The following is a 144,179-nucleotide window of genomic DNA, read 5'->3' on the forward strand; positions in this document are numbered from 1 at the left end:
CAATTTTGGTCACATTGAGGCTTTAAAAAGTAGTTATAAAGCTGTCAAACTTTCTCCAGATGGTCAAAAATGGTAATTTTTTAATATTTATTTTTTGACTCAAAATGACTTTTACATGTGAAATATCACTTTTGGAACAAAAATAAGTGTGTTTAGAGTCATTTTAATCCCTGAAATTGGTCGAAATAGAAGTTTCTGAGTAGGAGAAAATGTCTGTAAAAATGCCAATTTTGGTCACATTGAGGCTTTAAAAAGTAGTTATTCAACATGAGGCACAATCCAAATGACATTTTGAATCAATTTTTCTACAGTCCAAAAAATCAATTTTCTGATGAAAAACGATGACCCCTGTCGAACTTTCTCCAGATAGTCAAAAATTGTAATTTTGTAATATTTAATTTTTTGACAGTAAATGTCTATTGCATGTGAATTATCACTTTTGGAACTAATATAAGTGTGTTTAGAGTCATTTTAATGCCTGAAATTGGTCAAAATAGAAGCTTCTGAGAAGGAGAAAATGTCTGTAAAAATGGCAATTTTGGTCACATTGAGGCTTTAAAAAGTAGTTATTCAACATGAGGCACAATCCAAATGACATTTTGAATCAATTTTTCTACAGTCCAAAAAATCAATTTTTTGATGAAAAACGATGACCCGTGACCTGTCGAACATTCTCCAGATGGTCAAAAATGGTAATTTTTTAATATTTAATTTCTTGACAGTAAATGACTATTGCATGTGAATTATCACTTTTGGTACTAATATAAGTGTGTTTAGAGTCATTTTAATGCCTGAAATTGGTCAAAATAGAAGTTTCTGAGAAGGAGAAAAAGTCTGTAAAAATGGCAATTTTGGTCACATTGAGGCTTTAAAAAGTAGTTATTCAACACGAGGCACAATCCAAATGACATTTTGAATGAATTTTTCTACAGTCCAAAAAATCAATTTTCTGATGAAAAACAATGACCCGTGACCTGTCGAACTTTCTTCAGATCGTCAAAAATGGTAATTTTTTAATATTTAATTTCTTGACTGTAAATGACTATTGCTTGTGAACTATCACTTTTGGAACTGAAATAAGTGTGTTTAGAGTCATTTTAGTGCCTGAAATTGGTTGAAATAGAGGCTTCTGAGTAGTAGAAAAAGTCTGCAAAAAATGCCAATTTTGGTCACATTGAGGCTTTAAAAAGTACTTATTCAACATGAGGCACAATCCAAATGACATTTTGAATCAATTTTTCTACAGTCCAAAAAATCAATTTTCTGATGAAAAACGATGACCCGTGACCTGTCGAACTTTCTTCAGATCGTCAAAAATGGTAATTTTTTAATATTTAATTTTTTGACTCAAAATGACTTTTGCATGTGAAATATCACTTTTGGAACAAAAATAAGTGTGTTTAGAGTCATTTTAATGCCTGAAATTGGTCGAAATAGAAGTTTCTGAGTAGGAGAAAAAGTCTGTAAAAATGCCAATTTTGATCACATTGAGGCTTTAAAAAGTAGTTATTCAACATGAGGCACAATCCAAATGACATTTTGAATCAATTTTTCTACAGTCCAAAAAATCAATTTTCTGATGAAAAACGATGACCCGTGACCTGTCGAACTTTCTCCAGATAGTCAAAAATGGTAATTTTTTATTATTTATTTTTTGACTCAAAATGACTTTTGCATGTGAAATATCACTTTTGGAACAAAAATAAGTGTGTTTATAGTCATTTTAATCCCTGAAATTGGTCGAAATAGAAGTTTCTGAGTAGGAGAAAATGTCTGTAAAAATGCCAATTTTGGTCACATTGAGTCTTTAAAAAGTAGTTATTCAACATGAGGCACAATCCAAATGACATTTTAAATCAATTTTTCTACAGTCCAAAAAATCAATTTTCTGATGAAAAACGATGACCCCTGTCGAACTTTCTCCAGATAGTCAAAAATTGTAATTTTGTAATATTTAATTTTTTGACAGTAAATGTCTATTGCATGTGAATTATCACTTTTGGAACTAATATAAGTGTGTTTAGAGTCATTTTAATGCCTGAAATTGGTCAAAATAGAAGCTTCTGAGAAGGAGAAAATGTCTGTAAAAATGGCAATTTTGGTCACATTGAGGCTTTAAAAAGTAGTTATTCAACATGAGGCACAATCCAAATGACATTTTGAATCAATTTTTCTACAGTCCAAAAAATCAATTTTCTGATGAAAAACGATGACCCGTGACCTGTCGAACTTTCTCCAGATGGTCAAAAATGGTAATTTTTTAATATTTAATTTTTTGACAGTAAATGACTATTTTATGTGAATGATCACTTTTGGAACTAATATAAGTGTGTTTAGAGTCATTTTAATGCCTGAAATTGGTCAAAATAGATGCTTCTGAGAAGGAGAAAAAGTCTGTAAAAATGGCAATTTTGGTCACATTGAGGCTTTAAAAAGTAGTTATTCAACATGAGGCACAATCCAAATGACATTTTGAATCAATTTTTCTACAGTCCAAAAAATCAATTTTCTGATGAAAAACAATGACCCGTGACCTGTCGAACTTTCTTCAGATCGTCAAAAATGGTAATTTTTTAATATTTAATTTCTTGACTGTAAATGACTATTGCTTGTGAACTATCACTTTTGGAACTGAAATAAGTGTGTTTAGAGTCATTTTAGTGCCTGAAATTGGTTGAAATAGAGGCTTCTGAGTAGTAGAAAAAGTCTGCAAAAAATGCCAATTTTGGTCACATTGAGGCTTTAAAAAGTACTTATTCAACATGAGGCACAATCCAAATGACATTTTGAATCAATTTTTCTACAGTCCAAAAAAACTATTTTCTGATGAAAAACGATGACCCGTGACCAGTCTAACTTTCTCCAGATGGTCAAAAATGGTAATTTTTTATTATTTAATTTTTTGACAGAAAATGACTATTGCATGTGAATTATTACTTTTGGAACTAATATAAGTGTGTTTGGAGTCATTTTAATGCCTGAAATTGGTTGAAATAGAGGCTTCTGAGTAGTAGAAAAAGTCTGCAAAAAATGCCAATTTTGGTCACATTGAGGCTTTAAAAAGTAGTTATTCAACATGAGGCACAATCCAAATGACATTTTGAATCAATTTTTCTACAGTCCAAAAAATCAATTTTCTGATGAAAAACGATGACCCGACCTGTCGAACTTTCTCCAGATGGTCAAAAATGGTAATTTTTTAATATTTAATTTTTTGACAGTAAATGACTATTGCATGTGAATTATCACTTTTGGAACTAATATAAGTGTGTTTAGAGTCATTTTAATGCCTGAAATTGGTCAAAATAGAAGCTTCTGAGAAGGAGAAAAAGTCTGTAAAAATGGCAATTTTGGTCACATTGAGGCTTTAAAAAGTAGTTATAAAGCTGTCAAACTTTCTCCAGATGGTCAAAAATGGTAATTTTTTAATATTTATTTTTTGACTCAAAATGACTTTTACATGTGAAATATCACTTTTGGAACAAAAATAAGTGTGTTTAGAGTCATTTTAATCCCTGAAATTGGTCGAAATAGAAGTTTCTGAGTAGGAGAAAATGTCTGTAAAAATGCCAATTTTGGTCACATTGAGGCTTTAAAAAGTAGTTATTCAACATGAGGCACAATCCAAATGACATTTTGAATCAATTTTTCTACAGTCCAAAAAATCAATTTTCTGATGAAAAACGATGACCCCTGTCGAACTTTCTCCAGATAGTCAAAAATTGTAATTTTGTAATATTTAATTTTTTGACAGTAAATGTCTATTGCATGTGAATTATCACTTTTGGAACTAATATAAGTGTGTTTAGAGTCATTTTAATGCCTGAAATTGGTCAAAATAGAAGCTTCTGAGAAGGAGAAAATGTCTGTAAAAATGGCAATTTTGGTCACATTGAGGCTTTAAAAAGTAGTTATTCAACATGAGGCACAATCCAAATGACATTTTGAATCAATTTTTCTACAGTCCAAAAAATCAATTTTCTGATGAAAAACGATGACCCGTGACCTGTCGAACTTTCTCCAGATGGTCAAAAATGGTAATTTTTTAATATTTAATTTTTTGACAGTAAATGACTATTTTATGTGAATGATCACTTTTGGAACTAATATAAGTGTGTTTAGAGTCATTTTAATGCCTGAAATTGGTCAAAATAGAAGCTTCTGAGAAGGAGAAAAAGTCTGTAAAAATGGCAATTTTGGTCACATTGAGGCTTTAAAAAGTAGTTATAAAGATGTCGAACCTTCTTCAGATGGTCAAAAATGGTAACTTTTTAATATTTAAATTTTTGACCCAAAATGACTTTTGCATGAGAAATATCACTTTTGGAACAATAATAAGTGTGTTTAGAGCCATTTTAATGCCTGAAATTGGTCGAAATAGAAGTTTCTGAGTAGGAGAAAATGTCTGTAAAAATGCCAATTTTGGTCACATTGAGGCTTCAATAAGTAGTTATTCAACATGAGGCACAACCCAAATGACATTTTGAATCAATTTTTCTACAGTCCAAAAAATCAATTTTCTGATGAAAACGATGACCCATGACCTGTCGAACTTTCTCCAGATGGTCAAAGATGGTAAATTTTTAATATTTAATTTTTTGACAGTAAATGACTATTGCATGTGAATTATCACTTTTGGAACTAATATAAGTGTGTTTAGAGTCATTTTAATGCCTGAAATTGGTCAAAATAGAAGCTTCTGAGCTGAGAAGGAGAAAAAGTCTGTAAAAATGGCAATTTTGGTCACATTGAGGCTTTAAAAAGTAGTTATTCAACATGAGGCACAATCCAAATGACATTTTGAATCAATTTTTCTACAGTCCAAAAAATCAATTTTCTGATGAAAAACGATGACCCGTGACCTGTCGAACTTTCTTCAGATCGTCAAAAATGGTAATTTTTTAATATTTAATTTCTTGACTGTAAATGACTATTGCATGTGAATTATCACTGTTGGAACTGAAATAAGTGTGTTTAGAGTCATTTTAATGCCTGAAATTGGTCAAAATAGAAGCTTCTGAGTAGGAGAAAAAGTCTGTAAAAATGGCAATTTTGGTCACATTGAGGCTTTAAAAAGTAGTTATTCAACATGAGGCACCATCCAAATGACATTTTGAATCAATTTTTCTACAGTCCAAAAAAACAATTTTCTGATGAAAAACGATGACCCGTGACCTGTCGAACTTTCTTCAGATCGTCAAAAATGGTAATTTTTTAATATTTAATTTTTTGACTCAAAATGACTTTTGCATGTGAAATATCACTTTTGGAACAATAATAAGTGTGTTTAGAGCCATTTTAATGCCTGAAATTGGTCGAAATAGAAGTTTCTGAGTAGGAGAAAATGTCTGTAAAAATGCCAATTTTGGTCACATTGAGGCTTCAATAAGTAGTTATTCAACATGAGGCACAACCCAAATGACATTTTGAATCAATTTTTCTACAGTCCAAAAAATCAATTTTCTGATGAAAACGATGACCCGTGACCTGTCGAACTTTCTCCAGATGGTCAAAGATGGTAAATTTTTAATATTTAATTTTTTGACTCAAAATGACTTTTGCATGTGAAATATCACTTTTGGAACAAAAATAAGTGTGTTTAGAGTCATTTTAATGCCTGAAATTGGTCGAAATAGAAGTTTCTGAGTAGGAGAAAATGTCTGTAAAAATGCCAATTTTGGTCACATTGAGGCTTTAAAAAGTAGTTATTCAACATGAGGCACAATCCAAATGACATTTTGAATCAATTTTTCTACAGTCCAAAAAATCAATTTTCTGATGAAAAACGATGACCCGTGACCTGTCGAACTTTCTCCAGATAGTCAAAAATGGTAATTTTTTAATATTTAATTTTTTGACAGTAAATGACTATTGCATGTGAATTATCACTTTTGGAACTAATATAAGTGTGTTTAGAGTCATTTTAATGCCTGAAATTGGTCAAAATAGAAGCTTCTGAGAAGGAGAAAAAGTCTGTAAAAATGGCAATTTTGGTCACATTGAGGCTTTAAAAAGTAGTTATTCAACATGAGGCACAATCCAAATGACATTTTGAATCAATTTTTCTACAGTCCAAAAAATCAATTTTCTGATGAAAAACGATGACCCGTGACCTGTCGAACTTTCTCCAGATGGTCAAAAATGGTAATTTTTTAATATTTAATTTTTTGACAGTAAATGACTATTGCATGTGAATTATCACTTTTGGAACTAATATAAGTGTGTTTAGAGTCATTTTAATGCCTGAAATTGGTCAAAATAGAAGCTTCTGAGAAGGAGAAAAAGTCTGTAAAAATGGCAATTTTGGTCACATTGAGGCTTTAAAAAGTAGTTATAAAGATGTCGAACTTTCTCCAGACGGTCAAAAATGGTAATTTTTTAATTTTTAATTTTTTGACTCAAAATGACTTTTGCATGTGAAATATCACTTTTGGAAAGAAAATAGGTGTGTTTAGAGTCATTTTAATCCCTGAAATTGGTGGAAATAGAAGTTTCTGAGTAGGAGAAAATGTCTGTAAAAATGCCAATTTTGGGCACATTGAGGCTTTAAAAAGTAGTTATTCAACATGAGGCACAATCCAAATGACATTTTGAATCAATTTTTCTACAGTCCAAAAAATCAATTTTCTGATGAAAAACGATGACCCGTGACCTGTCGAACTTTCTCCAGATGGTCAAAAATTTTAATTTTTTAATATTTAATTTTTTGACTGTAAATGACTTTTGCATGTGAAATATCAATTTTAGAACTAATATAAGTGTGTTTAGAGTCATTTTAATGCCTGAAATTGGTCAAAATAGAAGCTTCTGAGTAGGAGAAAAAGTCTGTAAAAATGCCAATTTTGGTCACATTGAGGCTTAAAACAGTAGTTATTCAACATGAGGCACAATCCAAATGACATTTTGAATCAATTTTTCTACAATCCAAAAAATCAATTTTCTGATGAAAAACGATGACCCGTGACCTGTCGGACTTTCTCCAGATGGTCAAAAATGGTAATTTTTTAATATTTGATTTTTTGACAGTAAATGACTATTGCATGTGAATTATCACTTTTGGAACTAATATAAGTGTGTTTAGAGTCATTTTAATGCCTGAAATTGGTCAAAATAGAAGCTTCTGAGAAGGAGAAAAAGTCTGTAAAAATGGCAATTTTGGTCACATTGAGGCTTTAAAAAGTAGTTATTCAACACGAGGCACAATCCAAATGATATTTTGAATCAATTTTTCTACAGTCCAAAAAATCAATTTTCTGATGAAAAACAATGACCCGTGACCTGTCGAACTTTCTTCAGATCGTCAAAAATGGTAATTTTTTAATATTTAATTTCTTGACTGTAAATGACTATTGCTTGTGAACTATCACTTTTGGAACTGAAATAAGTGTGTTTAGAGTCATTTTAGTGCCTGAAATTGGTTGAAATAGAGGCTTCTGAGTAGTAGAAAAAGTCTGCAAAAAATGCCAATTTTGGTCACATTGAGGCTTTAAAAAGTACTTATTCAACATGAGGCACAATCCAAATGACATTTTGAATCAATTTTTCTACAGTCCAAAAAATCAATTTTCTGATGAAAAACGATGACCCGTGACCTGTCGAACTTTCTTCAGATCGTCAAAAATGGTAATTTTTTAATATTTAATTTTTTGACTCAAAATGATTTTTGCATGTGAAATATCACTTTTGGAACAATAATAAGTGTGTTTAGAGCCAATTTAATGCCTGAAATTGGTCGAAATAGAAGTTTCTGAGTAGGAGAAAATGTCTGTAAAAATGCCAATTTTGGTCACATTGAGGCTTCAATAAGTAGTTATTCAACATGAGGCACAACCCAAATGACATTTTGAATCAATTTTTCTACAGTCCAAAAAATCAATTTTCTGATGAAAACGATGACCCGTGACCTGTCGAACTTTCTCCAGATGGTCAAAGATGGTACATTTTTAATATTTAATTTTTTGACTCAAAATGACTTTTGCATGTGAAATATCACTTTTGGAACAAAAATAAGTGTGTTTAGAGTCATTTTAATGCCTGAAATTGGTCGAAATAGAAGTTTCTGAGTAGGAGAAAAAGTCTGTAAAAATGCCAATTTTGATCACATTGAGGCTTTAAAAAGTAGTTATTCAACATGAGGCACAATCCAAATGACATTTTGAATCAATTTTTCTACAGTCCAAAAAAACTATTTTCTGATGAAAAACGATGACCCGTGACCAGTCTAACTTTCTCCAGATGGTCAAAAATGGTAATTTTTTATTATTTAATTTTTTGACAGAAAATGACTATTGCATGTGAATTATTACTTTTGGAACTAATATAAGTGTGTTTGGAGTCATTTTAATGCCTGAAATTGGTTGAAATAGAGGCTTCTGAGTAGTAGAAAAAGTCTGCAAAAAATGCCAATTTTGGTCACATTGAGGCTTTAAAAAGTAGTTATTCAACATGAGGCACAATCCAAATGACATTTTGAATCAATTTTTCTACAGTCCAAAAAATCAATTTTCTGATGAAAAACGATGACCCGACCTGTCGAACTTTCTCCAGATGGTCAAAAATGGTAATTTTTTAATATTTAATTTTTTGACAGTAAATGACTATTGCATGTGAATTATCACTTTTGGAACTAATATAAGTGTGTTTAGAGTCATTTTAATGCCTGAAATTGGTCAAAATAGAAGCTTCTGAGAAGGAGAAAAAGTCTGTAAAAATGGCAATTTTGGTCACATTGAGGCTTTAAAAAGTAGTTATAAAGATGTCAAACTTTCTCCAGATGGTCAAAAATGGTAATTTTTTATTATTTATTTTTTGACTCAAAATGACTTTTACATGTGAAATATCACTTTTGGAACAAAAATAAGTGTGTTTAGAGTCATTTTAATCCCTGAAATTGGTCGAAATAGAAGTTTCTGAGTAGGAGAAAATGTCTGTAAAAATGCCAATTTTGGTCACATTGAGGCTTTAAAAAGTAGTTATTCAACATGAGGCACAATCCAAATGACATTTTGAATCAATTTTTCTACAGTCCAAAAAATCAATTTTCTGATGAAAAACGATGACCCCTGTCGAACTTTCTCCAGATAGTCAAAAATGGTAATTTTGTAATATTTAATTTTTTGACAGTAAATGTCTATTGCATGTGAATTATCACTTTTGGAACTAATATAAGTGTGTTTAGAGTCATTTTAATGCCTGAAATTGGTCAAAATAGAAGCTTCTGAGAAGGAGAAAATGTCTGTAAAAATGGCAATTTTGGTCACATTGAGGCTTTAAAAAGTAGTTATTCAACATGAGGCACAATCCAAATGACATTTTGAATCAATTTTTCTACAGTCCAAAAAATCAATTTTCTGATGAAAAACGATGACCCGTGACCTGTCGAACTTTCTCCAGATGGTCAAAAATGGTAATTTTTTAATATTTAATTTTTTGACAGTAAATGACTATTTTATGTGAATGATCACTTTTGGAACTAATATAAGTGTGTTTAGAGTCATTTTAATGCCTGAAATTGGTCAAAATAGAAGCTTCTGAGAAGGAGAAAAAGTCTGTAAAAATGGCAATTTTGGTCACATTGAGGCTTTAAAAAGTAGTTATAAAGATGTCGAACTTTCTTCAGATGGTCAAAAATGGTAATTTTTTAATATTTAATTTTTTGACTCAAAATGACTTTTGCATGTGAAATATCACTTTTGGAACAATAATAAGTGTGTTTAGAGCCATTTTAATGCCTGCAATTGGTCGAAATAGAAGTTTCTGAGTAGGAGAAAATGTCTGTAAAAATGCCAATTTTGGTCACATTGAGGCTTTAAAAAGTAGTTATTCAACATGAGGCACAATCCAAATGACATTTTGAATCAATTTTTCTACAGTCCAAAAAATCAATTTTCTGATGAAAAACGATGACCCGTGACCTGTCGAACTTTCTCCAGATGGTCAAAAATGGTAATTTTTTAATATTTAATTTTTTGACAGAAAATGACTATTGCATGTGAATTATCACTTTTGGAACTAATATAAGTGTGTTTAGAGTCATTTTAATGCCTGAAATTGGTCAAAATAGAAGCTTCTGAGAAGGAGAAAAAGTCTGTAAAAATGGCAATTTTGGTCACATTGAGGCTTTAAAAAGTAGTTATTCAACATGAGGCAAAATCCAAATGACATTTTGAATCAATTTTTCTACAGTCCAAAAAATCAATTTTCTGATGAAAAACGATGACCCGTGACCTGTCGAACTTTCTCCAGATGGTCAAAAATGGTAATTTTTTAATATTTAATTTTTTGACAGTAAATGACTATTTTATGTGAATGATCACTTTTGGAACTAATATAAGTGTGTTTAGAGTCATTTTAATGCCTGAAATTGGTCAAAATAGAAGTTTCTGAGTAGGAGAAAATGTCTGTAAAAATGCCAATTTTGGTCACATTGAGGCTTTAAAAAGTAGTTATTCAACATGAGGCACAATCCAAATGACATTTTGAATCAATTTTTCTACAGTCCAAAAAATCAATTTTCTGATGAAAAACGATGACCCGACCTGTCGAACTTTCTCCAGATGGTCAAAAATGGTAATTTTTTAATATTTAATTTTTTGACAGTAAATGACTATTGCATGTGAATTATCACTTTTGGAACTAATATAAGTGTGTTTAGAGTCATTTTAATGCCTGAAATTGGTCAAAATAGAAGCTTCTGAGAAGGAGAAAAAGTCTGTAAAAATGGCAATTTTGGTCACATTGAGGCTTTAAAAAGTAGTTATAAAGATGTCAAACTTTCTCCAGATGGTCAAAAATGGTAATTTTTTATTATTTATTTTTTGACTCAAAATGACTTTTACATGTGAAATATCACTTTTGGAACAAAAATAAGTGTGTTTAGAGTCATTTTAATCCCTGAAATTGGTCGAAATAGAAGTTTCTGAGTAGGAGAAAATGTCTGTAAAAATGCCAATTTTGGTCACATTGAGGCTTTAAAAAGTAGTTATTCAACATGAGGCACAATCCAAATGACATTTTGAATCAATTTTTCTACAGTCCAAAAAATCAATTTTCTGATGAAAAACGATGTCCCCTGTCGAACTTTCTCCAGATAGTCAAAAATGGTAATTTTTTAATATTTAATTTTTTGACAGTAAATGACTATTGCATGTGAATTATCACTTTTGGAACTAATATAAGTGTGTTTAGAGTCATTTTAATGCCTGAAATTGGTCAAAATAGAAGCTTCTGAGAAGGAGAAAAAGTCTGTAAAAATGGCAATTTTGGTCACATTGAGGCTTTAAAAAGTAGTTATTCAACATGAGGCACAATCCAAATGACATTTTGAATCAATTTTTCTACAGTCCAAAAAATCAATTTTCTGATGAAAAACGATGACCCGTGACCTGTCGAACTTTCTCCAGATGGTCAAAAATGGTAATTTTTTAATATTTAATTTTTTGACAGTAAATGACTATTTTATGTGAATGATCACTTTTGGAACTAATATAAGTGTGTTTAGAGTCATTTTAATGCCTGATATTGGTCAAAATAGAAGCTTCTGAGAAGGAGAAAAAGTCTGTAAAAATGGCAATTTTGGTCACATTGAGGCTTTAAAAAGTAGTTATAAAGATGTCGAACTTTCTCCAGATGGTCAAAAATGGTAATTTTTTAATATTTAATTTTTTGACTCAAAATGACTTTTGCATGTGAAATATCACTTTTGGAACAATAATAAGTGTGTTTAGAGCCATTTTAATGCCTGAAATTGGTCGAAATAGAAGTTTCTGAGTAGGAGAAAATGTCTGTAAAAATGCCAATGTTGGTCACATTGAGGCTTCAATAAGTAGTTATTCAACATGAGGCACAACCCAAATGACATTTTGAATCAATTTTTCTACAGTCCAAAAAATCAATTTTCTGATGAAAAACGATGACCCGTGACCTGTCGAACTTTCTCCAGATAGTCAAAAATGGTAATTTTTTAATATTTAATTTTTTAACAGAAAATGACTATTGCATGTGAATTATTACTTTTGGAACTAATATAAGTGTGTTTAGAGTCATTTTAATGCCTGAAATTGGTTGAAATAGAGGCTTCTGAGTAGTAGAAAAAGTCTGCAAAAAATGCCAATTTTGGTCACATTGAGGCTTTAAAAAGTAGTTATTCAACATGAGGCACAATCCAAATGACATTTTGAATCAATTTTTCTACAGTCCAAAAAATCAATTTTCTGATGAAAACGATGACCCGTGACCTGTCGAACTTTCTCCAGATGGTCAAAAATGGTAATTTTTTAATATTTAATTTTTTGACAGTAAATGACTATTTTATGTGAATGATCACTTTTGGAACTAATATAAGTGTGTTTAGAGTCATTTTAATGCCTGAAATTGGTCAAAATAGAAGCTTCTGAGAAGGAGAAAAAGTCTGTAAAAATGGCAATTTTGGTCACATTGAGGCTTTAAAAAGTAGTTATAAAGATGTCGAACTTTCTCCAGATGGTCAAAAATGGTAATTTTTTAATTTTTAATTTTTTGACTCAAAATGACTTTTGCATGTGAAATATCACTTTTGGAACAAAAATAAGTGTGTTTAGAGTCATTTTAATCCCTGAAATTGGTGGAAATAGAAGTTTCTGAGTAGGAGAAAATGTCTGTAAAAATGCCAATTTTGGTCACATTGAGGCTTTAAAAAGTAGTTATTCAACATGAGGCACAATCCAAATGACATTTTGAATCAATTTTTCTACAGTCCAAAAAATCAATTTTCTGATGAAAAACGATGACCCGTGACCTGTCGAACTTTCTCCAGATAGTCAAAAATGGTAATTTTTTAATATTTAATTTTTTGACAGTAAATGACTATTGCATGTGAATTATCACTTTTGGAACTAATATAAGTGTGTTTAGAGTCATTTTAATGCCTGAAATTGGTTGAAATAGAGGCTTCTGAGTAGTAGAAAAAGTCTTCAAAAAATGCCAATTTTGGTCACATTGAGGCTTTAAAAAGTAGTTATTCAACATGAGGCACAATCCAAATGACATTTTGAATCAATTTTTCTACAGTCCAAAAAATCAATTTTCTGATGAAAAACGATGACCCGTGACCTGTCGAACTTTCTCCAGATCGTCAAAAATGGTAATTTTTTAATATTTAATTTTTTGACAGTAAATGACTATTGCATGTGAATTATCACTTTTGGAACTAATATAAGTGTGTTTAGAGTCATTTTAATGCCTCAAATTGGTCAAAATAGAAGCTTCTGAGAAGGAGAAAAAGTCTGTAAAAATGGCAATTTTGGTCACATTGAGGCTTTAAAAAGTAGTTATAAAGATGTCGAACTTTCTCCAGATGGTCAAAAATGGTAATTTTTTAATATTTAATTTTTTGACTCAAAATGACTTTTGCATGTGAAATATCACTTTTGGAACAATAATAAGTGTGTTTAGAGCCATTTTAATGCCTGAAATTGGTCGAAATAGAAGTTTCTGAGTAGGAGAAAATGTCTGTAAAAATGCCAATGTTGGTCACATTGAGGCTTCAATAAGTAGTTATTCAACATGAGGCACAACCCAAATGACATTTTGAATCAATTTTTCTACAGTCCAAAAAATCAATTTTCTGATGAAAAACGATGACCCGTGACCTGTCGAACTTTCTCCAGATAGTCAAAAATGGTAATTTTTTAATATTTAATTTTTTAACAGAAAATGACTATTGCATGTGAATTATTACTTTTGGAACTAATATAAGTGTGTTTAGAGTCATTTTAATGCCTGAAATTGGTTGAAATAGAGGCTTCTGAGTAGTAGAAAAAGTCTGCAAAAAATGCCAATTTTGGTCACATTGAGGCTTTAAAAAGTAGTTATTCAACATGAGGCACAATCCAAATGACATTTTGAATCAATTTTTCTACAGTCCAAAAAATCAATTTTCTGATGAAAACGATGACCCGTGACCTGTCGAACTTTCTCCAGATGGTCAAAAATGGTAATTTTTTAATATTTAATTTTTTGACAGTAAATGACTATTTTATGTGAATGATCACTTTTGGAACTAATATAAGTGTGTTTAGAGTCATTTTAATGCCTGAAATTGGTCAAAATAGAAGCTTCTGAGAAGGAGAAAAAGTCTGTAAAAATGCAATTTTGGTCACATTGAGGCTTTAAAAAGTAGTTATAAAGATGTCGAACTTTCTCCAGATGGTCAAAAATGGTAATTTTTTAATTTTTAATTTTTTGACTCAAAATGACTTTTGCATGTGAAATATCACTTTTGGAACAAAAATAAGTGTGTTTAGAGTCATTTTAATCCCTGAAATTGGTGGAAATAGAAGTTTCTGAGTAGGAGAAAATGTCTGTAAAAATGCCAATTTTGGTCACATTGAGGCTTTAAAAAGTAGTTATTCAACATGAGGCACAATCCAAATGACATTTTGAATCAATTTTTCTACAGTCCAAAAAATCAATTTTCTGATGAAAAACGATGACCCGTGACCTGTCGAACTTTCTCCAGATAGTCAAAAATGGTAATTTTTTAATATTTAATTTTTTGACAGTAAATGACTATTGCATGTGAATTATCACTTTTGGAACTAATATAAGTGTGTTTAGAGTCATTTTAATGCCTGAAATTGGTTGAAATAGAGGCTTCTGAGTAGTAGAAAAAGTCTTCAAAAAATGCCAATTTTGGTCACATTGAGGCTTTAAAAAGTAGTTATTCAACATGAGGCACAATCCAAATGACATTTTGAATCAATTTTTCTACAGTCCAAAAAATCAATTTTCTGATGAAAAACGATGACCCGTGACCTGTCGAACTTTCTCCAGATCGTCAAAAATGGTAATTTTTTAATATTTAATTTTTTGACAGTAAATGACTATTGCATGTGAATTATCACTTTTGGAACTAATATAAGTGTGTTTAGAGTCATTTTAATGCCTCAAATTGGTCAAAATAGAAGCTTCTGAGAAGAAGAAAAAGTCTGTAAAAATGGCAATTTTGGTCACATTGAGGCTTTAAAAAGTAGTTATTCAACATGAGGCACAATCCAAATGACATTTTGAATCAATTTTTCTACAGTCCAAAAAATCAATTTTCTGATGAAAAACGATGACCCGTGACCTGTCGAACTTTCTCCAGATGGTCAAAAATTGTAATTTTTTAATATTTAATTTTTTGACTGTAAATGACTTTTGCATGTGAAATATCAATTTTAGAACTAATATAAGTGTGTTTAGAGTCATTTTAATGCCTGAAATTGGTCAAAATAGAAGCTTCTGAGTAGGAGAAAAAGTCTGTAAAAATGCCAATTTTGGTCACATTGAGGCTTAAAACAGTAGTTATTCAACATGAGGCACAATCCAAATGACATTTTGAATCAATTTTTCTACAATCCAAAAAATCAATTTTCTGATGAAAAACGATGACCCGTGACCTGTCGGACTTTCTCCAGATGGTCAAAAATGGTAATTTTTTAATATTTAATTTTTTGACTCAAAATGACTTTTGCATGTGAAATATCACTTTTGGAACAATAATAAGTGTGTTTAGAGCCATTTTAATGCCTGAAATTGGTCGAAATAGAAGTTTCTGAGTAGGAGAAAATGTCTGTAAAAATGCCAATTTTGGTCACATTGAGGCTTTAAAAAGTACTTATTCAACATGAGGCACAATCCAAATGACATTTTGAATCAATTTTTCTACAGTCCAAAAAATCAATTTTCTGATGAAAACGATGACCCGTGACCTGTCGAACTTTCTCCAGATGGTCACAGATGGTACATTTTTAATATTTAATTTTTTGACTCAAAATGACTTTTGCATGTGAAATATCACTTTTGGAACAAAAATAAGTGTGTTTAGAGTCATTTTAATGCCTGAAATTGGTCGAAATAGAAGTTTCTGAGTAGGAGAAAAAGTCTGTAAAAATGCCAATTTTGATCACATTGAGGCTTTAAAAAGTAGTTATTCAACATGAGGCACAATCCAAATGACATTTTGAATCAATTTTTCTACAGTCCAAAAAAACTATTTTCTGATGAAAAACGATGACCCGTGACCAGTCTAACTTTCTCCAGATGGTCAAAAATGGTAATTTTTTTATATTTAATTTTTTGACAGTAAATGACTATTGCTTGTGAATTATCACTTTTGGAACTAATATAAGTGTGTTTAGAGTCATTTTAATGCCTGAAATTGGTCAAAATAGAAGCTTCTGAGAAGGAGAAAAAGTCTGTAAAAATGGCAATTTTGGTCACATTGAGGCTTTAAAAAGTAGTTATAAAGATGTCAAACTTTCTCCAGATGGTCAAAAATGGTAATTTTTTATTATTAAATTTTTTGACTCAAAATGACTTTTACATGTGAAATATCACTTTTGGAACAAAAATAAGTGTGTTTAGAGTCATTTTAATCCCTGAAATTGGTCGAAATAGAAGTTTCTGAGTAGGAGAAAATGTCTGTAAAAATGCCAATTTTGGTCACATTGAGGATTTAAAAAGTAGTTATTCAACATGAGGCACAATCCAAATGACATTTTGAATCAATTTTTCTACAGTCCAAAAATCAATTTTCTGATGAAAAACGATGACCCGTGACCTGTCGAACTTTCTCCAGATAGTCAAAAATGGTAATTTTTTAATATTTAATTTTTTGACAGTAAATGACTATTGCATGTGAATTATCACTTTTGGAACTAATATAAGTGTGTTTAGAGTCATTTTAATGCCTGAAATTGGTCAAAATAGAAGCTTCTGAGAAGGAGAAAAAGTCTGTAAAAATGGCAATTTTGGTCACATTGAGGCTTTAAAAAGTAGTTATTCAACATGAGGCACAATCCAAATGACATTTTGAATCAATTTTTCTACAGTCCAAAAAATCAATTTTCTGATGAAAAACGATGACCCGTGACCTGTCGAACTTTCTCCAGATGGTCAAAAATGGTAATTTTTTAATATTTAATTTTTTGACAGTAAATGACTATTGCATGTGAATTATCACTTTTGGAACTAATATAAGTGTGTTTAGAGTCATTTTAATGCCTGAAATTGGTCAAAATAGAAGCTTCTGAGAAGGAGAAAAAGTCTGTAAAAATGGCAATTTTGGTCACATTGAGGCTTTAAAAAGTAGTTATAAAGATGTCGAACTTTCTCCAGATGGTCAAAAATGGTAATTTTTTATTATTAAATTTTTTGACTCAAAATGACTTTTACATGTGAAATATCACTTTTGGAACAAAAATAAGTGTGTTTAGAGTCATTTTAATCCCTGAAATTGGTCGAAATAGAAGTTTCTGAGTAGGAGAAAATGTCTGTAAAAATGCCAATTTTGGTCACATTGAGGATTTAAAAAGTAGTTATTCAACATGAGGCACAATCCAAATGACATTTTGAATCAATTTTTCTACAGTCAAAAAATCAATTTTCTGATGAAAAACGATGACCCGTGACCTGTCGAACTTTCTCCAGATAGTCAAAAATGGTAATTTTTTAATATTAAATTTTTTGACAGTAAATGACTATTGCATGTGAATTATCACTTTTGGAACTAATATAAGTGTGTTTAGAGTCATTTTAATGCCTGAAATTGGTCAAAATAGAAGCTTCTGAGAAGGAGAAAAAGTCTGTAAAAATGGCAATTTTGGTCACATTGAGGCTTTAAAAAGTAGTTATTCAACATGAGGCACAATCCAAATGACATTTTGAATCAATTTTTCTACAGTCCAAAAAATCAATTTTCTGATGAAAAACGATGACCCGTGACCTGTCGAACTTTCTCCAGATGGTCAAAAATGGTAATTTTTTAATATTTAATTTTTTGACAGTAAATGACTATTGCATGTGAATTATCACTTTTGGAACTAATATAAGTGTGTTTAGAGTCATTTTAATGCCTGAAATTGGTCAAAATAGAAGCTTCTGAGAAGGAGAAAAAGTCTGTAAAAATGGCAATTTTGGTCACATTAAGGCTTTAAAAAGTAGTTATAAAGATGTCGAACTTTCTCCAGATGGTCAAAAATGGTAATTTTTTAATTTTTAATTTTTTGACTCAAAATGACTTTTGCATGTGAAATATCACTTTTGGAACAAAAATAAGTGTGTTTAGAGTCATTTTAATCCCTGAAATTGGTCGAAATAGAAGTTTCTGAGTAGGAGAAAATGTCTGTAAAAATGCCAATTTTGGTCACATTGAGGATTTAAAAAGTAGTTATTCAACATGAGGCACAATCCAAATGACATTTTGAATCAATTTTTCTACAGTCAAAAAATCAATTTTCTGAAGAAAAACGATGACCCGTGACCTGTCGAACTTTCTCCAGATAGTCAAAAATGGTAATTTTTTAATATTTTATTTTTTGACAGTAAATGACTATTGCATGTGAATTATCACTTTTGGAACTAATATAAGTGTGTTTAGAGTCATTTTAATGCCTGAAATTGGTCAAAATAGAAGCTTCTGAGAAGGAGAAAAAGTCTGTAAAAATGTCAATTTTGATCACATTGAGGCTTTAAAAAGTAGTTATTCAACATGAGGCACAATCCAAATGACATTTTTAATCAATTTTTCTACAGTCCAAAAAATCAATTTTCTGATGAAAAACGATGACCCGTGACCTGTCGAACTTTCTCCAGATGGTCAAAAATGGTAATTTTTTAATATTTAATTTTTTGACAGTAAATGACTATTGCATGTGAATTATCACTTTTGGAACTAATATAAGTGTGTTTAGAGTCATTTTAATGCCTGAAATTGGTCAAAATAGAGGCTTCTGAGTAGGAGAAAATGTCTGTAAAAATGCCAATTTTGGTCACATTGAGGCTTTAAAAAGTAGTTATTCAACATGAGGCACAATCCAAATTACATTTTGAATCAATTTTTCTACAGTCCAAAAAATCAATTTTCTGATGAAAAACGATGACCCGTGACCTGTCGAACTTTCTCCAGATGGTCAAAAATGGTAAATTTTTAATATTTAATTTTTTGACTCAAAATGACTTTTGCATGTGAAATATCACTTTTGGAACAAAAATAACTGTGTTTAGAGTCATTTTAATGCCTGAAATTGGTCGAAATAGAAGTTTCTGAGTAGGAGAAAAAGTCTGTAAAAATGCCAATTTTGGTCACATTGAGGCTTTAAAAAGTAGTTATTCAACATGAGGCACAATCCAAATGACATTTTGAATCAATTTTTCTACAGTCCAAAAAAATCAATTTTCTGATGAAAAACGATGACCCGTGACCTGTCGAACTTTCTCCAGATGGTCAAAAATTGTAATTTTTTAATATTTAATTTTTTGACTGTAAAGGACTTTTGCATGTGAAATATCAATTTTAGAACTAATATAAGTGTGTTTAGAGTCATTTTAATGCCTGAAATTGGTCAAAATAGAAGCTTCTGAGTAGGAGAAAAAGTCTGTAAAAATGCCAATTTTGGTCACATTGAGGCTTAAAACAGTAGTTATTCAACATGAGGCACAATCCAAATGACATTTTGAATCAATTTTTCTACAATCCAAAAAATCAATTTTCTGATGAAAAACGATGACCCGTGACCTGTCGGACTTTCTCCAGATGGTCAAAAATGATAATTTTTTAATATTTAATTTTTTGACAGTAAATGACTATTGCATGTGAATTATCACTTTTGGAACTAATATAAGTGTGTTTAGAGTCATTTTAATGCCTGAAATTGGTCAAAATAGAAGCTTCTGAGAAGGAGAAAAAGTCTGTAAAAATGGCAATTTTGGTCACATTGAGGCTTTAAAAAGTAGTTATTCAACATGAGGCACAATCCAAATGACATTTTGAATCAATTTTTCTACAGTCCAAAAAAACTATTTTCTGATGAAAAACGATGACCCGTGACCAGTCTAACTTTCTCCAGATTGTCAAAAATGGTAATTTTTTATTATTTAATTTTTTGACAGAAAATGACTATTGCATGTGAATTATTACTTTTGGAACTAATATAAGTGTGTTTAGAGTCATTTTAATGCCTGAAATTGGTTGAAATAGAGGCTTCTGAGTAGTAGGAAAAGTCTGCAAAAAATGGCAATTTTGGTCACATTGAGGCTTTAAAAAGTAGTTATTCAACATGAGGCACAATCCAAATGACATTTTGAATCAATTTTTCTACAGTCCAAAAAATCAATTTTTTGATGAAAAACAATGACCCGACCTGTCGAACTTTCTCCAGATGGTCAAAAATGGTAATTTTTTAATATTTAATTTTTTGACAGTAAATGACTATTGCATGTGAATTATCACTTTTGGAACTAATATAAGTGTGTTTAGAGTAATTTTAATGCCTGAAATTGGTCAAAATAGAAGCTTCTGAGAAGGAGAAAAAGTCTGTAAAAATGGCAATTTTGGTCACATTAAGGCTTTAAAAAGTAGTTATAAAGATGTCGAACTTTCTCCAGATGGTCAAAAATGGTAATTTTTTAATTTTTAATTTTTTGACTCAAAATGACTTTTGCATGTGAAATATCACTTTTGGAACAAAAATAAGTGTGTTTAGAGTCATTTTAATCCCTGAAATTGGTCGAAATAGAAGTTTCTGAGTAGGAGAAAATGTCTGTAAAAATGCCAATTTTGGTCACATTGAGGATTTAAAAAGTAGTTATTCAACATGAGGCACAATCCAAATGACATTTTGAATCAATTTTTCTACAGTCAAAAAATCAATTTTCTGAAGAAAAACGATGACCCGTGACCTGTCGAACTTTCTCCAGATAGTCAAAAATGGTAATTTTTTAATATTTTATTTTTTGACAGTAAATGACTATTGCATGTGAATTATCACTTTTGGAACTAATATAAGTGTGTTTAGAGTCATTTTAATGCCTGAAATTGGTCAAAATAGAAGCTTCTGAGAAGGAGAAAAAGTCTGTAAAAATGTCAATTTTGATCACATTGAGGCTTTAAAAAGTAGTTATTCAACATGAGGCACAATCCAAATGACATTTTTAATCAATTTTTCTACAGTCCAAAAAATCAATTTTCTGATGAAAAACGATGACCCGTGACCTGTCGAACTTTCTCCAGATGGTCAAAAATGGTAATTTTTTAATATTTAATTTTTTGACAGTAAATGACTATTGCATGTGAATTATCACTTTTGGAACTAATATAAGTGTGTTTAGAGTCATTTTAATGCCTGAAATTGGTCAAAATAGAGGCTTCTGAGTAGGAGAAAATGTCTGTAAAAATGCCAATTTTGGTCACATTGAGGCTTTAAAAAGTAGTTATTCAACATGAGGCACAATCCAAATTACATTTTGAATCAATTTTTCTACAGTCCAAAAAATCAATTTTCTGATGAAAAACGATGACCCGTGACCTGTCGAACTTTCTCCAGATGGTCAAAAATGGTAAATTTTTAATATTTAATTTTTTGACTCAAAATGACTTTTGCATGTGAAATATCACTTTTGGAACAAAAATAACTGTGTTTAGAGTCATTTTAATGCCTGAAATTGGTCGAAATAGAAGTTTCTGAGTAGGAGAAAAAGTCTGTAAAAATGCCAATTTTGGTCACATTGAGGCTTTAAAAAGTAGTTATTCAACATGAGGCACAATCCAAATGACATTTTGAATCAATTTTTCTACAGTCCAAAAAAATCAATTTTCTGATGAAAAACGATGACCCGTGACCTGTCGAACTTTCTCCAGATGGTCAAAAATTGTAATTTTTTAATATTTAATTTTTTGACTGTAAAGGACTTTTGCATGTGAAATATCAATTTTAGAACTAATATAAGTGTGTTTAGAGTCATTTTAATGCCTGAAATTGGTCAAAATAGAAGCTTCTGAGTAGGAGAAAAAGTCTGTAAAAATGCCAATTTTGGTCACATTGAGGCTTAAAACAGTAGTTATTCAACATGAGGCACAATCCAAATGACATTTTGAATCAATTTTTCTACAATCCAAAAAATCAATTTTCTGATGAAAAACGATGACCCGTGACCTGTCGGACTTTCTCCAGATGGTCAAAAATGATAATTTTTTAATATTTAATTTTTTGACAGTAAATGACTATTGCATGTGAATTATCACTTTTGGAACTAATATAAGTGTGTTTAGAGTCATTTTAATGCCTGAAATTGGTCAAAATAGAAGCTTCTGAGAAGGAGAAAAAGTCTGTAAAAATGGCAATTTTGGTCACATTGAGGCTTTAAAAAGTAGTTATTCAACATGAGGCACAATCCAAATGACATTTTGAATCAATTTTTCTACAGTCCAAAAAAACTATTTTCTGATGAAAAACGATGACCCGTGACCAGTCTAACTTTCTCCAGATTGTCAAAAATGGTAATTTTTTATTATTTAATTTTTTGACAGAAAATGACTATTGCATGTGAATTATTACTTTTGGAACTAATATAAGTGTGTTTAGAGTCATTTTAATGCCTGAAATTGGTTGAAATAGAGGCTTCTGAGTAGTAGGAAAAGTCTGCAAAAAATGGCAATTTTGGTCACATTGAGGCTTTAAAAAGTAGTTATTCAACATGAGGCACAATCCAAATGACATTTTGAATCAATTTTTCTACAGTCCAAAAAATCAATTTTTTGATGAAAAACAATGACCCGACCTGTCGAACTTTCTCCAGATGGTCAAAAATGGTAATTTTTTAATATTTAATTTTTTGACAGTAAATGACTATTGCATGTGAATTATCACTTTTGGAACTAATATAAGTGTGTTTAGAGTAATTTTAATGCCTGAAATTGGTCAAAATAGAAGCTTCTGAGAAGGAGAAAAAGTCTGTAAAAATGGCAATTTTGGTCACATTGAGGCTTTAAAAAGTAGTTATAAAGATGTCAAACTTTCTCCAGATGGTCAAAAATGGTAATTTTTTATTATTTAATTTTTTGACTCAAAATGACTTTTACATGTGAAATATCACTTTTGGAACAAAAATAAGTGTGTTTAGAGTCATTTTAATCCCTGAAATTGGTCGAAATAGAAGTTTCTGAGTAGGAGAAAATGTCTGTAAAAATGCCAATTTTGGTCACATTGAGGCTTTAAAAAGTAGTTATTCAACATGAGGCACAATCCAAATGACATTTTGAATCAATTTTTCTACAGTCCAAAAAATCAATTTTCTGATGAAAAACGATGACCCGTGACCTGTCGAACTTTCTCCAGATAGTCAAAAATGGTAATTTTTTAATATTTAATTTTTTGACAGTAAATGACTATTGCATGTGAATTATCACTTTTGGAACTAATATAAGTGTGTTTAGAGTCATTTTAATGCCTGAAATTGGTCAAAATAGAAGCTTCTGAGAAGGAGAAAAAGTCTGTAAAAATGGCAATTTTGGTCACATTGAGGAAAATAAAAATCTATGAGGCCTATGTGTCCCCATGTGCCCCCCCCGAACGCTTATGTGCACATACATGTAACCTATGTATTTCCCCTCCATGGCCTTTCTATCATGATGCTTATGCTATAACGTGGCCTGCCATCATCCAGTCTCCCATGAGAGAAACGACAAATCTGTATTGAGGCCTACACGTTTTTCATCATGTTTTCCTGCATTTTTATGAAGCTCATGTTTATGGCTCTGCCAGAGCCAAAAAGAGGTTTCATGCCTCAGAACGCTCTGAAAGCTACAGCTACGTATCCTTGGCCTTGCACACTTGGGCCTCAGCCAAAGGGGCCCCGACCGAGGTGTCGAGACAGTATTGAGCACGGTTATCTGCTTACTCTTACTGAAACCACATTCTTGCCTGGTGAAGGAGGAATGAACGCGACCCATCTGCAAGGAGGGAGCCCAGCCCTACTGTCTCTCTTTGTGAGATTGCAAAGCTCACGTCAGTAAAAAGCCCATAGCCCCCATGTAAGGCTTCTGCAGTAAATGAAGTAAATGAAGAAATAGATGCCACATCGGCTCTTGGTGATGAGCAACCTATGTCACAAATCAGTCCCTGCTCCAGACATCGGATATCAGATAATACAAGATGTGCTGGTCGTCTTGACACTGAAGGCCTCACTAACTGAAGGCCTCACTTCCAGACTTGTCCGGTTGCATAGCAACCCTCCTCACGTCAGTTACACGTCATGCTCGAGTTGAGCACAAGTAAGGCAAAGTTCCAGTACAATTCCAGCAGATCACGCAACCCCCTCCAGGTATCCACCCACACATGACAAATTACCAATTATCATCAAGTGGACGCCCACATGGACACCCACCTTCACGCCTACTTACACGCCCACATGCTCTTATCTCATTCTCTCTTGCTCTTTTGCTTACGTACAATTGAGAAATGTATATATACTGTACTCTGTGAATAATGTTTTGAGAATTATTGAGAATACTTTTGAGTCCCTTTCCAGATCCTTTTTTGGTGATGGTAATATTCTCCCTTTGACTCGAGTTATTGGAATAAAGCCCTTTTAGAACCTGATACCACAGACTCAGCCTCTTGCTTTATGCATGATCCTATTGATATTCTGAAATACATAGAGCGTAATATTTTATTTACCACAACATTGAGGCTTTAAAAAGTAGTTATTCAACATGAGGCACAATCCAAATGACATTTTGAATCAATTTTTCTACAGTCCAAAAAATCAATTTTCTGATGAAAAACGATGACCCGTGACCTGTCGAACTTTCTCCAGATGGTCAAAAATTTTAATTTTTTAATATTTAATTTTTTGACTGTAAATGACTTTTGCATGTGAAATATCAATTTTAGAACTAATATAAGTGTGTTTAGAGTCATTTTAATGCCTGAAATTGGTCAAAATAGAAGCTTCTGAGTAGGAGAAAAAGTCTGTAAAAATGCCAATTTTGGTCACATTGAGGCTTAAAACAGTAGTTATTCAACATGAGGCACAATCCAAATGACATTTTGAATCAATTTTTCTACAATCCAAAAAATCAATTTTCTGATGAAAAACGATGACCCGTGACCTGTCGGACTTTCTCCAGATGGTCAAAAATGGTAATTTTTTAATATTTGATTTTTTGACAGTAAATGACTATTGCATGTGAATTATCACTTTTGGAACTAATATAAGTGTGTTTAGAGTCATTTTAATGCCTGAAATTGGTCAAAATAGAAGCTTCTGAGAAGGAGAAAAAGTCTGTAAAAATGGCAATTTTGGTCACATTGAGGCTTTAAAAAGTAGTTATTCAACACGAGGCACAATCCAAATGATATTTTGAATCAATTTTTCTACAGTCCAAAAAATCAATTTTCTGATGAAAAACAATGACCCGTGACCTGTCGAACTTTCTTCAGATCGTCAAAAATGGTAATTTTTTAATATTTAATTTCTTGACTGTAAATGACTATTGCTTGTGAACTATCACTTTTGGAACTGAAATAAGTGTGTTTAGAGTCATTTTAGTGCCTGAAATTGGTTGAAATAGAGGCTTCTGAGTAGTAGAAAAAGTCTGCAAAAAATGCCAATTTTGGTCACATTGAGGCTTTAAAAAGTACTTATTCAACATGAGGCACAATCCAAATGACATTTTGAATCAATTTTTCTACAGTCCAAAAAATCAATTTTCTGATGAAAAACGATGACCCGTGACCTGTCGAACTTTCTTCAGATCGTCAAAAATGGTAATTTTTTAATATTTAATTTTTTGACTCAAAATGATTTTTGCATGTGAAATATCACTTTTGGAACAATAATAAGTGTGTTTAGAGCCAATTTAATGCCTGAAATTGGTCGAAATAGAAGTTTCTGAGTAGGAGAAAATGTCTGTAAAAATGCCAATTTTGGTCACATTGAGGTTTCAATAAGTAGTTATTCAACATGAGGCACAACCCAAATGACATTTTGAATCAATTTTTCTACAGTCCAAAAAATCAATTTTCTGATGAAAACGATGACCCGTGACCTGTCGAACTTTCTCCAGATGGTCAAAGATGGTACATTTTTAATATTTAATTTTTTGACTCAAAATGACTTTTGCATGTGAAATATCACTTTTGGAACAAAAATAAGTGTGTTTAGAGTCATTTTAATGCCTGAAATTGGTCGAAATAGAAGTTTCTGAGTAGGAGAAAAAGTCTGTAAAAATGCCAATTTTGATCACATTGAGGCTTTAAAAAGTAGTTATTCAACATGAGGCACAATCCAAATGACATTTTGAATCAATTTTTCTACAGTCCAAAAAAACTATTTTCTGATGAAAAACGATGACCCGTGACCAGTCTAACTTTCTCCAGATGGTCAAAAATGGTAATTTTTTATTATTTAATTTTTTGACAGAAAATGACTATTGCATGTGAATTATTACTTTTGGAACTAATATAAGTGTGTTTAGAGTCATTTTAATGCCTGAAATTGGTTGAAATAGAGGCTTCTGAGTAGTAGAAAAAGTCTGCAAAAAATGCCAATTTTGGTCACATTGAGGCTTTAAAAAGTAGTTATTCAACATGAGGCACAATCCAAATGACATTTTGAATCAATTTTTCTACAGTCCAAAAAATCAATTTTCTGATGAAAAACGATGACCCGACCTGTCGAACTTTCTCCAGATGGTCAAAAATGGTAATTTTTTAATATTTAATTTTTTGACAGTAAATGACTATTGCATGTGAATTATCACTTTTGGAACTAATATAAGTGTGTTTAGAGTCATTTTAATGCCTGAAATTGGTCAAAATAGAAGCTTCTGAGAAGGAGAAAAAGTCTGTAAAAATGGCAATTTTGGTCACATTGAGGCTTTAAAAAGTAGTTATAAAGATGTCAAACTTTCTCCAGATGGTCAAAAATGGTAATTTTTTATTATTTATTTTTTGACTCAAAATGACTTTTACATGTGAAATATCACTTTTGGAACAAAAATAAGTGTGTTTAGAGTCATTTTAATCCCTGAAATTGGTCGAAATAGAAGTTTCTGAGTAGGAGAAAATGTCTGTAAAAATGCCAATTTTGGTCACATTGAGGCTTTAAAAAGTAGTTATTCAACATGAGGCACAATCCAAATGACATTTTGAATCAATTTTTCTACAGTCCAAAAAATCAATTTTCTGATGAAAAACGATGACCCCTGTCGAACTTTCTCCAGATAGTCAAAAATGGTAATTTTGTAATATTTAATTTTTTGACAGTAAATGTCTATTGCATGTGAATTATCACTTTTGGAACTAATATAAGTGTGTTTAGAGTCATTTTAATGCCTGAAATTGGTCAAAATAGAAGCTTCTGAGAAGGAGAAAATGTCTGTAAAAATGGCAATTTTGGTCACATTGAGGCTTTAAAAAGTAGTTATTCAACATGAGGCACAATCCAAATGACATTTTGAATCAATTTTTCTACAGTCCAAAAAATCAATTTTCTGATGAAAAACGATGACCCGTGACCTGTCGAACTTTCTCCAGATGGTCAAAAATGGTAATTTTTTAATATTTAATTTTTTGACAGTAAATGACTATTTTATGTGAATGATCACTTTTGGAACTAATATAAGTGTGTTTAGAGTCATTTTAATGCCTGAAATTGGTCAAAATAGAAGCTTCTGAGAAGGAGAAAAAGTCTGTAAAAATGGCAATTTTGGTCACATTGAGGCTTTAAAAAGTAGTTATAAAGATGTCGAACTTTCTTCAGATGGTCAAAAATGGTAATTTTTTAATATTAAATTTTTTGACTCAAAATGACTTTTGCATGTGAAATATCACTTTTGGAACAATAATAAGTGTGTTTAGAGCCATTTTAATGCCTGAAATTGGTCGAAATAGAAGTTTCTGAGTAGGAGAAAATGTCTGTAAAAATGCCAATTTTGGTCACATTGAGGCTTTAAAAAGTAGTTATTCAACATGAGGCACAATCCAAATGACATTTTGAATCAATTTTTCTACAGTCCAAAAAATCAATTTTCTGATGAAAAACGATGACCCGTGACCTGTCGAACTTTCTCCAGATGGTCAAAAATGGTAATTTTTTAATATTTAATTTTTTGACAGAAAATGACTATTGCATGTGAATTATCACTTTTGGAACTAATATAAGTGTGTTTAGAGTCATTTTAATGCCTGAAATTGGTCAAAATAGAAGCTTCTGAGAAGGAGAAAAAGTCTGTAAAAATGGCAATTTTGGTCACATTGAGGCTTTAAAAAGTAGTTATTCAACATGAGGCAAAATCCAAATGACATTTTGAATCAATTTTTCTACAGTCCAAAAAATCAATTTTCTGATGAAAAACGATGACCCGTGACCTGTCGAACTTTCTCCAGATGGTCAAAAATGGTAATTTTTTAATATTTAATTTTTTGACAGTAAATGACTATTTTATGTGAATGATCACTTTTGGAACTAATATAAGTGTGTTTAGAGTCATTTTAATGCCTGAAATTGGTCAAAATAGAAGTTTCTGAGTAGGAGAAAATGTCTGTAAAAATGCCAATTTTGGTCACATTGAGGCTTTAAAAAGTAGTTATTCAACATGAGGCACAATCCAAATGACATTTTGAATCAATTTTTCTACAGTCCAAAAAATCAATTTTCTGATGAAAAACGATGACCCGACCTGTCGAACTTTCTCCAGATGGTCAAAAATGGTAATTTTTTAATATTAAATTTTTTGACAGTAAATGACTATTGCATGTGAATTATCACTTTTGGAACTAATATAAGTGTGTTTAGAGTCATTTTAATGCCTGAAATTGGTCAAAATAGAAGCTTCTGAGAAGGAGAAAAAGTCTGTAAAAATGGCAATTTTGGTCACATTGAGGCTATAAAAAGTAGTTATAAAGATGTCAAACTTTCTCCAGATGGTCAAAAATGGTAATTTTTTATTATTTATTTTTTGACTCAAAATGACTTTTACATGTGAAATATCACTTTTGGAACAAAAATAAGTGTGTTTAGAGTCATTTTAATCCCTGAAATTGGTCGAAATAGAAGTTTCTGAGTAGGAGAAAATGTCTGTAAAAATGCCAATTTTGGTCACATTGAGGCTTTAAAAAGTAGTTATTCAACATGAGGCACAATCCAAATGACATTTTGAATCAATTTTTCTACAGTCCAAAAAATCAATTTTCTGATGAAAAACGATGTCCCCTGTCGAACTTTCTCCAGATAGTCAAAAATGGTAATTTTTTAATATTTAATTTTTTGACAGTAAATGACTATTGCATGTGAATTATCACTTTTGGAACTAATATAAGTGTGTTTAGAGTCATTTTAATGCCTGAAATTGGTCAAAATAGAAGCTTCTGAGAAGGAGAAAAAGTCTGTAAAAATGGCAATTTTGGTCACATTGAGGCTTTAAAAAGTAGTTATTCAACATGAGGCACAATCCAAATGACATTTTGAATCAATTTTTCTACAGTCCAAAAAATCAATTTTCTGATGAAAAACGATGACCCGTGACCTGTCGAACTTTCTCCAGATGGTCAAAAATGGTAATTTTTTAATATTTAATTTTTTGACAGTAAATGACTATTTTATGTGAATGATCACTTTTGGAACTAATATAAGTGTGTTTAGAGTCATTTTAATGCCTGAAATTGGTCAAAATAGAAGCTTCTGAGAAGGAGAAAAAGTCTGTAAAAATGGCAATTTTGGTCACATTGAGGCTTTAAAAAGTAGTTATAAAGATGTCGAACTTTCTCCAGATGGTCAAAAATGGTAATTTTTTAATATTTAATTTTTTGACTCAAAATGACTTTTGCATGTGAAATATCACTTTTGGAACAATAATAAGTGTGTTTAGAGCCATTTTAATGCCTGAAATTGGTCGAAATAGAAGTTTCTGAGTAGGAGAAAATGTCTGTAAAAATGCCAATGTTGGTCACATTGAGGCTTCAATAAGTAGTTATTCAACATGAGGCACAACCCAAATGACATTTTGAATCAATTTTTCTACAGTCCAAAAAATCAATTTTCTGATGAAAAACGATGACCCGTGACCTGTCGAACTTTCTCCAGATAGTCAAAAATGGTAATTTTTTAATATTTAATTTTTTGACAGAAAATGACTATTGCATGTGAATTATTACTTTTGGAACTAATATAAGTGTGTTTAGAGTCATTTTAATGCCTGAAATTGGTTGAAATAGAGGCTTCTGAGTAGTAGAAAAAGTCTGCAAAAAATGCCAATTTTGGTCACATTGAGGCTTTAAAAAGTAGTTATTCAACATGAGGCACAATCCAAATGACATTTTGAATCAATTTTTCTACAGTCCAAAAAATCAATTTTCTGATGAAAACGATGACCCGTGACCTGTCGAACTTTCTCCAGATGGTCAAAAATGGTAATTTTTTAATATTTAATTTTTTGACAGTAAATGACTATTTTATGTGAATGATCACTTTTGGAACTAATATAAGTGTGTTTAGAGTCATTTTAATGCCTGAAATTGGTCAAAATAGAAGCTTCTGAGAAGGAGAAAAAGTCTGTAAAAATGGCAATTTTGGTCACATTGAGGCTTTAAAAAGTAGTTATAAAGATGTCGAACTTTCTCCAGATGGTCAAAAATGGTAATTTTTTAATTTTTAATTTTTTGACTCAAAATGACTTTTGCATGTGAAATATCACTTTTGGAACAAAAATAAGTGTGTTTAGAGTCATTTTAATCCCTGAAATTGGTGGAAATAGAAGTTTCTGAGTAGGAGAAAATGTCTGTAAAAATGCCAATTTTGGTCACATTGAGGCTTTAAAAAGTAGTTATTCAACATGAGGCACAATCCAAATGACATTTTGAATCAATTTTTCTACAGTCCAAAAAATCAATTTTCTGATGAAAAACGATGACCCGTGACCTGTCGAACTTTCTCCAGATAGTCAAAAATGGTAATTTTTTAATATTTAATTTTTTGACAGTAAATGACTATTGCATGTGAATTATCACTTTTGGAACTAATATAAGTGTGTTTAGAGTCATTTTAATGCCTGAAATTGGTTGAAATAGAGGCTTCTGAGTAGTAGAAAAAGTCTTCAAAAAATGCCAATTTTGGTCACATTGAGGCTTTAAAAAGTAGTTATTCAACATGAGGCACAATCCAAATGACATTTTGAATCAATTTTTCTACAGTCCAAAAAATCAATTTTCTGATGAAAAACGATGACCCGTGACCTGTCGAACTTTCTCCAGATCGTCAAAAATGGTAATTTTTTAATATTTAATTTTTTGACAGTAAATGACTATTGCATGTGAATTATCACTTTTGGAACTAATATAAGTGTGTTTAGAGTCATTTTAATGCCTGAAATTGGTCAAAATAGAAGCTTCTGAGAAGAAGAAAAAGTCTGTAAAAATGGCAATTTTGGTCACATTGAGGCTTTAAAAAGTAGTTATTCAACATGAGGCACAATCCAAATGACATTTTGAATCAATTTTTCTACAGTCCAAAAAATCAATTTTCTGATGAAAAACGATGACCCGTGACCTGTCGAACTTTCTCCAGATGGTCAAAAATTGTAATTTTTTAATATTTAATTTTTTGACTGTAAATGACTTTTGCATGTGAAATATCAATTTTAGAACTAATATAAGTGTGTTTAGAGTCATTTTAATGCCTGAAATTGGTCAAAATAGAAGCTTCTGAGTAGGAGAAAAAGTCTGTAAAAATGCCAATTTTGGTCACATTGAGGCTTAAAACAGTAGTTATTCAACATGAGGCACAATCCAAATGACATTTTGAATCAATTTTTCTACAATCCAAAAAATCAATTTTCTGATGAAAAACGATGACCCGTGACCTGTCGGACTTTCTCCAGATGGTCAAAAATGGTAATTTTTTAATATTTAATTTTTTGACTCAAAATGACTTTTGCATGTGAAATATCACTTTTGGAACAATAATAAGTGTGTTTAGAGCCATTTTAATGCCTGAAATTGGTCGAAATAGAAGTTTCTGAGTAGGAGAAAATGTCTGTAAAAATGCCAATTTTGGTCACATTGAGGCTTTAAAAAGTACTTATTCAACATGAGGCACAATCCAAATGACATTTTGAATCAATTTTTCTACAGTCCAAAAAATCAATTTTCTGATGAAAACGATGACCCGTGACCTGTCGAACTTTCTCCAGATGGTCACAGATGGTACATTTTTAATATTTAATTTTTTGACTCAAAATGACTTTTGCATGTGAAATATCACTTTTGGAACAAAAATAAGTGTGTTTAGAGTCATTTTAATGCCTGAAATTGGTCGAAATAGAAGTTTCTGAGTAGGAGAAAAAGTCTGTAAAAATGCCAATTTTGATCACATTGAGGCTTTAAAAAGTAGTTATTCAACATGAGGCACAATCCAAATGACATTTTGAATCAATTTTTCTACAGTCCAAAAAAACTATTTTCTGATGAAAAACGATGACCCGTGACCAGTCTAACTTTCTCCAGATGGTCAAAAATGGTAATTTTTTAATATTTAATTTTTTGACAGTAAATGACTATTGCTTGTGAATTATCACTTTTGGAACTAATATAAGTGTGTTTAGAGTCATTTTAATGCCTGAAATTGGTCAAAATAGAAGCTTCTGAGAAGGAGAAAAAGTCTGTAAAAATGGCAATTTTGGTCACATTGAGGCTTTAAAAAGTAGTTATAAAGATGTCAAACTTTCTCCAGATGGTCAAAAATGGTAATTTTTTATTATTACATTTTTTGACTCAAAATGACTTTTACATGTGAAATATCACTTTTGGAACAAAAATAAGTGTGTTTAGAGTCATTTTAATCCCTGAAATTGGTCGAAATAGAAGTTTCTGAGTAGGAGAAAATGTCTGTAAAAATGCCAATTTTGGTCACATTGAGGATTTAAAAAGTAGTTATTCAACATGAGGCACAATCCAAATGACATTTTGAATCAATTTTTCTACAGTCCAAAAATCAATTTTCTGATGAAAAACGATGACCCGTGACCTGTCGAACTTTCTCCAGATAGTCAAAAATGGTAATTTTTTAATATTTAATTTTTTGACAGTAAATGACTATTGCATGTGAATTATCACTTTTGGAACTAATATAAGTGTGTTTAGAGTCATTTTAATGCCTGAAATTGGTCAAAATAGAAGCTTCTGAGAAGGAGAAAAAGTCTGTAAAAATGGCAATTTTGGTCACATTGAGGCTTTAAAAAGTAGTTATTCAACATGAGGCACAATCCAAATGACATTTTGAATCAATTTTTCTACAGTCCAAAAAATCAATTTTCTGATGAAAAACGATGACCCGTGACCTGTCGAACTTTCTCCAGATGGTCAAAAATGGTAATTTTTTAATATTTAATTTTTTGACAGTAAATGACTATTGCATGTGAATTATCACTTTTGGAACTAATATAAGTGTGTTTAGAGTCATTTTAATGCCTGAAATTGGTCAAAATAGAAGCTTCTGAGAAGGAGAAAAAGTCTGTAAAAATGGCAATTTTGGTCACATTGAGGCTTTAAAAAGTAGTTATAAAGATGTCGAACTTTCTCCAGATGGTCAAAAATGGTAATTTTTTATTATTAAATTTTTTGACTCAAAATGACTTTTACATGTGAAATATCACTTTTGGAACAAAAATAAGTGTGTTTAGAGTCATTTTAATCCCTGAAATTGGTCGAAATAGAAGTTTCTGAGTAGGAGAAAATGTCTGTAAAAATGCCAATTTTGGTCACATTGAGGATTTAAAAAGTAGTTATTCAACATGAGGCACAATCCAAATGACATTTTGAATCAATTTTTCTACAGTCAAAAAATCAATTTTCTGATGAAAAACGATGACCCGTGACCTGTCGAACTTTCTCCAGATAGTCAAAAATGGTAATTTTTTAATATTAAATTTTTTGACAGTAAATGACTATTGCATGTGAATTATCACTTTTGGAACTAATATAAGTGTGTTTAGAGTCATTTTAATGCCTGAAATTGGTCAAAATAGAAGCTTCTGAGAAGGAGAAAAAGTCTGTAAAAATGGCAATTTTGGTCACATTGAGGCTTTAAAAAGTAGTTATTCAACATGAGGCACAATCCAAATGACATTTTGAATCAATTTTTCTACAGTCCAAAAAATCAATTTTCTGATGAAAAACGATGACCCGTGACCTGTCGAACTTTCTCCAGATGGTCAAAAATGGTAATTTTTTAATATTTAATTTTTTGACAGTAAATGACTATTGCATGTGAATTATCACTTTTGGAACTAATATAAGTGTGTTTAGAGTCATTTTAATGCCTGAAATTGGTCAAAATAGAAGCTTCTGAGAAGGAGAAAAAGTCTGTAAAAATGGCAATTTTGGTCACATTAAGGCTTTAAAAAGTAGTTATAAAGATGTCGAACTTTCTCCAGATGGTCAAAAATGGTAATTTTTTAATTTTTAATTTTTTGACTCAAAATGACTTTTGCATGTGAAATATCACTTTTGGAACAAAAATAAGTGTGTTTAGAGTCATTTTAATCCCTGAAATTGGTCGAAATAGAAGTTTCTGAGTAGGAGAAAATGTCTGTAAAAATGCCAATTTTGGTCACATTGAGGATTTAAAAAGTAGTTATTCAACATGAGGCACAATCCAAATGACATTTTGAATCAATTTTTCTACAGTCAAAAAATCAATTTTCTGAAGAAAAACGATGACCCGTGACCTGTCGAACTTTCTCCAGATAGTCAAAAATGGTAATTTTTTAATATTTTATTTTTTGACAGTAAATGACTATTGCATGTGAATTATCACTTTTGGAACTAATATAAGTGTGTTTAGAGTCATTTTAATGCCTGAAATTGGTCAAAATAGAAGCTTCTGAGAAGGAGAAAAAGTCTGTAAAAATGTCAATTTTGATCACATTGAGGCTTTAAAAAGTAGTTATTCAACATGAGGCACAATCCAAATGACATTTTTAATCAATTTTTCTACAGTCCAAAAAATCAATTTTCTGATGAAAAACGATGACCCGTGACCTGTCGAACTTTCTCCAGATGGTCAAAAATGGTAATTTTTTAATATTTAATTTTTTGACAGTAAATGACTATTGCATGTGAATTATCACTTTTGGAACTAATATAAGTGTGTTTAGAGTCATTTTAATGCCTGAAATTGGTCAAAATAGAAGCTTCTGAGTAGGAGAAAATGTCTGTAAAAATGCCAATTTTGGTCACATTGAGGCTTTAAAAAGTAGTTATTCAACATGAGGCACAATCCAAATTACATTTTGAATCAATTTTTCTACAGTCCAAAAAATCAATTTTCTGATGAAAAACGATGACCCGTGACCTGTCGAACTTTCTCCAGATGGTCAAAAATGGTAAATTTTTAATATTTAATTTTTTGACTCAAAATGACTTTTGCATGTGAAATATCACTTTTGGAACAAAAATAACTGTGTTTAGAGTCATTTTAATGCCTGAAATTGGTCGAAATAGAAGTTTCTGAGTAGGAGAAAAAGTCTGTAAAAATGCCAATTTTGGTCACATTGAGGCTTTAAAAAGTAGTTATTCAACATGAGGCACAATCCAAATGACATTTTGAATCAATTTTTCTACAGTCCAAAAAAATCAATTTTCTGATGAAAAACGATGACCCGTGACCTGTCGAACTTTCTCCAGATGGTCAAAAATTGTAATTTTTTAATATTTAATTTTTTGACTGTAAATGACTTTTGCATGTGAAATATCAATTTTAGAACTAATATAAGTGTGTTTAGAGTCATTTTAATGCCTGAAATTGGTCAAAATAGAAGCTTCTGAGTAGGAGAAAAAGTCTGTAAAAATGCCAATTTTGGTCACATTGAGGCTTAAAACAGTAGTTATTCAACATGAGGCACAATCCAAATGACATTTTGAATCAATTTTTCTACAATCCAAAAAATCAATTTTCTGATGAAAAACGATGACCCGTGACCTGTCGGACTTTCTCCAGATGGTCAAAAATGATAATTTTTTAATATTTAATTTTTTGACAGTAAATGACTATTGCATGTGAATTATCACTTTTGGAACTAATATAAGTGTGTTTAGAGTCATTTTAATGCCTGAAATTGGTCAAAATAGAAGCTTCTGAGAAGGAGAAAAAGTCTGTAAAAATGGCAATTTTGGTCACATTGAGGCTTTAAAAAGTAGTTATTCAACATGAGGCACAATCCAAATGACATTTTGAATCAATTTTTCTACAGTCCAAAAAAACTATTTTCTGATGAAAAACGATGACCCGTGACCAGTCTAACTTTCTCCAGATTGTCAAAAATGGTAATTTTTTATTATTTAATTTTTTGACAGAAAATGACTATTGCATGTGAATTATTACTTTTGGAACTAATATAAGTGTGTTTAGAGTCATTTTAATGCCTGAAATTGGTTGAAATAGAGGCTTCTGAGTAGTAGGAAAAGTCTGCAAAAAATGGCAATTTTGGTCACATTGAGGCTTTAAAAAGTAGTTATTCAACATGAGGCACAATCCAAATGACATTTTGAATCAATTTTTCTACAGTCCAAAAAATCAATTTTCTGATGAAAAACGATGACCCGTGACCTGTCGAACTTTCTCCAGATGGTCACAGATGGTACATTTTTAATATTTAATTTTTTGACTCAAAATGACTTTTGCATGTGAAATATCACTTTTGGAACAAAAATAAGTGTGTTTAGAGTCATTTTAATGCCTGAAATTGGTCGAAATAGAAGTTTCTGAGTAGGAGAAAAAGTCTGTAAAAATGCCAATTTTGATCACATTGAGGCTTTAAAAAGTAGTTATTCAACATGAGGCACAATCCAAATGACATTTTGAATCAATTTTTCTACAGTCCAAAAAAACTATTTTCTGATGAAAAACGATGACCCGTGACCAGTCTAACTTTCTCCAGATGGTCAAAAATGGTAATTTTTTAATATTTAATTTTTTGACAGTAAATGACTATTGCTTGTGAATTATCACTTTTGGAACTAATATAAGTGTGTTTAGAGTCATTTTAATGCCTGAAATTGGTCAAAATAGAAGCTTCTGAGAAGGAGAAAAAGTCTGTAAAAATGGCAATTTTGGTCACATTGAGGCTTTAAAAAGTAGTTATAAAGATGTCAAACTTTCTCCAGATGGTCAAAAATGGTAATTTTTTATTATTACATTTTTTGACTCAAAATGACTTTTACATGTGAAATATCACTTTTGGAACAAAAATAAGTGTGTTTAGAGTCATTTTAATCCCTGAAATTGGTCGAAATAGAAGTTTCTGAGTAGGAGAAAATGTCTGTAAAAATGCCAATTTTGGTCACATTGAGGATTTAAAAAGTAGTTATTCAACATGAGGCACAATCCAAATGACATTTTGAATCAATTTTTCTACAGTCCAAAAATCAATTTTCTGATGAAAAACGATGACCCGTGACCTGTCGAACTTTCTCCAGATAGTCAAAAATGGTAATTTTTTAATATTTAATTTTTTGACAGTAAATGACTATTGCATGTGAATTATCACTTTTGGAACTAATATAAGTGTGTTTAGAGTCATTTTAATGCCTGAAATTGGTCAAAATAGAAGCTTCTGAGAAGGAGAAAAAGTCTGTAAAAATGGCAATTTTGGTCACATTGAGGCTTTAAAAAGTAGTTATTCAACATGAGGCACAATCCAAATGACATTTTGAATCAATTTTTCTACAGTCCAAAAAATCAATTTTCTGATGAAAAACGATGACCCGTGACCTGTCGAACTTTCTCCAGATGGTCAAAAATGGTAATTTTTTAATATTTAATTTTTTGACAGTAAATGACTATTGCATGTGAATTATCACTTTTGGAACTAATATAAGTGTGTTTAGAGTCATTTTAATGCCTGAAATTGGTCAAAATAGAAGCTTCTGAGAAGGAGAAAAAGTCTGTAAAAATGGCAATTTTGGTCACATTGAGGCTTTAAAAAGTAGTTATAAGGATGTCGAACTTTCTCCAGATGGTCAAAAATGGTAATTTTTTATTATTAAATTTTTTGACTCAAAATGACTTTTACATGTGAAATATCACTTTTGGAACAAAAATAAGTGTGTTTAGAGTCATTTTAATCCCTGAAATTGGTCGAAATAGAAGTTTCTGAGTAGGAGAAAATGTCTGTAAAAATGCCAATTTTGGTCACATTGAGGATTTAAAAAGTAGTTATTCAACATGAGGCACAATCCAAATGACATTTTAAATCAATTTTTCTACAGTCAAAAAATCAATTTTCTGAAGAAAAACGATGACCCGTGACCTGTCGAACTTTCTCCAGATAGTCAAAAATGGTAATTTTTTAATATTTAATTTTTTGACAGTAAATGACTATTGCATGTGAATTATCACTTTTGGAACTAATATAAGTGTGTTTAGAGTCATTTTAATGCCTGAAATTGGTCAAAATAGAAGCTTCTGAGAAGGAGAAAAAGTCTGTAAAAATGGCAATTTTGGTCACATTGAGGAAAATAAAAATCTATGAGGCCTATGTGTCCCCATGTGCCCCCCCCGAACGCTTATGTGCACATACATGTAACCTATGTATTTCCCCTCCATGGCCTTTCTATCATGATGCTTATGCTATAACGTGGCCTGCCATCATCCAGTCTCCCATGAGAGAAACGACAAATCTGTATTGAGGCCTACACGTTTTTCATCATGTTTTCCTGCATTTTTATGAAGCTCATGTTTATGGCTCTGCCAGAGCCAAAAAGAGGTTTCATGCCTCAGAACGCTCTGAAAGCTACAGCTACGTATCCTTGGCCTTGCACACTTGGGCCTCAGCCAAAGGGGCCCCGACCGAGGTGTCGAGACAGTATTGAGCACGGTTATCTGCTTACTCTTACTGAAACCACATTCTTGCCTGGTGAAGGAGGAATGAACGCGACCCATCTGCAAGGAGGGAGCCCAGCCCTACTGTCTCTCTTTGTGAGATTGCAAAGCTCACGTCAGTAAAAAGCCCATAGCCCCCATGTAAGGCTTCTGCAGTAAATGAAGTAAATGAAGAAATAGATGCCACATCGGCTCTTGGTGATGAGCAACCTATGTCACAAATCAGTCCCTGCTCCAGACATCGGATATCAGATAATACAAGATGTGCTGGTCGTCTTGACACTGAAGGCCTCACTAACTGAAGGCCTCACTTCCAGACTTGTCCGGTTGCATAGCAACCCTCCTCACGTCAGTTACACGTCATGCTCGAGTTGAGCACAAGTAAGGCAAAGTTCCAGTACAATTCCAGCAGATCACGCAACCCCCTCCAGGTATCCACCCACACATGACAAATTACCAATTATCATCAAGTGGACGCCCACATGGACACCCACCTTCACGCCTACTTACACGCCCACATGCTCTTATCTCATTCTCTCTTGCTCTTTTGCTTACGTACAATTGAGAAATGTATATATACTGTACTCTGTGAATAATGTTTTGAGAATTATTGAGAATACTTTTGAGTCCCTTTCCAGATCCTTTTTTGGTGATGGTAATATTCTCCCTTTGACTCGAGTTATTGGAATAAAGCCCTTTTAGAACCTGATACCACAGACTCAGCCTCTTGCTTTATGCAGGATCCTATTGATATTCTGAAATACAGAGAGCGTAATATTTTATTTACCACATAATGGCGCCCGAACAGTTACATCTCTTTCCCCACACGCCGGAGATGAAGGTCCAGTTTTGCCCCCTTCCATAGCCGTGACGGACTTCAAGCGTGCACGTCGCGGGTCTTCCCGCCAACTCCCTCAGGCCAACGAAGGGGACAGACTGCGACCAGGCATCCATACGAGGCGGTGAGGAACGCAGATTGTCCTACCCAGAGCCCACCTGCGAGAGAGCTGTGTCCGAGGTATACAGAGGTCCACCAGATTCCGAAGTTCCGAAGTATCCAAGTCACGAGTCGAGTCCAGTCCAGTCCAGTTTGGTCTAGTCCAGTTCAGTTCCGAGGCCTTCCGTTCCGTGCTACCCGGTGAGTACCGTTGCTGGGGAGGCAGTTAGACGTGCACATTAGGTTGTGCCGGTCAAGACGGGTTTGGGTACACAAATCCGGTCTGCACTGTTTCAGCAGTGTATCTGTACTGTTTAGCAGTATATCTAGTATGTCTTGCATATAATTCAGTATTCTCTAGTGTTAGTATTATGTCAGTAACTAGTTTCCTATTAGTTATCATCGTTCGTTAAATGTTAAATGTTTTAATATGTTTTAAAAATTGTGGTATGAATGAGTGTTCATTATCGTGTTTATTGTAATTTATTGTGTTCAAAATCAAGTAGCAAAGTTTAAAGATGCCGTTCTTTTCAAAATTAAGACAGATCAAAACTAGAACAGGGGTACTCGAGGAAGCTGTTCCCATTCCACCTAGGGACACTCCAGGGTACTTTATGTACCATAAGCATGGCCTAGATGCCGTATTATTTCTTGATTTATGGGTGGACTACACCAAGGATCTAGCCGAAAGTCAGAGGTGGCCCGAGGTTGGGACATGGGATGCAGATTGCATCATGAGAGTAGAAGAAGAATTATGGAAAAAGAAAGCCAGACAGTAACAGAAAGATGCCATTGAGTTTTGGCGCAAGGAGTCACATAGGAGGACAGAGTAAGTGTTTCACGAAGCAGAGAGAAGTAGACTGGAGTCTGGAAAAGCCAAGGAAGAGATGTTACAGGAGGAAGTGGAGCAGGTGAAATGAGTGCAGGCTGACAGAGGAAGAAATACTGACGTTGCTGGTATTTATCCCGTCCTTTCAGAGGACCTAGCAAGAGTGGCCCCAGTAGAAAGACCAGTTAGAGTGCCACCGCAAGTACCACAATACATATAATAATGATATAGTAGCCCAAAGGTTCTTGAGCCTCCCACCAAACGAACAGCGCATAGCCGGTGTTTACATGGTCCAACATTTGACTACGTTGTCATTAGGAAATTGAGAGGGGTGTAGCTAGAGAAGGAGCAACACCTGTGATTTGATGACACCCCTAATGTACAAAGTGTTAATGAAAAATAATTAGTGAAAAGTTTAGCTTGAGAAAAATTGTGGGTATTTCGAATTTGCAAAATTGTTCCAGAATCCAGGTTTGTGTTCTTGGTGGTCCAGTGAGCCAATGTGCTGGGTCAAGACGGTAAGATTATGACCCCCAGAGAGCAAATTGTATATAAAAATAATTTTTCAATTGGGCGAATTATTGCAGTTTTTATGGAATTGAGTAGTCTTTTTGTCTTTGACAGCTTCAGAGTGAGGAGAAGGTGGGGGCTGTGTAGAGCAGTATGTGATACAGAAATCGGAGACAGATTCTGACCTTGTAGCCAGTGTAGGTGGGGGCCGGTGAGAGGAGCAGAACAGAGGCACTGCTTAGAAAGCTTCTCTGACATCGCATCCGTGTAATGCCTGCAGCCGGAACAACAAAAAAGTTGGCTGGCAGCCCAGGCTCAGGCCGCGCTGAGGGGCTATTTTTAGCTTCTCTGATAAGACAGGGCAGCTGAGAAATGTAAGTCGAGAAAGATTCCCTTGGTCTATTCTGTGCTAAACCAGTGCCCCGGGGAAATGTCTCTGGAGAAGATTTGTTTTATTTTTTAGCAAATGTTATATTGCTTCTGGCCAGAAAGTAAAATGTTGCTCTTGCTTGGAATTTTAAGGGCTATGTGCCTATATAAAAACGATTTTCAAATTCAGACATTTTTGAATTGTGGCCACAAGCTGCCACCAGTTGCATTGGATAAATGATCCAGTGGTTAAAAGTCTGTGGGGAGAGATGAGAGGTGCGTCTTCGTCTGGGACATTAGGGTACATTGTGTTGACGAAGATGCATAGCTCATTTTTATGAAAAAAAAAACAAACAGGTTCGTGTGTTCTTCGTTTTTGATTATTCTTGCTGATTCTGTGTGTCAGACTTGACACGGTGATTTCAGATGGGGGTGTATAGGGCAGGTAAATAAGTTATTGATTATAAGCCTGACAAATTAAGCAGGCCAGAGTGTTCGCCTCTGAGCTGTAGGTACTATAATTGCGCATCGCTGCTCATTTATATATGTTAGTGTAATTGTCTATGCTTTCTGTGCTTGGTATACTGATGGCTTGGCATATGTATTTTATATATGTTTTGTTTTTGTGTTGTATTGACCAGTATGTTTGGCATTAATACAAGTTCTCCTGGGCGTTACGGAGATGGACGTGACGACGTAAATCTTTGCGCAGCGCTTGGCTGGAACTTGTTCACAATTACTAAATTTCACAGACATGATATTACCTTTATCATGCTGTCAAAATAGCGGACAACACGTTATCAGTGTATGTCTAATTGGTATTGGTGATGAATAAAAGAAGAAAATAGTTATGCAAGACTTAAATATGTATCACATGACTGCCTTTCTCTTATAGACAGGCAGCCTCGGTCATATGTTTCCAGATTGGACATTAAGGAACCATTATGATCTGTGCACTCGCATCTTACCTCTTGAAAGGCCTGTTTTAAATAAGGACTGCCACCCCAGAGTGACAAATGAGGCTCGGTATTTAGGGTAATGAGAAAATATCTGACAGGATTTCCTTTTTAAAGTTTGCTTTAGTAAGCTCATTCTTGTAAGTGGTGGCCCCAAAAGTTGACTTGTTTTTAAATTAGGCTGTTTATTGTATAGGTGGAAATTATTGCAAATTGACTGATTTCTTTAGCAGATGAATTATTAATTATCAACATTAACAACTGTTCTTAAACTTGGTTTTCCGAATATTTAGGTAATTTAGCATTCCTATTAGGGCCTCCTAGCATTAATATTGACTTCAGGTTGGTGTAGGTTCATGTAATAAGGACATTTGCATATGAGATGTCATTTGGCCAGCTTATGAGCTAACACAATGAGGTTTGTACATTAATTTGAAGGATTTCTCGCCGTTTCAAATACGCTGTGTATCTCCTATAATTTTGCTTACGCCCAGTAGCTACACACAGGGATTAATAGTGTTGACAAGACACAGGGTTTGATAGTGTTTGACAGCAGTGAAATCTGTTTCAGATTTCCTCCTGTCAAAAAGGGGGGGAAGGAGGAGAATATTGGCTTTCTGCTGGCCCCTGAGGAGGTTCGCTTCTCGCAAGCCCCTTAGAAATTAGCCCCCTTAGAAATTAAGCCGAGGAAATAGGTATGGTGTTTTCCCCTTTTTCTCATGTTTTATTGTGATCTTTCAGGGGAATTAGTCCAAGCCCCTAATACAGATTCTACTAAAGTCCTCCCTTGGACACAAGAACACACTGTGGCATTTGAAGAATTAAAGAGAGCTTTATGTCAAGCACCAGTTTTAGCAAACCCTGATTACAACAAATCGTTTATGCTTTTTGTGACAGAGCGGGATGGAACAGCACTATCTGTCCTAACACAAGATCATGCAGGAAAACACGAGCCCTGTGCTTATTTTTCTAGTACATTAGACCCAGTAGCACAGGCTTTGCCTGCGTGCCTAAAATCAGTTGCAGCAACGGCCTTAGCCATAAGACAAAGTGACTCGATAGTGCTGGGCCACCCTCTGACAGTACAAGTACCACACGCAGTAGAGGTTCTCTTGAACCGGACACAAACACAACACCTGACTGTAGCTAGACTGACAGGCTATGAGCCAACGTTATTTCAACCACACATAGAGATCAGACGATGCAACATACTGAATCCTGCTACCCTTTTGCCCTCCAGTACAGAAAGCGTTTCACCACACGACTGTGTTGAAGTAATACATACCGTGACTAAACCAAGACAAGACTTGACAGACGTTGCACTCCCAGACCCCGACCTAACACTATATGTTGACGGCTCATGCATGAGGACAGGGGCGGGAGAATTAGTGGCAGCATATGCAGTGACTACTGATACTGTAATAATAGAGACTAAAAGAATAGACATATTGTCAGCACAAGCAGCAGAGCTCATCGCCCTGACACAAGCGTGCATAAGAGCTAAGCACCTGAGAGTAAACATTTACACCGATTCTGTGGCGAGAAAGAGGTTTCTTGACCTCTCATGGGGCCAAGATACAGAATGGCCCCCTTATTCAAGCCCTACTGGAAGCAATACATTTACCAACAGCCATAGCTATCCTAAAATGTAAAGCACATACTAGAGCCACAGATACCATTTTCCAAGGCAATGATCTGGCAGACCGAACAGCTAAACAGACAGCTCAGACCCCACTAGACATGACAAAATCACAGATACTATCACTGTCCAAAGCCATGACAGTTAGGGATCCTTCCAAGGATGTACAAGACATACAGACACATGCTACTGTAGACGAATTAAAGAAATGATCGGAACAAGGAGGGGTACTGACTGATCAGGGTTGGATGACAAAGGGCAAATCCACATGGTTTCTTCCTGATTCAATGGTACAAATAATCATAAATACCGCACATAGTCCTGCACACTTAGGAGAGAAAGCAATGCTAGACAGCTTACAGAATATATGGTTCTCTTTTACATGCGAATGGTAGCTCATTCTAGAACAGGCTTATCTCCCTATGAAGTGGTCTTTGGTAGACCACCAAATATGTGGGGCACTCCAATGCCTAAAAGATTACTGATGCTGACAGATTACCTGGCTTCCTTGATGTCTGCACTACTCTCTTGTTGTTCGCAGGTTGCTGCCGCCTTGCCTGACAACACCCAGGTCAAAGAATACTCCATCGCTCCTGGATGGAAGGCGCCAAAGTCAGTGCTCTGGACCACGGGGACGGCCGTTAAAGTCAAAGGGCGGAAAGGATGGTTGCACCTTCACCACTCTTTTACAAAGGAAAAAGACTTTGAACTTGGACTTTGGACTTTGAACACCATTTTCTAAGAGGAGACTCCCCAGCAGTTTCCACAAAGCTAAACTTAGATCTAAAAAGTCAGAACCCGTTTGATCAATTAAGTCCACTAGGTGGTGAAGCGGTTGAACATGTATTCTGGCTTGCATAAGATCTTGGACAATAACATTGATAAAAAGAGCAAGATGTGCATCACGATAATATGTATCAGCTTAATACTACATGCTATTTTTCCTCCTATTGCCTCACTCTTATACTCCTCCACTAATGATACCATAAAGCACACATTTAGTGATCTGCCATCCTATGAGCTATCATATCGACTTGCCTTACGCAACAATACCTTTATTCAGATACTGCACCATTCACATCAGACTGCTGGGTCTGTGGCCGATTTCCCCCGTATCAGAAGGTAAAGGGAGTGTTGCCTCTTTCTCCTTTTCCGTTCTCCCATAATGGTTCTTGCGGAGCGTGGTTTGCCTTAATGACATCCATCAACGGTGATGCCAAAGAATACAAAGCAATAACAAGGCTCCACAAGATTGCCCAAAACATACATCAAGACCCAGGCACGTGGACATGGTCCGGTTGGCTCTGGGGATTAATATCGGCTTGGGGATGGAAAGTGTTGACCGTCTGTGGGTTGATACTATTAATGATATTCAGTTGTTGCCTATGTCTGCAGTGTGGCCCGGCCATTTGTGGCCTGTGTGCTACTGCATGTGTACCACATCCCTATTTACAAAGCATTGAAAATGGAAAAATAATGCTGCAAGAACAGATCGACTGTCTCATGAAAATAGACGTTACATAGGGGGTTCACTAAGGTACAAGGAGGGAATGAGGAAAATAAAAATCTATGAGGCCTATGTGTCCCCATGTGCCCCCCCCGAACGCTTATGTGCACATACATGTAACCTATGTATTTCCCCTCCATGGCCTTTCTATCATGATGCTTATGCTATAACGTGGCCTGCCATCATCCAGTCTCCCATGAGAGAAAATACAAATCTGTATTGAGGCCTACACGTTTTTCATCATGTTTTCCTGCATTTTTATGAAGCTCATGTTTATGGCTCTGCCAGAGCCAAAAAGAGGTTTCATGCCTCAGAACGCTCTGAAAGCTACAGCTACGTATCCTTGGCCTTGCACACTTGGGCCTCAGCCAAAGGGGCCCCGACCGAGGTGTCGAGACAGTATTGAGCACGGTTATGTGCTTACTCTTACTGAAACCACATTCTTGCCTGGTGAAGGAGGAATGAACGCGACCCATCTGCAAGGAGGGAGCCCAGCCCTACTGTCTCTCTTTGTGAGATTGCAAAGCTCACGTCAGTAAAAAGCCCATAGCCCCCATGTAAGGCTTCTGCAGTAAATGAAGTAAATGAAGAAATAGATGCCACATCGGCTCTTGGTGATGAGCAACCTATGTCACAAATCAGTCCCTGCTCCAGACATCGGATATCAGATAATACAAGATGTGCTGGTCGTCTTGACACTGAAGGCCTCACTAACTGAAGGCCTCACTTCCAGACTTGTCCGGTTGCATAGCAACCCTCCTCACGTCAGTTACACGTCATGCTCGAGTTGAGCACAAGTAAGGCAAAGTTCCAGTACAATTCCAGCAGATCACGCAACCCCCTCCAGGTATCCACCCACACATGACAAATTACCAATTATCATCAAGTGGACGCCCACATGGACACCCACCTTCACGCCTACTTACACGCCCACATGCTCTTATCTCATTCTCTCTTGCTCTTTTGCTTACGTACAATTGAGAAATGTATATATACTGTACTCTGTGAATAATGTTTTGAGAATTATTGAGAATACTTTTGAGTCCCTTTCCAGATCCTTTTTTGGTGATGGTAATATTCTCCCTTTGACTCGAGTTATTGGAATAAAGCCCTTTTAGAACCTGATACCACAGACTCAGCCTCTTGCTTTATGCATGATCCTATTGATATTCTGAAATACATAGAGCGTAATATTTTATTTACCACAACATTGAGGCTTTAAAAAGTAGTTATTCAACATGAGGCACAATCCAAATGACATTTTGAATCAATTTTTCTACAGTCCAAAAAATCAATTTTTTGATGAAAAACGATGACCCGTGACCTGTCGAACATTCTCCAGATGGTCAAAAATGGTAATTTTTTAATATTTAATTTCTTGACAGTAAATGACTATTGCATGTGAATTATCACTTTTGGTACTAATATAAGTGTGTTTAGAGTCATTTTAATGCCTGAAATTGGTCAAAATAGAAGCTTCTGAGAAGGAGAAAAAGTCTGTAAAAATGGCAATTTTGGTCACATTGAGGCTTTAAAAAGTAGTTATAAAGATGTCAAACTTTCTCCAGATGGTCAAAAATGGTAATTTTTTATTATTTAATTTTTTGACTCAAAATGACTTTTACATGTGAAATATCACTTTTGGAACAAAAATAAGTGTGTTTACAGTCATTTTAATCCCTGAAATTGGTCGAAATAGAAGTTTCTGAGTAGGAGAAAATGTCTGTAAAAATGCCAATTTTGGTCACATTGAGGATTTAAAAAGTAGTTATTCAACATGAGGCACAATCCAAATGACATTCTGAATCAATTTTTCTACAGTCAAAAAATCAATTTTCTGATGAAAAACGATGACCCGTGACCTGTCGAACTTTCTCCAGATAGTCAAAAATGGTAATTTTTTAATATTTAATTTTTTGACAGTAAATGACTATTGAATGTGAATTATCACTTTTGGAACTAATATAAGTGTGTTTAGAGTCATTTTAATGCCTGAAATTGGTCAAAATAGAAGCTTCTGAGAAGGAGAAAAAGTCTGTTAAAATGGCAATTTTGGTCACATTGAGGCTTTAAAAAGTAGTTATTCAACATGAGGCACAATCCAAATGACATTTTGAATCAATTTTTCTACAATCCAAAAAATCAATTTTCTGATGAAAAACAATGACCCGTGACCTGTCGAACTTCCTTCAGATCGTCAAAAATGGTAATTTTTTAATATTTAATTTTTTGACTCAAAATGACTTTTGCATGTGAAATATCACTTTTGGAACAAAAATAAGTGTGTTTAGAGTCATTTTAATCCCTGAAATTGGTGGAAATAGAAGTTTCTGAGTAGGAGAAAATGTCTGTAAAAATGCCAATTTTGGTCACATTGAGGCTTTAAAAAGTAGTTATTCAACATGAGGCACAATCCAAATGACATTTTGAATCAATTTTTCTACAGTCCAAAAAATCAATTTTCTGATGAAAAACGATGACGAACTTTCTCCAGATGGTCAAAAATTGTAATTTTTTAATATTTAATTTTTTGACTGTAAATGACTTTTGCATGTGAAATATCAATTTTAGAACTAATATAAGTGTGTTTAGAGTCATTTTAATGCCTGAAATTGGTCAAAATAGAAGCTTCTGAGTAGGAGAAAAAGTCTGTAAAAATGCCAATTTTGGTCACATTGAGGCTTAAAACAGTAGTTATTCAACATGAGGCACAATCCAAATGACATTTTGAATCAATTTTTCTACAATCCAAAAAATCAATTTTCTGATGAAAAACGATGACCCGTGACCTGTCGGACTTTCTCCAGATGGTCAAAAATGGTAATTTTTTAATATTTAATTTTTTGACTCAAAATGACTTTTGCATGTGAAATATCACTTTTGGAACAATAATAAGTGTGTTTAGAGCCATTTTAATGCCTGAAATTGGTCGAAATAGAAGTTTCTGAGTAGGAGAAAATGTCTGTAAAAATGCCAATTTTGGTCACATTGAGGCTTCAATAAGTAGTTATTCAACATGAGGCACAACCCAAATGACATTTTTCAATCAATTTTTCTACAGTCCAAAAAATCAATTTTCTGATGAAAACGATGACCCGTGACCTGTCGAACTTTCTCCAGATAGTCAAAGATGGTACATTTTTAATATTTAATTTCTTGACTCAAAATGACTTTTGCATGTGAAATATCACTTTTGGAACAAAAATAAGTGTGTTTAGAGTCATTTTAATGCCTGAAATTGGTCGAAATAGAAGTTTCTGAGTAGGAGAAAAAGTCTGTAAAAATGCCAATTTTGATCACATTGAGGCTTTAAAAAGTAGTTATTCAACATGAGGCACAATCCAAATGACATTTTGAATCAATTTTTCTACAGTCCAAAAAATCAATTTTCTGATGAAAAACGATGACCCGTGACCAGTCTAACTTTCTCCAGATGGTCAAAAATGGTAATTTTTTATTATTTAATTTTTTGACAGAAAATGACTATTGCATGTGAATTATTACTTTTGGAACTAATATAAGTGTGTTTAGAGTCATTTTAATGCCTGAAATTGGTTGAAATAGAGGCTTCTGAGTAGTAGAAAAAGTCTGCAAAAAATGCCAATTTTGGTCACATTGAGGCTTTAAAAAGTAGTTATTCAACATGAGGCACAATCCAAATGACATTTTGAATCAATTTTTCTACAGTCCAAAAAATCAATTTTCTGATGAAAAACGATGACCCGACCTGTCGAACTTTCTCCAGATGGTCAAAAATGGTAATTTTTTAATATTTAATTTTTTGACAGTAAATGACTATTGCATGTGAATTATCACTTTTGGAACTAATATAAGTGTGTTTAGAGTCATTTTAATGCCTGAAATTGGTCAAAATAGAAGCTTCTGAGAAGAAGAAAAAGTCTGTAAAAATGGCAATTTTGGTCACATTGAGGCTTTAAAAAGTAGTTATTCAACATGAGGCACAATCCAAATGACATTTTGAATCAATTTTTCTACAATCCAAAAAATCAATTTTCTGATGAAAAACGATGACCCGTGACCTGTCGGACTTTCTCCAGATGGTCAAAAATTGTAATTTTTTAATATTTAATTTTTTGACTCAAAATGACTATTGCATGTGAATTATTACTTTTGGAACTAATATAAGTGTGTTTAGAGTCATTTTAATGCCTGAAATTGGTTGAAATAGAGGCTTCTGAGTAGTAGAAAAAGTCTGCAAAAAATGCCAATTTTGGTCACATTGAGGCTTTAAAAAGTAGTTATTCAACATGAGGCACAATCCAAATGACATTTTGAATCAATTTTTCTACAGTCCAAAAAATCAATTTTCTGATGAAAAACGATGACCCGACCTGTCGAACTTTCTCCAGATGGTCAAAAATGGTAATTTTTTAATATTTAATTTTTTGACAGTAAATGACTATTGCATGTGAATTATCACTTTTGGAACTAATATAAGTGTGTTTAGAGTCATTTTAATGCCTGAAATTGGTCAAAATAGAAGCTTCTGAGAAGGAGAAAAAGTCTGTATAAATTGCAATTTTGGTCACATTGAGGCTTTAAAAAGTAGTTATTCAACATGAGGCACAATCCAAATGACATTTTGAATCAATTTTTCTACAGTCCAAAAAATCAATTTTCTGATGAAAAACGATGACCCGTGACCTGTCGAACTTTCTCCAGATGGTCAAAAATGGTAATTTTTTAATATTTAATTTTTTGACAGTAAATGACTATTGCATGTGAATTATCACTTTTGGAACTAATATAAGTGTGTTTAGAGTCATTTTAATGCCTGAAATTGGTCAAAATAGAAGCTTCTGAGAAGAAGAAAAAGTCTGTAAAAATGGCAATTTTGGTCACATTGAGGCTTTAAAAAGTAGTTATTCAACATGAGGCACAATCCAAATGACATTTTGAATCAATTTTTCTACAGTCCAAAAAATCAATTTTCTGATGAAAAACGATGACCCGTGACCTGTCGAACTTTCTCCAGATGGTCAAAAATTGTAATTTTTTAATATTTAATTTTTTGACTGTAAATGACTTTTGCATGTGAAATATCAATTTTAGAACTAATATAAGTGTGTTTAGAGTCATTTTAATGCCTGAAATTGGTCAAAATAGAAGCTTCTGAGTAGGAGAAAAAGTCTGTAAAAATGCCAATTTTGGTCACATTGAGGCTTAAAACAGTAGTTATTCAACATGAGGCACAATCCAAATGACATTTTGAATCAATTTTTCTACAATCCAAAAAATCAATTTTCTGATGAAAAACGATGACCCGTGACCTGTCGGACTTTCTCCAGATGGTCAAAAATGGTAATTTTTTAATATTTAATTTTTTGACTCAAAATGACTTTTGCATGTGAAATATCACTTTTGGAACAAAAATAAGTGTGTTTAGAGTCATTTTAATGCCTGAAATTGGTCGAAATAGAAGTTTCTGAGTAGGAGAAAAAGTCTGTAAAAATGCCCATTTTGATCACATTGAGGCTTTAAAAAGTAGTTATTCAACATGAGGCACAATCCAAATGACATTTTGAATCAATTTTTCTACAGTCCCAAAAAACTATTTTCTGATGAAAAACGATGACCCGTGACCAGTCTAACTTTCTCCAGATGGTCAAAAATGGTAATTTTTTATTATTTAATTTTTTGACAGAAAATGACTATTGCATGTGAATTATTACTTTTGGAACTAATATAAGTGTGTTTAGAGTCATTTTAATGCCTGAAATTGGTTGAAATAGAGGCTTCTGAGTAGTAGAAAAAGTCTGCAAAAAATGCCAATTTTGGTCACATTGAGGCTTTAAAAAGTAGTTATTCAACATGAGGCACAATCCAAATGACATTTTGAATCAATTTTTCTACAGTCCAAAAAATCAATTTTCTGATGAAAAACGATGACCCGACCTGTCGAACTTTCTCCAGATGGTCAAAAATGGTAATTTTTTAATATTTAATTTTTTGACAGTAAATGACTATTGCATGTGAATTATCACTTTTGGAACTAATATAAGTGTGTTTAGAGTCATTTTAATGCCTGAAATTGGTCAAAATAGAAGCTTCTGAGAAGGAGAAAAAGTCTGTATAAATTGCAATTTTGGTCACATTGAGGCTTTAAAAAGTAGTTATTCAACATGAGGCACAATCCAAATGACATTTTGAATCAATTTTTCTACAGTCCAAAAAATCAATTTTCTGATGAAAAACGATGACCCGTGACCTGTCGAACTTTCTCCAGATGGTCAAAAATGGTAATTTTTTAATATTTAATTTTTTGACAGTAAATGACTATTGCATGTGAATTATCACTTTTGGAACTAATATAAGTGTGTTTAGAGTCATTTTAATGCCTGAAATTGGTCAAAATAGAAGCTTCTGAGAAGGAGAAAAAGTCTGTAAAAATGGCAATTTTGGTCACATTGAGGCTTTAAAAAGTAGTTATAAAGATGTCGAACTTTCTCCAGATGGTCAAAAATGGTAATTTTTTAATTTTTAATTTTTTGACTCAAAATGACTTTTGCATGTGAAATATCACTTTTGGAACAAAAATAAGTGTGTTTAGAGTCATTTTAATCCCTGAAATTGGTCGAAATTGAAGTTTCTGAGTAGGAGAAAATGTCTGTAAAAATGCCAATTTTGGTCACATTGAGGCTTTAAAAAGTAGTTATTCAACATGAGGCACAATCCAAATGACATTTTGAATCAATTTTTCTACAGTCCAAAAAATCAATTTTCCGATGAAAAACGATGACCCGTGACCTGTCGAACTTTCTCCAGATGGTCAAAAATGGTAATTTTTTAATATTTAATTTTTTGACAGTAAATGACTATTGCATGTGAATTATCACTTTTGGAACTAATATAAGTGTGTTTAGAGTCATTTTAATGCCTGAAATTGGTCAAAATAGAAGCTTCTGAGAAGGAGAAAAAGTCTGTAAAAATGGCAATTTTGGTCACATTGAGGCTTTAAAAAGTAGTTATAAAGATGTCGAACTTTCTCCAGATGGTCAAAAATGGTAATTTTTTATTATTTAATTTTTTGACTCAAAATGACTTTCACATGTGAAATATCACTTTTGGAACAAAAATAAGTGTGTTTAGAGTCATTTTAATCCCTGAAATTGGTCGAAATAGAAGTTTCTGAGTAGGAGAAAAAGTCTGTAAAAATGCCAATTTTGGTCACATTGAGGCTTTAAAAAGTAGTTATTCAACATGAGGCACAATCCAAATTACATTTTGAATCAATTTTTCTACAGTCCAAAAAATCAATTTTCTGATGAAAAACGATGACCCGTGACCTGTCGAACTTTTTTCAGATCGTCAAAAATGGTAATTTTTTTATATTTAATTTTTTGACTCAAAATGACTTTTGCATGTGAAATATCACTTTTGGAACAATAATAAGTGTGTTTAGAGCCATTTTAATGCCTGAAATTGGTCGAAATAGAAGTTTCTGAGTAGGAGAAAATGTCTGTAAAAATGCCAATTTTGGTCACATTGAGGCTTTAATAAGTAGTTATTCAACATGAGGCACAATCCAAATGACATTTTGAATCAATTTTTCTACAGTCCAAAAAATCAATTTTCTGATGAAATTGATGACCCGTGACCTGTCGAACTTTCTCCAGATGGTCAAAAATGGTAAATTTTTAATATTTAATTTTTTGACAGTAAATGACTATTGCATGCGAATTATCACTTTTGGAACTAATATAAGTGTGTTTAGAGTCATTTTAATGCCTGAAATTGGTTGAAATAGAGGCTTCTGAGTAGTAGAAAAAGACTGCAAAAAATGCCAATTTTGGTCACATTGAGGCTTTAAAAAGTAGTTATTCAACATGAGGCACAATCCAAATGACATTTTGAATCAATTTTTCTACAGTCCAAAAAATCAATTTTCTGATGAAAAACGATGACCCGTGACCTGTCGAACTTTCTCCAGATGGTCAAAAATGGTAAATTTTTAATATTTAATTTTTTGACAGTAAATGACTATTGCATGTGAATTATCACTTTTGGAACTAATATAAGTGTGTTTAGAGTCATTTTAATGCCTGAAATTGGTTGAAATAGAGGCTTCTGAGTAGTAGAAAAAGACTGCAAAAAATGCCAATTTTGGTCACATTGAGGCTTTAAAAAGTAGTTATTCAACATGAGGCACAATCCAAATGACATTTTGAATCAATTTTTCTACAGTCCAAAAAATCAATTTTCTGATGAAAAACGATGACCCGTGACCTGTCGAACTTTCTCCAGATGGTCAAAAATGGTAAATTTTTAATATTTAATTTTTTGACTCAAAATGACTTTTGCATGTGAAATATCACTTTTGGAACAAAAATAAGTGTGTTTAGAGTCATTTTAATGCCTGAAATTGGTCGAAATAGAAGTTTCTGAGTAGGAGAAAAAGTCTGTAAAAATGCCAATTTTGGTCACATTGAGGCTTTAAAAAGTAGTTATTCAACATGAGGCACAATCCAAATTACATTTTGAATCAATTTTTCTACAGTCCAAAAAATCAATTTTCTGATGAAAAACGATGACCCGTGACCTGTCGAACTTTCTCCAGATGGTCAAAAATTGTAAATTTTTAATATTTAATTTTTTGACTGTAAATGACTTTTGCATGTGAAATATCAATTTTGGAACTAATATAAGTGTGTTTACAGTCATTTTAATGCCTGAAATTGGTCAAAATAGAAGCTCCTGAGTAGGAGAAAAAGTCTGTAAAAATGCCAATTTTGGTCACATTGAGGCTTTAAAAAGTAGTTATTCAACATGAGGCACAATCCAAATGACATTTTGAATCAATTTTTCTACAGTCCAAAAAATCAATTTTCTGATGAAAAACGATGACCCGTGACCTGTCGAACTTTCTCCAGATCGTCAAAAATGGTAATTTTTTAATATTTAATTTTTTGACAGTAAATGACTATTGCATGTGAATTATCACTTTTGGAACTAATATAAGTGTGTTTAGAGTCATTTTAATGCCTGAAATTGGTCAAAATAGAAGCTTCTGAGAAGAAGAAAAAGTCTGTAAAAATGGCAATTTTGGTCACATTGAGGCTTTAAAAAGTAGTTATTCAACATGAGGCACAATCCAAATGACATTTTGAATCAATTTTTCTACAGTCCAAAAAATCAATTTTCTGATGAAAAACGATGACCCGTGACCTGTCGAACTTTCTCCAGATGGTCAAAAATTGTAATTTTTTAATATTTAATTTTTTGACTGTAAATGACTTTTGCATGTGAAATATCAATTTTAGAACTAATATAAGTGTGTTTAGAGTCATTTTAATGCCTGAAATTGGTCAAAATAGAAGCTTCTGAGTAGGAGAAAAAGTCTGTAAAAATGCCAATTTTGGTCACATTGAGGCTTAAAACAGTAGTTATTCAACATGAGGCACAATCCAAATGACATTTTGAATCAATTTTTCTACAATCCAAAAAATCAATTTTCTGATGAAAAACGATGACCCGTGACCTGTCGGACTTTCTCCAGATGGTCAAAAATGGTAATTTTTTAATATTTAATTTTTTGACTCAAAATGACTTTTGCATGTGAAATATCACTTTTGGAACAAAAATAAGTGTGTTTAGAGTCATTTTAATGCCTGAAATTGGTCGAAATAGAAGTTTCTGAGTAGGAGAAAAAGTCTGTAAAAATGCCCATTTTGATCACATTGAGGCTTTAAAAAGTAGTTATTCAACATGAGGCACAATCCAAATGACATTTTGAATCAATTTTTCTACAGTCCCAAAAAACTATTTTCTGATGAAAAACGATGACCCGTGTCCAGTCTAACTTTCTCCAGATGGTCAAAAATGGTAATTTTTTATTATTTAATTTTTTGACAGAAAATGACTATTGCATGTGAATTATTACTTTTGGAACTAATATAAGTGTGTTTAGAGTCATTTTAATGCCTGAAATTGGTTGAAATAGAGGCTTCTGAGTAGTAGAAAAAGTCTGCAAAAAATGCCAATTTTGGTCACATTGAGGCTTTAAAAAGTAGTTATTCAACATGAGGCACAATCCAAATGACATTTTGAATCAATTTTTCTACAGTCCAAAAAATCAATTTTCTGATGAAAAACGATGACCCGACCTGTCGAACTTTCTCCAGATGGTCAAAAATGGTAATTTTTTAATATTTAATTTTTTGACAGTAAATGACTATTGCATGTGAATTATCACTTTTGGAACTAATATAAGTGTGTTTAGAGTCATTTTAATGCCTGAAATTGGTCACAATAGAAGCTTCTGAGAAGGAGAAAAAGTCTGTATAAATTGCAATTTTGGTCACATTGAGGCTTTAAAAAGTAGTTATTCAACATGAGGCACAATCCAAATGACATTTTGAATCAATTTTTCTACAGTCCAAAAAATCAATTTTCTGATGAAAAACGATGACCCGTGACCTGTCGAACTTTCTCCAGATGGTCAAAAATGGTAATTTTTTAATATTTAATTTTTTGACAGTAAATGACTATTGCATGTGAATTATCACTTTTGGGACTAATATAAGTGTGTTTAGAGTCATATTAATGCCTGAAATTGGTCAAAATAGAAGCTTCTGAGAAGGAGAAAAAGTCTGTAAAAATGGCAATTTTGGTCACATTGAGGCTTTAAAAAGTAGTTATAAAGATGTCAAACTTTCTCCAGATGGTCAAAAATGGTAATTTTTTAATATTTAATTTTTTGACTCAAAATGACTTTCACATGTGAAATATCACTTTTGGAACAAAAATAAGTGTGTTTAGAGTCATTTTAATCCCTGAAATTGGTCGAAATAGAAGTTTCTGAGTAGGAGAAAATGTCTGTAAAAATGCCAATTTTGGTCACATTGAGGATTTAAAAAGTAGTTATTCAACATGAGGCACAATCCAAATGACATTTTGAATCAATTTTTCTACAGTCAAAAAATCAATTTTCTGATGAAAAACGATGACCCGTGACCTGTCGAACTTTCTCCAGATAGTCAAAAATGGTAATTTTTTAATATTTAATTTTTTGACAGAAAATGACTATTGCATGTGAATTATTACTTTTGGAACTAATATAAGTGTGTTTAGAGTCATTTTAATGCCTGAAATTGGTTGAAATAGAGGCTTCTGAGTAGTAGAAAAAGTCTGCAAAAAATGCCAATTTTGGTCACATTGAGGCTTTAAAAAGTAGTTATTCAACATGAGGCACAATCCAAATGACATTTTGAATCAATTTTTCTACAGTCCAAAAAATCAATTTTCTGATGAAAAACGATGACCCGACCTGTCGAACTTTCTCCAGATGGTCAAAAATGGTAATTTTTTAATATTTAATTTTTTGACAGTAAATGACTATTGCATGTGAATTATCACTTTTGGAACTAATATAAGTGTGTTTAGAGTCATTTTAATGCCTGAAATTGGTCAAAATAGAAGCTTCTGAGAAGGAGAAAAAGTCAGTAAAAATGGCAATTTTGGTCACATTGAGGCTTTAAAAAGTAGTTATAAAGATGTCGAACTTTCTCCAGATGGTCAAAAATTGTAATTTTTTAATTTTTAATTTTTTGACTCAAAATGACTTTTGCATGTGAAATATCACTTTTGGAACAAAAATAAGTGTGTTTAGAGTCATTTTAATCCCTGAAATTGGTGGAAATAGAAGTTTCTGAGTAGGAGAAAATGTCTGTAAAAATGCCAATTTTGGTCACATTGAGGCTTTAAAAAGTAGTTATTCAACATGAGGCACAATCCAAATGACATTTTGAATCAATTTTTCTACAGTCCAAAAAATCAATTTTCTGATGAAAAACGATGACGAACTTTCTCCAGATGGTCAAAAATTGTAATTTTTTAATATTTAATTTTTTGACTGTAAATGACTTTTGCATGTGAAATATCAATTTTAGAACTAATATAAGTGTGTTTAGAGTCATTTTAATGCCTGAAATTGGTCAAAATAGAAGCTTCTGAGTAGGAGAAAAAGTCTGTAAAAATGCCAATTTTGGTCACATTGAGGCTTAAAACAGTAGTTATTCAACATGAGGCACAATCCAAATGACATTTTGAATCAATTTTTCTACAATCCAAAAAATCAATTTTCTGATGAAAAACGATGACCCGTGACCTGTCGGACTTTCTCCAGATGGTCAAAAATGGTAATTTTTTAATATTTAATTTTTTGACTCAAAATGACTTTTGCATGTGAAATATCACTTTTGGAACAATAATAAGTGTGTTTAGAGCCATTTTAATGCCTGAAATTGGTCGAAATAGAAGTTTCTGAGTAGGAGAAAATGTCTGTAAAAATGCCAATTTTGGTCACATTGAGGCTTCAATAAGTAGTTATTCAACATGAGGCACAACCCAAATGACATTTTTCAATCAATTTTTCTACAGTCCAAAAAATCAATTTTCTGATGAAAACGATGACCCGTGACCTGTCGAACTTTCTCCAGATAGTCAAAGATGGTACATTTTTAATATTTAATTTCTTGACTCAAAATGACTTTTGCATGTGAAATATCACTTTTGGAACAAAAATAAGTGTGTTTAGAGTCATTTTAATGCCTGAAATTGGTCGAAATAGAAGTTTCTGAGTAGGAGAAAAAGTCTGTAAAAATGCCAATTTTGATCACATTGAGGCTTTAAAAAGTAGTTATTCAACATGAGGCACAATCCAAATGACATTTTGAATCAATTTTTCTACAGTCCAAAAAATCAATTTTCTGATGAAAAACGATGACCCGTGACCAGTCTAACTTTCTCCAGATGGTCAAAAATGGTAATTTTTTATTATTTAATTTTTTGACAGAAAATGACTATTGCATGTGAATTATTACTTTTGGAACTAATATAAGTGTGTTTAGAGTCATTTTAATGCCTGAAATTGGTTGAAATAGAGGCTTCTGAGTAGTAGAAAAAGTCTGCAAAAAATGCCAATTTTGGTCACATTGAGGCTTTAAAAAGTAGTTATTCAACATGAGGCACAATCCAAATGACATTTTGAATCAATTTTTCTACAGTCCAAAAAATCAATTTTCTGATGAAAAACGATGACCCGACCTGTCGAACTTTCTCCAGATGGTCAAAAATGGTAATTTTTTAATATTTAATTTTTTGACAGTAAATGACTATTGCATGTGAATTATCACTTTTGGAACTAATATAAGTGTGTTTAGAGTCATTTTAATGCCTGAAATTGGTCAAAATAGAAGCTTCTGAGAAGAAGAAAAAGTCTGTAAAAATGGCAATTTTGGTCACATTGAGGCTTTAAAAAGTAGTTATTCAACATGAGGCACAATCCAAATGACATTTTGAATCAATTTTTCTACAATCCAAAAAATCAATTTTCTGATGAAAAACGATGACCCGTGACCTGTCGGACTTTCTCCAGATGGTCAAAAATTGTAATTTTTTAATATTTAATTTTTTGACTCAAAATGACTATTGCATGTGAATTATTACTTTTGGAACTAATATAAGTGTGTTTAGAGTCATTTTAATGCCTGAAATTGGTTGAAATAGAGGCTTCTGAGTAGTAGAAAAAGTCTGCAAAAAATGCCAATTTTGGTCACATTGAGGCTTTAAAAAGTAGTTATTCAACATGAGGCACAATCCAAATGACATTTTGAATCAATTTTTCTACAGTCCAAAAAATCAATTTTCTGATGAAAAACGATGACCCGACCTGTCGAACTTTCTCCAGATGGTCAAAAATGGTAATTTTTTAATATTTAATTTTTTGACAGTAAATGACTATTGCATGTGAATTATCACTTTTGGAACTAATATAAGTGTGTTTAGAGTCATTTTAATGCCTGAAATTGGTCAAAATAGAAGCTTCTGAGAAGGAGAAAAAGTCTGTATAAATTGCAATTTTGGTCACATTGAGGCTTTAAAAAGTAGTTATTCAACATGAGGCACAATCCAAATGACATTTTGAATCAATTTTTCTACAGTCCAAAAAATCAATTTTCTGATGAAAAACGATGACCCGTGACCTGTCGAACTTTCTCCAGATGGTCAAAAATGGTAATTTTTTAATATTTAATTTTTTGACAGTAAATGACTATTGCATGTGAATTATCACTTTTGGAACTAATATAAGTGTGTTTAGAGTCATTTTAATGCCTGAAATTGGTCAAAATAGAAGCTTCTGAGAAGAAGAAAAAGTCTGTAAAAATGGCAATTTTGGTCACATTGAGGCTTTAAAAAGTAGTTATTCAACATGAGGCACAATCCAAATGACATTTTGAATCAATTTTTCTACAGTCCAAAAAATCAATTTTCTGATGAAAAACGATGACCCGTGACCTGTCGAACTTTCTCCAGATGGTCAAAAATTGTAATTTTTTAATATTTAATTTTTTGACTGTAAATGACTTTTGCATGTGAAATATCAATTTTAGAACTAATATAAGTGTGTTTAGAGTCATTTTAATGCCTGAAATTGGTCAAAATAGAAGCTTCTGAGTAGGAGAAAAAGTCTGTAAAAATGCCAATTTTGGTCACATTGAGGCTTAAAACAGTAGGTATTCAACATGAGGCACAATCCAAATGACATTTTGAATCAATTTTTCTACAATCCAAAAAATCAATTTTCTGATGAAAAACGATGACCCGTGACCTGTCGGACTTTCTCCAGATGGTCAAAAATGGTAATTTTTTAATATTTAATTTTTTGACTCAAAATGACTTTTGCATGTGAAATATCACTTTTGGAACAAAAATAAGTGTGTTTAGAGTCATTTTAATGCCTGAAATTGGTCGAAATAGAAGTTTCTGAGTAGGAGAAAAAGTCTGTAAAAATGCCCATTTTGATCACATTGAGGCTTTAAAAAGTAGTTATTCAACATGAGGCACAATCCAAATGACATTTTGAATCAATTTTTCTACAGTCCCAAAAAACTATTTTCTGATGAAAAACGATGACCCGTGACCAGTCTAACTTTCTCCAGATGGTCAAAAATGGTAATTTTTTATTATTTAATTTTTTGACAGAAAATGACTATTGCATGTGAATTATTACTTTTGGAACTAATATAAGTGTGTTTAGAGTCATTTTAATGCCTGAAATTGGTTGAAATAGAGGCTTCTGAGTAGTAGAAAAAGTCTGCAAAAAATGCCAATTTTGGTCACATTGAGGCTTTAAAAAGTAGTTATTCAACATGAGGCACAATCCAAATGACATTTTGAATCAATTTTTCTACAGTCCAAAAAATCAATTTTCTGATGAAAAACGATGACCCGACCTGTCGAACTTTCTCCAGATGGTCAAAAATGGTAATTTTTTAATATTTAATTTTTTGACAGTAAATGACTATTACATGTGAATTATCACTTTTGGAACTAATATAAGTGTGTTTAGAGTCATTTTAATGCCTGAAATTGGTCAAAATAGAAGCTTCTGAGAAGGAGAAAAAGTCTGTATAAATTGCAATTTTGGTCACATTGAGGCTTTAAAAAGTAGTTATTCAACATGAGGCACAATCCAAATGACATTTTGAATCAATTTTTCTACAGTCCAAAAAATCAATTTTCTGATGAAAAACGATGACCCGTGACCTGTCGAACTTTCTCCAGATGGTCAAAAATGGTAATTTTTTAATATTTAATTTTTTGACAGTAAATGACTATTGCATGTGAATTATCACTTTTGGAACTAATATAAGTGTGTTTAGAGTCATTTTAATGCCTGAAATTGGTCAAAATAGAAGCTTCTGAGAAGGAGAAAAAGTCTGTAAAAATGGCAATTTTGGTCACATTGAGGCTTTAAAAAGTAGTTATAAAGATGTCGAACTTTCTCCAGATGGTCAAAAATGGTAATTTTTTAATTTTTAATTTTTTGACTCAAAATGACTTTTGCATGTGAAATATCACTTTTGGAACAAAAATAAGTGTGTTTAGAGTCATTTTAATCCCTGAAATTGGTTGAAATTGAAGTTTCTGAGTAGGAGAAAATGTCTGTAAAAATGCCAATTTTGGTCACATTGAGGCTTTAAAAAGTAGTTATTCAACATGAGGCACAATCCAAATGACATTTTGAATCAATTTTTCTACAGTCCAAAAAATCAATTTTCCGATGAAAAACGATGACCCGTGACCTGTCGAACTTTCTCCAGATGGTCAAAAATGGTAATTTTTTAATATTTAATTTTTTGACAGTAAATGACTATTGCATGTGAATTATCACTTTTGGAACTAATATAAGTGTGTTTAGAGTCATTTTAATGCCTGAAATTGGTCAAAATAGAAGCTTCTGAGAAGGAGAAAAAGTCTGTAAAAATGGCAATTTTGGTCACATTGAGGCTTTAAAAAGTAGTTATAAAGATGTCGAACTTTCTCCAGATGGTCAAAAATGGTAATTTTTTATTATTTAATTTTTTGACTCAAAATGACTTTCACATGTGAAATATCACTTTTGGAACAAAAATAAGTGTGTTTAGAGTCATTTTAATCCCTGAAATTGGTCGAAATAGAAGTTTCTGAGTAGGAGAAAAAGTCTGTAAAAATGCCAATTTTGGTCACATTGAGGCTTTAAAAAGTAGTTATTCAACATGAGGCACAATCCAAATTACATTTTGAATCAATTTTTCTACAGTCCAAAAAATCAATTTTCTGATGAAAAACGATGACCCGTGACCTGTCGAACTTTTTTCAGATCGTCAAAAATGGTAATTTTTTTATATTTAATTTTTTGACTCAAAATGACTTTTGCATGTGAAATATCACTTTTGGAACAATAATAAGTGTGTTTAGAGCTTTTTTAATGCCTGAAATTGGTCGAAATAGAAGTTTCTGAGTAGGAGAAAATGTCTGTAAAAATGCCAATTTTGGTCACATTGAGGCTTTAATAAGTAGTTATTCAACATGAGGCACAATCCAAATGACATTTTGAATCAATTTTTCTACAGTCCAAAAAATCAATTTTCTGATGAAATTGATGACCCGTGACCTGTCGAACTTTCTCCAGATGGTCAAAAATGGTAAATTTTTAATATTTAATTTTTTGACAGTAAATGACTATTGCATGCGAATTATCACTTTTGGAACTAATATAAGTGTGTTTAGAGTCATTTTAATGCCTGAAATTGGTTGAAATAGAGGCTTCTGAGTAGTAGAAAAAGACTGCAAAAAATGCCAATTTTGGTCACATTGAGGCTTTAAAAAGTAGTTATTCAACATGAGGCACAATCCAAATGACATTTTGAATCAATTTTTCTACAGTCCAAAAAATCAATTTTCTGATGAAAAACGATGACCCGTGACCTGTCGAACTTTCTCCAGATGGTCAAAAATGGTAAATTTTTAATATTTAATTTTTTGACAGTAAATGACTATTGCATGTGAATTATCACTTTTGGAACTAATATAAGTGTGTTTAGAGTCATTTTAATGCCTGAAATTGGTTGAAATAGAGGCTTCTGAGTAGTAGAAAAAGACTGCAAAAAATGCCAATTTTGGTCACATTGAGGCTTTAAAAAGTAGTTATTCAACATGAGGCACAATCCAAATGACATTTTGAATCAATTTTTCTACAGTCCAAAAAATCAATTTTCTGATGAAAAACGATGACCCGTGACCTGTCGAACTTTCTCCAGATGGTCAAAAATGGTAAATTTTTAATATTTAATTTTTTGACTCAAAATGACTTTTGCATGTGAAATATCACTTTTGGAACAAAAATAAGTGTGTTTAGAGTCATTTTAATGCCTGAAATTGGTCGAAATAGAAGTTTCTGAGTAGGAGAAAAAGTCTGTAAAAATGCCAATTTTGGTCACATTGAGGCTTTAAAAAGTAGTTATTCAACATGAGGCACAATCCAAATTACATTTTGAATCAATTTTTCTACAGTCCAAAAAATCAATTTTCTGATGAAAAACGATGACCCGTGACCTGTCGAACTTTCTCCAGATGGTCAAAAATTGTAAATTTTTAATATTTAATTTTTTGACTGTAAATGACTTTTGCATGTGAAATATCAATTTTGGAACTAATATAAGTGTGTTTACAGTCATTTTAATGCCTGAAATTGGTCAAAATAGAAGCTCCTGAGTAGGAGAAAAAGTCTGTAAAAATGCCAATTTTGGTCACATTGAGGCTTTAAAAAGTAGTTATTCAACATGAGGCACAATCCAAATGACATTTTGAATCAATTTTTCTACAGTCCAAAAAATCAATTTTCTGATGAAAAACGATGACCCGTGACCTGTCGAACTTTCTCCAGATCGTCAAAAATTGTAATTTTTTAATATTTAATTTTTTGACAGTAAATGACTATTGCATGTGAATTATCACTTTTGGAACTAATATAAGTGTGTTTAGAGTCATTTTAATGCCTGAAATTGGTCAAAATAGAAGCTTCTGAGAAGAAGAAAAAGTCTGTAAAAATGGCAATTTTGGTCACATTGAGGCTTTAAAAAGTAGTTATTCAACATGAGGCACAATCCAAATGACATTTTGAATCAATTTTTCTACAGTCCAAAAAATCAATTTTCTGATGAAAAACGATGACCCGTGACCTGTCGAACTTTCTCCAGATGGTCAAAAATTGTAATTTTTTAATATTTAATTTTTTGACTGTAAATGACTTTTGCATGTGAAATATCAATTTTAGAACTAATATAAGTGTGTTTAGAGTCATTTTAATGCCTGAAATTGGTCAAAATAGAAGCTTCTGAGTAGGAGAAAAAGTCTGTAAAAATGCCAATTTTGGTCACATTGAGGCTTTAAAAAGTAGTTATTCAACATGAGGCACAATCCAAATGACATTTTGAATCAATTTTTCTACAGTCCAAAAAATCAATTTTCTGATGAAAAACGATGACCCGACCTGTCGAACTTTCTCCAGATGGTCAAAAATGGTAATTTTTTAATATTTAATTTTTTGACAGTAAATGACTATTGCATGTGAATTATCACTTTTGGAACTAATATAAGTGTGTTTAGAGTCATTTTAATGCCTGAAATTGGTCACAATAGAAGCTTCTGAGAAGGAGAAAAAGTCTGTATAAATTGCAATTTTGGTCACATTGAGGCTTTAAAAAGTAGTTATTCAACATGAGGCACAATCCAAATGACATTTTGAATCAATTTTTCTACAGTCCAAAAAATCAATTTTCTGATGAAAAACGATGACCCGTGACCTGTCGAACTTTCTCCAGATGGTCAAAAATGGTAATTTTTTAATATTTAATTTTTTGACAGTAAATGACTATTGCATGTGAATTATCACTTTTGGGACTAATATAAGTGTGTTTAGAGTCATATTAATGCCTGAAATTGGTCAAAATAGAAGCTTCTGAGAAGGAGAAAAAGTCTGTAAAAATGGCAATTTTGGTCACATTGAGGCTTTAAAAAGTAGTTATAAAGATGTCAAACTTTCTCCAGATGGTCAAAAATGGTAATTTTTTAATATTTAATTTTTTGACTCAAAATGACTTTCACATGTGAAATATCACTTTTGGAACAAAAATAAGTGTGTTTAGAGTCATTTTAATCCCTGAAATTGGTCGAAATAGAAGTTTCTGAGTAGGAGAAAATGTCTGTAAAAATGCCAATTTTGGTCACATTGAGGATTTAAAAAGTAGTTATTCAACATGAGGCACAATCCAAATGACATTTTGAATCAATTTTTCTACAGTCAAAAAATCAATTTTCTGATGAAAAACGATGACCCGTGACCTGTCGAACTTTCTCCAGATAGTCAAAAATGGTAATTTTTTAATATTTAATTTTTTGACAGAAAATGACTATTGCATGTGAATTATTACTTTTGGAACTAATATAAGTGTGTTTAGAGTCATTTTAATGCCTGAAATTGGTTGAAATAGAGGCTTCTGAGTAGTAGAAAAAGTCTGCAAAAAATGCCAATTTTGGTCACATTGAGGCTTTAAAAAGTAGTTATTCAACATGAGGCACAATCCAAATGACATTTTGAATCAATTTTTCTACAGTCCAAAAAATCAATTTTCTGATGAAAAACGATGACCCGACCTGTCGAACTTTCTCCAGATGGTCAAAAATGGTAATTTTTTAATATTTAATTTTTTGACAGTAAATGACTATTGCATGTGAATTATCACTTTTGGAACTAATATAAGTGTGTTTAGAGTCATTTTAATGCCTGAAATTGGTCAAAATAGAAGCTTCTGAGAAGGAGAAAAAGTCTGTAAAAATGGCAATTTTGGTCACATTGAGGCTTTAAAAAGTAGTTATAAAGATGTCAAACTTTCTCCAGATGGTCAAAAATGGTAATTTTTTATTATTTAATTTTTTGACTCAAAATGACTTTTACATGTGAAATATCACTTTTGGAACAAAAATAAGTGTGTTTAGAGTCATTTTAATCCCTGAAATTGGTCGAAATAGAAGTTTCTGAGTAGGAGAAAATGTCTGTAAAAATGCCAATTTTGGTCACATTGAGGATTTAAAAAGTAGTTATTCAACATGAGGCACAATCCAAATGACATTTTGAATCAATTTTTCTACAGTCAAAAAATCAATTTTCTGATGAAAAACGATGACTCGTGACCTGTCGAACTTTCTCCAGATAGTCAAAAATGGTAATTTTTTAATATTTAATTTTTTGACAGTAAATGACTATTGCATGTGAATTATCACTTTTGGAACTAATATAAGTGTGTTTAGAGTCATTTTAATGCCTGAAATTGGTCAAAATAGAAGCTTCTGAGAAGGAGAAAAAGTCTGTAAAAATGGCAATTTTGGTCACATTGAGGCTTTAAAAAGTAGTTATTCAACATGAGGCACAATCCAAATGACATTTTGAATCAATTTTTCTACAGTCCAAAAAATCAATTTTCTGATGAAAAACGATGACCCGTGACCTGTCGAACTTTCTCCAGATGGTCAAAAATGGTAATTTTTTAATATTTAATTTTTTGACAGTAAATGACTATTGCATGTGAATTATCACTTTTGGAACTCATATAAGTGTGTTTAGAGTCATTTTAATGCCTGAAATTGGTCAAAATAGAAGCTTCTGAGAAGGAGAAAAAGTCTGTAAAAATGGCAATTTTGGTCACATTGAGGCTTTAAAAAGTAGTTATAAAGATGTCGAACTTTCTCCAGATGGTCAAAAATGGTAATTTTTTAATTTTTAATTTTTTGACTCAAAATGACTTTTGCATGTGAAATATCACTTTTGGAACAAAAATAAGTGTGTTTAGAGTCATTTTAATCCCTGAAATTGGTCGAAATAGAAGTTTCTGAGTAGGAGAAAATGTCTGCAAAAAATGCCAATTTTGGTCACATTGAGGCTTTAAAAAGTAGTTATTCAACATGAGGCACAATCCAAATGACATTTTGAATCAATTTTTCTACAGTCCAAAAAATCAATTTTCTGATGAAAAACGATGACCCGACCTGTCGAACTTTCTCCAGATGGTCAAAAATGGTAATTTTTTAATATTTAATTTTTTGACAGTAAATGACTATTGCATGTGAATTATCACTTTTGGAACTAATATAAGTGTGTTTAGAGTCATTTTAATGCCTGAAATTGGTCAAAATAGAAGCTTCTGAGAAGGAGAAAAAGTCTGTAAAAATGGCAATTTTGGTCACATTGAGGCTTTAAAAAGTAGTTATAAAGATGTCAAACTTTCTCCAGATGGTCAAAAATGGTAATTTTTTATTATTTAATTTTTTGACTCAAAATGACTTTTACATGTGAAATATCACTTTTGGAACAAAAATAAGTGTGTTTAGAGTCATTTTAATCCCTGAAATTGGTCGAAATAGAAGTTTCTGAGTAGGAGAAAATGTCTGTAAAAATGCCAATTTTGGTCACATTGAGGATTTAAAAAGTAGTTATTCAACATGAGGCACAATCCAAATGACATTTTGAATCAATTTTTCTACAGTCAAAAAATCAATTTTCTGATGAAAAACGATGACTCGTGACCTGTCGAACTTTCTCCAGATAGTCAAAAATGGTAATTTTTTAATATTTAATTTTTTGACAGTAAATGACTATTGCATGTGAATTATCACTTTTGGAACTAATATAAGTGTGTTTAGAGTCATTTTAATGCCTGAAATTGGTCAAAATAGAAGCTTCTGAGAAGGAGAAAAAGTCTGTAAAAATGGCAATTTTGGTCACATTGAGGCTTTAAAAAGTAGTTATTCAACATGAGGCACAATCCAAATGACATTTTGAATCAATTTTTCTACAGTCCAAAAAATCAATTTTCTGATGAAAAACGATGACCCGTGACCTGTCGAACTTTCTCCAGATGGTCAAAAATGGTAATTTTTTAATATTTAATTTTTTGACAGTAAATGACTATTGCATGTGAATTATCACTTTTGGAACTCATATAAGTGTGTTTAGAGTCATTTTAATGCCTGAAATTGGTCAAAATAGAAGCTTCTGAGAAGGAGAAAAAGTCTGTAAAAATGGCAATTTTGGTCACATTGAGGCTTTAAAAAGTAGTTATAAAGATGTCGAACTTTCTCCAGATGGTCAAAAATGGTAATTTTTTAATTTTTAATTTTTTGACTCAAAATGACTTTTGCATGTGAAATATCACTTTTGGAACAAAAATAAGTGTGTTTAGAGTCATTTTAATCCCTGAAATTGGTCGAAATAGAAGTTTCTGAGTAGGAGAAAATGTCTGTAAAAATGCCAATTTTGGTCACATTGAGGCTTTAAAAAGTAGTTATTCAACATGAGGCACAATCCAAACGACATTTTGAATCAATTTTTCTACAGTCCAAAAAATCAATTTTCTGATGAAAAACGATGACCCGTGACCTGTCGAACTTTCTCCAGATAGTCAAAAATGGTAATTTTTTAATATTAAATTTTTTGACAGTAAATGACTATTGCATGTGAATTATCACTTTTGGAACTAATATAAGTGTGTTTAGAGTCATTTTAATGCCTGAAATTGGTTGAAATAGAGGCTTCTGAGTAGTAGAAAAAGTCTTCAAAAAATGCCAATTTTGGTCACATTGAGGCTTTAAAAAGTAGTTATTCAACATGAGGCACAATCCAAATGACATTTTGAATCAATTTTTCTACAGTCCAAAAAATCAATTTTCTGATGAAAAACGATGACCCGTGACCTGTCGAACTTTCTCCAGATCGTCAAAAATGGTAATTTTTTAATATTTAATTTTTTGACAGAAAATGACTATTGCATGTGAATTATTACTTTTGGAACTAATATAAGTGTGTTTAGAGTCATTTTAATGCCTGAAATTGGTTGAAATAGAAGCTTCTGAGAAGAAGAAAAAGTCTGTAAAAATGGCAATTTTGGTCACATTGAGGCTTTAAAAAGTAGTTATTCAACATGAGGCACAATCCAAATGACATTTTGAATCAATTTTTCTACAGTCCAAAAAATCAATTTTCTGATGAAAAACGATGACCCGTGACCTGTCGAACTTTCTCCAGATGGTCAAAAATTGTAATTTTTTAATATTTAATTTTTTGACTGTAAATGACTTTTGCATGTGAAATATCAATTTTAGAACTAATATAAGTGTGTTTAGAGTCATTTTAATGCCTGAAATTGGTCAAAATAGAAGCTTCTGAGTAGGAGAAAAAGTCTGTAAAAATGCCAATTTTGGTCACATTGAGGCTTAAAACAGTAGTTATTCAACATGAGGCACAATCCAAATGACATTTTGAATCAATTTTTCTACAATCCAAAAAATCAATTTTCTGATGAAAAACGATGACCCGTGACCTGTCGGACTTTCTCCAGATGGTCAAAAATGGTAATTTTTTAATATTTAATTTTTTGACTCAAAATGACTTTTGCATGTGAAATATCACTTTTGGAACAAAAATAAGTGTGTTTAGAGTCATTTTAATGCCTGAAATTGGTCGAAATCGAAGTTTCTGAGTAGGAGAAAAAGTCTGTAAAAATGCCCATTTTGATCACATTGAGGCTTTAAAAAGTAGTTATTCAACATGAGGCACAATCCAAATGACATTTTGAATCAATTTTTCTACAGTCCCAAAAAACTATTTTCTGATGAAAAACGATGACCCGTGTCCAGTCTAACTTTCTCCAGATGGTCAAAAATGGTAATTTTTTATTATTTAATTTTTTGACAGAAAATGACTATTGCATGTGAATTATTACTTTTGGAACTAATATAAGTGTGTTTAGAGTCATTTTAATGCCTGAAATTGGTTGAAATAGAGGCTTCTGAGTAGTAGAAAAAGTCTGCAAAAAATGCCAATTTTGGTCACATTGAGGCTTTAAAAAGTAGTTATTCAACATGAGGCACAATCCAAATGACATTTTGAATCAATTTTTCTACAGTCCAAAAAATCAATTTTCTGATGAAAAACGATGACCCGACCTGTCGAACTTTCTCCAGATGGTCAAAAATGGTAATTTTTTAATATTTAATTTTTTGACAGTAAATGACTATTGCATGTGAATTATCACTTTTGGAACTAATATAAGTGTGTTTAGAGTCATTTTAATGCCTGAAATTGGTCAAAATAGAAGCTTCTGAGAAGGAGAAAAAGTCTGTATAAATTGCAATTTTGGTCACATTGAGGCTTTAAAAAGTAGTTATTCAACATGAGGCACAATCCAAATGACATTTTGAATCAATTTTTCTACAGTCCAAAAAATCAATTTTCTGATGAAAAACGATGACCCGTGACCTGTCGAACTTTCTCCAGATGGTCAAAAATGGTAATTTTTTAATATTTAATTTTTTGACAGTAAATGACTATTGCATGTGAATTATCACTTTTGGAACTAATATAAGTGTGTTTAGAGTCATTTTAATGCCTGAAATTGGTCAAAATAGAAGCTTCTGAGAAGGAGAAAAAGTCTGTAAAAATGGCAATTTTGGTCACATTGAGGCTTTAAAAAGTAGTTATAAAGATGTCGAACTTTCTCCAGATGGTCAAAAATGGTAAATTTTTAATATTTAATTTTTTGACTCAAAATGACTTTTGCATGTGAAATATCACTTTTGGAACAAAAATAAGTGTGTTTAGAGTCATTTTAATGCCTGAAATTGGTCGAAATAGAAGTTTCTGAGTAGGAGAAAAAGTCTGTAAAAATGCCAATTTTGGTCACATTGAGGCTTTAAAAAGTAGTTATTCAACATGAGGCACAATCCAAATTACATTTTGAATCAATTTTTCTACAGTCCAAAAAATCAATTTTCTGATGAAAAACGATGACCCGTGACCTGTCGAACTTTTTTCAGATCGTCAAAAATGGTAATTTTTTTATATTTAATTTTTTGACTCAAAATGACTTTTGCATGTGAAATATCACTTTTGGAACAATAATAAGTGTGTTTAGAGCCATTTTAATGCCTGAAATTGGTCGAAATAGAAGTTTCTGAGTAGGAGAAAATGTCTGTAAAAATGCCAATTTTGGTCACATTGAGGCTTTAATAAGTAGTTATTCAACATGAGGCACAATCCAAATGACATTTTGAATCAATTTTTCTACAGTCCAAAAAATCAATTTTCTGATGAAATTGATGACCCGTGACCTGTCGAACTTTCTCCAGATGGTCAAAAATGGTAAATTTTTAATATTTAATTTTTTGACAGTAAATGACTATTGCATGTGAATTATCACTTTTGGAACTAATATAAGTGTGTTTAGAGTCATTTTAATGCCTGAAATTGGTTGAAATAGAGGCTTCTGAGTAGTAGAAAAAGACTGCAAAAAATGCCAATTTTGGTCACATTGAGGCTTTAAAAAGTAGTTATTCAACATGAGGCACAATCCAAATGACATTTTGAATCAATTTTTCTACAGTCCAAAAAATCAATTTTCTGATGAAAAACGATGACCCGTGACCTGTCGAACTTTCTCCAGATGGTCAAAAATGGTAAATTTTTAATATTTAATTTTTTGACAGTAAATGACTATTGCATGTGAATTATCACTTTTGGAACTAATATAAGTGTGTTTAGAGTCATTTTAATGCCTGAAATTGGTTGAAATAGAGGCTTCTGAGTAGTAGAAAAAGACTGCAAAAAATGCCAATTTTGGTCACATTGAGGCTTTAAAAAGTAGTTATTCAACATGAGGCACAATCCAAATGACATTTTGAATCAATTTTTCTACAGTCCAAAAAATCAATTTTCTGATGAAAAACGATGACCCGTGACCTGTCGAACTTTCTCCAGATGGTCAAAAATGGTAAATTTTTAATATTTAATTTTTTGACTCAAAATGACTTTTGCATGTGAAATATCACTTTTGGAACAAAAATAAGTGTGTTTAGAGTCATTTTAATGCCTGAAATTGGTCGAAATAGAAGTTTCTGAGTAGGAGAAAAAGTCTGTAAAAATGCCAATTTTGGTCACATTGAGGCTTTAAAAAGTAGTTATTCAACATGAGGCACAATCCAAATTACATTTTGAATCAATTTTTCTACAGTCCAAAAAATCAATTTTCTGATGAAAAACGATGACCCGTGACCTGTCGAACTTTCTCCAGATGGTCAAAAATTGTAAATTTTTAATATTTAATTTTTTGACTGTAAATGACTTTTGCATGTGAAATATCAATTTTGGAACTAATATAAGTGTGTTTACAGTCATTTTAATGCCTGAAATTGGTCAAAATAGAAGCTCCTGAGTAGGAGAAAAAGTCTGTAAAAATGCCAATTTTGGTCACATTGAGGCTTAAAAAAGTAGTTATTCAACATGGGGCACAATCCAAATGACATTTTGAATCAATTTTTCTACAGTCCAAAAAATCAATTTTCTGATGAAAAACAATGACCCGTGACCTGTCGAACTTCCTTCAGATCGTCAAAAATGGTAATTTTTTAATATTTAATTTTTTGACTCAAAATGACTTTTGCATGTGAAATATCACTTTTGGAACAATAATAAGTGTGTTTAGAGCCATTTTAATGCCTGAAATTGGTCGAAATAAAAGTTTCTGAGTAGGAGAAAATGTCTGTAAAAATGCCAATTTTGGTCACATTGAGGCTTTAATAAGTAGTTATTCAACATGAGGCACAATCCAAATGACATTTTGAATCAATTTTTCTACAGTCCAAAAAAACTATTTTCTGATGAAATTGATGACCCGTGACCTGTCGAACTTTCTTCAGATCGTCAAAAATGGTAATTTTTTAATATTTAATTTTTTGACTCAAAATGACTTTTGCATGTGAAATATCACTTTTGGAACTGAAATAAGTGTGTTTAGAGTCATTTTAATGCCTGAAATTGGTCAAAATAGAAGCTTCTGAGTAGGAGAAAAAGTCTGTAAAAATGGCAATTTTGGTCACATTGAGGCTTTAAAAAGTAGTTATTCAACACGAGGCACCATCCACATGACATTTTGAATCAATTTTTCTACAGTCCAAAAAATCAATTTTCTGATGAAAAACGATGACCCGTGACCTGACGAACTTTCTTCAGATCGTCAAAAATGGTAATTTTTTAATATTTAATTTTTTGACTCAAAATGACTTTTGCATGTGAAATATCAATTTTGGAACAATAATAAGTGTGTTTAGAGCCATTTTAATGCCTGAAATCGGTCGAAATAGAAGTTTCTGAGTAGGAGAAAATGTCTGTAAAAATGCCAATTTTGGTCACATTGAGGCTTTATTTAAGTAGTTATTCAACATGAGACACAATCCAAATGACATTTTGAATCAATTTTTCTACAGTCCAAAAATTCAATTTTCTGATGAAATTGATGACCCGTGACCTGTCGAACTTTCTCCAGATGGTCAAAAATGGTAATTTTTTAATATTTAATTTTTTGACTTAAAATGACTTTTGCATGTGAAATATCAATTTTGGAACAATAATAAGTCTGTTTAGAGTCATTTTAATGCCTGAAATTGGTCGAAATAGAAGTTTCTGAGTAGGAGAAAAAGTCTGTAAAAATGCCAATTTTGGTCACATTGAGGCTTTAAAAAGTAGTTATTCAACATGAGGCACAATCCAAATGACATTTTGAATAAATTTTTCTACAGTCCAAAAAAACTATTTTCTGATGAAAAACGATGACCCATGACCTGTCGAACTTTCTCCAGATGGTCAAAAATGGTAATTTTTTATTATTTAATTTGTTGACAGTAAATGACTATTGCATGTGAATTATCACTTTTGGAACTAATATAAGTGTGTTTAGAGTCATTTTAATGCCTGAAATTGGTTGAAATAGAGGCTTCTGAGTAGTAGAAAAAGTCTGCAAAAAATGCCAATTTTGGTCACATTGAGGCTTTAAAAAGTAGTTATTCAACATGAGGCACAATCCAAATGACATTTTGAATCAATTTTTCTACAGTCCAAAAAATCAATTTTCTGATGAAAAACGATGACCCGTGACCTGTCGAACTTTCTCCAGATGGTCAAAAATGGTAAATTTTTAATATTTAGTTTTTTGAGTCAAAATGACTTTTGCATGTGAAATATCACTTTTGGAACAAAAATAAGTGTGTTTAGAGTCATTTTAATGCCTGAAATTGGTCGAAATAGAAGTTTCTGAGTAGGAGAAAAAGTCTGTAAAAATGCCAATTTTGGTCACATTGAGGCTTTAAAAAGTAGTTATTCAACATGAGGCACAATCCAAATTACATTTTGAATCAATTTTTCTACAGTCCAAAAAATCAATTTTCTGATGAAAAACGATGACCCGTGACCTGTCGAACTTTCTCCAGATGGTCAAAAATGGTAAATTTTTAATATTTAATTTTTTGACTCAAAATGACTTTTGCATGTGAAATATCACTTTTGGAACAAAAATAAGTGTGTTTAGAGTCATTTTAATGCCTGAAATTGGTCGAAATAGAAGTTTCTGAGTAGGAGAAAAAGTCTGTAAAAATGCCAATTTTGGTCACATTGAGGCTTTAAAAAGTAGTTATTCAACATGAGGCACAATCCAAATGACATTTTGAATCAATTTTTCTACAGTCCAAAAAATCAATTTTCCGATGAAAAACGATGACCCGTGACCTGTCGAACTTTCTCCAGATGGTCAAAAATGGTAATTTTTTAATATTTAATTTTTTGACAGTAAATGACTATTGCATGTGAATTATCACTTTTGGAACTAATATAAGTGTGTTTAGAGTCATTTTAATGCCTGAAATTGGTCAAAATAGAAGCTTCTGAGAAGGAGAAAAAGTCTGTAAAAATGGCAATTTTGGTCACATTGAGGCTTTAAAAAGTAGTTATAAAGATGTCGAACTTTCTCCAGATGGTCAAAAATGGTAATTTTTTATTATTTAATTTTTTGACTCAAAATGACTTTTACATGTGAAATATCACTTTTGGAACAAAAATAAGTGTGTTTAGAGTCATTTTAATCCCTGAAATTGGTCGAAATAGAAGTTTCTGAGTAGGAGAAAATGTCTGTAAAAATGCCAATTTTGGTCACATTGAGGCTTAAAAAAGTAGTTTTTCAACATGAGGCACAATCCAAATGACATTTTGAATCAATTTTTCTACAGTCCAAAAAATCAATTTTCTGATGAAAAACGATGACCCGTGACCTGTCGGACTTTCTCCAGATGGTCAAAAATGGTAATTTTTTAATATTTAATTTTTTGACAGTAAATGACTATTGCATGTGAATTATCACTTTTGGAACTAATATATGTGTTTTTAGAGTCATTTTAATGCCTGAAATTGGTCAAAATAGAAGCTTCTGAGAAGAAGAAAAAGTCTGTAAAAATGGCAATTTTGGTCACATTGAGGCTTTAAAAAGTAGTTATTCAACATGAGGCACAATCCAAATGACATTTTGAATCAATTTTTCTACAATCCAAAAAATCAATTTTCTGATGAAAAACAATGACCCGTGACGTGTCGAACTTTCTTCAGATCGTCAAAAATGGTAATTTTTTAATATTTAATTTTTTGACTGTAAATGACTTTTGCATGTGAAATATCAATTTTGGAACTAATAAAAGTGTGTTTAGAGTCATTTTAATGCCTGAAATTGGTCAAAATAGTAGCTTCTGAGAAGGAGAAAAAGTCTGTAAAAATGGCAATTTTGGTCACATTGATGCTTTAAAAAGTAGTTATTCAACATGAGGCACAATCCAAATGACATTTTGAATACATTTTTCTACAATCCAAAAAATAAATTTTCTGATGAAAAACAATGACCCGTGACCTGTCGAACTTTCTTCAGATCGTCAAAAATGGTAATTTTTTAATATTTAATTTCTTGACTGTAAATGACTATTGCTTGTGAATTATCACTTTTGGAACTGAAATAAGTGTGTTTAGAGTCATTTTAATGCCTGAAATTGGTCGAAATAACAGTTTCTGAGTAGGAGAAAATGTCTGTAAAAATGCCAATTTTGGTCACATTGAGGCTTTAAAAAGTAGTTATTCAACATGAGGCACAATCTAAATGACATTTTGAATCAATTTTTCTACAGTCCAAAAAATCAATTTTCTGATGAAAAACGATGACCCGTGACCTATCGAACTTTCTCCAGATGGTCAAAAATTGTAAATTTGTAATATTTAATTTTTTGACTGTAAATGACTTTTGCATGTGAAATATCAATTTTGGAACTAATATAAGTGTGTTTAGAGTCATTTTAATGCCTGAATTTGGTCAAAATAGAAGCTCCTGAGTAGGAGAAAAAGTCTGTAAAAATGCCAATTTTGGTCACATTGAGGCTTAAAAAAGTAGTTATTCAACATGAGGCACAATCCAAATGACATTTTGAATCAATTTTTCTACAGTTCAAAAAATCAATTTTCTGATGAAAAACAATGACCCGTGACCTGTCGAACTTTCTTCAGATCGTCAAAAATGGTAATTTTTTAATATTTAATTTCTTGACTGTAAATGACTATTGCTTGTGAATTATCACTTTTGGAACTGAAATAGGTGTGTTTAGAGTAATTTTAGTGCCTGAAATTGGTTGAAATAGAGGCTTCTGAGTAGTAGAATAATTCTGCCAAAAATGGCAATTTTGGTCACATTGAGGCTTTAAAAAGTACTTATTCAACATGAGGCACAATCCAAATGACATTTTGAATCAATTTTTCTACAGTCCAAAAAATCAATTTTCTGATGAAATTGATGACCCGTGACCTGTCGAACTTTCTCCAGATGGTCAAAAATGGTAATTTTTTTATATTTAATTTTTTGACTCAAAATGACTTTTGCATGTGAAATATCACTTTTGGAACAATAATAAGTGTGTTTAGAGCCATTTTAATGCCTGAAATTGGTCGAAATAGAAGTTTCTGAGTAGGAGAAAATGTCTGTAAAAATGCCAATTTTGGTCACATTGAGGCTTTAATAAGTAGTTATTCAACATGAGGCACAATCCAAATGACATTTTGAATCAATTTTTCTACAGTCCAAAAAATCAATTTTCTGATGAAATTGATGACCCGTGACCTGTCGAACTTTCTCCAGATGGTCAAAAATGGTAAATTTTTAATATTTAATTTTTTGACAGTAAATGACTATTGCATGTGAATTATCACTTTTGGAACTAATATAAGTGTGTTTAGAGTCATTTTAATGCCTGAAATTGGTTGAAATAGAGGCTTCTGAGTAGTAGAAAAAGACTGCAAAAAATGCCAATTTTGGTCACATTGAGGCTTTAAAAAGTAGTTATTCAACATGAGGCACAATCCAAATGACATTTTGAATCAATTTTTCTACAGTCCAAAAAATCAATTTTCTGATGAAAAACGATGACCCGTGACCTGTCGAACTTTCTCCAGATGGTCAAAAATGGTAAATTTTTAATATTTAAGTTTTTTGAGTCAAAATGACTTTTGCATGTGAAATATCACTTTTGGAACAAAAATAAGTGTGTTTAGAGTCATTTTAATGCCTGAAATTGGTCGAAATAGAAGTTTCTGAGTAGGAGAAAAAGTCTGTAAAAATGCCAATTTTGGTCACATTGAGGCTTTAAAAAGTAGTTATTCAACATGAGGCACAATCCAAATTACATTTTGAATCAATTTTTCTACAGTCCAAAAAATCAATTTTCTGATGAAAAACGATGACCCGTGACCTGTCGAACTTTCTCCAGATGGTCAAAAATTGTAAATTTTTAATATTTAATTTTTTGACTGTAAATGACTTTTGCATGTGAAATATCAATTTTGGAACTAATATAAGTGTGTTTACAGTCATTTTAATGCCTGAAATTGGTCAAAATAGAAGCTCCTGAGTAGGAGAAAAAGTCTGTAAAAATGCCAATTTTGGTCACATTGAGGCTTAAAAAAGTAGTTATTCAACATGGGGCACAATCCAAATGACATTTTGAATCAATTTTTCTACAGTCCAAAAAATCAATTTTCTGATGAAAAACAATGACCCGTGACCTGTCGAACTTCCTTCAGATCGTCAAAAATGGTAATTTTTTAATATTTAATTTTTTGACTCAAAATGACTTTTGCATGTGAAATATCACTTTTGGAACAATAATAAGTGTGTTTAGAGCCATTTTAATGCCTGAAATTGGTCGAAATAAAAGTTTCTGAGTAGGAGAAAATGTCTGTAAAAATGCCAATTTTGGTCACATTGAGGCTTTAATAAGTAGTTATTCAACATGAGGCACAATCCAAATGACATTTTGAATCAATTTTTCTACAGTCCAAAAAATCAATTTTCTGATGAAAAACGATGACCCGTGACCTGTCGAACTTTCTCCAGATGGTCAAAAATGGTAAATTTTTAATATTTAATTTTTTGAGTCAAAATGACTTTTGCATGTGAAATATCACTTTTGGAACAAAAATAAGTGTGTTTAGAGTCATTTTAATGCCTGAAATTGGTCGAAATAGAAGTTTCTGAGTAGGAGAAAAAGTCTGTAAAAATGCCAATTTTGGTCACATTGAGGCTTTAAAAAGTAGTTATTCAACATGAGGCACAATCCAAATTACATTTTGAATCAATTTTTCTACAGTCCAAAAAATCAATTTTCTGATGAAAAACGATGACCCGTGACCTGTCGAACTTTCTCCAGATGGTCAAAAATTGTAAATTTTTAATATTTAATTTTTTGACTGTAAATGACTTTTGCATGTGAAATATCAATTTTGGAACTAATATAAGTGTGTTTACAGTCATTTTAATGCCTGAAATTGGTCAAAATAGAAGCTCCTGAGTAGGAGAAAAAGTCTGTAAAAATGCCAATTTTGGTCACATTGAGGCTTAAAAAAGTAGTTATTCAACATGGGGCACAATCCAAATGACGTTTTGAATCAATTTTTCTACAGTCCAAAAAATCAATTTTCTGATGAAAAACAATGACCCGTGACCTGTCGAACTTCCTTCAGATCGTCAAAAATGGTAATTTTTTAATATTTAATTTTTTGACTCAAAATGACTTTTGCATGTGAAATATCACTTTTGGAACAATAATAAGTGTGTTTAGAGCCATTTTAATGCCTGAAATTGGTCGAAATAAAAGTTTCTGAGTAGGAGAAAATGTCTGTAAAATGCCAATTTTGGTCACATTGAGGCTTTAATAAGTAGTTATTCAACATGAGGCACAATCCAAATGACATTTTGAATCAATTTTTCTACAGTCCAAAAAATCAATTTTCTGATGAAAAACGATGACCCGTGACCTGTCGAACTTTCTCCAGATGGTCAAAAATGGTAAATTTTTAATATTTAATTTTTTGACTCAAAATGACTTTTGCATGTGAAATATCACTTTTGGAACAAAAATAAGTGTGTTTAGAGTCATTTTAATGCCTGAAATTGGTCGAAATAGAAGTTTCTGAGTAGGAGAAAAAGTCTGTAAAAATGCCAATTTTGGTCACATTGAGGCTTTAAAAAGTAGTTATTCAACATGAGGCACAATCCAAATTACATTTTGAATCAATTTTTCTACAGTCCAAAAAATCAATTTTCTGATGAAAAACGATGACCCGTGACCTGTCGAACTTTCTCCAGATGGTCAAAAATTGTAAATTTTTAATATTTAATTTTTTGACTGTAAATGACTTTTGCATGTGAAATATCAATTTTGGAACTAATATAAGTGTGTTTACAGTCATTTTAATGCCTGAAATTGGTCAAAATAGAAGCTCCTGAGTAGAAGAAAAAGTCTGTAAAAATGCCAATTTTGGTCACATTGAGGCTTAAAAAAGTAGTTATTCAACATGGGGCACAATCCAAATGACATTTTGAATCAATTTTTCTACAGTCCAAAAAATCAATTTTCTGATGAAAAACAATGACCCGTGACCTGTCGAACTTCCTTCAGATCGTCAAAAATGGTAATTTTTTAATATTTAATTTTTTGACTCAAAATGACTTTTGCATGTGAAATATCACTTTTGGAACAATAATAAGTGTGTTTAGAGCCATTTTAATGCCTGAAATTGGTCGAAATAAAAGTTTCTGAGTAGGAGAAAATGTCTGTAAAAATGCCAATTTTGGTCACATTGAGGCTTTAATAAGTAGTTATTCAACATGAGGCACAATCCAAATGACATTTTGAATCAATTTTTCTACAGTCCAAAAAAACTATTTTCTGATGAAATTGATGACCCGTGACCTGTCGAACTTTCTCCAGATGGTCAAAAATGGTAAATTTTTAATATTTAATTTTTTGACTCAAAATGACTTTTGCATGTGAAATATCACGTTTGGAACAAAAATAAGTCTGTTTAGAGTCATTTTAATGCCTGAAATTGGTCGAAATAGAAGTTTCTGAGTAGGAGAAAAAGTCTGTAAAAATGCCAATTTTGGTCACATTGAGGCTTTAAAAAGTAGTTATTCAACATGAGGCACAATCCAAATGACATTTTGAATCAATTTTTCTACAGTCCAAAAAAACTATTTTCTGATGAAAAACGATGACCCATGACCTGTCGAACTTTCTCCAGATGGTCAAAAATGGTAATTTTTTATTATTTAATTTTTTGACAGTAAATGACTATTGCATGTGAATTATCACTTTTGGAACTAATATAAGTGTGTTTAGAGTCATTTTAATGCCTGAAATTGGTTGAAATAGAGGCTTCTGAGTAGTAGAAAAAGTCTGCAAAAAATGCCAATTTTGGTCACATTGAGGCTTTAAAAAGTACTTATTCAACATGAGGCACAATCCAAATGACATTTTGACTCAATTTTTCTACAGTCCAAAAAATCAATTTTCTGATGAAAAACGATGACCCCGTGACCTGTCGAACTTTTTTCAGATCGTCAAAAATGGTAATTTTTTTATATTTAATTTTTTGACTCAAAATGACTTTTGCATGTGAAATATCACTTTTGGAACAATAATAAGTGTGTTTAGAGCCATTTTAATGCCTGAAATTGGTCGAAATAGAAGTTTCTGAGTAGGAGAAAATGTCTGTAAAAATGCCAATTTTGGTCACATTGAGGCTTTAATAAGTAGTTATTCAACATGAGGCACAATCCAAATGACATTTTGAATCAATTTTTCTACAGTCCAAAAAATCAATTTTCTGATGAAATTGATGACCCGTGACCTGTCGAACTTTCTCCAGATGGTCAAAAATGGTAAATTTTTAATATTTAATTTTTTGACAGTAAATGACTATTGCATGTGAATTATCACTTTTGGAACTAATATAAGTGTGTTTAGAGTCATTTTAATGCCTGAAATTGGTTGAAATAGAGGCTTCTGAGTAGTAGAAAAAGACTGCAAAAAATGCCAATTTTGGTCACATTGAGGCTTTAAAAAGTAGTTATTCAACATGAGGCACAATCCAAATGACATTTTGAATCAATTTTTCTACAGTCCAAAAAATCAATTTTCTGATGAAAAACGATGACCCGTGACCTGTCGAACTTTCTCCAGATGGTCAAAAATGGTAAATTTTTAATATTTAAGTTTTTTGAGTCAAAATGACTTTTGCATGTGAAATATCACTTTTGGAACAAAAATAAGTGTGTTTAGAGTCATTTTAATGCCTGAAATTGGTCGAAATAGAAGTTTCTGAGTAGGAGAAAAAGTCTGTAAAAATGCCAATTTTGGTCACATTGAGGCTTTAAAAAGTAGTTATTCAACATGAGGCACAATCCAAATTACATTTTGAATCAATTTTTCTACAGTCCAAAAAATCAATTTTCTGATGAAAAACGATGACCCGTGACCTGTCGAACTTTCTCCAGATGGTCAAAAATTGTAAATTTTTAATATTTAATTTTTTGACTGTAAATGACTTTTGCATGTGAAATATCAATTTTGGAACTAATATAAGTGTGTTTACAGTCATTTTAATGCCTGAAATTGGTCAAAATAGAAGCTCCTGAGTAGGAGAAAAAGTCTGTAAAAATGCCAATTTTGGTCACATTGAGGCTTAAAAAAGTAGTTATTCAACATGGGGCACAATCCAAATGACATTTTGAATCAATTTTTCTACAGTCCAAAAAATCAATTTTCTGATGAAAAACAATGACCCGTGACCTGTCGAACTTCCTTCAGATCGTCAAAAATGGTAATTTTTTAATATTTAATTTTTTGACTCAAAATGACTTTTGCATGTGAAATATCACTTTTGGAACAATAATAAGTGTGTTTAGAGCCATTTTAATGCCTGAAATTGGTCGAAATAAAAGTTTCTGAGTAGGAGAAAATGTCTGTAAAAATGCCAATTTTGGTCACATTGAGGCTTTAATAAGTAGTTATTCAACATGAGGCACAATCCAAATGACATTTTGAATCAATTTTTCTACAGTCCAAAAAATCAATTTTCTGATGAAAAACGATGACCCGTGACCTGTCGAACTTTCTCCAGATGGTCAAAAATGGTAAATTTTTAATATTTAATTTTTTGAGTCAAAATGACTTTTGCATGTGAAATATCACTTTTGGAACAAAAATAAGTGTGTTTAGAGTCATTTTAATGCCTGAAATTGGTCGAAATAGAAGTTTCTGAGTAGGAGAAAAAGTCTGTAAAAATGCCAATTTTGGTCACATTGAGGCTTTAAAAAGTAGTTATTCAACATGAGGCACAATCCAAATTACATTTTGAATCAATTTTTCTACAGTCCAAAAAATCAATTTTCTGATGAAAAACGATGACCCGTGACCTGTCGAACTTTCTCCAGATGGTCAAAAATTGTAAATTTTTAATATTTAATTTTTTGACTGTAAATGACTTTTGCATGTGAAATATCAATTTTGGAACTAATATAAGTGTGTTTACAGTCATTTTAATGCCTGAAATTGGTCAAAATAGAAGCTCCTGAGTAGGAGAAAAAGTCTGTAAAAATGCCAATTTTGGTCACATTGAGGCTTAAAAAAGTAGTTATTCAACATGGGGCACAATCCAAATGACATTTTGAATCAATTTTTCTACAGTCCAAAAAATCAATTTTCTGATGAAAAACAATGACCCGTGACCTGTCGAACTTCCTTCAGATCGTCAAAAATGGTAATTTTTTAATATTTAATTTTTTGACTCAAAATGACTTTTGCATGTGAAATATCACTTTTGGAACAATAATAAGTGTGTTTAGAGCCATTTTAATGCCTGAAATTGGTCGAAATAAAAGTTTCTGAGTAGGAGAAAATGTCTGTAAAATGCCAATTTTGGTCACATTGAGGCTTTAATAAGTAGTTATTCAACATGAGGCACAATCCAAATGACATTTTGAATCAATTTTTCTACAGTCCAAAAAATCAATTTTCTGATGAAAAACGATGACCCGTGACCTGTCGAACTTTCTCCAGATGGTCAAAAATGGTAAATTTTTAATATTTAATTTTTTGACTCAAAATGACTTTTGCATGTGAAATATCACTTTTGGAACAAAAATAAGTGTGTTTAGAGTCATTTTAATGCCTGAAATTGGTCGAAATAGAAGTTTCTGAGTAGGAGAAAAAGTCTGTAAAAATGCCAATTTTGGTCACATTGAGGCTTTAAAAAGTAGTTATTCAACATGAGGCACAATCCAAATTACATTTTGAATCAATTTTTCTACAGTCCAAAAAATCAATTTTCTGATGAAAAACGATGACCCGTGACCTGTCGAACTTTCTCCAGATGGTCAAAAATTGTAAATTTTTAATATTTAATTTTTTGACTGTAAATGACTTTTGCATGTGAAATATCAATTTTGGAACTAATATAAGTGTGTTTACAGTCATTTTAATGCCTGAAATTGGTCAAAATAGAAGCTCCTGAGTAGGAGAAAAAGTCTGTAAAAATGCCAATTTTGGTCACATTGAGGCTTAAAAAAGTAGTTATTCAACATGGGGCACAATCCAAATGACATTTTGAATCAATTTTTCTACAGTCCAAAAAATCAATTTTCTGATGAAAAACAATGACCCGTGACCTGTCGAACTTCCTTCAGATCGTCAAAAATGGTAATTTTTTAATATTTAATTTTTTGACTCAAAATGACTTTTGCATGTGAAATATCACTTTTGGAACAATAATAAGTGTGTTTAGAGCCATTTTAATGCCTGAAATTGTTCGAAATAAAAGTTTCTGAGTAGGAGAAAATGTCTGTAAAAATGCCAATTTTGGTCACATTGAGGCTTTAATAAGTAGTTATTCAACATGAGGCACAATCCAAATGACATTTTGAATCAATTTTTCTACAGTCCAAAAAAACTATTTTCTGATGAAATTGATGACCCGTGACCTGTCGAACTTTCTCCAGATGGTCAAAAATGGTAAATTTTTAATATTTAATTTTTTGACTCAAAATGACTTTTGCATGTGAAATATCACGTTTGGAACAAAAATAAGTCTGTTTAGAGTCATTTTAATGCCTGAAATTGGTCGAAATAGAAGTTTCTGAGTAGGAGAAAAAGTCTGTAAAAATGCCAATTTTGGTCACATTGAGGCTTTAAAAAGTAGTTATTCAACATGAGGCACAATCCAAATGACATTTTGAATCAATTTTTCTACAGTCCAAAAAAACTATTTTCTGATGAAAAACGATGACCCATGACCTGTCGAACTTTCTCCAGATGGTCAAAAATGGTAATTTTTTATTATTTAATTTTTTGACAGTAAATGACTATTGCATGTGAATTATCACTTTTGGAACTAATATAAGTGTGTTTAGAGTCATTTTAATGCCTGAAATTGGTTGAAATAGAGGCTTCTGAGTAGTAGAAAAAGTCTGCAAAAAATGCCAATTTTGGTCACATTGAGGCTTTAAAAAGTACTTATTCAACATGAGGCACAATCCAAATGACATTTTGACTCAATTTTTCTACAGTCCAAAAAATCAATTTTCTGATGAAAAACGATGACCCGTGACCTGTCGAACTTTTTTCAGATCGTCAAAAATGGTAATTTTTTTATATTTAATTTTTTGACTCAAAATGACTTTTGCATGTGAAATATCACTTTTGGAACAATAATAAGTGTGTTTAGAGCCATTTTAATGCCTGAAATTGGTCGAAATAGAAGTTTCTGAGTAGGAGAAAATGTCTGTAAAAATGCCAATTTTGGTCACATTGAGGCTTTAATAAGTAGTTATTCAACATGAGGCACAATCCAAATGACATTTTGAATCAATTTTTCTACAGTCCAAAAAATCAATTTTCTGATGAAATTGATGACCCGTGACCTGTCGAACTTTCTCCAGATGGTCAAAAATGGTAAATTTTTAATATTTAATTTTTTGACAGTAAATGACTATTGCATGTGAATTATCACTTTTGGAACTAATATAAGTGTGTTTAGAGTCATTTTAATGCCTGAAATTGGTTGAAATAGAGACTTCTGAGTAGTAGAAAAAGACTGCAAAAAATGCCAATTTTGGTCACATTGAGGCTTTAAAAAGTAGTTATTCAACATGAGGCACAATCCAAATGACATTTTGAATCAATTTTTCTACAGTCCAAAAAATCAATTTTCTGATGAAAAACGATGACCCGTGACCTGTCGAACTTTCTCCAGATGGTCAAAAATGGTAAATTTTTAATATTTAATTTTTTGACAGTAAATGACTATTGCATGTGAATTATCACTTTTGGAACTAATATAAGTGTGTTTAGAGTCATTTTAATGCCTGAAATTGGTTGAAATAGAGGCTTCTGAGTAGTAGAAAAAGACTGCAAAAAATGCCAATTTTGGTCACATTGAGGCTTTAAAAAGTAGTTATTCAACATGAGGCACAATCCAAATGACATTTTGAATCAATTTTTCTACAGTCCAAAAAATCAATTTTCTGATGAAAAACGATGACCCGTGACCTGTCGAACTTTCTCCAGATGGTCAAAAATGGTAAATTTTTAATATTTAATTTTTTGACTCAAAATGACTTTTGCATGTGAAATATCACTTTTGGAACAAAAATAAGTGTGTTTAGAGTCATTTTAATGCCTGAAATTGGTCGAAATAGAAGTTTCTGAGTAGGAGAAAAAGTCTGTAAAAATGCCAATTTTGGTCACATTGAGGCTTTAAAAAGTAGTTATTCAACATGAGGCACAATCCAAATTACATTTTGAATCAATTTTTCTACAGTCCAAAAAAACTATTTTCTGATGAAAAACGATGACCCATGACCTGTCGAACTTTCTCCAGATGGTCAAAAATGGTAATTTTTTATTATTTAATTTTTTGACAGTAAATGACTATTGCATGTGAATTATCACTTTTGGAACTAATATAAGTGTGTTTAGAGTCATTTTAATGCCTGAAATTGGTTGAAATAGAGGCTTCTGAGTAGTAGAAAAAGTCTGCAAAAAATGCCAATTTTGGTCACATTGAGGCTTTAAAAAGTACTTATTCAACATGAGGCACAATCCAAATGACATTTTGACTCAATTTTTCTACAGTCCAAAAAATCAATTTTCTGATGAAAAACGATGACCCGTGACCTGTCGAACTTTTTTCAGATCGTCAAAAATGGTAATTTTTTTATATTTAATTTTTTGACTCAAAATGACTTTTGCATGTGAAATATCACTTTTGGAACAATAATAAGTGTGTTTAGAGCCATTTTAATGCCTGAAATTGGTCGAAATAGAAGTTTCTGAGTAGGAGAAAATGTCTGTAAAAATGCCAATTTTGGTCACATTGAGGCTTTAATAAGTAGTTATTCAACATGAGGCACAATCCAAATGACATTTTGAATCAATTTTTCTACAGTCCAAAAAATCAATTTTCTGATGAAATTGATGACCCGTGACCTGTCGAACTTTCTCCAGATGGTCAAAAATGGTAAATTTTTAATATTTAATTTTTTGACAGTAAATGACTATTGCATGTGAATTATCACTTTTGGAACTAATATAAGTGTGTTTAGAGTCATTTTAATGCCTGAAATTGGTTGAAATAGAGGCTTCTGAGTAGTAGAAAAAGACTGCAAAAAATGCCAATTTTGGTCACATTGAGGCTTTAAAAAGTAGTTATTCAACATGAGGCACAATCCAAATGACATTTTGAATCAATTTTTCTACAGTCCAAAAAATCAATTTTCTGATGAAAAACGATGACCCGTGACCTGTCGAACTTTCTCCAGATGGTCAAAAATGGTAAATTTTTAATATTTAATTTTTTGACAGTAAATGACTATTGCATGTGAATTATCACTTTTGGAACTAATATAAGTGTGTTTAGAGTCATTTTAATGCCTGAAATTGGTTGAAATAGAGGCTTCTGAGTAGTAGAAAAAGACTGCAAAAAATGCCAATTTTGGTCACATTGAGGCTTTAAAAAGTAGTTATTCAACATGAGGCACAATCCAAATGACATTTTGAATCAATTTTTCTACAGTCCAAAAAATCAATTTTCTGATGAAAAACGATGACCCGTGACCTGTCGAACTTTCTCCAGATGGTCAAAAATGGTAAATTTTTAATATTTAATTTTTTGACTCAAAATGACTTTTGCATGTGAAATATCACTTTTGGAACAAAAATAAGTGTGTTTAGAGTCATTTTAATGCCTGAAATTGGTCGAAATAGAAGTTTCTGAGTAGGAGAAAAAGTCTGTAAAAATGCCAATTTTGGTCACATTGAGGCTTTAAAAAGTAGTTATTCAACATGAGGCACAATCCAAATTACATTTTGAATCAATTTTTCTACAGTCCAAAAAATCAATTTTCTGATGAAAAACGATGACCCGTGACCTGTCGAACTTTCTCCAGATGGTCAAAAATTGTAAATTTTTAATATTTAATTTTTTGACTGTAAATGACTTTTGCATGTGAAATATCAATTTTGGAACTAATATAAGTGTGTTTACAGTCATTTTAATGCCTGAAATTGGTCAAAATAGAAGCTCCTGAGTAGGAGAAAAAGTCTGTAAAAATGCCAATTTTGGTCACATTGAGGCTTAAAAAAGTAGTTATTCAACATGGGGCACAATCCAAATGACATTTTGAATCAATTTTTCTACAGTCCAAAAAATCAATTTTCTGATGAAAAACAATGACCCGTGACCTGTCGAACTTCCTTCAGATCGTCAAAAATGGTAATTTTTTAATATTTAATTTTTTGACTCAAAATGACTTTTGCATGTGAAATATCACTTTTGGAACAATAATAAGTGTGTTTAGAGCCATTTTAATGCCTGAAATTGGTCGAAATAAAAGTTTCTGAGTAGGAGAAAATGTCTGTAAAAATGCCAATTTTGGTCACATTGAGGCTTTAATAAGTAGTTATTCAACATGAGGCACAATCCAAATGACATTTTGAATCAATTTTTCTACAGTCCAAAAAAACTATTTTCTGATGAAATTGATGACCCGTGACCTGTCGAACTTTCTCCAGATGGTCAAAAATGGTAAATTTTTAATATTTAATTTTTTGACTCAAAATGACTTTTGCATGTGAAATATCACGTTTGGAACAAAAATAAGTCTGTTTAGAGTCATTTTAATGCCTGAAATTGGTCGAAATAGAAGTTTCTGAGTAGGAGAAAAAGTCTGTAAAAATGCCAATTTTGGTCACATTGAGGCTTTAAAAAGTAGTTATTCAACATGAGGCACAATCCAAATGACATTTTGAATCAATTTTTCTACAGTCCAAAAAAACTATTTTCTGATGAAAAACGATGACCCATGACCTGTCGAACTTTCTCCAGATGGTCAAAAATGGTAATTTTTTATTATTTAATTTTTTGACAGTAAATGACTATTGCATGTGAATTATCACTTTTGGAACTAATATAAGTGTGTTTAGAGTCATTTTAATGCCTGAAATTGGTTGAAATAGAGGCTTCTGAGTAGTAGAAAAAGTCTGCAAAAAATGCCAATTTTGGTCACATTGAGGCTTTAAAAAGTACTTATTCAACATGAGGCACAATCCAAATGACATTTTGACTCAATTTTTCTAGAGTCCAAAAAATCAATTTTCTGATGAAAAACGATGACCCGTGACCTGTCGAACTTTTTTCAGATCGTCAAAAATGGTAATTTTTTTATATTTAATTTTTTGACTCAAAATGACTTTTGCATGTGAAATATCACTTTTGGAACAATAATAAGTGTGTTTAGAGCCATTTTAATGCCTGAAATTGGTCGAAATAGAAGTTTCTGAGTAGGAGAAAATGTCTGTAAAAATGCCAATTTTGGTCACATTGAGGCTTTAATAAGTAGTTATTCAACATGAGGCACAATCCAAATGACATTTTGAATCAATTTTTCTACAGTCCAAAAAATCAATTTTCTGATGAAATTGATGACCCGTGACCTGTCGAACTTTCTCCAGATGGTCAAAAATGGTAAATTTTTAATATTTAATTTTTTGACAGTAAATGACTATTGCATGTGAATTATCACTTTTGGAACTAATATAAGTGTGTTTAGAGTCATTTTAATGCCTGAAATTGGTTGAAATAGAGGCTTCTGAGTAGTAGAAAAAGACTGCAAAAAATGCCAATTTTGGTCACATTGAGGCTTTAAAAAGTAGTTATTCAACATGAGGCACAATCCAAATGACATTTTGAATCAATTTTTCTACAGTCCAAAAAATCAATTTTCTGATGAAAAACGATGACCCGTGACCTGTCGAACTTTCTCCAGATGGTCAAAAATGGTAAATTTTTAATATTTAATTTTTTGAGTCAAAATGACTTTTGCATGTGAAATATCACTTTTGGACCAAAAATAAGTGTGTTTAGAGTCATTTTAATGCCTGAAATTGGTCGAAATAGAAGTTTCTGAGTAGGAGAAAAAGTCTGTAAAAATGCCAATTTTGGTCACATTGAGGCTTTAAAAAGTAGTTATTCAACATGAGGCACAATCCAAATTACATTTTGAATCAATTTTTCTACAGTCCAAAAAATCAATTTTCCGATGAAAAACGATGACCCGTGACCTGTCGAACTTTCTCCAGATGGTCAAAAATGGTAATTTTTTAATATTTAATTTTTTGACAGTAAATGACTATTGCATGTGAATTATCACTTTTGGAACTAATATAAGTGTGTTTAGAGTCATTTTAATGCCTGAAATTGGTCAAAATAGAAGCTTCTGAGAAGGAGAAAAAGTCTGTAAAAATGGCAATTTTGGTCACATTGAGGCTTTAAAAAGTAGTTATAAAGATGTCGAACTTTCTCCAGATGGTCAAAAATGGTAATTTTTTATTATTTAATTTTTTGACTCAAAATGACTTTTACATGTGAAATATCACTTTTGGAACAAAAATAAGTGTGTTTAGAGTCATTTTAATCCCTGAAATTGGTCGAAATAGAAGTTTCTGAGTAGGAGAAAATGTCTGTAAAAATGCCAATTTTGGTCACATTGAGGCTTAAAAAAGTAGTTTTTCAACATGAGGCACAATCCAAATGACATTTTGAATCAATTTTTCTACAGTCCAAAAAATCAATTTTCTGATGAAAAACGATGACCCGTGACCTGTCGGACTTTCTCCAGATGGTCAAAAATGGTAATTTTTTAATATTTAATTTTTTGACAGTAAATGACTATTGCATGTGAATTATCACTTTTGGAACTAATATAAGTGTTTTTAGAGTCATTTTAATGCCTGGAATTGGTCAAAATAGAAGCTTCTGAGAAGAAGAAAAAGTCTGTAAAAATGGCAATTTTGGTCACATTGAGGCTTTAAAAAGTAGTTATTCAACATGAGGCACAATCCAAATGACATTTTGAATCAATTTTTCTACAATCCAAAAAATCAATTTTCTGATGAAAAACAATGACCCGTGACGTGTCGAACTTTCTTCAGATCGTCAAAAATGGTAATTTTTTAATATTTAATTTTTTGACTGTAAATGACTTTTGCATGTGAAATATCAATTTTGGAACTAATAAAAGTGTGTTTAGAGTCATTTTAATGCCTGAAATTGGTCAAAATAGTAGCTTCTGAGAAGGAGAAAAAGTCTGTAAAAATGGCAATTTTGGTCACATTGATGCTTTAAAAAGTAGTTATTCAACATGAGGCACAATCCAAATGACATTTTGAATACATTTTTCTACAATCCAAAAAATAAATTTTCTGATGAAAAACAATGACCCGTGACCTGTCGAACTTTCTTCAGATCGTCAAAAATGGTAATTTTTTAATATTTAATTTCTTGACTGTAAATGACTATTGCTTGTGAATTATCACTTTTGGAACTGAAATAAGTGTGTTTAGAGTCATTTTAATGCCTGAAATTGGTCGAAATAACAGTTTCTGAGTAGGAGAAAATGTCTGTAAAAATGCCAATTTTGGTCACATTGAGGCTTTAAAAAGTAGTTATTCAACATGAGGCACAATCTAAATGACATTTTGAATCAATTTTTCTACAGTCCAAAAAATCAATTTTCTGATGAAAAACGATGACCCGTGACCTATCGAACTTTCTCCAGATGGTCAAAAATTGTAAATTTGTAATATTTAATTTTTTGACTGTAAATGACTTTTGCATGTGAAATATCAATTTTGGAACTAATATAAGTGTGTTTAGAGTCATTTTAATGCCTGAATTTGGTCAAAATAGAAGCTCCTGAGTAGGAGAAAAAGTCTGTAAAAATGCCAATTTTGGTCACATTGAGGCTTAAAAAAGTAGTTATTCAACATGGGGCACAATCCAAATGACATTTTGAATGAATTTTTCTACAGTCCAAAAAATCAATTTTCTGATGAAAAACGATGACCCGTGACCTGTCGAACTTTCTCCAGATGGTCAAAAATGGTAAATTTTTAATATTTAATTTTTTGAGTCAAAATGACTTTTGCATGTGAAATATCACTTTTGGAACAAAAATAAGTGTGTTTAGAGTCATTTTAATGCCTGAAATTGGTCGAAATAGAAGTTTCTGAGTAGGAGAAAAAGTCTGTAAAAATGCCAATTTTGGTCACATTGAGGCTTTAAAAAGTAGTTATTCAACATGAGGCACAATCCAAATTACATTTTGAATCAATTTTTCTACAGTCCAAAAAATCAATTTTCTGATGAAAAACGATGACCCGTGACCTGTCGAACTTTCTCCAGATGGTCAAAAATTGTAAATTTTTAATATTTAATTTTTTGACTGTAAATGACTTTTGCATGTGAAATATCAATTTTGGAACTAATATAAGTGTGTTTACAGTCATTTTAATGCCTGAAATTGGTCAAAATAGAAGCTCCTGAGTAGGAGAAAAAGTCTGTAAAAATGCCAATTTTGGTCACATTGAGGCTTAAAAAAGTAGTTATTCAACATGGGGCACAATCCAAATGACATTTTGAATCAATTTTTCTACAGTCCAAAAAATCAATTTTCTGATGAAAAACAATGACCCGTGACCTGTCGAACTTCCTTCAGATCGTCAAAAATGGTAATTTTTTAATATTTAATTTTTTGACTCAAAATGACTTTTGCATGTGAAATATCACTTTTGGAACAATAATAAGTGTGTTTAGAGCCATTTTAATGCCTGAAATTGGTCGAAATAAAAGTTTCTGAGTAGGAGAAAATGTCTGTAAAAATGCCAATTTTGGTCACATTGAGGCTTTAATAAGTAGTTATTCAACATGAGGCACAATCCAAATGACATTTTGAATCAATTTTTCTACAGTCCAAAAAATCAATTTTCTGATGAAAAACGATGACCCGTGACCTGTCGAACTTTCTCCAGATGGTCAAAAATGGTAAATTTTTAATATTCAATTTTTTGAGTCAAAATGACTTTTGCATGTGAAATATCACTTTTGGAACAAAAATAAGTGTGTTTAGAGTCATTTTAATGCCTGAAATTGGTCGAAATAGAAGTTTCTGAGTAGGAGAAAAAGTCTGTAAAAATGCCAATTTTGGTCACATTGAGGCTTTAAAAAGTAGTTATTCAACATGAGGCACAATCCAAATTACATTTTGAATCAATTTTTCTACAGTCCAAAAAATCAATTTTCTGATGAAAAACGATGACCCGTGACCTGTCGAACTTTCTCCAGATGGTCAAAAATTGTAAATTTTTAATATTTAATTTTTTGACTGTAAATGACTTTTGCATGTGAAATATCAATTTTGGAACTAATATAAGTGTGTTTACAGTCATTTTAATGCCTGAAATTGGTCAAAATAGAAGCTCCTGAGTAGGAGAAAAAGTCTGTAAAAATGCCAATTTTGGTCACATTGAGGCTTAAAAAAGTAGTTATTCAACATGGGGCACAATCCAAATGACATTTTGAATCAATTTTTCTACAGTCCAAAAAATCAATTTTCTGATGAAAAACAATGACCCGTGACCTGTCGAACTTCCTTCAGATCGTCAAAAATGGTAATTTTTTAATATTTAATTTTTTGACTCAAAATGACTTTTGCATGTGAAATATCACTTTTGGAACAATAATAAGTGTGTTTAGAGCCATTTTAATGCCTGAAATTGGTCGAAATAAAAGTTTCTGAGTAGGAGAAAATGTCTGTAAAATGCCAATTTTGGTCACATTGAGGCTTTAATAAGTAGTTATTCAACATGAGGCACAATCCAAATGACATTTTGAATCAATTTTTCTACAGTCCAAAAAATCAATTTTCTGATGAAAAACGATGACCCGTGACCTGTCGAACTTTCTCCAGATGGTCAAAAATGGTAAATTTTTAATATTTAATTTTTTGACTCAAAATGACTTTTGCATGTGAAATATCACTTTTGGAACAAAAATAAGTGTGTTTAGAGTCATTTTAATGCCTGAAATTGGTCGAAATAGAAGTTTCTGAGTAGGAGAAAAAGTCTGTAAAAATGCCAATTTTGGTCACATTGAGGCTTTAAAAAGTAGTTATTCAACATGAGGCACAATCCAAATTACATTTTGAATCAATTTTTCTACAGTCCAAAAAATCAATTTTCTGATGAAAAACGATGACCCGTGACCTGTCGAACTTTCTCCAGATGGTCAAAAATTGTAAATTTTTAATATTTAATTTTTTGACTGTAAATGACTTTTGCATGTGAAATATCAATTTTGGAACTAATATAAGTGTGTTTACAGTCATTTTAATGCCTGAAATTGGTCAAAATAGAAGCTCCTGAGTAGGAGAAAAAGTCTGTAAAAATGCCAATTTTGGTCACATTGAGGCTTAAAAAAGTAGTTATTCAACATGGGGCACAATCCAAATGACATTTTGAATCAATTTTTCTACAGTCCAAAAAATCAATTTTCTGATGAAAAACAATGACCCGTGACCTGTCGAACTTCCTTCAGATCGTCAAAAATGGTAATTTTTTAATATTTAATTTTTTGACTCAAAATGACTTTTGCATGTGAAATATCACTTTTGGAACAATAATAAGTGTGTTTAGAGCCATTTTAATGCCTGAAATTGGTCGAAATAAAAGTTTCTGAGTAGGAGAAAATGTCTGTAAAAATGCCAATTTTGGTCACATTGAGGCTTTAATAAGTAGTTATTCAACATGAGGCACAATCCAAATGACATTTTGAATCAATTTTTCTACAGTCCAAAAAAACTATTTTCTGATGAAATTGATGACCCGTGACCTGTCGAACTTTCTCCAGATGGTCAAAAATGGTAAATTTTTAATATTTAATTTTTTGACTCAAAATGACTTTTGCATGTGAAATATCACGTTTGGAACAAAAATAAGTCTGTTTAGAGTCATTTTAATGCCTGAAATTGGTCGAAATAGAAGTTTCTGAGTAGGAGAAAAAGTCTGTAAAAATGCCAATTTTGGTCACATTGAGGCTTTAAAAAGTAGTTATTCAACATGAGGCACAATCCAAATGACATTTTGAATCAATTTTTCTACAGTCCAAAAAAACTATTTTCTGATGAAAAACGATGACCCATGACCTGTCGAACTTTCTCCAGATGGTCAAAAATGGTAATTTTTTATTATTTAATTTTTTGACAGTAAATGACTATTGCATGTGAATTATCACTTTTGGAACTAATATAAGTGTGTTTAGAGTCATTTTAATGCCTGAAATTGGTTGAAATAGAGGCTTCTGAGTAGTAGAAAAAGTCTGCAAAAAATGCCAATTTTGGTCACATTGAGGCTTTAAAAAGTACTTATTCAACATGAGGCACAATCCAAATGACATTTTGACTCAATTTTTCTACAGTCCAAAAAATCAATTTTCTGATGAAAAACGATGACCCGTGACCTGTCGAACTTTTTTCAGATCGTCAAAAATGGTAATTTTTTTATATTTAATTTTTTGACTCAAAATGACTTTTGCATGTGAAATATCACTTTTGGAACAATAATAAGTGTGTTTAGAGCCATTTTAATGCCTGAAATTGGTCGAAATAGAAGTTTCTGAGTAGGAGAAAATGTCTGTAAAAATGCCAATTTTGGTCACATTGAGGCTTTAATAAGTAGTTATTTAACATGAGGCACAATCCAAATGACATTTTGAATCAATTTTTCTACAGTCCAAAAAATCAATTTTCTGATGAAATTGATGACCCGTGACCTGTCGAACTTTCTCCAGATGGTCAAAAATGGTAAATTTTTAATATTTAATTTTTTGACAGTAAATGACTATTGCATGTGAATTATCACTTTTGGAACTAATATAAGTGTGTTTAGAGTCATTTTAATGCCTGAAATTGGTTGAAATAGAGGCTTCTGAGTAGTAGAAAAAGACTGCAAAAAATGCCAATTTTGGTCACATTGAGGCTTTAAAAAGTAGTTATTCAACATGAGGCACAATCCAAATGACATTTTGAATCAATTTTTCTACAGTCCAAAAAATCAATTTTCTGATGAAAAACGATGACCCGTGACCTGTCGAACTTTCTCCAGATGGTCAAAAATGGTAAATTTTTAATATTTAATTTTTTGAGTCAAAATGACTTTTGCATGTGAAATATCACTTTTGGACCAAAAATAAGTGTGTTTAGAGTCATTTTAATGCCTGAAATTGGTCGAAATAGAAGTTTCTGAGTAGGAGAAAAAGTCTGTAAAAATGCCAATTTTGGTCACATTGAGGCTTTAAAAAGTAGTTATTCAACATGAGGCACAATCCAAATTACATTTTGAATCAATTTTTCTACAGTCCAAAAAATCAATTTTCTGATGAAAAACGATGACCCGTGACCTGTCGAACTTTCTCCAGATGGTCAAAAATGGTAAATTTTTAATATTTAATTTTTTGACTCAAAATAACTTTTGCATGTGAAATATCACTTTTGGAACACAAATAAGTGTGTTTAGAGTCATTTTAATGCCTGAAATTGGTCGAAATACCAGTTTCTGAGAAGGAGAAAATGTCTGTAAAAATGCCAATTTTGGTCACATTGAGGCTTTAAAAAGTAGTTATTCAACATGAGGCACAATCTAAATGACATTTTGAATCAATTTTTCTACAGTCCAAAAAATCAATTTTCTGATGAAAAACGATGACCCGTGACCTGTCGAACTTTCTCCAGATGGTCAAAAATTGTAAATTTTTAATATTTAATTTTTTGACTGTAAACGACTTTTGCATGTGAAATATCAATTTTGGAACTAATAAAAGTGTGTTTAGAGTCATTTTAATGCCTGAAATTGGTCAAAATAGAAGCTTCTGAGAAGGAGAAAAAGTCTGTTAAAATGGCAATTTTGGTCACATTGAGGCTTTAAAAAGTAGTTATTCAACATGAGGCACAATCCAAATGACATTTTGAATCAATTTTTCTACAATCCAAAAAATCAATTTTCTGATGAAAAACAATGACCCGTGACCTGTCGAACTTTCTTCAGATCGTCAAAAATGGTAATTTTTTAATATTTAATTTCTTGACTCTAAATGACTATTGCTTGTGAATTATCACTTTTGGAACTGAAATAAGTGTGTTTAGAGTCATTTTAATGCCTGAAATTGGTCGAAATACCAGTTTCTGAGTAGGAGAAAATGTCTGTAAAAATGCCAATTTTGGTCACATTGAGGCTTTAAAAAGTAGTTATTCAACATGAGGCACAATCTAAATGACATTTTGAATCAATTTTTCTACAGTCCAAAAAATCAATTTTCTGATGAAAAACGATGACCCGTGACCTGTCAAACTTTCTCCAGATGGTCAAAAATTGTAAATTTTTAATATTTAATTTTTTGACTGTAAATGACTTTTGCATGTGAAATATCAATTTTGGAACTAATATAAGTGTGTTTAGAGTCATTTTAATGCCTGAAATTGGTCAAAATAGAAGCTCCTGAGTAGGAGAAAAAGTCTGTAAAAATGCCAATTTTGGTCACATTGAGGCTTAAAAAAGTAGTTATTCAACATGGGGCACAATCCAAATGACATTTTGAATCAATTTTTCTACAGTCCAAAAAATCAATTTTCTGATGAAAAACAATGACCCATGACCTGTCGAACTTTCCTCAGATGGTCAAAAATGGTAATTTTTTAATATTTAATTTTTTGACTGTAAATGACTATTGCTTGTGAATTATCACTTTTGGAACTGAAATAAGTGTGTTTAGAGTAATTTTAGTGCCTGAAATTGGTTGAAATAGAGGCTTCTGAGTAGTAGAAAAATTCTGCCAAAAATGGCAATTTTGGTCACATTGAGGCTTTAAAAAGTAGTTATTCAACATGAGGCACAATCCAAATGACATTTTGAATCAATTTTTCTACAGTCCAAAAAAACAATTTTCTGATGAAAAACGATGACCCGTGACCTGTCGAACTTTCCTCAGATGGTCAAAAATGGTAATTTTTTAATATTTAATTTTTTGACAGTAAATGACTATTGCATGTGAATTATCACTTTTGGAACTAATATAAGTGTATTTAGAGTCATTTTAATGCCTGAAATTGGTCAAAATAGAAGCTTCTGAGAAAGAGAAAAAGTCTGTAAAAATGGCAATTTTGGTCACATTGGGGCTTTAAAAAGTAGTTATTCAACATGAGGCACAATCCAAATGACATTTTGAATAAATTTTTCTACAGTCCAAAAAAACTATTTTCTGATGAAAAACGATGACCCATGACCTGTCGAACTTTCTCCAAATGGTCAAAAATGGTAATTTTTTATTATTTAATTTTTTGACAGTAAATGACTATTGCATGTGAATTATCACTTTTGGAACTAATATAAGTGTGTTTAGAGTCATTTTAATGCCTGAAATTGGTTAAAATAGAGGCTTCTGAGTAGTAGAAAAAGTCTGCAAAAAATGCCAATTTTGGTCACATTGAGGCTTTAAAAAGTACTTATTCAACATGAGGCACAATCCAAATGACATTTTGAATCAATTTTTCTACAGTCCAAAAAAACTATTTTCTGATGAAAAACGATGACCCATGACCTGTCGAACTTTCTCCAGATGGTCAAAAATGGTAAATTTTTATTATTTAATTTTTTGACAGTAAATGACTATTGCATGTGAATTATCACTTTTGGAACTAATATACGTGTGTTTAGAGTCATTTTAATGCCTGAAATTAGTTGAAATAGAGGCTTCTGAGTAGTAGAAAAAGTCTGCAAAAAATTCCAATTTTGGTCACATTGAGGCTTTAAAAAGTACTTATTCAACATGAGGCACAATCCAAATGACATTTTGAATCAATATTTCTACAGTCCAAAAAATCAATTTTCTGATGAAAAACGATGACCCGTGACCTGTCGAACTTTCTTCAGATCGTCAAAAATGGTAATTTTTTAATATTTAATTTCTTGACTGTAAATGACTATTGCATGTGAATTATCACTTTTGGAACTGAAATAAGTGTGTTTAGAGCCATTTTAATGCCTGAAATTGGTCGAAATAGAAGTTTCTGAGTAGGAGAAAATGTCTGTAAAAATGCCAATTTTGGTCACATTGAGGCTTTAATAAGTAGTTATTCAACATGAGGCACAATCCAAATGACATTTTGAATCAATTTTTCTACAGTCCAAAAAATCAATTTTCTGATGAAATTGATGACCCGTGACCTGTCGAACTTTCTCCAGATGGTCAAAAATGGTAAATTTTTAATATTTAATTTTTTGACAGTAAATGACTATTGCATGTGAATTATCACTTTTGGAACTAATATAAGTGTGTTTAGAGTCATTTTAATGCCTGAAATTGGTTGAAATAGAGGCTTCTGAGTAGTAGAAAAAGACTGCAAAAAATGCCAATTTTGGTCACATTGAGGCTTTAAAAAGTAGTTATTCAACATGAGGCACAATCCAAATGACATTTTGAATCAATTTTTCTACAGTCCAAAAAATCAATTTTCTGATGAAAAACGATGACCCGTGACCTGTCGAACTTTCTCCAGATGGTCAAAAATGGTAAATTTTTAATATTTAATTTTTTGACAGTAAATGACTATTGCATGTGAATTATCACTTTTGGAACTAATATAAGTGTGTTTAGAGTCATTTTAATGCCTGAAATTGGTTGAAATAGAGGCTTCTGAGTAGTAGAAAAAGACTGCAAAAAATGCCAATTTTGGTCACATTGAGGCTTTAAAAAGTAGTTATTCAACATGAGGCACAATCCAAATGACATTTTGAATCAATTTTTCTACAGTCCAAAAAATCAATTTTCTGATGAAAAACGATGACCCGTGACCTGTCGAACTTTCTCCAGATGGTCAAAAATGGTAAATTTTTAATATTTAATTTTTTGACTCAAAATGACTTTTGCATGTGAAATATCACTTTTGGAACAAAAATAAGTGTGTTTAGAGTCATTTTAATGCCTGAAATTGGTTGAAATAGAAGTTTCTGAGTAGGAGAAAAAGTCTGTAAAAATGCAAATTTTGGTCACATTGAGGCTTTAAAAAGTAGTTATTCAACATGAGGCACAATCCAAATTACATTTTGAATCAATTTTTCTACAGTCCAAAAAAACTATTTTCTGATGAAAAACGATGACCCATGACCTGTCGAACTTTCTCCAGATGGTCAAAAATGGTAATTTTTTATTATTTAATTTTTTGACAGTAAATGACTATTGCATGTGAATTATCACTTTTGGAACTAATATAAGTGTGTTTAGAGTCATTTTAATGCCTGAAATTGGTTGAAATAGAGGCTTCTGAGTAGTAGAAAAAGTCTGCAAAAAATGCCAATTTTGGTCACATTGAGGCTTTAAAAAGTACTTATTCAACATGAGGCACAATCCAAATGACATTTTGACTCAATTTTTCTACAGTCCAAAAAATCAATTTTCTGATGAAAAACGATGACCCGTGACCTGTCGAACTTTTTTCAGATCGTCAAAAATGGTAATTTTTTTATATTTAATTTTTTGACTCAAAATGACTTTTGCATGTGAAATATCACTTTTGGAACAATAATAAGTGTGTTTAGAGCCATTTTAATGCCTGAAATTGGTCGAAATAGAAGTTTCTGAGTAGGAGAAAATGTCTGTAAAAATGCCAATTTTGGTCACATTGAGGCTTTAATAAGTAGTTATTCAACATGAGGCACAATCCAAATGACATTTTGAATCAATTTTTCTACAGTCCAAAAAATCAATTTTCTGATGAAATTGATGACCCGTGACCTGTCGAACTTTCTCCAGATGGTCAAAAATGGTAAATTTTTAATATTTAATTTTTTGACAGTAAATGACTATTGCATGTGAATTATCACTTTTGGAACTAATATAAGTGTGTTTAGAGTCATTTTAATGCCTGAAATTGGTTGAAATAGAGGCTTCTGAGTAGTAGAAAAAGACTGCAAAAAATGCCAATTTTGGTCACATTGAGGCTTTAAAAAGTAGTTATTCAACATGAGGCACAATCCAAATGACATTTTGAATCAATTTTTCTACAGTCCAAAAAATCAATTTTCTGATGAAAAACGATGACCCGTGACCTGTCGAACTTTCTCCAGATGGTCAAAAATGGTAAATTTTTAATATTTAATTTTTTGACAGTAAATGACTATTGCATGTGAATTATCACTTTTGGAACTAATATAAGTGTGTTTAGAGTCATTTTAATGCCTGAAATTGGTTGAAATAGAGGCTTCTGAGTAGTAGAAAAAGACTGCAAAAAATGCCAATTTTGGTCACATTGAGGCTTTAAAAAGTAGTTATTCAACATGAGGCACAATCCAAATGACATTTTGAATCAATTTTTCTACAGTCCAAAAAATCAATTTTCTGATGAAAAACGATGACCCGTGACCTGTCGAACTTTCTCCAGATGGTCAAAAATGGTAAATTTTTAATATTTAATTTTTTGACAGTAAATGACTATTGCATGTGAATTATCACTTTTGGAACTAATATAAGTGTGTTTAGAGTCATTTTAATGCCTGAAATTGGTTGAAATAGAGGCTTCTGAGTAGTAGAAAAAGACTGCAAAAAATGCCAATTTTGGTCACATTGAGGCTTTAAAAAGTAGTTATTCAACATGAGGCACAATCCAAATGACATTTTGAATCAATTTTTCTACAGTCCAAAAAATCAATTTTCTGATGAAAAACGATGACCCGTGACCTGTCGAACTTTCTCCAGATGGTCAAAAATTGTAAATTTTTAATATTTAATTTTTTGACTGTAAATGACTTTTGCATGTGAAATATCAATTTTGGAACTAATATAAGTGTGTTTACAGTCATTTTAATGCCTGAAATTGGTCAAAATAGAAGCTCCTGAGTAGGAGAAAAAGTCTGTAAAAATGCCAATTTTGGTCACATTGAGGCTTAAAAAAGTAGTTATTCAACATGGGGCACAATCCAAATGACATTTTGAATCAATTTTTCTACAGTCCAAAAAATCAATTTTCTGATGAAAAACAATGACCCGTGACCTGTCGAACTTCCTTCAGATCGTCAAAAATGGTAATTTTTTAATATTTAATTTTTTGACTCAAAATGACTTTTGCATGTGAAATATCACTTTTGGAACAATAATAAGTGTGTTTAGAGCCATTTTAATGCCTGAAATTGGTCGAAATAAAAGTTTCTGAGTAGGAGAAAATGTCTGTAAAAATGCCAATTTTGGTCACATTGAGGCTTTAATAAGTAGTTATTCAACATGAGGCACAATCCAAATGACATTTTGAATCAATTTTTCTACAGTCCAAAAAAACTATTTTCTGATGAAATTGATGACCCGTGACCTGTCGAACTTTCTCCAGATGGTCAAAAATGGTAAATTTTTAATATTTAATTTTTTGACAGTAAATGACTATTGCATGTGAATTATCACTTTTGGAACTAATATAAGTGTGTTTAGAGTCATTTTAATGCCTGAAATTGGTTGAAATAGAGGCTTCTGAGTAGTAGAAAAAGACTGCAAAAAATGCCAATTTTGGTCACATTGAGGCTTTAAAAAGTAGTTATTCAACATGAGGCACAATCCAAATGACATTTTGAATCAATTTTTCTACAGTCCAAAAAATCAATTTTCTGATGAAAAACGATGACCCGTGACCTGTCGAACTTTCTCCAGATGGTCAAAAATGGTAAATTTTTAATATTTAATTTTTTGACTCAAAATGACTTTTGCATGTGAAATATCACTTTTGGAACAAAAATAAGTGTGTTTAGAGTCATTTTAATGCCTGAAATTGGTCGAAATAGAAGTTTCTGAGTAGGAGAAAAAGTCTGTAAAAATGCCAATTTTGGTCACATTGAGGCTTTAAAAAGTAGTTATTCAACATGAGGCACAATCCAAATGACATTTTGACTCAATTTTTCTACAGTCCAAAAAATCAATTTTCTGATGAAAAACGATGACCCGTGACCTGTCGAACTTTTTTCAGATCGTCAAAAATGGTAATTTTTTTATATTTAATTTTTTGACTCAAAATGACTTTTGCATGTGAAATATCACTTTTGGAACAATAATAAGTGTGTTTAGAGCCATTTTAATGCCTGAAATTGGTCGAAATAGAAGTTTCTGAGTAGGAGAAAATGTCTGTAAAAATGCCAATTTAGGTCACATTGAGGCTTTAATAAGTAGTTATTCAACATGAGGCACAATCCAAATGACATTTTGAATCAATTTTTCTACAGTCCAAAAAATCAATTTTCTGATGAAATTGATGACCCGTGACCTGTCGAACTTTCTCCAGATGGTCAAAAATGGTAAATTTTTAATATTTAATTTTTTGACAGTAAATGACTATTGCATGTGAATTATCACTTTTGGAACTAATATAAGTGTGTTTAGAGTCATTTTAATGCCTGAAATTGGTTGAAATAGAGGCTTCTGAGTAGTAGAAAAAGACTGCAAAAAATGCCAATTTTGGTCACATTGAGGCTTTAAAAAGTAGTTATTCAACATGAGGCACAATCCAAATGACATTTTGAATCAATTTTTCTACAGTCCAAAAAATCAATTTTCTGATGAAAAACGATGACCCGTGACCTGTCGAACTTTCTCCAGATGGTCAAAAATGGTAAATTTTTCATATTTAATTTTTTGACTCAAAATGACTTTTGCATGTGAAATATCACTTTTGGAACAAAAATAAGTGTGTTTAGAGTCATTTTAATGCCTGAAATTGGTCGAAATAGAAGTTTCTGAGTAGGAGAAAAAGTCTGTAAAAATGCCAATTTTGGTCACATTGAGGCTTTAAAAAGTAGTTATTCAACATGAGGCACAATCCAAATTACATTTTGAATCAATTTTTCTACAGTCCAAAAAATCAATTTTCTGATGAAAAACGATGACCCGTGACCTGTCGAACTTTCTCCAGATGGTCAAAAATTGTAAATTTTTAATATTTAATTTTTTGACTGTAAATGACTTTTGCATGTGAAATATCAATTTTGGAACTAATATAAGTGTGTTTACAGTCATTTTAATGCCTGAAATTGGTCAAAATAGAAGCTCCTGAGTAGGAGAAAAAGTCTGTAAAAATGCCAATTTTGGTCACATTGAGGCTTAAAAAAGTAGTTATTCAACATGGGGCACAATCCAAATGACATTTTGAATCAATTTTTCTACAGTCCAAAAAATCAATTTTCTGATGAAAAACAATGACCCGTGACCTGTCGAACTTCCTTCAGATCGTCAAAAATGGTAATTTTTTAATATTTAATTTTTTGACTCAAAATGACTTTTGCATGTGAAATATCACTTTTGGAACAATAATAAGTGTGTTTAGAGCCATTTTAATGCCTGAAATTGGTCGAAATAAAAGTTTCTGAGTAGGAGAAAATGTCTGTAAAAATGCCAATTTTGGTCACATTGAGGCTTTAATAAGTAGTTATTCAACATGAGGCACAATCCAAATGACATTTTGAATCAATTTTTCTACAGTCCAAAAAATCAATTTTCTGATGAAATTGATGACCCGTGACCTGTCGAACTTTCTCCAGATGGTCAAAAATGGTAAATTTTTAATATTTAATTTTTTGACAGTAAATGACTATTGCATGTGAATTATCACTTTTGGAACTAATATAAGTGTGTTTAGAGTCATTTTAATGCCTGAAATTGGTTGAAATAGAGGCTTCTGAGTAGTAGAAAAAGACTGCAAAAAATGCCAATTTTGGTCACATTGAGGCTTTAAAAAGTAGTTATTCAACATGAGGCACAATCCAAATGACATTTTGAATCAATTTTTCTACAGTCCAAAAAATCAATTTTCTGATGAAAAACGATGACCCGTGACCTGTCGAACTTTCTCCAGATGGTCAAAAATGGTAAATTTTTAATATTTAATTTTTTGACAGTAAATGACTATTGCATGTGAATTATCACTTTTGGAACTAATATAAGTGTGTTTAGAGTCATTTTAATGCCTGAAATTGGTTGAAATAGAGGCTTCTGAGTAGTAGAAAAAGACTGCAAAAAATGCCAATTTTGGTCACATTGAGGCTTTAAAAAGTAGTTATTCAACATGAGGCACAATCCAAATGACATTTTGAATCAATTTTTCTACAGTCCAAAAAATCAATTTTCTGATGAAAAACGATGACCCGTGACCTGTCGAACTTTCTCCAGATGGTCAAAAATGGTAAATTTTTAATATTTAATTTTTTGACTCAAAATGACTTTTGCATGTGAAATATCACTTTTGGAACAAAAATAAGTGTGTTTAGAGTCATTTTAATGCCTGAAATTGGTCGAAATAGAAGTTTCTGAGTAGGAGAAAAAGTCTGTAAAAATGCCAATTTTGGTCACATTGAGGCTTTAAAAAGTAGTTATTCAACATGAGGCACAATCCAAATTACATTTTGAATCAATTTTTCTACAGTCCAAAAAATCAATTTTCTGATGAAAAACGATGACCCGTGACCTGTCGAACTTTCTCCAGATGGTCAAAAATTGTAAATTTTTAATATTTAATTTTTTGACTGTAAATGACTTTTGCATGTGAAATATCAATTTTGGAACTAATATAAGTGTGTTTACAGTCATTTTAATGCCTGAAATTGGTCAAAATAGAAGCTCCTGAGTAGGAGAAAAAGTCTGTAAAAATGCCAATTTTGGTCACATTGAGGCTTAAAAAAGTAGTTATTCAACATGGGGCACAATCCAAATGACATTTTGAATCAATTTTTCTACAGTCCAAAAAATCAATTTTCTGATGAAAAACAATGACCCGTGACCTGTCGAACTTCCTTCAGATCGTCAAAAATGGTAATTTTTTAATATTTAATTTTTTGACTCAAAATGACTTTTGCATGTGAAATATCACTTTTGGAACAATAATAAGTGTGTTTAGAGCCATTTTAATGCCTGAAATTGGTCGAAATAAAAGTTTCTGAGTAGGAGAAAATGTCTGTAAAAATGCCAATTTTGGTCACATTGAGGCTTTAATAAGTAGTTATTCAACATGAGGCACAATCCAAATGACATTTTGAATCAATTTTTCTACAGTCCAAAAAAACTATTTTCTGATGAAATTGATGACCCGTGACCTGTCGAACTTTCTCCAGATGGTCAAAAATGGTAAATTTTTAATATTTAATTTTTTGACTCAAAATGACTTTTGCATGTGAAATATCACGTTTGGAACAAAAATAAGTCTGTTTAGAGTCATTTTAATGCCTGAAATTGGTCGAAATAGAAGTTTCTGAGTAGGAGAAAAAGTCTGTAAAAATGCCAATTTTGGTCACATTGAGGCTTTAAAAAGTAGTTATTCAACATGAGGCACAATCCAAATGACATTTTGAATCAATTTTTCTACAGTCCAAAAAAACTATTTTCTGATGAAAAACGATGACCCATGACCTGTCGAACTTTCTCCAGATGGTCAAAAATGGTAATTTTTTATTATTTAATTTTTTGACAGTAAATGACTATTGCATGTGAATTATCACTTTTGGAACTAATATAAGTGTGTTTAGAGTCATTTTAATGCCTGAAATTGGTTGAAATAGAGGCTTCTGAGTAGTAGAAAAAGTCTGCAAAAAATGCCAATTTTGGTCACATTGAGGCTTTAAAAAGTACTTATTCAACATGAGGCACAATCCAAATGACATTTTGACTCAATTTTTCTACAGTCCAAAAAATCAATTTTCTGATGAAAAACGATGACCCGTGACCTGTCGAACTTTTTTCAGATCGTCAAAAATGGTAATTTTTTTATATTTAATTTTTTGACTCAAAATGACTTTTGCATGTGAAATATCACTTTTGGAACAATAATAAGTGTGTTTAGAGCCATTTTAATGCCTGAAATTGGTCGAAATAGAAGTTTCTGAGTAGGAGAAAATGTCTGTAAAAATGCCAATTTTGGTCACATTGAGGCTTTAATAAGTAGTTATTTAACATGAGGCACAATCCAAATGACATTTTGAATCAATTTTTCTACAGTCCAAAAAATCAATTTTCTGATGAAATTGATGACCCGTGACCTGTCGAACTTTCTCCAGATGGTCAAAAATGGTAAATTTTTAATATTTAATTTTTTGACAGTAAATGACTATTGCATGTGAATTATCACTTTTGGAACTAATATAAGTGTGTTTAGAGTCATTTTAATGCCTGAAATTGGTTGAAATAGAGGCTTCTGAGTAGTAGAAAAAGACTGCAAAAAATGCCAATTTTGGTCACATTGAGGCTTTAAAAAGTAGTTATTCAACATGAGGCACAATCCAAATGACATTTTGAATCAATTTTTCTACAGTCCAAAAAATCAATTTTCTGATGAAAAACGATGACCCGTGACCTGTCGAACTTTCTCCAGATGGTCAAAAATGGTAAATTTTTAATATTTAATTTTTTGACAGTAAATGACTATTGCATGTGAATTATCACTTTTGGAACTAATATAAGTGTGTTTAGAGTCATTTTAATGCCTGAAATTGGTTGAAATAGAGGCTTCTGAGTAGTAGAAAAAGACTGCAAAAAATGCCAATTTTGGTCACATTGAGGCTTTAAAAAGTAGTTATTCAACATGAGGCACAATCCAAATGACATTTTGAATCAATTTTTCTACAGTCCAAAAAATCAATTTTCTGATGAAAAACGATGACCCGTGACCTGTCGAACTTTCTCCAGATGGTCAAAAATTGTAAATTTTTAATATTTAATTTTTTGACTGTAAATGACTTTTGCATGTGAAATATCAATTTTGGAACTAATATAAGTGTGTTTACAGTCATTTTAATGCCTGAAATTGGTCAAAATAGAAGCTCCTGAGTAGGAGAAAAAGTCTGTAAAAATGCCAATTTTGGTCACATTGAGGCTTAAAAAAGTAGTTATTCAACATGGGGCACAATCCAAATGACATTTTGAATCAATTTTTCTACAGTCCAAAAAATCAATTTTCTGATGAAAAACAATGACCCGTGACCTGTCGAACTTCCTTCAGATCGTCAAAAATGGTAATTTTTTAATATTTAATTTTTTGACTCAAAATGACTTTTGCATGTGAAATATCACTTTTGGAACAATAATAAGTGTGTTTAGAGCCATTTTAATGCCTGAAATTGGTCGAAATAAAAGTTTCTGAGTAGGAGAAAATGTCTGTAAAAATGCCAATTTTGGTCACATTGAGGCTTTAATAAGTAGTTATTCAACATGAGGCACAATCCAAATGACATTTTGAATCAATTTTTCTACAGTCCAAAAAAACTATTTTCTGATGAAATTGATGACCCGTGACCTGTCGAACTTTCTCCAGATGGTCAAAAATGGTAAATTTTTAATATTTAATTTTTTGACAGTAAATGACTATTGCATGTGAATTATCACTTTTGGAACTAATATAAGTGTGTTTAGAGTCATTTTAATGCCTGAAATTGGTTGAAATAGAGGCTTCTGAGTAGTAGAAAAAGACTGCAAAAAATGCCAATTTTGGTCACATTGAGGCTTTAAAAAGTAGTTATTCAACATGAGGCACAATCCAAATGACATTTTGAATCAATTTTTCTACAGTCCAAAAAATCAATTTTCTGATGAAAAACGATGACCCGTGACCTGTCGAACTTTCTCCAGATGGTCAAAAATGGTAAATTTTTAATATTTAATTTTTTGACTCAAAATGACTTTTGCATGTGAAATATCACTTTTGGAACAAAAATAAGTGTGTTTAGAGTCATTTTAATGCCTGAAATTGGTCGAAATAGAAGTTTCTGAGTAGGAGAAAAAGTCTGTAAAAATGCCAATTTTGGTCACATTGAGGCTTTAAAAAGTAGTTATTCAACATGAGGCACAATCCAAATGACATTTTGACTCAATTTTTCTACAGTCCAAAAAATCAATTTTCTGATGAAAAACGATGACCCGTGACCTGTCGAACTTTTTTCAGATCGTCAAAAATGGTAATTTTTTTATATTTAATTTTTTGACTCAAAATGACTTTTGCATGTGAAATATCACTTTTGGAACAATAATAAGTGTGTTTAGAGCCATTTTAATGCCTGAAATTGGTCGAAATAGAAGTTTCTGAGTAGGAGAAAATGTCTGTAAAAATGCCAATTTAGGTCACATTGAGGCTTTAATAAGTAGTTATTCAACATGAGGCACAATCCAAATGACATTTTGAATCAATTTTTCTACAGTCCAAAAAATCAATTTTCTGATGAAATTGATGACCCGTGACCTGTCGAACTTTCTCCAGATGGTCAAAAATGGTAAATTTTTAATATTTAATTTTTTGACAGTAAATGACTATTGCATGTGAATTATCACTTTTGGAACTAATATAAGTGTGTTTAGAGTCATTTTAATGCCTGAAATTGGTTGAAATAGAGGCTTCTGAGTAGTAGAAAAAGACTGCAAAAAATGCCAATTTTGGTCACATTGAGGCTTTAAAAAGTAGTTATTCAACATGAGGCACAATCCAAATGACATTTTGAATCAATTTTTCTACAGTCCAAAAAATCAATTTTCTGATGAAAAACGATGACCCGTGACCTGTCGAACTTTCTCCAGATGGTCAAAAATGGTAAATTTTTAATATTTAATTTTTTGACTCAAAATGACTTTTGCATGTGAAATATCACTTTTGGAACAAAAATAAGTGTGTTTAGAGTCATTTTAATGCCTGAAATTGGTCGAAATAGAAGTTTCTGAGTAGGAGAAAAAGTCTGTAAAAATGCCAATTTTGGTCACATTGAGGCTTTAAAAAGTAGTTATTCAACATGAGGCACAATCCAAATTACATTTTGAATCAATTTTTCTACAGTCCAAAAAATCAATTTTCTGATGAAAAACGATGACCCGTGACCTGTCGAACTTTCTCCAGATGGTCAAAAATTGTAAATTTTTAATATTTAATTTTTTGACTGTAAATGACTTTTGCATGTGAAATATCAATTTTGGAACTAATATAAGTGTGTTTACAGTCATTTTAATGCCTGAAATTGGTCAAAATAGAAGCTCCTGAGTAGGAGAAAAAGTCTGTAAAAATGCCAATTTTGGTCACATTGAGGCTTAAAAAAGTAGTTATTCAACATGGGGCACAATCCAAATGACATTTTGAATCAATTTTTCTACAGTCCAAAAAATCAATTTTCTGATGAAAAACAATGACCCGTGACCTGTCGAACTTCCTTCAGATCGTCAAAAATGGTAATTTTTTAATATTTAATTTTTTGACTCAAAATGACTTTTGCATGTGAAATATCACTTTTGGAACAATAATAAGTGTGTTTAGAGCCATTTTAATGCCTGAAATTGGTCGAAATAAAAGTTTCTGAGTAGGAGAAAATGTCTGTAAAAATGCCAATTTTGGTCACATTGAGGCTTTAATAAGTAGTTATTCAACATGAGGCACAATCCAAATGACATTTTGAATCAATTTTTCTACAGTCCAAAAAATCAATTTTCTGATGAAATTGATGACCCGTGACCTGTCGAACTTTCTCCAGATGGTCAAAAATGGTAAATTTTTAATATTTAATTTTTTGACAGTAAATGACTATTGCATGTGAATTATCACTTTTGGAACTAATATAAGTGTGTTTAGAGTCATTTTAATGCCTGAAATTGGTTGAAATAGAGGCTTCTGAGTAGTAGAAAAAGACTGCAAAAAATGCCAATTTTGGTCACATTGAGGCTTTAAAAAGTAGTTATTCAACATGAGGCACAATCCAAATGACATTTTGAATCAATTTTTCTACAGTCCAAAAAATCAATTTTCTGATGAAAAACGATGACCCGTGACCTGTCGAACTTTCTCCAGATGGTCAAAAATGGTAAATTTTTAATATTTAATTTTTTGACAGTAAATGACTATTGCATGTGAATTATCACTTTTGGAACTAATATAAGTGTGTTTAGAGTCATTTTAATGCCTGAAATTGGTTGAAATAGAGGCTTCTGAGTAGTAGAAAAAGACTGCAAAAAATGCCAATTTTGGTCACATTGAGGCTTTAAAAAGTAGTTATTCAACATGAGGCACAATCCAAATGACATTTTGAATCAATTTTTCTACAGTCCAAAAAATCAATTTTCTGATGAAAAACGATGACCCGTGACCTGTCGAACTTTCTCCAGATGGTCAAAAATGGTAAATTTTTAATATTTAATTTTTTGACTCAAAATGACTTTTGCATGTGAAATATCACTTTTGGAACAAAAATAAGTGTGTTTAGAGTCATTTTAATGCCTGAAATTGGTCGAAATAGAAGTTTCTGAGTAGGAGAAAAAGTCTGTAAAAATGCCAATTTTGGTCACATTGAGGCTTTAAAAAGTAGTTATTCAACATGAGGCACAATCCAAATTACATTTTGAATCAATTTTTCTACAGTCCAAAAAATCAATTTTCTGATGAAAAACGATGACCCGTGACCTGTCGAACTTTCTCCAGATGGTCAAAAATTGTAAATTTTTAATATTTAATTTTTTGACTGTAAATGACTTTTGCATGTGAAATATCAATTTTGGAACTAATATAAGTGTGTTTACAGTCATTTTAATGCCTGAAATTGGTCAAAATAGAAGCTCCTGAGTAGGAGAAAAAGTCTGTAAAAATGCCAATTTTGGTCACATTGAGGCTTAAAAAAGTAGTTATTCAACATGGGGCACAATCCAAATGACATTTTGAATCAATTTTTCTACAGTCCAAAAAATCAATTTTCTGATGAAAAACAATGACCCGTGACCTGTCGAACTTCCTTCAGATCGTCAAAAATGGTAATTTTTTAATATTTAATTTTTTGACTCAAAATGACTTTTGCATGTGAAATATCACTTTTGGAACAATAATAAGTGTGTTTAGAGCCATTTTAATGCCTGAAATTGGTCGAAATAAAAGTTTCTGAGTAGGAGAAAATGTCTGTAAAAATGCCAATTTTGGTCACATTGAGGCTTTAATAAGTAGTTATTCAACATGAGGCACAATCCAAATGACATTTTGAATCAATTTTTCTACAGTCCAAAAAAACTATTTTCTGATGAAATTGATGACCCGTGACCTGTCGAACTTTCTCCAGATGGTCAAAAATGGTAAATTTTTAATATTTAATTTTTTGACTCAAAATGACTTTTGCATGTGAAATATCACGTTTGGAACAAAAATAAGTCTGTTTAGAGTCATTTTAATGCCTGAAATTGGTCGAAATAGAAGTTTCTGAGTAGGAGAAAAAGTCTGTAAAAATGCCAATTTTGGTCACATTGAGGCTTTAAAAAGTAGTTATTCAACATGAGGCACAATCCAAATGACATTTTGAATCAATTTTTCTACAGTCCAAAAAAACTATTTTCTGATGAAAAACGATGACCCATGACCTGTCGAACTTTCTCCAGATGGTCAAAAATGGTAATTTTTTATTATTTAATTTTTTGACAGTAAATGACTATTGCATGTGAATTATCACTTTTGGAACTAATATAAGTGTGTTTAGAGTCATTTTAATGCCTGAAATTGGTTGAAATAGAGGCTTCTGAGTAGTAGAAAAAGTCTGCAAAAAATGCCAATTTTGGTCACATTGAGGCTTTAAAAAGTACTTATTCAACATGAGGCACAATCCAAATGACATTTTGACTCAATTTTTCTACAGTCCAAAAAATCAATTTTCTGATGAAAAACGATGACCCGTGACCTGTCGAACTTTTTTCAGATCGTCAAAAATGGTAATTTTTTTATATTTAATTTTTTGACTCAAAATGACTTTTGCATGTGAAATATCACTTTTGGAACAATAATAAGTGTGTTTAGAGCCATTTTAATGCCTGAAATTGGTCGAAATAGAAGTTTCTGAGTAGGAGAAAATGTCTGTAAAAATGCCAATTTTGGTCACATTGAGGCTTTAATAAGTAGTTATTTAACATGAGGCACAATCCAAATGACATTTTGAATCAATTTTTCTACAGTCCAAAAAATCAATTTTCTGATGAAATTGATGACCCGTGACCTGTCGAACTTTCTCCAGATGGTCAAAAATGGTAAATTTTTAATATTTAATTTTTTGACAGTAAATGACTATTGCATGTGAATTATCACTTTTGGAACTAATATAAGTGTGTTTAGAGTCATTTTAATGCCTGAAATTGGTTGAAATAGAGGCTTCTGAGTAGTAGAAAAAGACTGCAAAAAATGCCAATTTTGGTCACATTGAGGCTTTAAAAAGTAGTTATTCAACATGAGGCACAATCCAAATGACATTTTGAATCAATTTTTCTACAGTCCAAAAAATCAATTTTCTGATGAAAAACGATGACCCGTGACCTGTCGAACTTTCTCCAGATGGTCAAAAATGGTAAATTTTTAATATTTAATTTTTTGAGTCAAAATGACTTTTGCATGTGAAATATCACTTTTGGACCAAAAATAAGTGTGTTTAGAGTCATTTTAATGCCTGAAATTGGTCGAAATAGAAGTTTCTGAGTAGGAGAAAAAGTCTGTAAAAATGCCAATTTTGGTCACATTGAGGCTTTAAAAAGTAGTTATTCAACATGAGGCACAATCCAAATTACATTTTGAATCAATTTTTCTACAGTCCAAAAAATCAATTTTCTGATGAAAAACGATGACCCGTGACCTGTCGAACTTTCTCCAGATGGTCAAAAATGGTAAATTTTTAATATTTAATTTTTTGACTCAAAATAACTTTTGCATGTGAAATATCACTTTTGGAACAAAAATAAGTGTGTTTAGAGTCATTTTAATGCCTGAAATTGGTCGAAATACCAGTTTCTGAGAAGGAGAAAATGTCTGTAAAAATGCCAATTTTGGTCACATTGAGGCTTTAAAAAGTAGTTATTCAACATGAGGCACAATCTAAATGACATTTTGAATCAATTTTTCTACAGTCCAAAAAATCAATTTTCTGATGAAAAACGATGACCCGTGACCTGTCGAACTTTCTCCAGATGGTCAAAAATTGTAAATTTTTAATATTTAATTTTTTGACTGTAAACGACTTTTGCATGTGAAATATCAATTTTGGAACTAATAAAAGTGTGTTTAGAGTCATTTTAATGCCTGAAATTGGTCAAAATAGAAGCTTCTGAGAAGGAGAAAAAGTCTGTTAAAATGGCAATTTTGGTCACATTGAGGCTTTAAAAAGTAGTTATTCAACATGAGGCACAATCCAAATGACATTTTGAATCAATTTTTCTACAATCCAAAAAATCAATTTTCTGATGAAAAACAATGACCCGTGACCTGTCGAACTTTCTTCAGATCGTCAAAAATGGTAATTTTTTAATATTTAATTTCTTGACTCTAAATGACTATTGCTTGTGAATTATCACTTTTGGAACTGAAATAAGTGTGTTTAGAGTCATTTTAATGCCTGAAATTGGTCGAAATACCAGTTTCTGAGTAGGAGAAAATGTCTGTAAAAATGCCAATTTTGGTCACATTGAGGCTTTAAAAAGTAGTTATTCAACATGAGGCACAATCTAAATGACATTTTGAATCAATTTTTCTACAGTCCAAAAAATCAATTTTCTGATGAAAAACGATGACCCGTGACCTGTCAAACTTTCTCCAGATGGTCAAAAATTGTAAATTTTTAATATTTAATTTTTTGACTGTAAATGACTTTTGCATGTGAAATATCAATTTTGGAACTAATATAAGTGTGTTTAGAGTCATTTTAATGCCTGAAATTGGTCAAAATAGAAGCTCCTGAGTAGGAGAAAAAGTCTGTAAAAATGCCAATTTTGGTCACATTGAGGCTTAAAAAAGTAGTTATTCAACATGGGGCACAATCCAAATGACATTTTGAATCAATTTTTCTACAGTCCAAAAAATCAATTTTCTGATGAAAAACAATGACCCATGACCTGTCGAACTTTCCTCAGATGGTCAAAAATGGTAATTTTTTAATATTTAATTTTTTGACTGTAAATGACTATTGCTTGTGAATTATCACTTTTGGAACTGAAATAAGTGTGTTTAGAGTAATTTTAGTGCCTGAAATTGGTTGAAATAGAGGCTTCTGAGTAGTAGAAAAATTCTGCCAAAAATGGCAATTTTGGTCACATTGAGGCTTTAAAAAGTAGTTATTCAACATGAGGCACAATCCAAATGACATTTTGAATCAATTTTTCTACAGTCCAAAAAAACAATTTTCTGATGAAAAACGATGACCCGTGACCTGTCGAACTTTCCTCAGATGGTCAAAAATGGTAATTTTTTAATATTTAATTTTTTGACAGTAAATGACTATTGCATGTGAATTATCACTTTTGGAACTAATATAAGTGTATTTAGAGTCATTTTAATGCCTGAAATTGGTCAAAATAGAAGCTTCTGAGAAAGAGAAAAAGTCTGTAAAAATGGCAATTTTGGTCACATTGGGGCTTTAAAAAGTAGTTATTCAACATGAGGCACAATCCAAATGACATTTTGAATAAATTTTTCTACAGTCCAAAAAAACTATTTTCTGATGAAAAACGATGACCCATGACCTGTCGAACTTTCTCCAAATGGTCAAAAATGGTAATGTTTTATTATTTAATTTTTTGACAGTAAATGACTATTGCATGTGAATTATCACTTTTGGAACTAATATAAGTGTGTTTAGAGTCATTTTAATGCCTGAAATTGGTTAAAATAGAGGCTTCTGAGTAGTAGAAAAAGTCTGCAAAAAATGCCAATTTTGGTCACATTGAGGCTTTAAAAAGTACTTATTCAACATGAGGCACAATCCAAATGACATTTTGAATCAATTTTTCTACAGTCCAAAAAAACTATTTTCTGATGAAAAACGATGACCCATGACCTGTCGAACTTTCTCCAGATGGTCAAAAATGGTAAATTTTTATTATTTAATTTTTTGACAGTAAATGACTATTGCATGTGAATTATCACTTTTGGAACTAATATACGTGTGTTTAGAGTCATTTTAATGCCTGAAATTAGTTGAAATAGAGGCTTCTGAGTAGTAGAAAAAGTCTGCAAAAAATTCCAATTTTGGTCACATTGAGGCTTTAAAAAGTACTTATTCAACATGAGGCACAATCCAAATGACATTTTGAATCAATATTTCTACAGTCCAAAAAATCAATTTTCTGATGAAAAACGATGACCCGTGACCTGTCGAACTTTCTTCAGATCGTCAAAAATGGTAATTTTTTAATATTTAATTTCTTGACTGTAAATGACTATTGCATGTGAATTATCACTTTTGGAACTGAAATAAGTGTGTTTAGAGCCATTTTAATGCCTGAAATTGGTCGAAATAGAAGTTTCTGAGTAGGAGAAAATGTCTGTAAAAATGCCAATTTTGGTCACATTGAGGCTTTAATAAGTAGTTATTCAACATGAGGCACAATCCAAATGACATTTTGAATCAATTTTTCTACAGTCCAAAAAATCAATTTTCTGATGAAATTGATGACCCGTGACCTGTCGAACTTTCTCCAGATGGTCAAAAATGGTAAATTTTTAATATTTAATTTTTTGACAGTAAATGACTATTGCATGTGAATTATCACTTTTGGAACTAATATAAGTGTGTTTAGAGTCATTTTAATGCCTGAAATTGGTTGAAATAGAGGCTTCTGAGTAGTAGAAAAAGACTGCAAAAAATGCCAATTTTGGTCACATTGAGGCTTTAAAAAGTAGTTATTCAACATGAGGCACAATCCAAATGACATTTTGAATCAATTTTTCTACAGTCCAAAAAATCAATTTTCTGATGAAAAACGATGACCCGTGACCTGTCGAACTTTCTCCAGATGGTCAAAAATGGTAAATTTTTAATATTTAATTTTTTGACAGTAAATGACTATTGCATGTGAATTATCACTTTTGGAACTAATATAAGTGTGTTTAGAGTCATTTTAATGCCTGAAATTGGTTGAAATAGAGGCTTCTGAGTAGTAGAAAAAGACTGCAAAAAATGCCAATTTTGGTCACATTGAGGCTTTAAAAAGTAGTTATTCAACATGAGGCACAATCCAAATGACATTTTGAATCAATTTTTCTACAGTCCAAAAAATCAATTTTCTGATGAAAAACGATGACCCGTGACCTGTCGAACTTTCTCCAGATGGTCAAAAATGGTAAATTTTTAATATTTAATTTTTTGACTCAAAATGACTTTTGCATGTGAAATATCACTTTTGGAACAATAATAAGTGTGTTTAGAGCCATTTTAATGCCTGAAATTGGTCGAAATAAAAGTTTCTGAGTAGGAGAAAATGTCTGTAAAAATGCCAATTTTGGTCACATTGAGGCTTTAATAAGTAGTTATTCAACATGAGGCACAATCCAAATGACATTTTGAATCAATTTTTCTACAGTCCAAAAAAACTATTTTCTGATGAAATTGATGACCCGTGACCTGTCGAACTTTCTCCAGATGGTCAAAAATGGTAAATTTTTAATATTTAATTTTTTGACTCAAAATGACTTTTGCATGTGAAATATCACGTTTGGAACAAAAATAAGTCTGTTTAGAGTCATTTTAATGCCTGAAATTGGTCGAAATAGAAGTTTCTGAGTAGGAGAAAAAGTCTGTAAAAATGCCAATTTTGGTCACATTGAGGCTTTAAAAAGTAGTTATTCAACATGAGGCACAATCCAAATGACATTTTGAATCAATTTTTCTACAGTCCAAAAAAACTATTTTCTGATGAAAAACGATGACCCATGACCTGTCGAACTTTCTCCAGATGGTCAAAAATGGTAATTTTTTATTATTTAATTTTTTGACAGTAAATGACTATTGCATGTGAATTATCACTTTTGGAACTAATATAAGTGTGTTTAGAGTCATTTTAATGCCTGAAATTGGTTGAAATAGAGGCTTCTGAGTAGTAGAAAAAGTCTGCAAAAAATGCCAATTTTGGTCACATTGAGGCTTTAAAAAGTACTTATTCAACATGAGGCACAATCCAAATGACATTTTGACTCAATTTTTCTACAGTCCAAAAAATCAATTTTCTGATGAAAAACGATGACCCGTGACCTGTCGAACTTTTTTCAGATCGTCAAAAATGGTAATTTTTTTATATTTAATTTTTTGACTCAAAATGACTTTTGCATGTGAAATATCACTTTTGGAACAATAATAAGTGTGTTTAGAGCCATTTTAATGCCTGAAATTGGTCGAAATAGAAGTTTCTGAGTAGGAGAAAATGTCTGTAAAAATGCCAATTTTGGTCACATTGAGGCTTTAATAAGTAGTTATTTAACATGAGGCACAATCCAAATGACATTTTGAATCAATTTTTCTACAGTCCAAAAAATCAATTTTCTGATGAAATTGATGACCCGTGACCTGTCGAACTTTCTCCAGATGGTCAAAAATGGTAAATTTTTAATATTTAATTTTTTGACAGTAAATGACTATTGCATGTGAATTATCACTTTTGGAACTAATATAAGTGTGTTTAGAGTCATTTTAATGCCTGAAATTGGTTGAAATAGAGGCTTCTGAGTAGTAGAAAAAGACTGCAAAAAATGCCAATTTTGGTCACATTGAGGCTTTAAAAAGTAGTTATTCAACATGAGGCACAATCCAAATGACATTTTGAATCAATTTTTCTACAGTCCAAAAAATCAATTTTCTGATGAAAAACGATGACCCGTGACCTGTCGAACTTTCTCCAGATGGTCAAAAATGGTAAATTTTTAATATTTAATTTTTTGAGTCAAAATGACTTTTGCATGTGAAATATCACTTTTGGACCAAAAATAAGTGTGTTTAGAGTCATTTTAATGCCTGAAATTGGTCGAAATAGAAGTTTCTGAGTAGGAGAAAAAGTCTGTAAAAATGCCAATTTTGGTCACATTGAGGCTTTAAAAAGTAGTTATTCAACATGAGGCACAATCCAAATTACATTTTGAATCAATTTTTCTACAGTCCAAAAAATCAATTTTCTGATGAAAAACGATGACCCGTGACCTGTCGAACTTTCTCCAGATGGTCAAAAATGGTAAATTTTTAATATTTAATTTTTTGACTCAAAATAACTTTTGCATGTGAAATATCACTTTTGGAACAAAAATAAGTGTGTTTAGAGTCATTTTAATGCCTGAAATTGGTCGAAATACCAGTTTCTGAGAAGGAGAAAATGTCTGTAAAAATGCCAATTTTGGTCACATTGAGGCTTTAAAAAGTAGTTATTCAACATGAGGCACAATCTAAATGACATTTTGAATCAATTTTTCTACAGTCCAAAAAATCAATTTTCTGATGAAAAACGATGACCCGTGACCTGTCGAACTTTCTCCAGATGGTCAAAAATTGTAAATTTTTAATATTTAATTTTTTGACTGTAAACGACTTTTGCATGTGAAATATCAATTTTGGAACTAATAAAAGTGTGTTTAGAGTCATTTTAATGCCTGAAATTGGTCAAAATAGAAGCTTCTGAGAAGGAGAAAAAGTCTGTTAAAATGGCAATTTTGGTCACATTGAGGCTTTAAAAAGTAGTTATTCAACATGAGGCACAATCCAAATGACATTTTGAATCAATTTTTCTACAATCCAAAAAATCAATTTTCTGATGAAAAACAATGACCCGTGACCTGTCGAACTTTCTTCAGATCGTCAAAAATGGTAATTTTTTAATATTTAATTTCTTGACTCTAAATGACTATTGCTTGTGAATTATCACTTTTGGAACTGAAATAAGTGTGTTTAGAGTCATTTTAATGCCTGAAATTGGTCGAAATACCAGTTTCTGAGTAGGAGAAAATGTCTGTAAAAATGCCAATTTTGGTCACATTGAGGCTTTAAAAAGTAGTTATTCAACATGAGGCACAATCTAAATGACATTTTGAATCAATTTTTCTACAGTCCAAAAAATCAATTTTCTGATGAAAAACGATGACCCGTGACCTGTCAAACTTTCTCCAGATGGTCAAAAATTGTAAATTTTTAATATTTAATTTTTTGACTGTAAATGACTTTTGCATGTGAAATATCAATTTTGGAACTAATATAAGTGTGTTTAGAGTCATTTTAATGCCTGAAATTGGTCAAAATAGAAGCTCCTGAGTAGGAGAAAAAGTCTGTAAAAATGCCAATTTTGGTCACATTGAGGCTTAAAAAAGTAGTTATTCAACATGGGGCACAATCCAAATGACATTTTGAATCAATTTTTCTACAGTCCAAAAAATCAATTTTCTGATGAAAAACAATGACCCATGACCTGTCGAACTTTCCTCAGATGGTCAAAAATGGTAATTTTTTAATATTTAATTTTTTGACTGTAAATGACTATTGCTTGTGAATTATCACTTTTGGAACTGAAATAAGTGTGTTTAGAGTAATTTTAGTGCCTGAAATTGGTTGAAATAGAGGCTTCTGAGTAGTAGAAAAATTCTGCCAAAAATGGCAATTTTGGTCACATTGAGGCTTTAAAAAGTAGTTATTCAACATGAGGCACAATCCAAATGACATTTTGAATCAATTTTTCTACAGTCCAAAAAAACAATTTTCTGATGAAAAACGATGACCCGTGACCTGTCGAACTTTCCTCAGATGGTCAAAAATGGTAATTTTTTAATATTTAATTTTTTGACAGTAAATGACTATTGCATGTGAATTATCACTTTTGGAACTAATATAAGTGTATTTAGAGTCATTTTAATGCCTGAAATTGGTCAAAATAGAAGCTTCTGAGAAAGAGAAAAAGTCTGTAAAAATGGCAATTTTGGTCACATTGGGGCTTTAAAAAGTAGTTATTCAACATGAGGCACAATCCAAATGACATTTTGAATAAATTTTTCTACAGTCCAAAAAAACTATTTTCTGATGAAAAACGATGACCCATGACCTGTCGAACTTTCTCCAAATGGTCAAAAATGGTAATTTTTTATTATTTAATTTTTTGACAGTAAATGACTATTGCATGTGAATTATCACTTTTGGAACTAATATAAGTGTGTTTAGAGTCATTTTAATGCCTGAAATTGGTTAAAATAGAGGCTTCTGAGTAGTAGAAAAAGTCTGCAAAAAATGCCAATTTTGGTCACATTGAGGCTTTAAAAAGTACTTATTCAACATGAGGCACAATCCAAATGACATTTTGAATCAATTTTTCTACAGTCCAAAAAAACTATTTTCTGATGAAAAACGATGACCCATGACCTGTCGAACTTTCTCCAGATGGTCAAAAATGGTAAATTTTTATTATTTAATTTTTTGACAGTAAATGACTATTGCATGTGAATTATCACTTTTGGAACTAATATACGTGTGTTTAGAGTCATTTTAATGCCTGAAATTAGTTGAAATAGAGGCTTCTGAGTAGTAGAAAAAGTCTGCAAAAAATTCCAATTTTGGTCACATTGAGGCTTTAAAAAGTACTTATTCAACATGAGGCACAATCCAAATGACATTTTGAATCAATATTTCTACAGTCCAAAAAATCAATTTTCTGATGAAAAACGATGACCCGTGACCTGTCGAACTTTCTTCAGATCGTCAAAAATGGTAATTTTTTAATATTTAATTTCTTGACTGTAAATGACTATTGCATGTGAATTATCACTTTTGGAACTGAAATAAGTGTGTTTAGAGTAATTTTAGTGCCTGAAATTGGTTGAAATAGAGGCTTCTGAGTAGTAGAAAAATTCTGCCAAAAATGGCAATTTTGGTCACATTGAGGCTTTAAAAAGTAGTTATTCAACATGAGGCACAATCCAAATGACATTTTGAATCAATTTTTCTACAGTCCAAAAAAACAATTTTCTGATGAAAAACGATGACCCGTGACCTGTCGAACTTTCCTCAGATGGTCAAAAATGGTAATTTTTTAATATTTAATTTTTTGACAGTAAATGACTATTGCATGTGAATTATCACTTTTGGAACTAATATAAGTGTATTTAGAGTCATTTTAATGCCTGAAATTGGTCAAAATAGAAGCTTCTGAGAAAGAGAAAAAGTCTGTAAAAATGGCAATTTTGGTCACATTGGGGCTTTAAAAAGTAGTTATTCAACATGAGGCACAATCCAAATGACATTTTGAATAAATTTTTCTACAGTCCAAAAAAACTATTTTCTGATGAAAAACGATGACCCATGACCTGTCGAACTTTCTCCAAATGGTCAAAAATGGTAATTTTTTATTATTTAATTTTTTGACAGTAAATGACTATTGCATGTGAATTATCACTTTTGGAACTAATATAAGTGTGTTTAGAGTCATTTTAATGCCTGAAATTGGTTAAAATAGAGGCTTCTGAGTAGTAGAAAAAGTCTGCAAAAAATGCCAATTTTGGTCACATTGAGGCTTTAAAAAGTACTTATTCAACATGAGGCACAATCCAAATGACATTTTGAATCAATTTTTCTACAGTCCAAAAAAACTATTTTCTGATGAAAAACGATGACCCATGACCTGTCGAACTTTCTCCAGATGGTCAAAAATGGTAAATTTTTATTATTTAATTTTTTGACAGTAAATGACTATTGCATGTGAATTATCACTTTTGGAACTAATATACGTGTGTTTAGAGTCATTTTAATGCCTGAAATTAGTTGAAATAGAGGCTTCTGAGTAGTAGAAAAAGTCTGCAAAAAATTCCAATTTTGGTCACATTGAGGCTTTAAAAAGTACTTATTCAACATGAGGCACAATCCAAATGACATTTTGAATCAATATTTCTACAGTCCAAAAAATCAATTTTCTGATGAAAAACGATGACCCGTGACCTGTCGAACTTTCTTCAGATCGTCAAAAATGGTAATTTTTTAATATTTAATTTCTTGACTGTAAATGACTATTGCATGTGAATTATCACTTTTGGAACTGAAATAAGTGTGTTTAGAGCCATTTTAATGCCTGAAATTGGTCGAAATAGAAGTTTCTGAGTAGGAGAAAATGTCTGTAAAAATGCCAATTTTGGTCACATTGAGGCTTTAATAAGTAGTTATTCAACATGAGGCACAATCCAAATGACATTTTGAATCAATTTTTCTACAGTCCAAAAAATCAATTTTCTGATGAAATTGATGACCCGTGACCTGTCGAACTTTCTCCAGATGGTCAAAAATGGTAAATTTTTAATATTTAATTTTTTGACAGTAAATGACTATTGCATGTGAATTATCACTTTTGGAACTAATATAAGTGTGTTTAGAGTCATTTTAATGCCTGAAATTGGTTGAAATAGAGGCTTCTGAGTAGTAGAAAAAGACTGCAAAAAATGCCAATTTTGGTCACATTGAGGCTTTAAAAAGTAGTTATTCAACATGAGGCACAATCCAAATGACATTTTGAATCAATTTTTCTACAGTCCAAAAAATCAATTTTCTGATGAAAAACGATGACCCGTGACCTGTCGAACTTTCTCCAGATGGTCAAAAATGGTAAATTTTTAATATTTAATTTTTTGACAGTAAATGACTATTGCATGTGAATTATCACTTTTGGAACTAATATAAGTGTGTTTAGAGTCATTTTAATGCCTGAAATTGGTTGAAATAGAGGCTTCTGAGTAGTAGAAAAAGACTGCAAAAAATGCCAATTTTGGTCACATTGAGGCTTTAAAAAGTAGTTATTCAACATGAGGCACAATCCAAATGACATTTTGAATCAATTTTTCTACAGTCCAAAAAATCAATTTTCTGATGAAAAACGATGACCCGTGACCTGTCGAACTTTCTCCAGATGGTCAAAAATGGTAAATTTTTAATATTTAATTTTTTGACTCAAAATGACTTTTGCATGTGAAATATCACTTTTGGAACAAAAATAAGTGTGTTTAGAGTCATTTTAATGCCTGAAATTGGTCGAAATAGAAGTTTCTGAGTAGGAGAAAAAGTCTGTAAAAATGCCAATTTTGGTCACATTGAGGCTTTAAAAAGTAGTTATTCAACATGAGGCACAATCCAAATTACATTTTGAATCAATTTTTCTACAGTCCAAAAAAACTATTTTCTGATGAAAAACGATGACCCATGACCTGTCGAACTTTCTCCAGATGGTCAAAAATGGTAATTTTTTATTATTTAATTTTTTGACAGTAAATGACTATTGCATGTGAATTATCACTTTTGGAACTAATATAAGTGTGTTTAGAGTCATTTTAATGCCTGAAATTGGTTGAAATAGAGGCTTCTGAGTAGTAGAAAAAGTCTGCAAAAAATGCCAATTTTGGTCACATTGAGGCTTTAAAAAGTACTTATTCAACATGAGGCACAATCCAAATGACATTTTGACTCAATTTTTCTACAGTCCAAAAAATCAATTTTCTGATGAAAAACGATGACCCGTGACCTGTCGAACTTTTTTCAGATCGTCAAAAATGGTAATTTTTTTATATTTAATTTTTTGACTCAAAATGACTTTTGCATGTGAAATATCACTTTTGGAACAATAATAAGTGTGTTTAGAGCCATTTTAATGCCTGAAATTGGTCGAAATAGAAGTTTCTGAGTAGGAGAAAATGTCTGTAAAAATGCCAATTTTGGTCACATTGAGGCTTTAATAAGTAGTTATTCAACATGAGGCACAATCCAAATGACATTTTGAATCAATTTTTCTACAGTCCAAAAAATCAATTTTCTGATGAAATTGATGACCCGTGACCTGTCGAACTTTCTCCAGATGGTCAAAAATGGTAAATTTTTAATATTTAATTTTTTGACAGTAAATGACTATTGCATGTGAATTATCACTTTTGGAACTAATATAAGTGTGTTTAGAGTCATTTTAATGCCTGAAATTGGTTGAAATAGAGGCTTCTGAGTAGTAGAAAAAGACTGCAAAAAATGCCAATTTTGGTCACATTGAGGCTTTAAAAAGTAGTTATTCAACATGAGGCACAATCCAAATGACATTTTGAATCAATTTTTCTACAGTCCAAAAAATCAATTTTCTGATGAAAAACGATGACCCGTGACCTGTCGAACTTTCTCCAGATGGTCAAAAATGGTAAATTTTTAATATTTAATTTTTTGACAGTAAATGACTATTGCATGTGAATTATCACTTTTGGAACTAATATAAGTGTGTTTAGAGTCATTTTAATGCCTGAAATTGGTTGAAATAGAGGCTTCTGAGTAGTAGAAAAAGACTGCAAAAAATGCCAATTTTGGTCACATTGAGGCTTTAAAAAGTAGTTATTCAACATGAGGCACAATCCAAATGACATTTTGAATCAATTTTTCTACAGTCCAAAAAATCAATTTTCTGATGAAAAACGATGACCCGTGACCTGTCGAACTTTCTCCAGATGGTCAAAAATGGTAAATTTTTAATATTTAATTTTTTGACTCAAAATGACTTTTGCATGTGAAATATCACTTTTGGAACAAAAATAAGTGTGTTTAGAGTCATTTTAATGCCTGAAATTGGTCGAAATAGAAGTTTCTGAGTAGGAGAAAAAGTCTGTAAAAATGCCAATTTTGGTCACATTGAGGCTTTAAAAAGTAGTTATTCAACATGAGGCACAATCCAAATTACATTTTGAATCAATTTTTCTACAGTCCAAAAAATCAATTTTCTGATGAAAAACGATGACCCGTGACCTGTCGAACTTTCTCCAGATGGTCAAAAATTGTAAATTTTTAATATTTAATTTTTTGACTGTAAATGACTTTTGCATGTGAAATATCAATTTTGGAACTAATATAAGTGTGTTTACAGTCATTTTAATGCCTGAAATTGGTCAAAATAGAAGCTCCTGAGTAGGAGAAAAAGTCTGTAAAAATGCCAATTTTGGTCACATTGAGGCTTAAAAAAGTAGTTATTCAACATGGGGCACAATCCAAATGACATTTTGAATCAATTTTTCTACAGTCCAAAAAATCAATTTTCTGATGAAAAACAATGACCCGTGACCTGTCGAACTTCCTTCAGATCGTCAAAAATGGTAATTTTTTAATATTTAATTTTTTGACTCAAAATGACTTTTGCATGTGAAATATCACTTTTGGAACAATAATAAGTGTGTTTAGAGCCATTTTAATGCCTGAAATTGGTCGAAATAAAAGTTTCTGAGTAGGAGAAAATGTCTGTAAAAATGCCAATTTTGGTCACATTGAGGCTTTAATAAGTAGTTATTCAACATGAGGCACAATCCAAATGACATTTTGAATCAATTTTTCTACAGTCCAAAAAAACTATTTTCTGATGAAATTGATGACCCGTGACCTGTCGAACTTTCTCCAGATGGTCAAAAATGGTAAATTTTTAATATTTAATTTTTTGACTCAAAATGACTTTTGCATGTGAAATATCACGTTTGGAACAAAAATAAGTCTGTTTAGAGTCATTTTAATGCCTGAAATTGGTCGAAATAGAAGTTTCTGAGTAGGAGAAAAAGTCTGTAAAAATGCCAATTTTGGTCACATTGAGGCTTTAAAAAGTAGTTATTCAACATGAGGCACAATCCAAATGACATTTTGAATCAATTTTTCTACAGTCCAAAAAAACTATTTTCTGATGAAAAACGATGACCCATGACCTGTCGAACTTTCTCCAGATGGTCAAAAATGGTAATTTTTTATTATTTAATTTTTTGACAGTAAATGACTATTGCATGTGAATTATCACTTTTGGAACTAATATAAGTGTGTTTAGAGTCATTTTAATGCCTGAAATTGGTTGAAATAGAGGCTTCTGAGTAGTAGAAAAAGTCTGCAAAAAATGCCAATTTTGGTCACATTGAGGCTTTAAAAAGTACTTATTCAACATGAGGCACAATCCAAATGACATTTTGACTCAATTTTTCTACAGTCCAAAAAATCAATTTTCTGATGAAAAACGATGACCCGTGACCTGTCGAACTTTTTTCAGATCGTCAAAAATGGTAATTTTTTTATATTTAATTTTTTGACTCAAAATGACTTTTGCATGTGAAATATCACTTTTGGAACAATAATAAGTGTGTTTAGAGCCATTTTAATGCCTGAAATTGGTCGAAATAGAAGTTTCTGAGTAGGAGAAAATGTCTGTAAAAATGCCAATTTTGGTCACATTGAGGCTTTAATAAGTAGTTATTTAACATGAGGCACAATCCAAATGACATTTTGAATCAATTTTTCTACAGTCCAAAAAATCAATTTTCTGATGAAAAACGATGACCCGTGACCTGTCGAACTTTCTCCAGATGGTCAAAAATGGTAAATTTTTAATATTTAATTTTTTGACAGTAAATGACTATTGCATGTGAATTATCACTTTTGGAACTAATATAAGTGTGTTTAGAGTCATTTTAATGCCTGAAATTGGTTGAAATAGAGGCTTCTGAGTAGTAGAAAAAGACTGCAAAAAATGCCAATTTTGGTCACATTGAGGCTTTAAAAAGTAGTTATTCAACATGAGGCACAATCCAAATGACATTTTGAATCAATTTTTCTACAGTCCAAAAAATCAATTTTCTGATGAAAAACGATGACCCGTGACCTGTCGAACTTTCTCCAGATGGTCAAAAATGGTAAATTTTTAATATTTAATTTTTTGAGTCAAAATGACTTTTGCATGTGAAATATCACTTTTGGACCAAAAATAAGTGTGTTTAGAGTCATTTTAATGCCTGAAATTGGTCGAAATAGAAGTTTCTGAGTAGGAGAAAAAGTCTGTAAAAATGCCAATTTTGGTCACATTGAGGCTTTAAAAAGTAGTTATTCAACATGAGGCACAATCCAAATTACATTTTGAATCAATTTTTCTACAGTCCAAAAAATCAATTTTCTGATGAAAAACGATGACCCGTGACCTGTCGAACTTTCTCCAGATGGTCAAAAATGGTAAATTTTTAATATTTAATTTTTTGACTCAAAATAACTTTTGCATGTGAAATATCACTTTTGGAACAAAAATAAGTGTGTTTAGAGTCATTTTAATGCCTGAAATTGGTCGAAATACCAGTTTCTGAGAAGGAGAAAATGTCTGTAAAAATGCCAATTTTGGTCACATTGAGGCTTTAAAAAGTAGTTATTCAACATGAGGCACAATCTAAATGACATTTTGAATCAATTTTTCTACAGTCCAAAAAATCAATTTTCTGATGAAAAACGATGACCCCGTGACCTGTCGAACTTTCTCCAGATGGTCAAAAATTGTAAATTTTTAATATTTAATTTTTTGACTGTAAACGACTTTTGCATGTGAAATATCAATTTTGGAACTAATAAAAGTGTGTTTAGAGTCATTTTAATGCCTGAAATTGGTCAAAATAGAAGCTTCTGAGAAGGAGAAAAAGTCTGTTAAAATGGCAATTTTGGTCACATTGAGGCTTTAAAAAGTAGTTATTCAACATGAGGCACAATCCAAATGACATTTTGAATCAATTTTTCTACAATCCAAAAAATCAATTTTCTGATGAAAAACAATGACCCGTGACCTGTCGAACTTTCTTCAGATCGTCAAAAATGGTAATTTTTTAATATTTAATTTCTTGACTCTAAATGACTATTGCTTGTGAATTATCACTTTTGGAACTGAAATAAGTGTGTTTAGAGTCATTTTAATGCCTGAAATTGGTCGAAATACCAGTTTCTGAGTAGGAGAAAATGTCTGTAAAAATGCCAATTTTGGTCACATTGAGGCTTTAAAAAGTAGTTATTCAACATGAGGCACAATCTAAATGACATTTTGAATCAATTTTTCTACAGTCCAAAAAATCAATTTTCTGATGAAAAACGATGACCCGTGACCTGTCAAACTTTCTCCAGATGGTCAAAAATTGTAAATTTTTAATATTTAATTTTTTGACTGTAAATGACTTTTGCATGTGAAATATCAATTTTGGAACTAATATAAGTGTGTTTAGAGTCATTTTAATGCCTGAAATTGGTCAAAATAGAAGCTCCTGAGTAGGAGAAAAAGTCTGTAAAAATGCCAATTTTGGTCACATTGAGGCTTAAAAAAGTAGTTATTCAACATGGGGCACAATCCAAATGACATTTTGAATCAATTTTTCTACAGTCCAAAAAATCAATTTTCTGATGAAAAACGATGACCCGTGACCTGTCGAACTTTCTCCAGATGGTCAAAAATGGTAAATTTTTAATATTTAATTTTTTGACAGTAAATGACTATTGCATGTGAATTATCACTTTTGGAACTAATATAAGTGTGTTTAGAGTCATTTTAATGCCTGAAATTGGTTGAAATAGAGGCTTCTGAGTAGTAGAAAAAGACTGCAAAAAATGCCAATTTTGGTCACATTGAGGCTTTAAAAAGTAGTTATTCAACATGAGGCACAATCCAAATGACATTTTGAATCAATTTTTCTACAGTCCAAAAAATCAATTTTCTGATGAAAAACGATGACCCGTGACCTGTCGAACTTTCTCCAGATGGTCAAAAATGGTAAATTTTTAATATTTAATTTTTTGACTCAAAATGACTTTTGCATGTGAAATATCACTTTTGGAACAAAAATAAGTGTGTTTAGAGTCATTTTAATGCCTGAAATTGGTCGAAATAGAAGTTTCTGAGTAGGAGAAAAAGTCTGTAAAAATGCCAATTTTGGTCACATTGAGGCTTTAAAAAGTAGTTATTCAACATGAGGCACAATCCAAATTACATTTTGAATCAATTTTTCTACAGTCCAAAAAAACTATTTTCTGATGAAAAACGATGACCCATGACCTGTCGAACTTTCTCCAGATGGTCAAAAATGGTAATTTTTTATTATTTAATTTTTTGACAGTAAATGACTATTGCATGTGAATTATCACTTTTGGAACTAATATAAGTGTGTTTAGAGTCATTTTAATGCCTGAAATTGGTTGAAATAGAGGCTTCTGAGTAGTAGAAAAAGTCTGCAAAAAATGCCAATTTTGGTCACATTGAGGCTTTAAAAAGTACTTATTCAACATGAGGCACAATCCAAATGACATTTTGACTCAATTTTTCTACAGTCCAAAAAATCAATTTTCTGATGAAAAACGATGACCCGTGACCTGTCGAACTTTTTTCAGATCGTCAAAAATGGTAATTTTTTTATATTTAATTTTTTGACTCAAAATGACTTTTGCATGTGAAATATCACTTTTGGAACAATAATAAGTGTGTTTAGAGCCATTTTAATGCCTGAAATTGGTCGAAATAGAAGTTTCTGAGTAGGAGAAAATGTCTGTAAAAATGCCAATTTTGGTCACATTGAGGCTTTAATAAGTAGTTATTCAACATGAGGCACAATCCAAATGACATTTTGAATCAATTTTTCTACAGTCCAAAAAATCAATTTTCTGATGAAATTGATGACCCGTGACCTGTCGAACTTTCTCCAGATGGTCAAAAATGGTAAATTTTTAATATTTAATTTTTTGACAGTAAATGACTATTGCATGTGAATTATCACTTTTGGAACTAATATAAGTGTGTTTAGAGTCATTTTAATGCCTGAAATTGGTTGAAATAGAGGCTTCTGAGTAGTAGAAAAAGACTGCAAAAAATGCCAATTTTGGTCACATTGAGGCTTTAAAAAGTAGTTATTCAACATGAGGCACAATCCAAATGACATTTTGAATCAATTTTTCTACAGTCCAAAAAATCAATTTTCTGATGAAAAACGATGACCCGTGACCTGTCGAACTTTCTCCAGATGGTCAAAAATGGTAAATTTTTAATATTTAATTTTTTGACAGTAAATGACTATTGCATGTGAATTATCACTTTTGGAACTAATATAAGTGTGTTTAGAGTCATTTTAATGCCTGAAATTGGTTGAAATAGAGGCTTCTGAGTAGTAGAAAAAGACTGCAAAAAATGCCAATTTTGGTCACATTGAGGCTTTAAAAAGTAGTTATTCAACATGAGGCACAATCCAAATGACATTTTGAATCAATTTTTCTACAGTCCAAAAAATCAATTTTCTGATGAAAAACGATGACCCGTGACCTGTCGAACTTTCTCCAGATGGTCAAAAATGGTAAATTTTTAATATTTAATTTTTTGACTCAAAATGACTTTTGCATGTGAAATATCACTTTTGGAACAAAAATAAGTGTGTTTAGAGTCATTTTAATGCCTGAAATTGGTCGAAATAGAAGTTTCTGAGTAGGAGAAAAAGTCTGTAAAAATGCCAATTTTGGTCACATTGAGGCTTTAAAAAGTAGTTATTCAACATGAGGCACAATCCAAATTACATTTTGAATCAATTTTTCTACAGTCCAAAAAATCAATTTTCTGATGAAAAACGATGACCCGTGACCTGTCGAACTTTCTCCAGATGGTCAAAAATTGTAAATTTTTAATATTTAATTTTTTGACTGTAAATGACTTTTGCATGTGAAATATCAATTTTGGAACTAATATAAGTGTGTTTACAGTCATTTTAATGCCTGAAATTGGTCAAAATAGAAGCTCCTGAGTAGGAGAAAAAGTCTGTAAAAATGCCAATTTTGGTCACATTGAGGCTTAAAAAAGTAGTTATTCAACATGGGGCACAATCCAAATGACATTTTGAATCAATTTTTCTACAGTCCAAAAAATCAATTTTCTGATGAAAAACAATGACCCGTGACCTGTCGAACTTCCTTCAGATCGTCAAAAATGGTAATTTTTTAATATTTAATTTTTTGACTCAAAATGACTTTTGCATGTGAAATATCACTTTTGGAACAATAATAAGTGTGTTTAGAGCCATTTTAATGCCTGAAATTGGTCGAAATAAAAGTTTCTGAGTAGGAGAAAATGTCTGTAAAAATGCCAATTTTGGTCACATTGAGGCTTTAATAAGTAGTTATTCAACATGAGGCACAATCCAAATGACATTTTGAATCAATTTTTCTACAGTCCAAAAAAACTATTTTCTGATGAAATTGATGACCCGTGACCTGTCGAACTTTCTCCAGATGGTCAAAAATGGTAAATTTTTAATATTTAATTTTTTGACTCAAAATGACTTTTGCATGTGAAATATCACGTTTGGAACAAAAATAAGTCTGTTTAGAGTCATTTTAATGCCTGAAATTGGTCGAAATAGAAGTTTCTGAGTAGGAGAAAAAGTCTGTAAAAATGCCAATTTTGGTCACATTGAGGCTTTAAAAAGTAGTTATTCAACATGAGGCACAATCCAAATGACATTTTGAATCAATTTTTCTACAGTCCAAAAAAACTATTTTCTGATGAAAAACGATGACCCATGACCTGTCGAACTTTCTCCAGATGGTCAAAAATGGTAATTTTTTATTATTTAATTTTTTGACAGTAAATGACTATTGCATGTGAATTATCACTTTTGGAACTAATATAAGTGTGTTTAGAGTCATTTTAATGCCTGAAATTGGTTGAAATAGAGGCTTCTGAGTAGTAGAAAAAGTCTGCAAAAAATGCCAATTTTGGTCACATTGAGGCTTTAAAAAGTACTTATTCAACATGAGGCACAATCCAAATGACATTTTGACTCAATTTTTCTACAGTCCAAAAAATCAATTTTCTGATGAAAAACGATGACCCGTGACCTGTCGAACTTTTTTCAGATCGTCAAAAATGGTAATTTTTTTATATTTAATTTTTTGACTCAAAATGACTTTTGCATGTGAAATATCACTTTTGGAACAATAATAAGTGTGTTTAGAGCCATTTTAATGCCTGAAATTGGTCGAAATAGAAGTTTCTGAGTAGGAGAAAATGTCTGTAAAAATGCCAATTTTGGTCACATTGAGGCTTTAATAAGTAGTTATTTAACATGAGGCACAATCCAAATGACATTTTGAATCAATTTTTCTACAGTCCAAAAAATCAATTTTCTGATGAAATTGATGACCCGTGACCTGTCGAACTTTCTCCAGATGGTCAAAAATGGTAAATTTTTAATATTTAATTTTTTGACAGTAAATGACTATTGCATGTGAATTATCACTTTTGGAACTAATATAAGTGTGTTTAGAGTCATTTTAATGCCTGAAATTGGTTGAAATAGAGGCTTCTGAGTAGTAGAAAAAGACTGCAAAAAATGCCAATTTTGGTCACATTGAGGCTTTAAAAAGTAGTTATTCAACATGAGGCACAATCCAAATGACATTTTGAATCAATTTTTCTACAGTCCAAAAAATCAATTTTCTGATGAAAAACGATGACCCGTGACCTGTCGAACTTTCTCCAGATGGTCAAAAATGGTAAATTTTTAATATTTAATTTTTTGAGTCAAAATGACTTTTGCATGTGAAATATCACTTTTGGACCAAAAATAAGTGTGTTTAGAGTCATTTTAATGCCTGAAATTGGTCGAAATAGAAGTTTCTGAGTAGGAGAAAAAGTCTGTAAAAATGCCAATTTTGGTCACATTGAGGCTTTAAAAAGTAGTTATTCAACATGAGGCACAATCCAAATTACATTTTGAATCAATTTTTCTACAGTCCAAAAAATCAATTTTCTGATGAAAAACGATGACCCGTGACCTGTCGAACTTTCTCCAGATGGTCAAAAATGGTAAATTTTTAATATTTAATTTTTTGACTCAAAATAACTTTTGCATGTGAAATATCACTTTTGGAACAAAAATAAGTGTGTTTAGAGTCATTTTAATGCCTGAAATTGGTCGAAATACCAGTTTCTGAGAAGGAGAAAATGTCTGTAAAAATGCCAATTTTGGTCACATTGAGGCTTTAAAAAGTAGTTATTCAACATGAGGCACAATCTAAATGACATTTTGAATCAATTTTTCTACAGTCCAAAAAATCAATTTTCTGATGAAAAACGATGACCCGTGACCTGTCGAACTTTCTCCAGATGGTCAAAAATTGTAAATTTTTAATATTTAATTTTTTGACTGTAAACGACTTTTGCATGTGAAATATCAATTTTGGAACTAATAAAAGTGTGTTTAGAGTCATTTTAATGCCTGAAATTGGTCAAAATAGAAGCTTCTGAGAAGGAGAAAAAGTCTGTTAAAATGGCAATTTTGGTCACATTGAGGCTTTAAAAAGTAGTTATTCAACATGAGGCACAATCCAAATGACATTTTGAATCAATTTTTCTACAATCCAAAAAATCAATTTTCTGATGAAAAACAATGACCCGTGACCTGTCGAACTTTCTTCAGATCGTCAAAAATGGTAATTTTTTAATATTTAATTTCTTGACTCTAAATGACTATTGCTTGTGAATTATCACTTTTGGAACTGAAATAAGTGTGTTTAGAGTCATTTTAATGCCTGAAATTGGTCGAAATACCAGTTTCTGAGTAGGAGAAAATGTCTGTAAAAATGCCAATTTTGGTCACATTGAGGCTTTAAAAAGTAGTTATTCAACATGAGGCACAATCTAAATGACATTTTGAATCAATTTTTCTACAGTCCAAAAAATCAATTTTCTGATGAAAAACGATGACCCGTGACCTGTCAAACTTTCTCCAGATGGTCAAAAATTGTAAATTTTTAATATTTAATTTTTTGACTGTAAATGACTTTTGCATGTGAAATATCAATTTTGGAACTAATATAAGTGTGTTTAGAGTCATTTTAATGCCTGAAATTGGTCAAAATAGAAGCTCCTGAGTAGGAGAAAAAGTCTGTAAAAATGCCAATTTTGGTCACATTGAGGCTTAAAAAAGTAGTTATTCAACATGGGGCACAATCCAAATGACATTTTGAATCAATTTTTCTACAGTCCAAAAAATCAATTTTCTGATGAAAAACAATGACCCATGACCTGTCGAACTTTCCTCAGATGGTCAAAAATGGTAATTTTTTAATATTTAATTTTTTGACTGTAAATGACTATTGCTTGTGAATTATCACTTTTGGAACTGAAATAAGTGTGTTTAGAGTAATTTTAGTGCCTGAAATTGGTTGAAATAGAGGCTTCTGAGTAGTAGAAAAATTCTGCCAAAAATGGCAATTTTGGTCACATTGAGGCTTTAAAAAGTAGTTATTCAACATGAGGCACAATCCAAATGACATTTTGAATCAATTTTTCTACAGTCCAAAAAAACAATTTTCTGATGAAAAACGATGACCCGTGACCTGTCGAACTTTCCTCAGATGGTCAAAAATGGTAATTTTTTAATATTTAATTTTTTGACAGTAAATGACTATTGCATGTGAATTATCACTTTTGGAACTAATATAAGTGTATTTAGAGTCATTTTAATGCCTGAAATTGGTCAAAATAGAAGCTTCTGAGAAAGAGAAAAAGTCTGTAAAAATGGCAATTTTGGTCACATTGGGGCTTTAAAAAGTAGTTATTCAACATGAGGCACAATCCAAATGACATTTTGAATAAATTTTTCTACAGTCCAAAAAAACTATTTTCTGATGAAAAACGATGACCCATGACCTGTCGAACTTTCTCCAAATGGTCAAAAATGGTAATTTTTTATTATTTAATTTTTTGACAGTAAATGACTATTGCATGTGAATTATCACTTTTGGAACTAATATAAGTGTGTTTAGAGTCATTTTAATGCCTGAAATTGGTTAAAATAGAGGCTTCTGAGTAGTAGAAAAAGTCTGCAAAAAATGCCAATTTTGGTCACATTGAGGCTTTAAAAAGTACTTATTCAACATGAGGCACAATCCAAATGACATTTTGAATCAATTTTTCTACAGTCCAAAAAAACTATTTTCTGATGAAAAACGATGACCCATGACCTGTCGAACTTTCTCCAGATGGTCAAAAATGGTAAATTTTTATTATTTAATTTTTTGACAGTAAATGACTATTGCATGTGAATTATCACTTTTGGAACTAATATACGTGTGTTTAGAGTCATTTTAATGCCTGAAATTAGTTGAAATAGAGGCTTCTGAGTAGTAGAAAAAGTCTGCAAAAAATTCCAATTTTGGTCACATTGAGGCTTTAAAAAGTACTTATTCAACATGAGGCACAATCCAAATGACATTTTGAATCAATATTTCTACAGTCCAAAAAATCAATTTTCTGATGAAAAACGATGACCCGTGACCTGTCGAACTTTCTTCAGATCGTCAAAAATGGTAATTTTTTAATATTTAATTTCTTGACTGTAAATGACTATTGCATGTGAATTATCACTTTTGGAACTGAAATAAGTGTGTTTAGAGCCATTTTAATGCCTGAAATTGGTCGAAATAGAAGTTTCTGAGTAGGAGAAAATGTCTGTAAAAATGCCAATTTTGGTCACATTGAGGCTTTAATAAGTAGTTATTCAACATGAGGCACAATCCAAATGACATTTTGAATCAATTTTTCTACAGTCCAAAAAATCAATTTTCTGATGAAATTGATGACCCGTGACCTGTCGAACTTTCTCCAGATGGTCAAAAATGGTAAATTTTTAATATTTAATTTTTTGACAGTAAATGACTATTGCATGTGAATTATCACTTTTGGAACTAATATAAGTGTGTTTAGAGTCATTTTAATGCCTGAAATTGGTTGAAATAGAGGCTTCTGAGTAGTAGAAAAAGACTGCAAAAAATGCCAATTTTGGTCACATTGAGGCTTTAAAAAGTAGTTATTCAACATGAGGCACAATCCAAATGACATTTTGAATCAATTTTTCTACAGTCCAAAAAATCAATTTTCTGATGAAAAACGATGACCCGTGACCTGTCGAACTTTCTCCAGATGGTCAAAAATGGTAAATTTTTAATATTTAATTTTTTGACTCAAAATAACTTTTGCATGTGAAATATCACTTTTGGAACAAAAATAAGTGTGTTTAGAGTCATTTTAATGCCTGAAATTGGTCGAAATACCAGTTTCTGAGAAGGAGAAAATGTCTGTAAAAATGCCAATTTTGGTCACATTGAGGCTTTAAAAAGTAGTTATTCAACATGAGGCACAATCTAAATGACATTTTGAATCAATTTTTCTACAGTCCAAAAAATCAATTTTCTGATGAAAAACGATGACCCGTGACCTGTCGAACTTTCTCCAGATGGTCAAAAATTGTAAATTTTTAATATTTAATTTTTTGACTGTAAACGACTTTTGCATGTGAAATATCAATTTTGGAACTAATAAAAGTGTGTTTAGAGTCATTTTAATGCCTGAAATTGGTCAAAATAGAAGCTTCTGAGAAGGAGAAAAAGTCTGTTAAAATGGCAATTTTGGTCACATTGAGGCTTTAAAAAGTAGTTATTCAACATGAGGCACAATCCAAATGACATTTTGAATCAATTTTTCTACAATCCAAAAAATCAATTTTCTGATGAAAAACAATGACCCGTGACCTGTCGAACTTTCTTCAGATCGTCAAAAATGGTAATTTTTTAATATTTAATTTCTTGACTCTAAATGACTATTGCTTGTGAATTATCACTTTTGGAACTGAAATAAGTGTGTTTAGAGTCATTTTAATGCCTGAAATTGGTCGAAATACCAGTTTCTGAGTAGGAGAAAATGTCTGTAAAAATGCCAATTTTGGTCACATTGAGGCTTTAAAAAGTAGTTATTCAACATGAGGCACAATCTAAATGACATTTTGAATCAATTTTTCTACAGTCCAAAAAATCAATTTTCTGATGAAAAACGATGACCCGTGACCTGTCAAACTTTCTCCAGATGGTCAAAAATTGTAAATTTTTAATATTTAATTTTTTGACTGTAAATGACTTTTGCATGTGAAATATCAATTTTGGAACTAATATAAGTGTGTTTAGAGTCATTTTAATGCCTGAAATTGGTCAAAATAGAAGCTCCTGAGTAGGAGAAAAAGTCTGTAAAAATGCCAATTTTGGTCACATTGAGGCTTAAAAAAGTAGTTATTCAACATGGGGCACAATCCAAATGACATTTTGAATCAATTTTTCTACAGTCCAAAAAATCAATTTTCTGATGAAAAACAATGACCCATGACCTGTCGAACTTTCCTCAGATGGTCAAAAATGGTAATTTTTTAATATTTAATTTTTTGACTGTAAATGACTATTGCTTGTGAATTATCACTTTTGGAACTGAAATAAGTGTGTTTAGAGTAATTTTAGTGCCTGAAATTGGTTGAAATAGAGGCTTCTGAGTAGTAGAAAAATTCTGCCAAAAATGGCAATTTTGGTCACATTGAGGCTTTAAAAAGTAGTTATTCAACATGAGGCACAATCCAAATGACATTTTGAATCAATTTTTCTACAGTCCAAAAAAACAATTTTCTGATGAAAAACGATGACCCGTGACCTGTCGAACTTTCCTCAGATGGTCAAAAATGGTAATTTTTTAATATTTAATTTTTTGACAGTAAATGACTATTGCATGTGAATTATCACTTTTGGAACTAATATAAGTGTATTTAGAGTCATTTTAATGCCTGAAATTGGTCAAAATAGAAGCTTCTGAGAAAGAGAAAAAGTCTGTAAAAATGGCAATTTTGGTCACATTGGGGCTTTAAAAAGTAGTTATTCAACATGAGGCACAATCCAAATGACATTTTGAATAAATTTTTCTACAGTCCAAAAAAACTATTTTCTGATGAAAAACGATGACCCATGACCTGTCGAACTTTCTCCAAATGGTCAAAAATGGTAATTTTTTATTATTTAATTTTTTGACAGTAAATGACTATTGCATGTGAATTATCACTTTTGGAACTAATATAAGTGTGTTTAGAGTCATTTTAATGCCTGAAATTGGTTAAAATAGAGGCTTCTGAGTAGTAGAAAAAGTCTGCAAAAAATGCCAATTTTGGTCACATTGAGGCTTTAAAAAGTACTTATTCAACATGAGGCACAATCCAAATGACATTTTGAATCAATTTTTCTACAGTCCAAAAAAACTATTTTCTGATGAAAAACGATGACCCATGACCTGTCGAACTTTCTCCAGATGGTCAAAAATGGTAAATTTTTATTATTTAATTTTTTGACAGTAAATGACTATTGCATGTGAATTATCACTTTTGGAACTAATATACGTGTGTTTAGAGTCATTTTAATGCCTGAAATTAGTTGAAATAGAGGCTTCTGAGTAGTAGAAAAAGTCTGCAAAAAATTCCAATTTTGGTCACATTGAGGCTTTAAAAAGTACTTATTCAACATGAGGCACAATCCAAATGACATTTTGAATCAATATTTCTACAGTCCAAAAAATCAATTTTCTGATGAAAAACGATGACCCGTGACCTGTCGAACTTTCTTCAGATCGTCAAAAATGGTAATTTTTTAATATTTAATTTCTTGACTGTAAATGACTATTGCATGTGAATTATCACTTTTGGAACTGAAATAAGTGTGTTTAGAGCCATTTTAATGCCTGAAATTGGTCGAAATAGAAGTTTCTGAGTAGGAGAAAATGTCTGTAAAAATGCCAATTTTGGTCACATTGAGGCTTTAATAAGTAGTTATTCAACATGAGGCACAATCCAAATGACATTTTGAATCAATTTTTCTAGTCCAAAAAATCAATTTTCTGATGAAATTGATGACCCGTGACCTGTCGAACTTTCTCCAGATGGTCAAAAATGGTAAATTTTTAATATTTAATTTTTTGACAGTAAATGACTATTGCATGTGAATTATCACTTTTGGAACTAATATAAGTGTGTTTAGAGTCATTTTAATGCCTGAAATTGGTTGAAATAGAGGCTTCTGAGTAGTAGAAAAAGACTGCAAAAAATGCCAATTTTGGTCACATTGAGGCTTTAAAAAGTAGTTATTCAACATGAGGCACAATCCAAATGACATTTTGAATCAATTTTTCTACAGTCCAAAAAATCAATTTTCTGATGAAAAACGATGACCCGTGACCTGTCGAACTTTCTCCAGATGGTCAAAAATGGTAAATTTTTAATATTTAATTTTTTGACAGTAAATGACTATTGCATGTGAATTATCACTTTTGGAACTAATATAAGTGTGTTTAGAGTCATTTTAATGCCTGAAATTGGTTGAAATAGAGGCTTCTGAGTAGTAGAAAAAGACTGCAAAAAATGCCAATTTTGGTCACATTGAGGCTTTAAAAAGTAGTTATTCAACATGAGGCACAATCCAAATGACATTTTGAATCAATTTTTCTACAGTCCAAAAAATCAATTTTCTGATGAAAAACGATGACCCGTGACCTGTCGAACTTTCTCCAGATGGTCAAAAATGGTAAATTTTTAATATTTAATTTTTTGACTCAAAATGACTTTTGCATGTGAAATATCACTTTTGGAACAAAAATAAGTGTGTTTAGAGTCATTTTAATGCCTGAAATTGGTCGAAATAGAAGTTTCTGAGTAGGAGAAAAAGTCTGTAAAAATGCCAATTTTGGTCACATTGAGGCTTTAAAAAGTAGTTATTCAACATGAGGCACAATCCAAATTACATTTTGAATCAATTTTTCTACAGTCCAAAAAAACTATTTTCTGATGAAAAACGATGACCCATGACCTGTCGAACTTTCTCCAGATGGTCAAAAATGGTAATTTTTTATTATTTAATTTTTTGACAGTAAATGACTATTGCATGTGAATTATCACTTTTGGAACTAATATAAGTGTGTTTAGAGTCATTTTAATGCCTGAAATTGGTTGAAATAGAGGCTTCTGAGTAGTAGAAAAAGTCTGCAAAAAATGCCAATTTTGGTCACATTGAGGCTTTAAAAAGTACTTATTCAACATGAGGCACAATCCAAATGACATTTTGACTCAATTTTTCTACAGTCCAAAAAATCAATTTTCTGATGAAAAACGATGACCCGTGACCTGTCGAACTTTTTTCAGATCGTCAAAAATGGTAATTTTTTTATATTTAATTTTTTGACTCAAAATGACTTTTGCATGTGAAATATCACTTTTGGAACAATAATAAGTGTGTTTAGAGCCATTTTAATGCCTGAAATTGGTCGAAATAGAAGTTTCTGAGTAGGAGAAAATGTCTGTAAAAATGCCAATTTTGGTCACATTGAGGCTTTAATAAGTAGTTATTCAACATGAGGCACAATCCAAATGACATTTTGAATCAATTTTTCTACAGTCCAAAAAATCAATTTTCTGATGAAATTGATGACCCGTGACCTGTCGAACTTTCTCCAGATGGTCAAAAATGGTAAATTTTTAATATTTAATTTTTTGACAGTAAATGACTATTGCATGTGAATTATCACTTTTGGAACTAATATAAGTGTGTTTAGAGTCATTTTAATGCCTGAAATTGGTTGAAATAGAGGCTTCTGAGTAGTAGAAAAAGACTGCAAAAAATGCCAATTTTGGTCACATTGAGGCTTTAAAAAGTAGTTATTCAACATGAGGCACAATCCAAATGACATTTTGAATCAATTTTTCTACAGTCCAAAAAATCAATTTTCTGATGAAAAACGATGACCCGTGACCTGTCGAACTTTCTCCAGATGGTCAAAAATGGTAAATTTTTAATATTTAATTTTTTGACAGTAAATGACTATTGCATGTGAATTATCACTTTTGGAACTAATATAAGTGTGTTTAGAGTCATTTTAATGCCTGAAATTGGTTGAAATAGAGGCTTCTGAGTAGTAGAAAAAGACTGCAAAAAATGCCAATTTTGGTCACATTGAGGCTTTAAAAAGTAGTTATTCAACATGAGGCACAATCCAAATGACATTTTGAATCAATTTTTCTACAGTCCAAAAAATCAATTTTCTGATGAAAAACGATGACCCGTGACCTGTCGAACTTTCTCCAGATGGTCAAAAATGGTAAATTTTTAATATTTAATTTTTTGACTCAAAATGACTTTTGCATGTGAAATATCACTTTTGGAACAAAAATAAGTGTGTTTAGAGTCATTTTAATGCCTGAAATTGGTCGAAATAGAAGTTTCTGAGTAGGAGAAAAAGTCTGTAAAAATGCCAATTTTGGTCACATTGAGGCTTTAAAAAGTAGTTATTCAACATGAGGCACAATCCAAATTACATTTTGAATCAATTTTTCTACAGTCCAAAAAATCAATTTTCTGATGAAAAACGATGACCCGTGACCTGTCGAACTTTCTCCAGATGGTCAAAAATTGTAAATTTTTAATATTTAATTTTTTGACTGTAAATGACTTTTGCATGTGAAATATCAATTTTGGAACTAATATAAGTGTGTTTACAGTCATTTTAATGCCTGAAATTGGTCAAAATAGAAGCTCCTGAGTAGGAGAAAAAGTCTGTAAAAATGCCAATTTTGGTCACATTGAGGCTTAAAAAAGTAGTTATTCAACATGGGGCACAATCCAAATGACATTTTGAATCAATTTTTCTACAGTCCAAAAAATCAATTTTCTGATGAAAAACAATGACCCGTGACCTGTCGAACTTCCTTCAGATCGTCAAAAATGGTAATTTTTTAATATTTAATTTTTTGACTCAAAATGACTTTTGCATGTGAAATATCACTTTTGGAACAATAATAAGTGTGTTTAGAGCCATTTTAATGCCTGAAATTGGTCGAAATAAAAGTTTCTGAGTAGGAGAAAATGTCTGTAAAAATGCCAATTTTGGTCACATTGAGGCTTTAATAAGTAGTTATTCAACATGAGGCACAATCCAAATGACATTTTGAATCAATTTTTCTACAGTCCAAAAAAACTATTTTCTGATGAAATTGATGACCCGTGACCTGTCGAACTTTCTCCAGATGGTCAAAAATGGTAAATTTTTAATATTTAATTTTTTGACAGTAAATGACTATTGCATGTGAATTATCACTTTTGGAACTAATATAAGTGTGTTTAGAGTCATTTTAATGCCTGAAATTGGTTGAAATAGAGGCTTCTGAGTAGTAGAAAAAGACTGCAAAAAATGCCAATTTTGGTCACATTGAGGCTTTAAAAAGTAGTTATTCAACATGAGGCACAATCCAAATGACATTTTGAATCAATTTTTCTACAGTCCAAAAAATCAATTTTCTGATGAAAAACGATGACCCGTGACCTGTCGAACTTTCTCCAGATGGTCAAAAATGGTAAATTTTTAATATTTAATTTTTTGACTCAAAATGACTTTTGCATGTGAAATATCACTTTTGGAACAAAAATAAGTGTGTTTAGAGTCATTTTAATGCCTGAAATTGGTCGAAATAGAAGTTTCTGAGTAGGAGAAAAAGTCTGTAAAAATGCCAATTTTGGTCACATTGAGGCTTTAAAAAGTAGTTATTCAACATGAGGCACAATCCAAATGACATTTTGACTCAATTTTTCTACAGTCCAAAAAATCAATTTTCTGATGAAAAACGATGACCCGTGACCTGTCGAACTTTTTTCAGATCGTCAAAAATGGTAATTTTTTTATATTTAATTTTTTGACTCAAAATGACTTTTGCATGTGAAATATCACTTTTGGAACAATAATAAGTGTGTTTAGAGCCATTTTAATGCCTGAAATTGGTCGAAATAGAAGTTTCTGAGTAGGAGAAAATGTCTGTAAAAATGCCAATTTAGGTCACATTGAGGCTTTAATAAGTAGTTATTCAACATGAGGCACAATCCAAATGACATTTTGAATCAATTTTTCTACAGTCCAAAAAATCAATTTTCTGATGAAATTGATGACCCGTGACCTGTCGAACTTTCTCCAGATGGTCAAAAATGGTAAATTTTTAATATTTAATTTTTTGACAGTAAATGACTATTGCATGTGAATTATCACTTTTGGAACTAATATAAGTGTGTTTAGAGTCATTTTAATGCCTGAAATTGGTTGAAATAGAGGCTTCTGAGTAGTAGAAAAAGACTGCAAAAAATGCCAATTTTGGTCACATTGAGGCTTTAAAAAGTAGTTATTCAACATGAGGCACAATCCAAATGACATTTTGAATCAATTTTTCTACAGTCCAAAAAATCAATTTTCTGATGAAAAACGATGACCCGTGACCTGTCGAACTTTCTCCAGATGGTCAAAAATGGTAAATTTTTAATATTTAATTTTTTGACTCAAAATGACTTTTGCATGTGAAATATCACTTTTGGAACAAAAATAAGTGTGTTTAGAGTCATTTTAATGCCTGAAATTGGTCGAAATAGAAGTTTCTGAGTAGGAGAAAAAGTCTGTAAAAATGCCAATTTTGGTCACATTGAGGCTTTAAAAAGTAGTTATTCAACATGAGGCACAATCCAAATTACATTTTGAATCAATTTTTCTACAGTCCAAAAAATCAATTTTCTGATGAAAAACGATGACCCGTGACCTGTCGAACTTTCTCCAGATGGTCAAAAATTGTAAATTTTTAATATTTAATTTTTTGACTGTAAATGACTTTTGCATGTGAAATATCAATTTTGGAACTAATATAAGTGTGTTTACAGTCATTTTAATGCCTGAAATTGGTCAAAATAGAAGCTCCTGAGTAGGAGAAAAAGTCTGTAAAAATGCCAATTTTGGTCACATTGAGGCTTAAAAAAGTAGTTATTCAACATGGGGCACAATCCAAATGACATTTTGAATCAATTTTTCTACAGTCCAAAAAATCAATTTTCTGATGAAAAACAATGACCCGTGACCTGTCGAACTTCCTTCAGATCGTCAAAAATGGTAATTTTTTAATATTTAATTTTTTGACTCAAAATGACTTTTGCATGTGAAATATCACTTTTGGAACAATAATAAGTGTGTTTAGAGCCATTTTAATGCCTGAAATTGGTCGAAATAAAAGTTTCTGAGTAGGAGAAAATGTCTGTAAAAATGCCAATTTTGGTCACATTGAGGCTTTAATAAGTAGTTATTCAACATGAGGCACAATCCAAATGACATTTTGAATCAATTTTTCTACAGTCCAAAAAATCAATTTTCTGATGAAATTGATGACCCGTGACCTGTCGAACTTTCTCCAGATGGTCAAAAATGGTAAATTTTTAATATTTAATTTTTTGACAGTAAATGACTATTGCATGTGAATTATCACTTTTGGAACTAATATAAGTGTGTTTAGAGTCATTTTAATGCCTGAAATTGG

Source organism: Triturus cristatus, chromosome 7 (assembly GCF_964204655.1).
Source record: "Triturus cristatus chromosome 7, aTriCri1.1, whole genome shotgun sequence".
NCBI lineage: Eukaryota > Metazoa > Chordata > Amphibia > Caudata > Salamandridae > Triturus > Triturus cristatus.